This window comes from Marmota monax, unplaced genomic scaffold (assembly GCF_021218885.2).
Source record: "Marmota monax isolate L192 unplaced genomic scaffold, Marmota_monax_Labrador192_F-V1.1 WCK01_AAM20220418_F8-fsc00333, whole genome shotgun sequence".
NCBI classification, from domain to species: Eukaryota; Metazoa; Chordata; class Mammalia; order Rodentia; family Sciuridae; genus Marmota; species Marmota monax.
Genome location: NW_026694397.1, coordinates 650,748 through 794,926, shown reverse-complemented (window position 1 = coordinate 794,926; position 144,179 = coordinate 650,748). Strand labels below are relative to the sequence as shown.

At 36.7% G+C, this 144,179-nt stretch overlaps 1 protein-coding gene across 1 annotated transcript; it reads right to left on the bottom strand.

The window, feature by feature from the left end:
* Window positions 1-31,031: 31,031 nt before the first annotated feature.
* On the bottom strand, window positions 31,032-140,615 carry Adgrg4 (adhesion G protein-coupled receptor G4). The gene is made up of 26 exons (XM_058586650.1): window positions 138,718-140,615; window positions 138,298-138,336; window positions 137,705-137,759; window positions 136,048-136,126; window positions 122,138-122,752; window positions 93,848-99,844; window positions 92,785-92,885; window positions 90,827-90,891; window positions 88,493-88,532; window positions 87,455-87,498; window positions 84,386-84,549; window positions 83,118-83,250; window positions 81,252-81,370; window positions 72,886-73,102; window positions 71,732-71,894; window positions 66,052-66,186; window positions 61,975-62,094; window positions 60,396-60,441; window positions 58,490-58,593; window positions 55,796-55,917; window positions 53,604-53,872; window positions 48,681-48,759; window positions 45,279-45,559; window positions 38,831-38,932; window positions 37,557-37,724; window positions 31,032-31,238 (listed from the first exon to the last, which is right to left on the bottom strand). Exons 4-26 carry the CDS (start codon window positions 136,115-136,117, stop codon window positions 31,060-31,062), a joined length of 9,333 nt encoding a protein of 3,110 aa, XP_058442633.1. The 5' UTR covers window positions 136,118-136,126; window positions 137,705-137,759; window positions 138,298-138,336; window positions 138,718-140,615; the 3' UTR covers window positions 31,032-31,059.
* Between the last annotated feature and the right edge of the window lie 3,564 nt (window positions 140,616-144,179).

The following is a 144,179-nucleotide window of genomic DNA, read 5'->3' as shown; positions in this document are numbered from 1 at the left end:
CAAATCAATTTTAAAATGGGCAAAAACATCAATGGAGATTCACCAAAGAGTAGATGTGGATGTCAAATAATTACAAGAATAAATTTTCAACATCAATAGCTATTAGGGAGATGTAAATTAAAAATCACAATGAGATATCACAATACACCTATTAAACCAGTTACAATTAAAATATGATAATACTAAATGCTGGTGAGTATGTGAAGAAACTGAATCACTCATTCGTTGCTGGTGGGAATGCAAAATGGTACAGAGCCTTTGGAAAACAGTTTCACAAAAATTTAAACTTATGTTTACCATATGGCCCACAAATCACTCTCAAGGCATAAAGAAATGAAAGCTTATATCCACATAGATTGAATACTATTATTTATAGCAGCTTTATTTTCAATAGCCAAATGCTGGAAATAGTCCAAATGTTCTTCAATGGGTGACAGTTGCACAAGCTCTAGTATATCCGTACAGTGGGCTGTGACTCAACATTACAAAGGAATGACCTATTGATAATATGCAATGACCTGGATGGACTTTAATAAAAAATTCAATATCTTCAGAAGTTATATACTGTATGATTGATTCCATTTATCTAATATTCTAGAAATAATGTAAACACAAACTAGTGTGTTTTAGGTGCTGGGATTGTGGCTCAGCAGTAGAGTGCTCGCCTAGCATGTGCAAGGCCCTGGTTTCGATCCTCAGCACCACATAAAAATTGGGCTGGCGATGTGGCTCAAGCGGTAGCATACTCACCTGGCATGCACGGGGCATTGGGTTCGATCCTCAACACCACATAAAAATAAAATAAAGATGTTATGTCCACTGAAAACTAAAAAATAAATATTAAAAATTCTCTCTCTCTTTAAAAAAATAAAGATATTGTGTCCAACTACAACTAAAAAATAAATATTAAAAAGAAATTAGTATGTTTTGTGGAACGAGGATGGAGGTTGGAGGTTAGGTGCAAATCCAAAAAGTTGACATAGGAGAGTCATTGTAATAGCAGAAACAGTTCTGTATCTTGATTGTGGTGGTGGTTACACAAATCCATACTTAGGGTAAAATTGCACAGAAACACTCACACACACACACACACATACACACGATGCAGCTTTAAAATGGTGAAAACTGATTAAAGTTTGTAGTCAACAGTATCATACAAATGTTGGCTTTCTGGTTTTGATGTTGTACTATAGCTATATAAGATTTAACCATTGGGGGAAAACTGGGTGAAGGGCATGCAGGACTCTTTCTACTATTTCTGCAACTTCCTGTATAGTTATTTCAAATTCAAATTTTTTAAAAGGCTGAATGCCAAATGCCATGTGTGTGTGTTCTATTTAATATTTTAGTCGTCTTTGGCAGGGTTAACAGAGATATTATAAGCTCTGTGTAGTAATAATGATTTACTGAACATTTAGTATGTGTGGGAAACTGTGATAAGCATTTTACATTCATTATCTCATGCCATAATCAGAAGAAGTAGATAGTATTATGTCACTCCCCCCTTTACAGATCAGAACAGTTCAATAACTTGGCTCATGTTACAAAGCTCTAAGTTGCAAAACTAAGGTTTGAACCTCAGCCTGACTGCATGATTAGGCACAATGCTATAATGGCTCCATACTTGAGCTGTTATGAGGTTAATGTGAGGCTCACACATCAGTTATATAGCTCTATGTGTGGAACACAGGGAGAATTCAGTGAATAGCATGCTTTTACTATAATTTTCTTCCTTATCATTATTTATTAATTGTTGTCTTAGCCTTAGCACTGAGGAACACCTATCCTGTCCTTATACTTATGGCAATATCTCAATTCCTTATCTATACAATCATAAAGATACCTATGACACAGGGTTATTGTGAATTGGGGCTAAAATGAAGGGTGATGATGTGTGTGAGTAGTGCTCTGTAAACAGTGAAACTCCCTGCATGCTAGCTGCATTGCATTTTAGTCCATTATTTTCCTTCTAGATTGGCAGTTATAAAGCTTTTTGCCTCTCAGCCATGCCACGATCCACAAGCTCATCACCCGGCTGGCTTGCTGTGTGTTTCTATGGCATCAATCACCATAGTTTCTAGATTCTCTGACAAAAATATTAGGTGAAAGGCAGTTTAACAGAAGGAATCAGTGAATTCGATTCATACAACTCTGTCCTTTCCACCTCAAAGCTGAACAGCATCAGGTCACACCTTCATAGCTTCCCCATTTGTTGCTTCCAGATTCTTTTTGCAAAACTTAAATAAAGTCATGGATTTCAATTTATTTTTTCAAGGCTTTCAATGACATAGATCTCTCTGAAATCGTCTTTGCTCCCAGGATAAAATTTCACAGTTGTTGCTCTATAGCAAGGCTGGCAAACTATGACCTGTGGGCTACCTGTTTTTGAATGATGCATGAGCTAGAAGTGTTTTTTACATTTTTTTTAATGCTGGGGAAAAAAACGTTTGCACAAAATCAGGATGTGTGAAAATTATATGAGATTCACATTTCAATGTCATAAATAAAGTTTCACAGGAACACAACTACTCTTGTTGTTTATGCAGAATTAAGTAGTTGTAAAGCTGAAAATATTTACTATTTGGTCTTGTACAGATAAAGCTTGCCAAGCCCTCTTGCATGATAAGGACAGCAGTAGTCAATAATAGCTAGGTCTATTTTCAACCTACATTGAGTCCTGTATATCACTCACCCCACTCTCCTCTTCACTCCCTGCATGTTTTTTTAACATATTTATCTCCCACACTCCATAGCAAGTTCTTTAGAGGATGAATTCTATTTTTTTTTCTAATTTCGTATTTGATCCTGCAAGGTGCCTAGTACAGGGTTTTACTCATAATAGGCAAATAATGAGTGTTTTTTAAACAACAGAGCTGGATCAAATTTCCATAGCAACTGAATTTCATGTCTGAAGGTTCATTGCACAGAATCTTTTATATCCAGTCCATTCCATTCAGCTCTGGAGGTCAGATGTGAAGATGTTGCAGGTAAAATAGTCTTTAAACTCTGCAGCAGGAAAGATGCACTAATCACAATTCCGCTTAAATGTCCATTGTTTTTATTCTCGAGAAGACCATTCTAAATGTGTCACAAAACAAACAAAAGAAAACATTAAGGAAAAGCCTGATGCCTTTGATTACATAATAATAAAGAATTTCTGCATGGAAAAACCCACCTAAACAAAGGAAAAAGACAACTGAACCTGGGGGGGGGGGAAGATCAGCTAAAGAATAAATTTCGCTAAATGAATTGTGTTTCCAAATCAGTACGAAAAACACCAACAACCTTAGAGAAAAATAGGTGAGGATGTACAAGCAGGTCACAGAAGAGCAAATACAAATAGCTGTTGACATATAAAAAGATACTCGGTTTCAGAACAATAGGAAATGCAAATTTAAACTCCTCCATGATAGCATTTCCACCTATAACGTTGACAAAGTTTAAATGACACATTTTATTGGCAAAAGTGCTGAGAAACAAGCACTCTCTTGAATTGCTGGTGTAAATATCAATTTTCTCTGTATAACAATATACATGCCTTTTGACCTAATAGTTCCACTTCTAGGAATTTATTCTATGAATGTACTCAGACATACATGAAATTATTTATACACAAAGTTAGTCATTCTGGCATTTTTGTAACAGCAAACTATTAAAGAAGACCTAAATATAAATCAGCAGGTGACTGGTAAATAAATGATGTTAAATACAATATTACACAATGCTATGCAGTTATAAAAAAATAATGAGGAGGTGATTTACATTCTGAGTATGAGAAAAATGGTAATTTTTCCAATGTATACCCTTTTGTGTATTTTGAATTTGTGCTGTGTGATGTATTACTGTTACAAAAATAAAATTGACTTTTTAAGTGTATTTTTTCTTGTTTCTTGAAGGTACTTTAGAGTTTGTTATGTTACTAATAAGATACCTTCATTGTATGTATGGTATACATTTCTTATACATGTATTAAGTAGTTATTAAATATATTAAAACAAATGTCTATTTTGAAGAATAAGGATTTTTTTAATTTTCAAAATTTTATTTATTATTGACAAAAACTATATATGTTTGTGGTGTGCAACAAAATGTTTCAACACATGTGTATATTGTGGAATGGCTAAGTCAAGCTAGTTAACATATGCATTATCTCAAACATTTATTGTGTGGTGAGCACACTTAAAATCTACTCTTCTAGCAATTTTCAATTATATAGAGTATTGTTATCAATTATAATCACCATTGTATGTAATAAGTCTCTTGAATTTATTCCTCTTGCATAACTGAAATTTTATATAAGTAAGGATTTCTAATTTTTGGAGCATTGTAAACTATTGGTGAAAACTTTTAGCACAAATGACTGAGTCTGGGACTTTGCCATGAAAAGAATGATTTGTTAGTATTTAAACACATGTGTGTGTGTGTGTGTGTGTGTGTGTTTGTACCAGGGATTGAACTCAGGGGCATCCAAATACTGAGCCACATTCCCAGCCTTGTTTTATATTTTATTTAGAGACAGGGTCTCACTGAGTTGCTTAGTGCCTCGCCATTGCTGAGGCTGGCTTTGAACACACGATTCTCTTGTCTCAGCCTCCCAAGCTGCTGGGATTACAGGCATGTGCCACTGTGCCTGGCTATAAACACATTTTAATTTAGTTACAGGCAATGAAAGTAATGAACATAGGCCAAAACACTCAGAGTGAATCATTAATTTTGAAAATAAAAGTGTAAATAGTACCATAAATAGAATTTCTAATTATTCTTTTATGCCAAATACATCAGATAAGGGTTAGTCATGACATGTAATTATAACAAGTAATATTTTCGCCTTATTTTCTGCACTCTGTTCTATTCAGCCTCATATTGATCGTGAAATAATAAAGGACTCTGCTCCTCCCTAGGTCACTTTAGGTTTGTCATCTCTTTCTAAACGATCTTTCCCTACAAATGTCAAAACAAATTGGGATCATTAACAGGCAATTCTTGAGCTAAGTAATTAGAAAAATCCTTTATTGTCTTAGTGTATTCTTTCTAAGGATAAGATTCAGTTTAAAGTATGCATGTACATATATAAAATGAACTGTTATAAGTCATTAATTTTATACTAGCTATCTCAAGTTCCAGTGAAATTCTTGAGTATCCAAATAATATACCATGTGATTTTTAAATTCAGGACTAGCCACTTTCTAATGACACTAATGAAACCACACTGTATTTTAAGTATTAACAACCTGCTGACTGGCCTGTCTCTCTTATGAGCTTGTGAGCTTTATAAGAACAGGAATGGATGGTGCATTTTTTCATCCTTTTAGCTTCCTCTGGGTCTCCTTAAACATTGGCATAGAATAGGTGCTCAGTCGGTTATAGGATGAATGAATGAATAAATACCCTTCCCTGATGCTTTCTGCCACCTGTTTTAAAAACAAAAAGATTTAGAAAGTTGGTTGTATAGGTTTTGGGGTAGAAGCAAAAGGCAGAGGCCAAACAAAGTTCCCCAGCAGTACTTTATCCTCATTCCAAACCAATGATCAACTCTACCCTGAGTTGTATGGTGTATAACTACTAGCACACAAAAATAAGTATAAGAACACAAGGAATAGATCAGTACTATGTTTGAACCACTGCATCCTTGATCTTCACAGTAATTTCTTTTGGTTTTTACTGCTTCATTTACTTACCAATATAGGTAAAACCCAACTGGACAACATTCAATAGAAAAGCTTAGAATTCACATGTGTTTGTGTATGGCTTAAACCTCTGCTCATTAGTTTAAATGAGCAATAAATACTTACAGTACATTTGAGTACATGTTTCTAATTAAATCCACTGCTTTTATTCATTTTTTTTTCTCCAAGCATGTTGCCATGTTATAAAGCAGAAGTTGGCAAACTGTGGCCTATGAGCAAGCCACCTGTTATTTTAAATAAAGTTTTATGGGAACACAGCCACATTCACCAGTTCATACATTGTCTGTGGCTGCTTTCTTAGCACAGCTGAGTAACTGTGATAGAGAATGTCTCACCCACAAGCCTGAAATATTTACTATTTGGCCCTTTACAGAAAAAGTTTGCTGGTTCCTGCTGTTCCTGCATGATCATATGACAGAGGATCTAAAGAAGGGTGAATTTACTCAATAAATAACTAATATTTCACTAAAATCTAATATGTGCCAAGCACTAGAAATTTAAAGATGACAAAGACCCTTAATAGTGTTTGTACAGAACATACTTTCAGCAACAAGAAAAGTACATATTCTCATTCCAGATGACAAGGTAAAAAGTTCCATTTTTGAAATCAAAATGTTACAGTGAAAAGCCACCAGACATAGCATGGAGATCCGTGGCAGACTAATCAGCTCTGTCTTTCACAGAAGCAATTACAGATTTTCTAGAAACCTGGAAGAGTACATTCATTCCAGCTGAGAAATACTTAACTCAATTGATACACATTGGACTGAAAGTAGGAAGACCCCCTAACTCAGTAACTAATAACAACAACAATAATATGTACATGCACCATTTATTATGTGCCAGGCACATATACAAACTTGTCTCAGGTTCATTAAACTATATGAATTCGGGGGCTATTATCATCATCTCCACTTTACACATGAAGAAATTGAGATATTGAGAAGTGAAGTAACTTGCCCAAGTTACACAGCTAGAAATTGAGAGATTAGAAATTTGAATCTACTTAGTGTGTCTTTGCAGTGTGGATTCTTAACTATCCACCCTGCCTTGAACTGATTTTATGATGTGGGACATAAAATGATATATCTGATCTTGATCTTTCAACTTCTACCAGCCATAGTATTACAGGTTTCTTGGTTTTAATAGATATTTATGTGTACCTAATATGGGAATTACAAAAAATTATATAAGATACATATTATTCATTCAATCAATAAATAATTAATTGGTGCTTACAATGTACCAATCTGTGGTCTAGGCTCTGGGGATAAAGCAATGAACAAAACAGACAAAAATCCCTGCTTTTGTAGTGTTTTAATTCTAGTGGAGTGGAATAGTAATAATGACAGAATATTTCTAAAGTGTCTTACATTGTGCTGTTTAATTTATGTGGGTTGTTTCTTTTAAATCCCCATAGCTACCACTATCCCTATTATCCAGAAAACTGAGATTTGGAGAGATTTGGCCTCTTGAAAGGAATCACAAAGGTAATTTGAGATTGATAGTCTCCCAGAATTGTAGAATTAATCCTACAATTAATTTTACAATAAAATAAAAATCCCAAAGACTTTACTAACCTCCATCTGAGAAAGTGGAGGCATGCCTCAGTATGACAGAGGGTTCACCCTAAGAAGGAAGAGAACCAAGAAAATTACGTGTGCCTGGGTCTTGAGTTCAAAGTTATTGAAGAATGCATTTATTACCCTGAGTGGCCTTAATCAAATGCTCTCTAATCCAGATCCTGGAAGAACTTGCTCCACTACAGAGTGTATTGTAAACTAGGGAATTGGGAAGTATTCAAACTCCTTTGTATCACTCAAATTTGTGAATTTCATAGTTTGGTGGAACCATTGGAAACAATGTCTAAAAACCCTGGATGAACTTGACCATCCCAAAGTTCATTCTCAATAGACTTTAGAAGGTCTTCAAGTCTTCTGAACTTGTGTTCATATAGCTAAAGTAAAGTCAAGGGCTGTGTAACTATCCAATAATTTAGAATATTTTATTGGATCAACTATTGTACAAATGTTATAACAGTTAATTGCGTATAATGGATCCAACTGGCTAGGTAAATGCTAGGATTTTGCTCTGTCAATGGGGTGTATGTATGGAGGGACAGTAGTTCAAGTCCTTTTAAGCTGGGATTCAGACATGTCTAAATTCTTTTGCTTCATTGAGACCTCCAATACATTTACTCATTACTTTTTCTCAATTCTTCAGCTTCCTCCCATCTTCCCTTCATTGTCAAGTTTAGGTTCCATAAATCATTTAATAATTTCTTTGCAACTCCCTGTGCACTTATGCACTCTCTACCTCCTTCTTTCCTCCCTCCCCATAGTATTCACTGAGCAAAAGATCAACTCTGATTGTACTCAGCCCCAACAACTAAATCTTTCTAGAGACTATCACAGAACTGGGAATGGCTGCTTTCACTTTAAATTCATGATCACAAATATCAAATAACTCTTGGTACCATAAGAAAGTCCTAGTAGTTTCATTTTCTCATTCCCTAGCTTCATTTTAAAATAACCACTTCAATTAACCATATAAACAATCTCCCACTAACCCCTCAGCCCACTTTATGCTTATTCATAACACTTCTCTCTCTCTCTGAAATTCTATTATATATTATGTGTTTTGAAGTTTTCATGATATGTCTCCTCCCTTAGAATGGTGAGAGAGGAAGGACTTTGCCTATCTTATAGTGTCCTCAGATATAGCACAATTGCTCAATAGTGTTCAGCAAATGAATGAATTTTCTCATTCCTAAATCCATAATTTACCTTAATGTCCACCAGCCCTCTCCTCCTTTTTGATATAATGAAAGATACCACTCTTTTCCTAACAAAAAGCAAACTCACACTTGTACCTTGTATCCCAAACCTTCTCACACACTCAAGTCTTTTGTTCCTTTACTTCTCCCCCTCTTTCCTGTATCTTCAATTATTCCATCTTTACCAGAACATTCCCATCACTATTTTGCAATAATTTACTTCACATTTCAAAAAACCCTATAGCTCCCCTTCACAGCAAAACTGCCATAGCTGTCCTCACATGTTATACTGTCTCCACTTTCTTACTTGCCATCCTTTCCTCAGTTGTCTCAAGTATGAGTTCTTTACTTATTTCTCCACTGACGTAGTTCTGGAATAATTTCACTAACAATCGTTGTTTTGCCAAAACCAACAGACACATTAAGGTCCTCAGATTATTTAACCAATCAGCAGCATTAGACACCATTGATTAGTCACTTCTTGGAATGCTCTCCACTCTTGGTATCTGTGATATCATATTCTCAGGTTGTCCTCTTACGTCACTGGTAAGTCTTTCTCAATGTCCTTTGTGGTCTTTTACTATTCTACCTGACCTTTAAATATTGTGATTCTTTAGAGTTTGGACCTAGACTCTCCTCCACTTTCTCTCTCTCTCTTCTCTCTCTCTCTCTCTCTCTCTCTCTCTCTCTCTCTCTCTCTCTCTCTCTCTCTCATACTGGGGCACTTAACCACTGAGCCACATCCCCAGTCCTTTTAATATTTTATTTAGAGACAGGATCTCACTAGGTTGCCTACAGCCTCACTAAGTTGCTGAGGCTCGCTTTAAACTTGGGATCCTCCTGCCTCAGCCTCCCAGGCCCCTAGGATTACAGGCATGTGCCACCACACTGAGCTCTATGCTCTCTTAATACGTGATATTTTCTGGACCTATGGCTTTAAGGACTATCTGATGTCAATAAAATTTCTGGAAAGCATGGAGCCCAACAGCTGTGCTTAAGATCCCCTCTCATGGGGTAAAACAACAACAAAAGAAAAGAAATACCTCTTTTGCTACTGTAAAACAGAATACTGTATAGCTTTGGTGTTCCAGATGAAACAGGAGATACCCATGATTATGAGGTATCCAGCATATATAGAGATACCCAGTAGGTATCTAGAAAAAAATGGAATTATCTGTGAGTACACATAAGGCATCCCTTAAGGAGTCTAAAGGTATGTGGAAGTTATACAAATGCAGTTTATTATTGAAAATGAGAGTCTATTCTTACTGGCAAGGCAGACAAAGCAAAGAATGTGATTCAAAACATCACGTTTTCATATCTCATGCTTTTTAGGATATTAACATGGTGGGAAGGAAATCTAACTCTCTCTCTTACAAAAGCACCTGTCCCTACTTGCCCAACAGTAGTAATAAATACAAGAGAATATCAATCATTTTACAATAATTCTTTAGTTGGGGAATCATAGAGAGATGGTCAGAATGGAATTCAAGACACAGAGACAAACCCACATACTTACAGTCACCTGATACTTGACAAAGGTGTCAAAATATATGTTGCAGAAAAGATAGCCTTTTTAACAAATTGTGCTGGGAAAACTGGATATCCATATATAGAAGAATGAAACTAGATCCCCAAATCTCACAAAAGTCAGATGAAAGTGGATCAAAGACTTAGGGATGTGTTTATTAGCTCTAGCAGTCTTTTGATGGATCTTCTAAATATAGGATCATATCAGCTGCGAACAGTGATAATTTGACTTCTTCCTTTCCTTTTTTATCCCATTTTATTTCCTCCTCTTGCCTAATTGCTCTAGTTAAAATTTCTAGCACTATATTAAATAGGAATGGTGAGACTGGGAATTCTTGTTTTGTTCCATATTTTAAAGGAAATGATTTCCATTTACTATGAGGTTGGCTTTGGGTTTTTCATAAATAGCAACTACGAATGTAGCCTTCCTCTAATCTGCCATGTTGACTCCCATAAAAGACACCATTTTAAGAAAAGAATTGGGAATGAAGATACCAGAGAAAGCATAACAAGATTATAATGAGAACAATTCTGCCATGTGACCAGCACGCTAGCTTCATACTAGAGGTTCTAAGCATAGAAGTTAACTAGGGAGATCAAAATAAAGACACATAAACTCAATTTACCTTTTTCTTTGACCAGGTCTGAGACGGCTCCCCCTCTGGCTCCTGCCTCGAACCACCCGGTGGGGCAGCGAGGTTTACATAAGACTAGCAGGAGAGAGAGAGAGAGAGCATGCCAGAGGATGGCCTTTTATTGGGGAACAAGAAATTCAGGGGAAAATTCCATCCAGTGAAGGTCGAGGGGGACAGCATTCCAAGGTCAGGGTCAGTGATTGGTCTCAGGGTCAATGGTCAGTCACACCCCCACACGGATGGGCTCTCGCACCTAGAAAGGGTGGGGATTAGTTCTGACACAGTTTAGCTGGAAGGCCTCACACCCAGTCAGGGAGGTGCCCAATCATGTGTGAGAACAGCTTCCCACAAACAATAACAAATATTAACTAAATACTTACTATGTATCGGGCACTGTGTCCAATACCTTATATGCACAATCTTATTTAATCTTCAAAGCATTCTTATAAGACATACACAAGTATCATTTTCATATTGCAGAGGAAGAAAGGAGACTCTAAAAAATTAAATGACTTTCTTGAGGTCACATAGCTAATACATCAAAGAGTCTGAATTCAAATTCAGATGTCTTACTCAAATCCACACTATGGGTTACTCATTATGCCAACTGGAAGAAAGGAAAAAATAAGGGGTAAAATAAAAATGATTACACTGAAATGTCTGCCAATATCAATCATGTCTTTTAACTTTTCTCAATATCCAATATAACTAAGGAGTTCAAGAAAATGAAATATGTTTTAGAAGAAAATTGGTACATCTTTATCACCCCTCAGTCATTGACATTTTCTTTTTTCCTTTTCCAAGAAGCAACGGGGATCATGCTATTGTGATATTTGTCCTTAAGATTAGAATCTTTAGATTTAAAAACTCAATTTTCTAAAATATAAAATTAATTCCATTCTTTTTCTGCCTCATGGGGTACTCTTGATGCAAAAACTCACCTAACCCCTAGCAACAGCATGTTTCACTGCTCTAGGCACAGTCCTTAAGCACATGTGACCAGCAGAGACCTTGTCTGAACACATTCCTTTCTGTCACTCCTTGGGAATGCAGGCAAGTTGGGAATGGGAGCAGAAAACCAACCAGGTTGTTGACTGCCTGTCCCAAGGGCTGGAGGCTAAGATGGGAGAAAATCTAAGGTAGCCAGAAGCAGAAAGAAAACAAAGTACAAGTCCTCAATGAGTACTGAGAATCAAGCTATGAAAAGCAGTTCAGTCACTATACCCACCAACAGAACTGAGGTGGAAAATGGTAGACAGCAACTGGAATGGGATGGAAAGAACATTGGAAGCCAATTGAGAAGGTTCTAGAGTGCTGAGTGATTCTTACAAATGTTAGCTTTGCCTTCTCAGTGTGCTCCAATTTCCTTTCCAGTCTCCTCTCTAAGTACCTTCCCCTCATCTAACCACATGAACAGCAAATCTTTTGCATCATTCTAAGGGTTTCCTTATGTTTTTCCTTCAACCTGGAATGCCTTTTCCCCCATACCTTGGCCCAGATAAATCAATTCATCTTTCAAGGATCAGCTTAAAAATTACCTTTTCTGCAAAGCATTCTTCAACTTTGAATTAATCACTGCATCCTCTGTGTTGTCATAAACTTTACTTGTATCCTTCATAGTATGTAAATTATACATTATATTATACTTGTTCATTCACTGTGTCTCTTACTAATGTGTAAGCTCTTCGAGGGCATTTTCACTTATATCCAGGACAGGAACTTTTAATCTTTGTCTTATTTATCTTTGTGTCCTCCCAGGCTGGGACAGTGCCTAGTACAAGGTGAGGCTCTTGATAAATGTTTATTGAATTAATGAACAATTATGGAATGATGAGTTCATGAGTGAATAATGGAGACAAACTGTGGCATGTAAAACACTTAAATAACAGGGCACCAAAAAAGTCTGTTTCTGTACATATATCTTTTTTCAGAAAGGATTTGATGTGGCTTAAAAATTATGTATATTTGGATTAGAAATATTTTTGACGAGAATAACAAGCAAATGATTTTGTTGTAACAACTTATTTCCTGGTTTAGAGCATTAAGAAAGAAAATACATCATAAAAAGCCCATTTTCTGATGTTTCACTCTTAGCAGAAGCACATAGCCCTCAGAAAAACAATAATGCTCTCAGGAAAGCTTAAAAAACACAGTATACTAACAGACCTGGTGTCCTTTTTCATTAATTTTTTGTTATTCCTTTCTCAGAGACAACTGGTAAAAGACATAGGTGAGGGACATAGGTGAGGGAAAAATGTCATGTAGAGATGAAAAAAAGTGTCAAAAAGAAATAAGGTTTTAAGGTGAAAGAGGAAATAACCTTTGCCCACTGAGCTATGTTGTTTGTTGAGTTTGTTGTCCTTAAATCTAACAGCCACAACTTCCAAAAATGATTCAAAGAGGGTTATTGTAATAGACAAACAGGAGAAGGTGGGGGAAATACCTTCAGATATGTAAAGGAAAGATAAGAAAAATCAGCAACTCCCATCAGAACAGCAGGATCCCGAATCCACAAGGAACTGAAGATAAAGAATTCCTCCTGGCCTTTGTGAGCCATAACATGCACTGGCAGGATGGGCTGTGACCTTGGGGTAGAGCAAAGTTTAGGGGTCTGCAAACAGACTAATGTAGCATGTTAGTTCTATGTTTCTACCCATTTTGCCTGGTCATGGTCTTTCAAATGCCAATCCATACAAAATCTTGCTCCCCAAAGAACCGTATTTTTTGAAGATTAACACTTAAAATACAAACATTTAGACTATTTAGCTTGGCTTCCTTTTTAAAAGAAAATCCTTGTGAATTACAGTAATGATTTATTTAATCTCTCAATTTAGAAAACCTTTTCAGAATGTACAGAAGTAATTTCTAAAATTTTTTATTTGTTAATGAATTTTTCTCATTGCCAACAGTTTAAACCCAATCCCCTCCTCCCCAGAAAGACAAGTTACAGCTAACGCTTAAACATTCATCTTCCCCTTCTAATTGCTGTGTAGGAGTAATTCTGTGATTCTGGAAGGAAACTTCAGTGAAGAAATGAACGACTCTCTCATTTGCTATTTGGAAGTTATAAAAATTACAAGCCATCATTCCATTATATTCCCTCATTTCCTTGTCATTGGGAAAGGTTCCAACCTTTCATCATATTAAAAAGCAATTATCAAAATGTTTTATTCCATAATAAGTTTGACTACTAGAAGAGAAAGTATTCAGGAATCAAAATAAAGGGGTTCTTTTTAGCATATAAACAGGTGAGTCAACCTTCCAAACCTGAAAAAAAATCATCTGTGAAATATTTCTTTAGAAACCATCCATTTCGAATTTGGTGTCTTCATTTGGGTGTTTTTGTACTGCTTAAATCTCATTAAACCCTTGTAATTATATTATAGATGCTATCTTCTTGCTGACTATGCAGGCTATGGAGTTGGGATATAGTTCATACAAAAGTTGGCACACAGTGCTATTCACCAACATAAGATGGGCTCTGTTAGAAGTCAAAGAGTGCTCTTTCCTGTGGTTGGTCAACCAGTAGTAGGCTCTGAATCACCATGTATAAGGTGTTGTGCTTCTGAGCTGGAGAGAATTACAAAGGGATTTAAAGATATGCCTCATAACCCTCTGTAATAATCCTTACCATTTGTTCAGAACCTTACAATTTACAAAGAGCTTTCCCCTTGGTTATCACTTTTATCCTCACAATAAACTAGAGAAGCCAGTAAAGTAGATCTTACCAATCCTCATTTTATAAATGAGGAAACCAAGGTTCAGATGGTTTATGTGGCTTCTCTGAAGTCATGAAGTTAGTGTTTTTTTTCAAGAGAAAAAAAAAAAAGCAACAGCAGCCAGAGCCAGAGCCCAAGTCCTTTGATGAAGAATGCAGTACTCTTTTACATCCTGTTGCTTCTCACATAGCCACAAATGCCAGGCACACGTAGAACAGATAGAGCAGAACTAAGGACATATAGAACTTCAACCTCAGTTGTCAGTCAGAAAGGAGCAAAGGATAAATGGTGAAGTGAGCTGAATGTCAGCCATAGCCAAGCTGCTAGTCTAAGTGGCATCTTTGTGTGAATAACAAAAAGTGCTCACATCTGCTAGATGCAGTCCTGAGGGTGTACATAACTTACAAGACTCTGGGGGAAGTGGAAAAAGAGGGAAAATGTGTCACTTCCTTTCATCATATTGGCCAGTACCAGAATGAAGGTGTTAGATTTCAATCAACATTGTCCTCCATGGTTGAGTACCTTAGTACCAGGCGTTTCTACACAATAATACATAGTGATCCTGACTTATGTGACCAGAAGAACTGAGAATAGGGAGAATTTGCTAGAATCTTTGCTAATCAAAGTGTGGTTATTAGACCATCAACATCAAATTTTGTTGGTTAGATATGCAGAATCCTAGGTCCCATTTCCGAACCTACTGACTCACAATCTACATTTTAATGAGATACCCAAGTCATTTGAGAATTCCTGGGCTACAAACAGGAGGTGAACCAGAGCAGGATTTCTGGGAGTTGGAGATAGGTGAATCAGTGATTACACATGACATGGCAAGCAGGTTGGCCTGGTTGGAGAAGAGGCACTCAGAGTAAAGGAGAGCCCTTGCCCTCCAAAAGCATTCTTCTTATAACTCAGATTAGCACCAACCTTTACTCTTCTTGGGTTACCTGATTCAATAAACATTGCCTGAGTCATCTCTGAGGCACTAAGCCCTGCACATTGAAAAACTCAGTATATCATAGTCCCTGTTCTCAAAGAGTACACTGCCTAGCAAATAATAGAGATGATCAGCAACCCACCCTCCTCCCAATGATGTATACAAATTGCTGGAGAACACAGAAGACCAGAAAACAACCATGCTTGCAATATTTGAGTTAGGCATTGAAAGATAAGGAATTGCTCACACAGAGGGAAGGGTGCTTCTCCAGACATGTCTATCTCCCTGATGAAATTGTGGACCTTGTATGGGGATCTGGTTTGGTTCCCCTTCCCCTTTCTCATGGTATAGTGCAGTGGGCAGCACACAGCTCTTACTCAACAAATCCTTGTTAACTGACTGATGAACTGATAGGCTGACTAAAAAAAGAAGGAATGGCTTTAGAGAAAGCAGGCATGCAGATTAACACGGGAAGTGGAGAGGTCTTATAATCACCCACGAAATGATATGGTTAAGATTTACATTTGGGCTATGGCTGGAGAAATGAAGGAAAGATCTAAGAAATACAGTATAATGCTAGGATTTCTTGTCTGAGAGAAAAAAAAATGTAACAATGAGACAGAAACATTTTAAAAATACATCTTTTTCAAATCTGAATAATCTTTAACAATGAGCTGAGCAAACCCGCAATCAGATCCATTCTCTCCAAATGGACTAAATGGAGGGCACTGGGAAAGGTGGCTGTCAGGAATTAGGGCTGCTTTTTCCAGTTCGCAATGGGGTTCCATTTTGCTTTGGGTGAGAGAATGGGCATTTTCCTTTTACAAATTTCCACTGCACAGAACAAGGCAGGAGTTCCCTGAATAAAATCTAGTTGTTAGTCTATCTTTTATAATCTGCATAATACTTCCAGAGGGGGCAGGGGAGGAGGTCACAGACCAATGAGCCAGGGACCCAGAGGGGCTAATCTGGGACCCGCTAATGCAACAAATTACATTGCAACCCATCAGCCCCAGGGCCTCCATACACTAAATATTCAGTTATGTAGCATAATTGGCTTGGAGCCTGCATGTTCTATAAGTTTAATGCAGATGGCATTTTCTACAGTATAAGAAACACACTTCAGAAAAGTAAGTTAGACTCTTCTCCTTAGTTTAAGAAGATTATTGGCATCCAGGGAAGACTAAGGAGTTCAATGTGGCTGAAGTCAGTAGAACTGGTAGAGGCAAGGAGGAAAAGTAGAGAGGCTTCATGTAAAAGATACAGAAGCCCTGCAGCAAACCCATGGGACATAGAGGAAGCAGAGGAGAGGAGTCGTTTTAGAAATTAGGAATGAATTGGATATGGGTGTCCAGATATGGGGAAGAATTGAGAACGATTTCCAGATTTCTAGTTTAGGCAATGGCATAAGTTGAGGCCAAGAAGTTGAAGATGACAAGTTTGAGTAGGACCATGTTGAGTTGGAGGCACCTATGAGTCACTCAGATGCAGATGTCCAATAAAAGTTAGAAATGGGGCTGGGATTGTGGCTCAGCGGTAGAGTGCTCGCCTAGCATGGGCAGGATTTCATCCTCAGCGCCACATTAAAAAAATGAAGGCATTGCGTTATGTCCATCTACACCTAAAAAATAAATATAAAAAAAGTTAGAAATGGAGGGATGGATGGAGTTCAGTGGAGAGGTTGGAGTGGACACACAGTCATGGCAATTATGAGCATATTAACAATAAAAGCCATGGAATTGAGTTGTGTCTCCCAGGGAAAATACACAGAGAAAGGAGAGGAGAAGAATGAAGAGAAAATTCTGGGGGAAAGCCAAAAAGACCCGACACAAAATTGTGTCAACAAAATTGAGGGAGGACAACGTTTTGGGATCTTTGAGGTTACCAAGTGTTTGTGATGCTACAAGAGATTACAGAGGATGAGGCCTGAGAGGAATTCATTGGATGGGTCAATCAACAAGTCCTTGATAATATCAGACAGAGCAGTTTTAATGGTGCAGGAGAGGAAAGAGGTAGGTAGTAGGTGGAGTAAAACTGTCTGCAAAATAAGAAATTGGAGATGATGAGGGATTTGGTGTTGGAAGAAAGAAAGAAGTGGTGGCTTGAAGAGACAAGTTCTAGGGAGAGACTTTCAGTATGTCAGAGGTTTGTGCATGCTGAACAGAGAAGGCAGATTCAGGTGTTGGGAGAAAGGGCATTGGTAGAGGTGAGTCCCTGAGAAGGTGACAGAAAGATGCATCTTAGAAAGGAAGAACACCTTTTCCTTTGAAACAGGCAGGGATCAGCAAATAAGCAAATAAACAAACATAATAGAATGTGGTGTTTTGGAAAGCATCTTCCTCATTAATAGGAATATTAGCTCCTGGAGAATTAACCAAGAGGAAAGATATAATCAGGCTCAGCTGTGTAAAAGAATATCTAATGTGAATTGCTTATTCCAACTTATGTCTAATTAACATACAGCACCTTAACAATTATGCGCACCAATATATACTTGTCATGTTAACTTCGTTTTCAGTTTGACTTTATTTCCCAACTAAACTCTCTTTAGGACTTCTCAGTCTTCCTTACTTGTGGCTTATATAATATTATTTGTTCATCATCTTAAAAAGATTTTAGAAGGAGTATTGGTTTGAATAAGGGAAAATTCTCAGATGTCAGATTACTTTCATGACATTTAAGTTGGCAATTAGGGGATGAGAGAGAGAGAAAAATAATGTATATATGGGGGGGGGGAAGAGAGCAACTTTATGGCCTTGTCACACTCGAGATATGCTTGCTAATGGAGATGCTTGTCCCATTTTGAGAGAAGATTGTGTTTTTGAAAGAAGCTTTTTCCTAGGCCTCTGGTAGTTACATATAATTACCACATCCTAGGGAACACAAATGAGATGAAAACTCAGCAGATGTGTTCTCTGGAGGTCATCGTGTGAGATGTGGTTTGATGTGCACTACAGCAAAACTTATTTTGAGATATTTTTTTTGCTCCCCTAAACAATGACTCATCTGTTGATCTGAAACATTGAAATCTGTGTGATTTTTTTTCTTTGTAGTACTGGGGATTGAACCCAGGGCTCAGTGCTTGCTAAGAAAGTTCTGTACCACTAAGTCACATCACCAGTCTTAAAATCTGTATGATTTCAAAAGGTGTTGGGAGACACTTTTAATTCTAATATAAACATTATAAAAATAATAACTACCATTTATTGTGTGTCTTCTACGTATAGACACATTACATATACTATCACAGTATTCAAAACATTATTGAATTTGTTTTGATTTTTTCCACACTCCTAAGAACCTGAAGTTGTTAGGGGGAAGTGGTGTGTGGTAACATTAATCAAGTAGCCAGGGGAAGGGGAGGGGAAAGGTATCAGTAATGTTAGATGAACAAATTTCATAGATCTCTTGTATAACATGGATCTTATGGTTACCAATATGGTGTTGTTCAAAAATTAAGAGGGTAAATTTCATGTTACATATTCTTACCACAAGAAAGGGAGCAGAGGGAAACCTGGAAGTCAAGGTCTATCACCTTGATTGTGATGATGGTATCACAGGTGTTTACATGTGCTTCAACATTTCAATTCATCACATTGTACACATTAGATACGTGCATTTCTTTTCGTACCAATTATACATCAATAAAAACTTTTAACATTTTTTTTAAAATTTTTAGAAAGCATCAAATGAATGTTACAGAACAAGGTCACACAGGTGTCTAGAAAGATTGGTTACTCATGTGTCTCATGAGTATATAAGTGAATGTGGTTAGAACAGGGAACTGTTCTACACAAACTGTGACACAAGGCTGAGGCATGTTGGCAAACAGTTCCATGAGGTAAAAATTCTAGTATTCAAAATTGTGTCATAGATTTTAAGAAATTATTGGCCTCTGTACCCCATAAATATGTTCAATTATTATGTGTTAATCAAAAAGTCTTTTAAATGTTTAAGGAGATAGAAATGTTTACTAAGTTGATTTCATCATTACACTATATACATATACGTATATATGGATATATAGTATAACAATGTACCACATAAATTTGTACAATTAAAATAGTAATTTTAATATAACATATAAAAATCACTAGGAAGAAAAAGCTTGGCATAATATAAGTTTTACTGGTATAATACTCTTCCCCCATGTAGGCAGAATAGGGTAACATAAATTTATCCTGATTTTATTTCTAAATTTTAAAAATTATGAAGGAATCAGAAATCATATAATGGAGTTGAATTAGTCTAAGAAGCAAACAACAACAAAGCAATAACCACAAAAGCAGTGAGAATTTTCCTGAAGGAATACAGGAAAAGAATAATGGATTCCCAGGAGACATAGATCTAAACCAAGCTTTGCAACTAGATGTGTGACTTTAACCAAGTCATTTACTTCTCAGGTCTCAGTCTCCTCATTTACAAAATAAGCAGTGAGAAAAAAATTAGAAATGAAACTACTATATGACTTAGCAATCCCACTCCTGGGTATATATCCAAAGGCAATACAGTTGGCACATCAAAACAAACATCTGTGCTCCTGTGTTCATTGCAGCGTTACTCACAATAGCCAAGATGTGGAATCAACTTATATATCCATTGATGAGTAGATAAAGAAACTGTATCATATAAACATAATGAGATATTATTGAGCCTCAGAAAGAAGGAAATCCTGTGTTTTGTAACAAATCTGAAGGATGTTATGTTAAGTGAAATAATCCAGGAACAGTAAGACAAATACTTTATGATATCACTTACATGTGAGATCTAAAAGCGTGAAACTCACAAAAGCAGAATAGAAGGGTGGATACCTGGGCCCAAGAGGTGGGGTCAAAGGGTACAAACTTTCAGTTATAAGTTGAATCAGTTCTAAGGATCTACTATACAGTGACTAAAGTTAATAATACTATATTGTATAATTGAAATTTGATAAGAGTGGGCTGGGGTTGTAACTCTGTGGTACAGTGCTTGTCTAGCATGTGTGAGGCACTGGGTTCAATACTCAGCACCACATATAAATAAATAGAATAGAATAAAGTTAAAAGAGTAGATCTTAAGTATTCTCACTACACAGAAGAGGTTAACAATGTGAAGTGATGGGTATGTTAGCAAGCTTGATTGTGGTGATTATTTCATAATGTATATGTTATATCAAGACATTATGTTGTACATCCTTTTTTATAGAATCATATAGTATTTTTATTTGTTCTTTTTAGTCATACATGACAGTAGAATATATTTCAACATATTATACATACATGGAGTATAACTTCTCATTCTTGTGATTTTACATGATGTGGGGTTACACTGGTTGTATATTCATTCATATAGGAACATAGGAAAGTTTGTCCTATTCATTCTACTATCTTTCCTATACTCATCTCCCCTCCCTTCCCTTCATTCCCCTTTGAGATACATACAATTTTGCCTTGTCAATTATACTGTGATAAAATTGGGAAAACGTAAGCAATGAGGTGAGGGGCAGCCCTAGCTGCCCTGCACATTTTCTTCCAGCACCAATCCTCAGTAAGTCTATTATTCTGGGTTGAAGATAAAGACATTGCTTGTGACAAAGCCTACTAGAGGTTAGAAAAGCATTCTGATTCATTTATTTATTTCTGTATTTAGTTAGTGCCTTAGGTGCAGAGGGCTGAATTAATCAAACTCAGCTCATGGCACATTTATCATCATTGAGATCTTGTTTAACTTATTTACTTCCTGTCATTCCCATACTTTACTCAAATTCTCTTTCCTCATTCTTTAGTAAGTAGTATTTTCTGATTAATTATAATATTTTTCTTTCATACACTATTACATAATGTATATTATCATTTGAGTGAAGGTCTTTTTAATTCCTGTAAATCATGTATTGTGTTTATATACAGGTATTTATGATTCCATTTCTTGTTATTGCTATATTTTACCCATCACTATGTTTTAAAAATCTATACATGTTACTCTAGATACAACTAATCCCTTGCTTACAATTGCTGCAAAGTACTCTGGAATGTGCATCCACCACACTTCGCCTCTCTGCTCTCTCAGTGATGGATGCCAGATTGCCTGCAACTCTCTGTCACCATAAATAATGCTGCAATAAGAAGTATTCCAATTTAGAAAAGAATTGTAGGTGAGAGTGAGAATAGGGAGCTGTTTGTGAGCTGTGACTAGAATGATGAAGATCCCCTTTTCTCCAATGAGCCTTGGGTGATAGAATTCAATCCAAATGCTTCAGCTGGGGCAATCATCAGGAGTTGGTCTTTTGTGATGCCAAGGAATTATGATGTTCACATGTGTTTTCCCCTCCTGAATTGACTAGTTCTTGGAATCAATTAACCTAACTGCTTAGGGATTTTGACATCTTTTAGATGCTCCATTTCTGCCCTCACTCGCAGGAGATGACCTCACACAATCCCTCCAAATTACCGCAACCATGGTCTCAGACCTCTTAAAGGAGGCACACAAATTCTGTTTCCCTAGTTAGGTCTTCCTCCTGTTCTCCATAACAGCTATTTAAAACCTTCTCCATCTCATTACTTCTCTCACTCTCAGCAGGTTACCTCACCTCCTACTTCATCGAGAAAATAGAAGCTACCAAATGAGAGCTCCCTGAAATTCCTATGACCAAATCTATAAATGTGCCTGCATCCACACCCACTCCTTGCTTCCTTCCTCCCTGTTGCAATGGGGTGCCCCAACTGCTGTTTAAGAGGAATCCTTCCATCTGTGCTATGGATTCTCATCTTAGTTTTGTTGGCTAAATTCTACCCCTGCCGCAGTATTTCTATATCTTACTATTTCTAATAATCATGAAAAATTAAGTCTTTCTGATATTAATACTATATGTTTAAAACTTCTCCCAACCTCTGTCCCACCCAGTGATCTTTTTTTCACTAACTCTTGTAATCTAGTGGCTAAATTTATTGAAAGAGCTCCATTTGCCCTCCACTCCCTCCTCATTCCTCCTCCTGGATTTCACCTAAGAGTCTTTTCTCCTAAATCCAGAAGACATAGTTCTTGTCTTACAGTACTTATATTCTCCACAGCATTTGTTACCATTGAACACTTTGTCCATTGTGGACCTCTCTTTCCTGGGCTTACATGGCACCACATACTCTTGGTTTTCTTTCTCCCTCTCTAGCCTTTCTTTCAAGGTACCCTTTGCAGGATGATCCACATATACTTGCACTCAGTGTTCCCCATTCCCAGGCCTGCTTGTTTTATTCTTCCACTTTATATTTGCGCTTGGCAATCTTGTTGACTCCTATGGGGGCATTAATTGCCATCTACATTCTCAAATCACTATCTCCATCCCGAACTGCTGCCCTCTGCTCTAGATTTACACAGTGAACTCCCTTCCAGACAATTCTACCTGAGTGTCCCAGAGGCATCTTAAAATCATATGTCCAGGACAGAATTCATCATCTTTCTCAACAACTACCCCCACTTCAGTCATTCCTATCAGTATCTCAAGGAATCTCATCACACTGTATATATTCTTCTTATTATTAAATTTTTAAATTACAAAAATTAGGGATTCTTGTTATAAAAATTAAAACAATATAAAGGCATATAAAACAAAAAAAATGAAATCCTCACCAATCTGTCTCCCTATAGGTATACCACTATTAACAAAGTGTGTATATTGTGGACTTTTTTTTTAGATATATAAACCCACATAAAATGGAGTTGAATTCATTTATGAAGCAAACAACAAAGCAATGACCACAAAAGCAGTGAGAATTTTTTTATATGTACTCTATCATACTATGTTGTATCATGCAAATTTATAGCAAAACATATTGTGGATATCTGTGAATTATTAATCATATTGCTTCTACTTATTCTTTGTATTGGCTGTGTATTATTCCATACTATGCATGAACTAAATTTATTATTCATTCTGATATTGCAGGATCTTTAACTTATTTCCAGTTTTCACTACTGCAGGGTTGCACTGAATGACCTTCTCCATTAATCATTGTATCCTTGTACTAGGATAGAATACCAGAAGTGGGTTTCTTAGATAAGTAATGTATGCTTAAGTTTGGATAGGTAAATGCTAAACTGCCCTCAAAAAAGTTGTTTTTCTCTTCTACTTTTCCCTTTGCAAGACAGCATGTAAAATGTTTACACTATTTTAAGTGTACAAATGGATAAACACTTATACCTGTTCAACCACAATCTACATCAAGACGTGTGCCATTTCCATCATCCCAGAAGGTTCCCCTTGCATTTTTCCAGTATATATCACTTACCCAGAGATGATTACTATTTTCAATTATAGAATCACCAATTAACTTGCCTATTAATATAAATAAAGTCAAACAGCATGTACTCTTAGTTGTCCGACTTGACTGGAAATATTTTTACATTCATTCATATCCATAGTTCACCTTTTAATGTACAGTATTCTATTGTATAAATGCCCCACAACTTGTTTATACCTCCACCTGTTAATGAATATTTGGGTTTTGATGTTACTATTATTGTTGTGCATAAAGCAGCTATGAACATTGGTGTACAAATATTTTTGTAGATACATGTTTGTATTTTAGGATGTATACCTAGGAGTGAAATTTTGGGGTCACAGAGCATGTTTAATTAATTAGAAATTACAGAGTACTTTGCCAAATAGGCTATACCTGTTGATCTTCTACCAGTTGCATAAATTAAAAACTCCATATGATGTAGAAGAATATCAGGCTGGATCTGTGGCTCAGTGGTAGAGTGCTTGCCTAGCACATGTGAGGCCCTGGGTTTGATTCTCAGCACCACATAAAAATAAATAAAATAAAGGCCTATTGATAGCTAAAAAAATTAAAAGACAAAAAAAATTAAAAAGAATATCACACTCTATTACTGCACATGCAATTGTCTTCCCAGACAATTGTAGGAACTGCAACTGTCTTAATCAGAACCTCAGATATAGGGAAAGTTCAATAAATATTTGTGAAATTCAATTAATAATTTAGTGGCTACTGTTTGTTGTGCCTAAAGGTCTCTACTGCATGAGTTGAAGAGTTACATACAATGTGTTAATTTGAACAAATTTTTGTAGAAATAGATCTTTCATCACCCCAAGTGCAATCTAAGTTTCTTATCAGCAGAACTGTGGCTTTTACACCATTTTATCCTCTTCTATGGTATCAGTATGCTGTACTTATTTAGCTAGCAAATTCAAAGACTGCCAAACCACACTGAAACCTTTCACCTGTTCGTTCACATTTCTGGACTCAGGTGTGTAAGAGTCAGAGAGAAGAGAGGGAATCTTCTTCTACCCTTCACTAGCTACAACCTTCCTCCCCCCCACAAAAAAAACTCAAGCTAACAATCTGATTTCTTAGAACCATTAGAGACCCACATGATGCAGGCTGGGGAAATGTGGCCCACTATATGTATAACCTTATATTTCTACCTTGAAAGTGCCCGTATCTAAAGATTTGATGTAGCCTGTCACACTAGGTCTTTATTCTTCCCCTGCAATGGCTCTTAAAGTTTTCTATTCTTCTGGGAATTTGTGGGCTGAGGATTCAAAAAAAATCTTTCTTGCATGAACTAGGCCTTCATCAAAATTCACTGCAACTCAGATTCATTTCCATTTCTAGTCCCATTGCTGCCCACAATCAACTGAGCATGATGGATGAGCTGGCTAACATTTTGAAGGTGAAAACTATCTATCTATTTATCTAACCATCTATCTAGCTTGTCCCCCAATTTGAGTGCCTTCACCCTATTAATGTAGCACATCCTTCAGTCTTGCCTCCCTTCACATCTAAATGAGATGGGATGTAAGCAAAAATCCTCAACTTTGTGTCTATGATGAACACTAGGTTAACTAAGTAAATCTTAGAAACTTGGGAATTTGCCAGCTCTAACTTTTTGTTTAATTTACATAATGATTTGCATAGAGCTGCATATGTTAAGGAAACATCTGTACTTTTTTATGCATTTAGATGAGATGATTTTTTTCAATATTTGAAGTTACAGCTTGTTATTGATTTCTTCTGGGTCTTTTAAAAATATATCATACCAGAGTCCTCCAATGTGGGCCCCCAATTCCCCCACACTCCTTTTTTTTCTAGGAGCCTCACCTTGTGAATATCATACTATTAGCATGGTAAGATGGAGAATGTAAATAGCCTTTCTCCTAGCTTTCCTTTCCAGGCAGTTGAAACCTCCCTAATCAAAGCTGAAGGGACCTGGAAGTTGCATCAACATATAATGTTAGATATTTGGGGGGGACCTCAGAAAGCTGTTTGGTGAAGAATCTTCAAAAAATGTAATGTTTTGAACTCATCTGAAGAGATGGGTCAAGGCAGTAACACAGACAAATAATTGGGCACATTTTCATATATCAATGTTCATTCAAGATCTCTATGCCCAAGATCTCTAAAGATCACTTTTTCTAATAGCACTCTTCTCTATCATCATGAGAAGCTTATCTTTTTTTTTCTGAGAAGCTTATCTTGAACTATCTCTTCCTGATTCACTTGAGCCTTAAAAAAGCAAGTGAATATATGAATGAGACCTGAGGAGGGGAGAAATCTTCTCTTCTAAGCACTTCGGCACACTTACTGAGGAAATATGTTACTGAATTAACCATCCACTCAACTAAAATATATTCAGACCTACACTGTGTTTAGTAGATGTACTGTGTTTTTAAATACTCACCTTCTATTCATTCATAACACACCCTAAGTTTTTGTTGTAAAATGACTTCTCCACAGTGTGACTATTCTTGGTGAGATGATAAATCCAAACTTCTGTCCTAGCACTATCAAAAACAAAAGGCTCCCTGGAGATTTTTTCCTGCCACAATCCTCCTCTTACTGCTCAGTACAGCACAGATTTTAAGCTTAGTTGATCAGAAACATTTGTGAGTTTTACATTAGTAACATGAGATGGAAGAAATTACTGCTTCTCCATCCCAGGAGTAGTTTCCTTATGAGAAATTTTCCCTGTTTGGAGATTATCCCCATGGTTCCTGCTTTGTAGATCTCTGTCCTTTTTCAAGCCTTGTCCTTTAACCTTTCCATAAATTATTTTCGTTATGAAAACTCATTATAGTGCCTTTTCTTAGTTAATTGGAAATGACAATATGGTTCAGTTTAAAGACATTTGATTTCTTTTGCTGGCAACCAAAGAACATGGACTGAAATATTGTACTGGGCACTGACAGTACACCTGGAAACAAGGCAGACAAAGTTCTTGCCATCATGAAGCTTACATGCTAATGGGAAACGTAAGTTTACACAGAACTAAGATGATAAACACTAGATATGTAAAATCCTGTCATTGCTTTCATATACACATGTATTTTATTATTTTTGTAAACAGACAAACTAGACTTCATTTGGATTGCTATAGGGCTCAAAACTATTGCAGTAGGAGGAATAGCTTAAATTCAACTTTTGAAATAAAAGATGGGGGAGTTTCCAAGTACTGAGGTGAGCAAGAGGAAAATCTCTGGAAGCAGTTAGGGAATGGTTGTCAGTGAGATTAGGCCATCTACATTTGCTAATTTGCGCTTGAATATATTGGGCTCCTTTCTTCCTAGAGAGACTGGGAGATGATTACATTTCAAAGTGATGGCTTCCAAATCCTCCAGAAAGCCTTTCCTAAATTTTAACTGGTTATGGATTGGGAGAGGATCTACATCTTAAAGCAGCCAGAGAAAGGATTAACACTTCCTAGGGTTCTAAATTAAATTCTCCAAGGGGACGAGGGACTTATTATCAGAAAGGAATCTATCTAAAGTTTCATCAAACTGAGGGGACTTTTAGGGCCCTCTCAGTCAATTTCTTTGATCCTTTCTGATAATAGGTCCCTGATGAAGAGTTTTCATATGCACCAATGTACAATTATTGCTTATTGGATATTGAGCCACATTCACTGAAACTTTATTTTATCTAAATATTATGGACACAGGCTAGTTGTTTAATAAGACTGACTTATCTGTCTTATTTAATTATAGATTGTTTTGATCTATATCAAAGCTCTTCTCTGTACTTAAATTGCCCACTTGTTTGTTGATGCAAAAAAGGGATTTTAGTTTATGATTTTGGATTAAGAATAATATTCTACAAGCAGTCTCCTATACTACCTCTTCTGCTTTCTCAGGAAAATTTCTAAGAAGACACTGAAAAGATGAAGACTTTCCACAAATGCAGCTAAGGATATGGGAAAAGAATCTTATCTATTGACAGGATCTGGCAGGAAATGGGAAAACAATGGTGTTCTCACCACGTGGTCCTCATTGAAACAAAGCAGGTCAGAGAGGATTAAATATCATGTGCCTCCTACCTCACCAACTGTCCCAGGCCCCCAAACACAATGTCTTTAAAAATTATAACAGCCTTTCCTCTTGGAGAAACACTGCTTTTGAGAGATTGAAAACTTTCATTTCCCATCCTACTTTCTCACCTCACAATTTTATACCGTTCATTCCTGTATATCCTGACATGTATGTGACAAATATTTATGAAGTGCTTATGAAGTACCAGACTTTATAAGTATGAATTTAATCCATTTCACTTGTTTTGCCTCATCAACAGAGATCAATATGTCCTCTGCCCATTGTTCCCAACTCCTTGAGTTCCCTAAATGCTTAAAGGTTAGGATCAGGAGCAAACCAGTTAAACCATAGACCCCTAAGCTGTTGAATATACAAAACTTGCCTCCTCCGTTTTTTTTTATGCTCCCCAATCTTCCCATATCCTTGGGTGCAGGGGACATGAGCCATCACAGATGGTCATTATGACCCTCGGAATTTCTTACAAAACAGTAAATATTAGAGTCATGGGAAGAGCATCCTCAGACTTACTTCAGGGAGAGTTTACTACCATTCTGTTTTTTTGCTAGCTTGCCGGCAGTCACAGCAGAGAGTGAAAGGCCAGAGCTTGTGCCCTGAAGCTCCAAGGGGCTCTGTAAATTCATTGGCCAGTACTCAATAAAGAATATTTGCCTGGGTATTGAGAAATAGATTTCTGCCTTATCCAATAGCCAAACTGTGGAAGTAGCCTAGATGCCCTTCAATAGATGAATGGATAAAGAAACTGTGATACACACACACACACACACACACACACAATGGAACACTACCCAGCCTTAAAGAAGAATGAAATTATGGCATTTATGATTTATGGGTAAATGGACAGAATTGGAGAATATCATGTTAAGCAAAGTAAGCCAATCCCAAAACCAAAGGCAAAATGTTTTCTCTGGTAAGTGGATGCTGATCCATAATGGGCAGGGGCAAGGAAAGAATGGAGGAACTTTGGATTGAACAGAGGAGAAGGAGGGGAAAGAAGGGAGGGAAGGGAGAGTGTGTGTAGGGAAAGATGGTAGAATGGTATGGGCATCATTACCCCTATGTATGGATATGGTTGTACTAATGGTATAACTCTACATAATGTACAATCAAAGAAATGAAAAGTTGTGCTCCATGTGTAAAAAATAAAATAAAAAATAAATAAATAAAGCAAAGTTTATACATGAAGAAAAAAGAAAGTAATGCCTATATGAATACATGAGCCACATCATGTACAACCACAAAAATGGGAAGTTATATTCCATGTATATATGATATTTTGAAATACATTCTACTGTCATGTATATATTAAAAGAACAAATGATATTTTTAACAAAAAAGTCCTAGGGTTTCTTTTCTGTAATTATTTGTTTCCATCTTCACAAAAGTGTCAGCCATCTTATGGACCCAAGAAAAAAATGAAAGGATACCCTTAAAGTTGCTTAATCAGTGTTCTCCCTGCAAGCTCAAACTGTCATTTAATTTTCAGAAAACCTATGTTTTACTAATTAACAGGAGGAGGCATGACAAGAATCATGAAATTTCTGTTTTTGACAGCATATCAGGTCATTAGAGACAGACTGCACATTTATCACTGCAACAGCACAGCAGAAACACCAGGGTCTGGAAAATAAATACAATCATGGGCGTTTTAACAACCAAATGATCCCCCCAAATTAAACCATTTGCAGAATGCATGTATTTGTAGCTTTGTTAACTACAACTAAGTTTTGTCCTTAAATCCACTTTTGAATGATGGTGACTTAATGTTGCCAGTTCCAATGCATGTAACATCCAAGACATTTTGGCCATCATTTAGGTTAGTCCCTTCACCAACACATACACGTGCATGCATATGCGCATGTGCACACACACATTCCTCTCACACACATACACCATCACTTCAAAGTACACGTGAAATCATATGGGCTACAATGGATGTGTGATTTCCTTATGATAACATTTCATAGACAAGAGGACTGATTTTAATGGCAGATATTCTGGGGCTTAAGAGCCTACCTATGTTTTCAATATTATGTGAGCTGATAAAGGGGCAAGAGAGACTTAAGAACTTTATACCAGGGACTGGCACCAACTCCAGACTGTTTGTTAGTCAACATAAATTTTCACTTCAAGGATCCAGTGTGTTGCCTTTAATGGAATAGATATGGTGGGTGGGGCCAACAGGGGGTGAGTAGTAAGCAGGTAGTGAGTAGAAAGTAGTTAACATATCATGTATTCCACTGTGCTAGAAAACTTTGAGAACATCATCTCATTTAAGCTTCACTTCAATTGTATGATTATTGTTATTTCTCAAGGTCACAAATCTAGGAAGTGGCAAAGCTGGATTTGAACTCAGCTCTGCTGTCTCCACAGTCCACTGCATCATACACATTCATAAGGACTGTAGGGAAGTTGATTGGCAGTATTAAACCCCAAGGATTTATCTTTCTTTCTCATTGGAAGGGTTTGATTAACTTTCTTTGTGTATTCATTTATTTATTGCTCAAAGAAGTAATATATTCTCTCAGTTCAAGATTCAAAAGATATATAGAAACAGAGGGAAAAGTAAATTTTCTTTTCCCTTGCAGCCAGATACACAGTCCCTCTTTTTGAAGGCAAATCAATGATACCAGTTGCTTGTGTATCCTTCCAGAATGTTCATTTCTTTCCTCATTTGTACCCAAGGTCGAATGTGAGCAGCATGCTTGGCTGGGAAACTGCAGTGGTAGTATTTGGGATGGGATTAAGAAGAACTCTTATCATGCTTACCAAAGGATGCAAAGCAGACAAAATTCATCTTTGCTCGTTCTGTCACCTTTGATCTTTCTCTCTTCCATTCCCCTACTGTCCTGCTCACCCTGACCTGCCCCTTCCTCCCAAGGGAGAAACGGCAGATTCAGACACTTCCTGCTGTTACATTCTTCAGGACCCTGTTTACTGTTTCCCAAGGGGCTGTCTTAGCTGAGAAATTAGTCCCCGCTAAGAAATTCATGTGTGTCTGTGGATTGATGAGCTACCTTTTTCACAAAACATGTTTGCATTTTAATAAGGGGCTTCAATCAAAATATAACTTGAATAATGAGGATTTCAGGTGCTTTGTCATGACAGACAAACAAGGCAGTTTTCTTTTCTCAAAAAAGATATGACCTGTGGCTCTTCCTACCTACTTCTCCTTTGTGTGTCAGGCCAGCTGGGGATACCAATACATTGGCCATCTGCAATTGTCTCCCAGAGCAGGACAGTAAGGCCCCCAATCTTGACTATTTTCATTTAGGATGCACACAGTTAACATTTTTGGAACAAAATGTTGTAGACATTTCTCCCCTAATGTACCATAACTAAAGGCTCCAATCTAATCTTTAAAAAAAGAAACAATTGTAACAATGAATAGAATTATTACAACTTTAATATTCACCAAATATTATCTCATTGGAGGTTGGAGCACATTGTTTCATAAATTCAACACTTTTCCCAGCCCAGAGGTGGGAGGAGGTGAGCATCTCTGCTGAGATTTATTGAAAAAAAATCTTTGTGGCTGGAATTCATTTTGATTTCCATAGGTAATATTCTTCTTGCACAGTCAGGCATAACTTCACAACCCAAGGAAGAAAAACAGTAGGTATCTTCATCCATGTCATCTGCATTAACAAAAACAAGAATATTTTTCAGCTGGGGCATTAAGAACTGTGCATATGGTAGAATCATGAAAAATTTGTATTGAATGATTGAATGAACAATTAGAAAGGAAGGGAAAGAGGGCTGGGGCTATAGCTCAGTGGTAGAGTACTTGCCTTGCACATGTGACACACTGGGTTCCATTCTCAGTACCACATAAAATTAATAAATAAAATAAAGGTATATAAGAAAATAAAAGAAGTGAACATTGTGTTGCTTTCTTTGGATGGTTTAATATAAATATGGAATGAATTAATTTGTTTTGACAGCATATTGTTTAGGCAAAAGCGTTCTTCCCCATTGTGATAAACAGTGTTACTGATCTTAAACTTAACCTAGGGGAGGATATTTATGGCCAAACTTTGGAGGCCTTGGAAAGTAGAATAAGAATATCTAATATTCCCTATGGATTTGATATTCTTACACTGGAAGTTTGGCTATTTCTCAAAGTTGAGATTGTCTGGTGTTAAAAAGAGTATGAGTTTTCACTCTGTGCTAGTGGAATCTGGCTTTTGGCTACCACATGTTGGGTGGTAGCATCCAAACTTCAATTTTAGAACATGGGGCGGTCTACCTGTCACTCACTTTGAGACAGGTCCCAGGCCCCTTGGCTGTCCAGGTCTATTGCTTAGTACAACAATATTAGAATCCTTCACATGTATTGCTACTGTTCCTCTGAAGAAAAATATGTGTACATTTGGACTATTTATTTGCTAATGAAATATACTCCAGGGGCAGCAGGGGAACCAATACTAACTAATCCTTTGGCGAAAATGATATCATCCAATCAGCCCCAACTATTATGCAGAAAGGAGCTAGCTTCCACAGTCCAGGTCTTCTCTGTGCTGTGGCTCCCCTGTGCCTCCATATGAGCACCAGAACATACCCACAAGTTAGTTGGCTAGAGTCTGATAAATGCTTGTGGCCAAGGAAAGGTTTCTTTCATGTACACTACTAGCTTTCCCATACAAAGTTAAGTGCTTTTTAAAATCCACCAGACTACTTCCAGATGAGCTTCAGCTCTGGAAAACAGCTGTTTTTTTGGAACCAACATAATAAAAAAAATACAAGTGGATGAGCAGTCATACTATCAGCACTAAGAGGGTGAGAGAATGGCTACAAAGGTGGTCTATCTGTGTGTGAGCGGGGATCTATTCTGGTCTTCAAGAAAGTCAACCAAGATCATTGCATCATGGACCAACTAGAAGTACAGAATGCAATGTCATCACATGACATAACAATCATAAATATATATGCCCCAAACAATGGTGCAGCTATGTTCATCAAACAAACTCTTCTCAAGTTCAAGAGTCTAATAGACCACCATACAATAATCATGGGAGACTTCAACACACCTCTCTCGCCACTGGACAGATCTTCCAAACAAAAGTTGAATAAGGAAACTATAGAACTCAATAACACAATTAATAACCTAGACTTAATTGACATATATAGAATATACCACCCAACATCAAGCAGTTACACTTTTTTCTCAGCAGCACATGGATCCTTCTCAAAAATAGATCATATATTATCTCACAGGGCAACTCTTAGACAATATAAAGGAGTAGAGATAATACCATGCATCTTATCTGATCATAATGGAATGAAACTGAAAATCAACGATAAAAGAAGGAAGGAAAAAGCATACATCACTTGGAGAATGAACAATAGGTTACTGAATGATCAATGGGTTATAGAAGACATCAAGGAGGAAATTAAAAAATTCTTAGAGATAAATGAAAACACAGACACAACATATCGGAATCTATGGGACACATTGAAAGCAGTTCTAAGAGGAAAATTCATTGCTTGGAGTTCATTCCTTAAAAAAAGAAAAAACCAACAAATAAATGATCTCATACTTCATCTCAAAATCCTTGAAAAAGAAGAGCAAAACAACAGCAAAAGAAGTAGAAGGCAAGAAATAATTAAAATCAGAGCTGAAATTAATGAAATCGAAACAAAAGAAACAATTGAAAAAATTGACAAAACTAAAAGTTGGTTCTTTGAAAAAATAAACAAAATCGACAGACCCTTAGCCATGCTAGCAAAGAGAAGAAGAGAGAGAACTCAAATTACTAGCATACGAGATGAAAAAGGCAATATCACAACAGACACTTCAGAAATACAGAAGATAATCAGAAATTATTTTGAATCCTTATACTCCAATAAATTAGAAGATAGTGAAGGCATCGATAAATTTCTTAAGTCATATGATCTGCCCAGATTGAGTCAGGAGGATATAGACAACCTAAACAGATCAATATCAATTGAGGAAATAGAAGAAACCATCAAAAGACTACCAACTAAGAAAAGCCCAGGACCGGATGTGTATACAGCAGAGTTTTACAAAACCTTTAAAGAGGAACTAATACCAATACTTTTCAAGCTACTTCAGGAAATAGAAAAAGAGGGAGAACTTCCAAATTCATTCTACGAGGCCAACATCACCCTGATACCTAAACCAGACAAAGACACTTCAAAGAAAGAAAACTACAGACCAATATCTCTAATGAACCTAGATGCAAAAATCCTCAATAAAATTCTGGCGAATCGGATACAAAAACATATCAAAAAAATTGTGCACCATGATCAAGTAGGATTCATCCCTGGGATGAAAGACTGGTTCAATATACGGAAATCAATAAATGTTATTCACCACATCAATAGACTTAAAAATAAGAACCATATGATCATCTCGATAGATGCGGAAAAAGTATTCGACGAAGTACAGCATCCCTTTATGTTCAAAACTCTAGAAAAACTAGGGATAACAGGAACATACCTCAATATTGTAAAAGCAATCTATGCTAAGCCTCAGGCTAGCATCATTCTGAATGGAGAAAAAATGAAGGCATTCCCTCTAAAATATGGAACAAGACAGGGATGCCCTCTCTCTCCACTTCTGTTCAACATAGTTCTCGAAACACTGGCCAGAGCAATTAGACAGACGAAAGAAATTAAAGGCATCAAAATAGGAAAAGAAGAACTTAAATTATCACTATTTGCAGTGACATGATTCTATACCTAGCAGACCCAAAAGGGTCTACAAAGAAACTATTAGAGCTAATAAATGAATTCAGCAAAGTGGCAGGATATAAAATCAACACACATAAATCAAAGGCATTCCTGTATATCAGCGACAAATCCTCTGAAATGGAAATGAGTACAACCACTCCATTCACAATATCTTCAAAAAAAAAAATAAAATACTTGGGAATCAACCTAACAAAAGAGGTGAAAGACTTATACAATGAAAACTACAGAACCCTAAAGAGAGAAAAAGAAGATCTTAGAAGATGGAAAAATATACCCTGTTCATGGATAGGCAGAACTAACATCATCAAAATGGCAATATTACCAAAAGTTCTCTATAGGTTTAATGCAATGCCAATCAAAATCCCAACGGCATTTCTTGTAGAAATAGAGAAAGCAATCATGAAATTCATATGGAAAAATAAAAGACCCAGAATAGCAAAAACAATGCTAAGCAGGAAGTGTGAATCAGGCGGTATAGCGATACCAGACCTCAAACTATACTACAGAGCAATAGTAACAAAAACAGCATGGTACTGGTACCAAAACAGGCGGGTGGACCAATGGTACAGAATAGAGGACACAGAAACCAATCCACAAAACTACAACTATCTTATATTTGATAAAGGGGCTAAAAGCATGCAATGGAGGAAGGATAGCATCTTCAACAAATGGTGCTAGGAAAACTGGAAATCCATATGCAACAAAATGAAACTGAATCCCTTTCTCTCACCATGCACAAAAGTTAATTCAAAATGGATCAAGGAGCTTGATATCAAATCAGAGACATGCCGTCTGATAGAAGAAAAAGTTGGCTACGATCTACATACTGTGGGGTTGGGCTCCAAATTCCTCAATAGGACACCCATAGCACAAAAGTTAACAACTAGAATCAACAAATGGGACTTACTCAAACTAAAAAGTTTTTTCTCAGCAAAAGAAACAATAAGAGAGCTAAATAGGGAGCCTACATCCTGGGAACAAATCTTTACTCCTCACACTTCAGATAGAGCCCTAATATCCAGAGTATACAAAGAACTCAAAAAATTAGACAATAAGATAACAAACAACCCAATCAACAAATGGGCCAAGGACCTGAACAGACACTTCTCAGAGGAGGACATACAGTCAATCAACAAGTACATGAAAAAATGCTCACCATCTCTAGCAGTCAGAGAAATGCAAATCAAAACCACCCTTAGATACCATCTCACTCCAGTAAGATTGGCAGCCATTATGAAGTCAAACAACAACAAGTGCTGGCGAGGATGTGGGGAAAAGGGTACACTTGTACATTGCTGGTGGGACTGCAAATTGGTGCAGCCAATTTGGAAAGCAGTATGGAGATTTCTTGGAAAGCTGGGAATAGAGCCACCATTTGACCCAGCTATTCCCCTTCTCGGTCTATTCCCTAAAGACCTAAAAAGAGCATGCTACAGGGAAACTGCTACATCGATGTTCATAGCAGCACAATTCACAATAGCAAGACTATGGAACCAACCTCAATGCCCTTCAATAGACAAATGGATAAAAAAAAATGTGGCATTTATACACAATGGAGTATTACTCTGCATTAAAAAATGACAAAATCATAGAATTTGCAGGGAAATGGATGGCATTAGAGCAGATTATGCTAAGTGAAGCTAGCCAATCCCTAAAAAACAAATGCCAAATGTCTTCTTTGATATAAGGAGAGTAACTAAGAACAGAGTAGGGACGAAGAGCATGAGAAGAAGATTAACATTAAACAGGGATGAGAGGTGGGAGGGAGAAGGGAAATTGCATGGAAATGGAAGGAGACCCTCAGGGTTATACAAAAGTACATACAAGAGGAAGTGAGGGGAAAGGGAAAAATAATACAAGGGGGAGAAATGAATGACAGTAGAGGGGGTAGAGAGAGAAGAGGGGAGGGGAGGGGAGGGGAGGGGGGATAGTAGAGGATAGGAAAGGCAGCAGAATACAACAGACACTAGTATGGCAATACGTAAATCAATGGATGTGTAACTGATGTGATTCTGCAATCTGTATATGGGGTAAAAATGGGAGTTCATAACCCACTTGAATCAAAGTGTGAAATATGATATATTAAGAAATTTGTAATGTTTTGAACAACCAACAATAAAAAATTTAAAAAAAGAAGTACAGAATGCAATGTCATCACATCAACTTAAAGTTGTTAAGTTCTTGATCACTTTACCTTTCTCTGTTTTAGCCTATAGACCCATCCTTTCCTTACACTTTCTCTCCCAATGCTCCATCTCTAGTCTCTACCTATAAATATTGCTTCCTATAGAACAAGGTGAACATGTAACTCAAAGGGTAATCTTGGTAGGGTGCACTAGTCCTGAAAGCCAGGAGACCTTATTTCTGGTCCCAGTCTGCTGCTGCTGAACAGAATGACTGTCCTTAAGGCACTTTCCTTTACCCTGATTAATGTTTCACATCTGTAAAATTAGGGAACAGGATTATACAATGTCTAGGTTCTTGTGCTTTCAACAGTCTGTGACAATTGTTTTTAACTCCCATGAATTTTTCTAACCTGTCTCCTGTCGTCCCATTAGTGTAATAACTCATCAGATTTGTACATATTAAGTTTGCTAAGTGCTTCTCTATACATGTTCTCAGCCAAGAATGAGCCCAGATGTGTACATGTACGTATGTGTGTGGTTTGGTTATGAGATGTCCCCTAAAAGTACATGTGTGAGACAATGTAAGACTGTTCACAGGTGAAATCTATTAGATTATGACAATTGTTACCTAACCATTGTATTAATCCACTAAGATTTATGAATTGGGTCAATGGTTATGGTTACTGTAGGCAGGTGGAGTGTAGCTGGAGGAGGTAGGTCACTTGGGCATAACTTTGGAGTTTATATTTTGTTCCTGGTGAGCAGAGCTCTCTCTGCTTCCTGTTGCCATGTTCTGAGCTACTTTCCTCTACCACACCCTTCTGCCATGATGTTCTACCTCACTTTGGACCCAGAGCTATGAAGTCAGCTGTCAATGAACTGAACCTCTGAAACTGTGAGCCCCACATAAATTGTTCTTTCTTTATGTTGTTCTTGCCAGGATTTTTGGTCACAGTGATGAAAAATCTGACTAAAGCTCTGTGTGTGTGTGTGTGTGTGTGTGTGTGTGTGTGCAGGTTTCAACAGGAAGTATTATTTAAGACCTACTACATGGTCTCAGATTAATTCAGTATCACTGGGCTATAAATGTAAGCAACACAGCCTTTTCCTCACCGTATGGGAAGATCATTTCTGAAGGAGTGCCTTGTACACAGCCTAAAGACTTGGAAGTGGAGCTTGTTGCCGTTGATTTAAGGGATGCTGCCAACAATTTGTGCTCAAAGCTTTTCTTCAGTCTCTTCTGTTTATACCCAACATTTAACCCACACCTGCTACTTCCATCTGAAATAATGCAAAAAATGTTAAAACATAACAGCTTATCAAACTCTACACTTAAAATCAATGACTTTTATGATACCACAATAGTCCTGCTAAAATATAAAATCCTGGGGGACAGAGGAAGTGATGGAGAGGGGAAATAATAGGGCATGATACTAACCAAATTATAGTGTTATATTGTGTGTATGGGTGAATATATGACAACAAATCTCACTATTATGTATAATTGTAATACATCAATAAAAACAGGGGGAAATATAAAGCTCAATGCACAGTGCTTGTTCATTCTAAGAGTTAGCTTTTCTACAAAGTCATGAGAGGTAAGTTCGTACTATCATGTGTGGCAAAGGAAAAGTCAAAGCACTTACCAAGGAGACCTGCTTTCCCTACAGTATAAGGACCACAGGTCACAGATACACTTTGTATAAAGGAAGGAGATCTTGGTGGTACTCATAGAATCTTAGAGTTCAAATGCAGTCTTCCCTAAGGGAAGCAGACTGAGCTTTGTATTGAGACTGAGACAACTGCTAGAGTTAGATGGAAGATACTTTTGATATATAAAAATTAAACTTGCCTGTACTGGAGACATTCTCACGGTAATCACCACTGCTAAGAGACAACATTAGCATCTACTACATCTCCCACTTTACTGAGAAGGCCATCAGAAGAACCATCCTGGCAGCCCACTGGCCAGACATGTTTGGCATGTTGGTAAGTTCTCTCCACCACCACCACCACTCTTTGCTTTTCACATCTTCTCAATCTACTGTTGGCTACTTGGCCAGAAGTTCCTGTGACCCAGTGCCTAAACACAGCAGGCACTCAATCAATGCTATTTTGATTGAATCAGTGGTGATGTGGCATAGAGGAAAAGTGATCCAAGGAATCTGGGCTAAAACAAAAGCTCCACTAGGCTAATGTATGACCCAAGTCACATTCTTCACTTGACTGCATTCATCTTAGTGTAAAAATACAAATCATTTTCAGGTCAGAGAAACAGACTGTATTTTGATGCTGATACTGTTTGAACTCAAGTTAGGAGATAGGTTCATCTGATCAGTTTTGTAAAACATGTAAAATTCAAAACCTTACCCAGACTGGCATCTTACCACAAGAGTTATCCATTCGCAACCACCCACAACGGAGGTGTATCTGCCACTGCTCTCGTACATTCTCCTTCATCACACAGTAAAACACAAAAATGAGGAATCCTAAGCCAGGAGAAGGAGGTCAGTCTTTTTCATCAGCTGTAACCAATAACTAGACACAAAGCTGCTCTTGTCAATGCTATTTCCAAAGAGCCCCAGGGCCATTACCCGATTTCTGATCTCATTTTTCTAGCTTTTATAAGGACAGTGATGGCAAAAAGGTTTGTTATCAAAACTTTATGTCCACCACTCCTTTTCCCCTAGATTGCTATCTATCTTAGACCATTAGAAATAAGAGCTGCTAGGATATCCAGTCTCTGAGATAGTTTTCAGTGATTCCCCACATCCAGTCATTCACATTCTTGTGCAGTCTCCTTTCAACAGAATATGGCAGTGACATGCTAAGATTAGGTTATAAAACATAATAAAGTCATATTTCCTCTCCCCCTGCCCCCTTTCCCTTTCTCTCTCTTTTTTTCCCTTTCTCCCATCATTCACTCTAAAAAAGTCAAGCATGTTGTCCTGAGGATATCTTGGCATCTCTGTGGAGAGGACCACATGGTAAGGAACTGAATCTTCTAGTCCACAGCCATGTGAGTGGGCATTTGTAGGAGCAGTTCCCCAAGTCCCAGTCAAGTCTTCTGATGATTACAGTGTTAGCTGACAGCTTAACTCCAACTTCATCAGAGTCTCTGAACCAGAAATAATCAGCTAAGCTGCTCCTGAGTTCCTGACCCTCATACCCTGTATGAGATAATAAAAATTCAGGGGTAATTAGCTACACGACCATAAATAACTAATACACATCATCTTTCCACAATTACAGTATGTGGAAAACACATATCTGATGCCCTTGATTTCTACTGCCCTGATTTTGTCCCACAAGTGGGAGGAGAGTGCCAAAGGCATTTATGAGCAGTATGAGCCAATTTTTACCCCATCATTCTCCTTGGGATGCAAAATTGGGACTTAAGATGATCCTTGTTGCAAAGTCCTCGGAGGGACAACTGGATTTCCAAAAGTCTGTGGTGGAATTGGCAGAAATAACTCCTGTTGATACTTTCACTTTTATTTATGGTCCATGCCAAAAGTCTTTATCCACAAAGCCTTTACAGATGCCTCAAACTGGAACTCACCTTTACCACTCCTGAACTCCCATGATGCTTAATTTCTCATAATATCTGCCCTGTTTAGTCACATAACTTTCCATGGATTTTCCATCTCACCATCTAAGTGCCAAGTCTTTGAAGGGGAGAGGTATGTTTCCTTTCCATCTCATATCACCTTCCCTTTTGTCTACAGTATTCTGTGTGGCAGCTCAATAGATTATCAATGATTTGGACTCCAAAGCACTTGAAGTGTAAACTCTCACAGCCTTCTACAACCTTAGCAATTCCTTCTTGGATCTCAAAATATGTATTTTGGTCCCAAGGCCAGTTCAAAAACCTTTGTTCTGCATACAGGGCAGTGTTCAGCTTGCTCTCTATATGGCAAGTTGTTATGCACATCAATGATTAGTAACATAATGATCTTAACTCATTGCAAACTGAGCACAAGTCAATACAGTAAATGTGTTCAAAGACAATTTCAGCTAGGGCCTTAGTGGAAGTAAAGAATCTAGACTGAGGCAGGTAAGAGTCTCTGCCATCTGCCATGGGTTGACCATAGCTCCTACCAGTTCAGTTTAGGAGGCTTTGTTTTAAGAGGATGATGACAAAGAGAAATATTCAAGAATAATAGCCAGGCATGATGGTGCATACCTGTAATCCAAGTGGCTGGAGAGGCTGAGACAGGAGGATAGTGAGATCAAAGCCAGCCTCAGCAAAAGCAACTGAGACCCTGTCTCTAAATAAAATCCAAAATAGGGCTGGGGATGTGGCTCAGTGGTCGAGTGCCCCTGAGTTCAATCCCAGGTACCTCCTCAAAAAAGAATAAAATAAACAAGGATAGAAATGAACTTGTAGAAAAGCTGGAGTGTTGTATCCAGATAAGAAAATTCTTGGGATGAGAAATGCAGGGTGAGGAGAGGTTGGTAGCATTAGTCACAGTTCTGAAAAGGCTGTCATCAAAAGGAGAAATTATGCCTGTTCTTTGTGGTTGCCAGGTTGGAACCAGGAGCAATGCAAGGAAGCTACAGAACAGCCAGAAAATAATAAATCACAGCTAGTGTTTGCTAACAATGGCTCTGTGATAGGCATTGTGTTATTAGTCTCATGTTTACAGATGAGAGACCTCAGAGTCCAAGAAATCTAGTAAACTTGACCCAGGTCACAAAGCTAATATTTAAGTTGGCAGCATCAGAACTGAACACAGGCAGTCTGACTGTAGAGCCCACATTCTTAACCACCATACTATACTACTCTTGGGTAAAGAAGATGCTGGATGGGTACAGTGGTGCACACATGTAATCCCAGCAGCTTGGGAGGTTGATGCAGGAGGATCATGAGTTCAAAGCCAGCCCCAGAAACTTAGTGAGGCCCTAAGCAACTTACAAGACCATGTCTCAAAACAAAATACAGAAAGAGGCTGGGGGATGTGGCTCAATGGTCGAATGCCCCTGAATTCAATCCCTGGTACAGGAGAAGGAGAAGAGGAGGAGGAGAAGAAGAAGGAGAAGGAGAATGAGGAAGAGGAGGAGAAGGAGAAGGAGAAGGAGGAGAAGGAGAAGGAGAAATTAAATACTCTGCTTTATGGGATATTGAGCTTTCTTTCTGGGTGGGGGGTGGGGCTTCCTTTCCTTTTTCTTTTTAAATTTTTGCTGCTTTTCAGTTACACATGAAAATAGAATCTATTTTGACATAAATATGCAAGCACAGGATATATGTTGCTCTAATTCAGACCCCAGTACCTCTCCTTTCCCTCCTCTCCCCTCACCTCCTGCTACCTTCCCTCTATTGATCTTTCTGCCCTTTACCCATAGTTATTATTTAACTAATTTCTTATGGATGTACATGATGGTGAGATTCACTGTGGTATATTCATATATGTACATAGGAAATTTACATCAAATTTATGGAATGTTGTGCCAGGAAAGGTTCAGTGACTTATTGTCACTTGATGAGGAGTTGGATTAGGAAGATCTTGGTCCCCTGGTTCCAGCCCTGAGAGATTCTGATTCCAGGTGGGAGGCAGCAATCTGGAGGCTAAACAAAATGACATGTTTCACTAACTATCCCCAGGGCTTTAGCTCCATGTGTAACCACACAACTGTGGGGATGAATTCAGCAGCATTCACTCTTTGAGCAGCAGCCACCTGGCTGGTGGTGCAGCAACCTGATGAGAGCAAGCCTCAGCCTCAGAGCAGGTGAAACTCCTCCAGCTTCAGCACAAACAAGGGGCAACAGTGACATCAAGCACCTATTACTGCTCTGATTTTCTGCATGGAGTTTTGGTTAATTCTCAGACTTAAAGGTTATTCTGTGAATTCCCAATGAGCTGCCTTCCAGCTTTCCCTCTCTGCCTGACAGCCTTCCCTTTTCTTTCCAATAACAGATTGATCTGCTTACTCACCAGAACACAGGCATGAGGGAAGATGTCAGGTTTTTGTCACCTGCATTTTTATTTGTGCACCCTTCCTTCACAAATGACTCATCATGAACATAATTTTTCCCACCTGACCACAGGACAACCCCCTTAGCCAGATTGCAAGCTTGCCATTTGCTGTGTAAATAGCTAGTTTGTTCCTGTGTTTCACTGCATTCTTGTTTTGCAGTTACTTGGTGTGTGTGTGTGTGTGTGTGTGTGTGTGTGTGTGTGTGGGAGAGAGAGAGAGAGAGAGAGAGAGAGAGAGAGAGAGAGAGAGAGAGAGAGAGAGAAGCGGGGGTAAGACTTGAGTTTGAAACTCAGAGCTCTGAAAACACCCTCCCAAGATAGATGGCACATTCTATCTTGTAGGCAGGACTAGGAACACTGGGTGCTTGATTGACGTAAAGCATATGTGACAGACAGAGACAGCTTGGCTCTGTTGATGCTGGATCTATGGGACCTTGGTTTTAGTCTTCAAAACAATACCCAATTAAATTCTGCTTCTACTCATGTAGGCTCCCTGCTTAGACACTACTTTCCACTTCCACCTCAGGAATGGAGCACTGGCTGTTTTGAAAACACCTCCTTCCTTTTCAAGCTCAAAACTGCTCTCTTGTTCTTTGTCAGCTTTCCTTGAACCCCTCTTTCAATAGAGTGAGTACATTTCTCCTCAGATTAGTGAGCCAATGAGATGTCTGGAGTTAGTACTAAGAAAGAAGTCTGGGCAGGCACCTAGTTCCTAAGCCACTTCTTTGAACATTCTACACCAAGTGCAGTTAGTTCTTGAGGTTAGAGCATCATGCTGGAGTAAGGAGTTAGAGTACCTCAGTGTGGGCCAGGTGGTTTTGTCCAGAGGAAAAATGTAGAACCAGCATTAAAGCCTCAGTCAGTAATCTATATTATAACCAAGTGCAGGTAATCTCAAAGGGTATCAAGTAAGTCTGGTGTGTGTGTGTGGTGGGGGTGTTCCTAAAAAACTCATTCCTACTACCAGAGGCAATAAAAATGGCACCTAAAGTCTGGGGTTGTAGCTCAGTGATAGAGCTCTTGCCTTGCGTGTGTAAGGCACTGGGTTCAATCTTCAGCACCACATACAAATAATTCAATAAAATAAAGATATTGTGGATGATGGGAAAGGCAGCGGAGCACAACAGACACTAGTATGGCAATTTGTAAATCAATGGATGTGTAACTGATGTGAATCTGCAATCTGTGTATGGGGTGAAGGTGGGAGTTCATAACCCACTAGAATCAAAGTGTGGAATATGATATGTCAAGAAATTTGTAATGTTTTGAACAACCCACAATAAAAAATTAAAAAAAAAAAAAAAAAAAAAATAAAGATATTGTGTCCATCTGCAACTAAAAAAAATTTAAATGGCACCTGAAGGAAGAACAGCACATTTTGCACCTTTACACTTTCCAGTCAGAATATGGCTGTATAGTAATCCCCTGTAATCCAAAGGAAGGGATGCATTCCAAGATCCCCAGTAGAATGCCTGAAACTATGGAGAGTTCCAAATCCTATATATATATTATCTTTGCTACACATACATACCTATGATAAATTTCAATTTATAAATTAGGCACAATAATAGATGAATGACAACTAATAATGGAATAAAACAATTATATCAACATTCTATAATAAAATTATTTAAAATTTTTGAATTGTATATTTCTTGAATTTTTCATTTAATATTTTCAGACCATGGTTGACACTTGATAATTGAAACTGTGGAAAGTAAAACAGAAATAAGGGGAACTACTATATAAGGTTGGTAGACTAGAATCTGGTGGGACACAATATTTCTGTTAAGTCACCATACTGCTGCAAATGAGATGGGTTCTTGAATCATAAGACATTAGGGTAAAACTATGACGTATACAGATTGCTCCACCACATCCCTATACCACTTTGGAAAGGCCTGGAATATAATTGCATATCAATTCATATTTCCTGAGATTCCTCAAGGACAAACGACCATAATTTTAAAAAGGTTCTGAGGTTTTAAAAATGTAAAGTTGAAACAAAATTTTAAATATTTTTCAATAGCTTCTGAGAGTTTTTAACAAGCTATATTCTGAAGAATGAGGGAATGAATTGCTGCATTTCCATGCTTCTTTGACCAAAGAGACCTTTTCCTGATGGAGCATCCCCTGGGACCACAAGTGGAGTGAATTTAGGAAGGAGGTGTATATTGAGTGGAAAATAGTAGAGAGTACTAAAGGAGACCTTAACTCAATGGAGCTAAGTTGGCTCCCTGCTAGCCCCAGTAGCCTAAATGGTCTTGGCCGAAGATGAGGATAGTAGTATGAAGACAAGCTTCAGTCCTCCATGAAACAATTCTACATGCGTCCCCAAATCACCCAAAGATTGTTTTTATAGAACAAATCAGGTTAAAATGCATATCAATAATTACTCAAAAATATATTAACCAGCCCCCCAGCTTTACTTCTTATGTTGCCTTTTTTTCTATTGTTAATCACTTCATTGATCATTTATTTCTTTCACCAGAATATATGAAGGAGATTAAAGAGCTATAGAGCCCTTAGCTTAGGATCATCTAACTCAATCAGTTATGGTGAGATTCTGAAGAGGATTTGTAGCAAAACTAAGACTAGAACCTTGGCATGTTGCCTTGGCCCACAACTCCTTGCTCTAACCTTCATTCCTACAATTCTTATACTCTTAAACTTCATTCCTATAATGAGGGGTAGCATCTAGCTAATATTTCCAATGGCTTATTGTCAAATAGTTGTGAACAGAGGCCTCCTGGACTATTTTCTCCTCCTTTAAGTCTCTAAAAGATGAGATTATTTTTCAAAGCAACCAAAGCCTTGGTGTAGATAGCCACACAGAGAACAGAGAAGCAGCAGTTACCTTGCAAAGTGTTACAAATGGCAAAAAGATATAAGAAAAATATCCTCACGGGTCCCCAGGCGAAAAAGGCAAACCCCCAGGTGAGGCCAAGCAAGAATGTCAGGCTTAATGTGCCTTTGAGATCATGCAGAATCATCTTCTGCCGAGTCTTCTGGCTTTGGGATTTCATGGAATTCAGTTGAGCGAGGACAATGCAGAACATGGAGAGATTCATCAGAAATATGAAGCAAAAATAAGCCACCACTGAGATGTAAAAGAGAGAATCATCTTTGATCCAACAACTATAAGAAACAAACAAAAAAATAAAGAAGACTACAGTGAGGTAGGAAAACATAAGCTCCTATTTTACCAAGATTCTGAACATCACTTAGTCAGTTCCATTTAATCTAAGGACACCTAGACCTAGAGAGATGAAGAACTTGACAGAGTTCACTCATACCCACTGGTAGCAGAGTTAGGACTAAAACACCAACCTTCTGAGCCCAGTTAAGGGTACTCTTCAATACCAAGTTAGAAATCCCATAAGATGTTTCTGTCCTACATATGCAGAAACCTCTCAGTCGAATTCCCTAGAAGACTATTTTTCATTAGCAGAAAAACAAATTATGTTTTTTTCCCCCAAAGTTACTCTCCTCTCCCCACCTTACACCTGAGTTTTATTTGCAGGACAGATTCAACTCTGCATTATAAATATTACAGTAGAAGGACATGAACAATTAATGGCTTTTCTGAATGCTCTATCAACAATGATGAGCTGATCAGAGTTAATAAAAATGCTTTAAAATATGATATATTTGAACTATAAAAAGCAACACTAGCCACTGGATTGATTAAAGGCTCTACAGTTTCTATTAAAGAAGAAATTTCTTATGGTTCATATGGATAGATACTTAATTTAATAACATATCTAATTACTGAGGCATTGCCTCTAGTTTTTGAACCCAGACAAACTTAATGAATTCAACTGTGTGTTAGTTTTGCAGGGACCTGGCCCCTCCCTTCTCTCTCTCTCTCTCTCTCTCTCTCTCTCTCTCTCTCTCTCTCTCTCTCAGAGGTAGAACCAAAAATTTTTAGAGTTACAATAAAAATTTTTGATCTTTTTAAATATACATGACAGTACAGCATATTTTGACATATTGTACATATATGGAATATAACATCCTAATTAGGATCCCATTCTTGTGGTTGTACATGATGTGGAATTTCACTGGTCATGTATTCATATATGAACATAAGAAAGTTATGTCCAATTCAGTCTGCTATCTTTTCTATTCCCATCTCTCCTCTCTTTCATTCATTCCCCTTTGGGATCTCTCTTTTTTAAAGCCAGGAAAACCCTCTTTGAACATGTTGTTCACGTTGGTGTAGACAATTTCATGTATGTGTGATTTTGTGTGTATGCAACTTGGGAGGGTGTGAAAAAATATTTAATTTTCTTAATGGACTCTAATGCTTAGGGATTTCTAAATATTATCTTCAGCCTTGAAAGAAGGTATTTAAAAAACTTGTAAAATGAGGCAAACTGTATGTTTGGATAGTCATCTCCAAAATATTTATGAAGTGAAAAAAGTAATGTGTAAAGTATTCACCATTTCAGTAACAAATTGTGCAAGAAATCACTCACATGTGGAATCTAAAATAGTTGATGTCATAGAAGTAGAGAGTGGAATAGTAATAGTTTTGAGAGGATGAGGAGAGTAGTGGGAAGGAATAAGTTCTGGTGTTCTGTTACAGTTGGGTGACTATAATCAACAATATTATATTGTATGTTTTAAAAATCTAGAAGAAAGGATTTTGAATGCTTCACCACAAAAAAATAATAAATGTTTTAAGTGATGGATATTTTAATTACCCTTATTTGATCATTACACAACATGTGAATGTATCAAAAGATCCTACTGTACCCCATAAATATATGTGATTACTATGCAGCAATTAAAATAAAATAGCTCGAAAACTAAAACAAATAAAAAAACATGCAAAAGAATATGTATACAAGGATTATTAGTAACAAGAATTACCTCAAGGGAGAGAAGCTGAGTGGCTGGGGTTGGGATAAGGCTTATTTTTCATCCTCTACCTTTTTGTACATTTGGATTTTGTACCATGTGTTGAATTACCTTTCAAAATGTAATTATTTTAAAAACAAAGCTCTTAGAGCCATCTGCCTCTTACTAACAAAGTCATATGTGAAATGGCTCTTTTGGGGGAGAGTGGAGTTGATTTTGTTCTGATTTTACTTTTGCTTTTGATCTTTCAAGAAGAATCACTAGTAGACACTGAGGACCTTTTAAGTTACAAAACAGACAAAGAGGGAAGATGGAGGTGCAGATGAGAATGAAGGGAAGAGAAAAGGCAGAGAAAGAAAGAATAACAAAGATTTTAATTAGAAAGCATCTGCTGCAAAGGGCAATATAATTTTGACCCTCTGGAAACTGTCATCTCAATATAAAAGACAGAGGAGTCTTGGGAGCAGGACCTCCTACATTTGATTCCAGTCCAGTGGGAAAGGAAATCTATAGTGGACGTGATCTTGAGAGGCAACTATAAAGAGAATGGATATGTAAGGGAAAGAAAACAAATGTGAAATGAGACTGTGCAGCCTAAAGGACCACAGGATAGCTATCTACACATAACAGAAGATTCTAAAGAGATAGAATCCAATGAATGACTACTTTGTTATGGCTACAGTTTAGAGAATTAAAGAGATGGGCTTATAATCAAATAAAAAAGAAAGAAAGAAAGAAAGAGAAAGGGGGTGAGGGAGGGAGAGAAAAGAGAACAATGAAGTTGAGCCAATTTACAAAGAAAAGCTTTGTTTGCTATCTTCTTCAGGGAAGATTTTTATTGTTGAAAGGTAGAAAATATTTTCCAATTTACCTCAGTATTTCCTTATAATGGCCACTAAATCTTTCCAGTGGTCTGTGAGTTTTATAATCACAATGGCTTCCAGTTATATAACACTTACTATGGATCAGGCAACAGGCTGAGCAAATATATATATATATATATATATATATATATATATATATATATATATATATATATATATATACACACATATATATTTATATTATATATATATATATATTTATATATATACACACATATACATATATATGATTTCATTTTAATTTGCACATGACATTGACAGCAAACATTATTACTCCAATTTTCCAGAAGAGATTAAAAGTAAGAGATTTGGTAACTTGCTCAAGGTCGTACAGAGCCTAGGTAGCTAACCATTCCTTGAGTGTGGCTGTGACTGTGTCCAGGATAGAAAGGCTGAGGCTAAGTTCTCCCTGAATCCAGTGTCAAGGCCAAGCCCCAAGCTGAGAACATCCCACCATACCCAGCCAGGCCAGAACCCACCACCTAAGTAGCAGAGCTCTTGGTACTTACAACTGAGTTGTTGGGCTCAGAATTCCATACAGATCTTTTCTCACGGTGAGTATGATTGCTACTGCAATTGCTGGGATTCCTAGAGTAGGAAAGGAAGCCAAAGGATCCCATTATATCATGGGAGAAGGATCCTGATCAATGACTGTGGGCAATGATATATTAAGATACTGTTTAAATGAGCCACAGATGTGCGGGCATCAAAATACCATTGTTTGCAAAATGTTTGTGAATTCTTCCAAGTTAAACATTTCTAGGAGTTCTCCAATCTGCTAAATTAAATGGCATGCCAATGGCTCCAATACAACGCCCACTGGTTATTAAAAATAGCTCAAGTGCCAAAAAATCAACTTGGCAATGGAAGTATCTAGTTCATCAGAATGCGAGTTTGCATCAAGCATTTCTTCTCAAATGATGGGCTGCCAATTTTTTTCCTTTTCAATACTGCCCCTTAGTTCCTACTATCTTTTTGTCTAGGTCACCTTGGAGGAAGGGCACAGGCAATCAGCTGCAGCCTTCAGTGCTTTTTTGACAGGGAAGCTGTTTCCACACTCATTACTAGTTTGACATTTTGACTAGATCGACCAGTTAACGACCAGTCAATTCAGCCAGACTATAATAAAGCAATCAGTTCAGTTAAAATGGTCAAACGTGATGTGAGTATAGACACAGGGTTGAAAAATCCAATTTCATGTACATTTGCAGAACTTAAATGATTTCTTTATTTCTAAAACAGTATTTCTCCTAAATGAAGAGCATACACTCACACACATTTTAGGGGTTTTGTAAGATATTTTCCAAAGCTACTCCAAACCCCAGAGTGCAAAAATTCTCCACCATCCTATTCTGTGATAAATAGGACAGCTCCTTCCAATCTATATAGTCCACACCAAGCACAGTGCCTAGTATGATGCAGACATGTTTCAAAGATACCCCTGGAATGAGGGTAGAGGGATGGAACACCTCATATTTAGGATGGAATTAAGTGGCAGTTCTCAAGTTGATATATATATTATTTTTTAAATATATCTATTGGTTGGTTGTTTCTTTTTTAAACATGGACAAATCTGCTTTGGATAGTTTTTTCTTTTATTAATGCATTATAGTTATACGTAATAGTCGGGTTCATTTTGACATAATCACACATGCATGAAATTTAATTTACTCCATTTCAGACCCATTCCCCCCTTCTCTCCCCTCCTCCCTCCCTCTATTTTCCTTCCTCTACTCTGCTTGTCTTCCTTTCACTTCTTTATTTTTTTTATTTATTTAGATTGGTTTGGTGCTTTATAGAGACAAATAAAGCTGGAATTCACTACATACACTACGTGCATGCACTTAGCATGATTTTGTCAGATTTATTCCACATTTCCTCCCCTTTCCTGTCCCTCCTACCTCTCTGTCAACCTCCATCTTCTACTCCTCTCTATGATACTCAACCCCCCCACACACTTTTTTCCTCTTATTATGCTCTAGTTTCCACATATGGGAGAAAACATTCAACTTTGATTTTCTGAGTCTGACTTATTTTACATAGTATGATGTTCACCAGTTTGGACAGGGCATTAAAAAAAGAATGAACCTTTAAAACAGGTTGCTTTGGCAATAGGAAGACACAGCTTCAAATCTAAACAGATGCTAATACTTATTTCCCTTGGGGACCTTCAATGTATCCACATAGGCCACTTAGGCAAAGGCTTGGATGTCAGCTTATTCGAATTTTGGCAGAGTGCCCTGTGGTTCTCCATGAATGAGAGAAGATGGGAAGCTTGTGAAGAGGTGCTCCAAAGCCATCTCTTACTCACATCCCCTGGGAGGCTATCTTGAGACAGTTTTCCATCGCCGGCCTGGGTGCTGCAGAATTGTGGGACTTTGTACCCTGTCTCCTCAGAACAGAGCTACAGAAGAGAAAATCTCACAGCTTCTGTTTAGAACTGGCTCCTAAGTAACAGGAAATCCCAGAACTCAGTGTGGCAGTCATCTGTTCCCTTTGCCTTGATGGTGTTGTTTTTAGCGTGTGGGACAAGAACTTGGGAGCTGGCACTTTGAGCTACTCTTCCTTGTGCTGTCTTTGTAAGTAAGAAAATAAGTCTAAGAGTGATTCATTGTATCTTTCTTTACCTACAAAACCTGCCAGGCCTCAGCCTCAGCTTGGCCCTGGCTTATGTGTACTTGGTACTCTTCGAGATATTTTTCTCTGCAAGTGCAAGCATTAACCTTCCCTGCATCTCCCTGTACCCTAGGAGTGTGTGGAACCAGAAGATCAGAGATGCAAGAAACAATCTCTGGAGAAGACCCACATGTGAGGAGTGAGTGAAGGAGGACCTTCTACACAGGGAGTCAAGGAGGAGTGGTGATGAGGAAGAAGGAAAACCAGGATCGAAGGAAATTTATGACCACTTCATCATTTCATGAAGCCTCTTCCACAACATTTTTCAATCTTCTGGTTGAATCAAGATGAGGGACACACAAAAGGAAGTGCATGTACTGCTTTTGGTTCTGTGTTTCTGAGAGATTGCTAAGTATACTGAAGCCATATTTTAGATTATGTTTTGTTTACTATTTGTCTTTGCACCTAACATTAGCGTAGATATTAGCACTGACTGTCTATCCAATGAAAGCATGCACTATGCTAATGAACTCATCAAAAGGATGAGTAGCTGATTAGGAAGCTATTGTCTTCACAAAGTCAATCGGGGATAAAATCTATCTACCTATGTACCATTATGTATCCTACTTAATACATATCACTTCTGTATCCAACACATTTTTGAACACAAAATCTCTTTTGAATAGGCAAGGGAGGATAGGAATGAAGCTGAGCTGACCATGCCCATTGGAAATATAGGAGGGATGCTGGGCCCGCTGTTGCATGCCTCTAATCTCAGTGGCTCAGGAGACTAAGAGAGGAGGATTGTGAGTTCAAAGCCAGCCTCAGCAACTTACTGAAGCTCTAAGCAACTTAATGAGACCCTGTCTCAAAGTAAAAAATAAAAAGGGCTGGGGATGTGGCTCAGTGGTTAAGTGCCCCTGAGTTCAATCCCTGGTACAAAAAGAAAAAAAAAAAGAAAGAAACAAAGAGAGAGAGAGAAAGGAAGGAAAGCTGGAAAGCTGGGTGTGGTAGTAAACACCTGTAATCTCAGAGACTCAGGAGGCTGAGGGAGAATTTCAAATTTGAGGTCAGCCTTACCAAATTAGCAAGACCCTGTTGCAAAATAAAAAATAAAAATGTTTAGGGATGTAGCTTAGTTTACAGCCCCTGGATTCAATCCCCAGTACAAAAAACAAAAACAAAAACAAAACACCTTTTCACTATCTATTATGTTGAAAAGAAATACAAGAAAGCAAACCAATATAGTGACATTTATATTAGGAAAATATGCACGCTGAGTTCTATTTCTGGCTTCTTCTAAGGGCAGCAGCAATGAGGTGTCAAAAGGGTCAGGTTGTACCTGGCCAGACACCCTTTCACCCATGTCAAGTCCTTTTTCTGTTCCTTAAATGGCATGGCAAGATCATAGAGGTTAAAAGTCCAATCTATGGAGACAGAATCCCCAATTCAAATTCCTATTCTGTCCTTATTAACTGAGGGAGTTTTGGCAAATTACCTAATCTCTCTGTTTCTCAGTGTCCTCAGTAGGAATAATGATGGACCCATCCCATATAAACACTGTGAAGACTGGACTGGGGTGGGGGCTCAATGGTACAACACTTGCCTGGAATGTGTGAGGCCCTGGGTTCAATCCTCAGCACCACATAAAAATAAATAAAATAAAACTATTGCATCCAACTATTTGGATATAGTTGTATTATTATTATTATTAAATATTATATTTTAATAATATTTTAAAAATAATATTTTTAATATTATTAAAAATAAATATTAAAAAAATAAATACTGTGAAGACTAAATGAGCATATAAAGCACTTAGAATAGCTTCCGGTGCAAGTACAAGCTACCTTACTGTTAGCTGTTCCATCATTATTTGTTGATTGTAACTTCTGTAAAGGGATGACTAAAATCTGACAGGTTTACCCTTATATATCTGGCACTTAGCACAGCACATAAGCAAGCACTCAATAAATATTTGCACACCAACTCCTCACCATAAAGGTTAAAAGTTGAATTCATAGAGCAATATAGGCAGAAAAAGAGGTTCACACTCAAACACAAGTGAGGTTATCCTTAATTCCTTAACTATGATATTAACAGATTTTGGCCACAAAATAATTGCCTAATAGAGCTTGCTATGGGTTGAATGTGTCCTCCAAAGTTCATGTGGTGGAAACTTAAGATTATAAAGGTTCTGACATCATGAATGGATTAATACCATAATTGCAGGAATGGGTTTATTTTTTGCAGAAGATATTTCTTTGTAACTTCTGTCCTCCACCCCCATGTGATGCCTTCTACTATGATGCAGGCCCCTTGATCTTGGACTTCCCAGCCTCCAGAATTTAAGAAATAAATCTCATTGTGTTAAGTGACATAAGCCAAACTCAGAAAATCAATGATCATATATTTTCTCTCATATGTGGAAGTAGAAAGAAAAAAATGTGGGGATCTCATGAAAATAGAAGAGACCAGTAGCATAGAGGAAGGGGATCAGGGGAGAGAAAAGGGAGGTACTGGGGAATTAAATTGACTAAATTATATTATATTGTGTTCATGTATGAATATATAACAAATCCCTTTTACTGTCATGTATATCTAAAAAGAACAAATAAAAATTAAAAGAACAAATTCCACTATTATGTTCAATTATAATATACCAGTTAAAATTAATTAATTAATTTTGAAAGGAAATAGAATCTGTTAATAAATTTTCCTGGGTATTCTGTTATAGCAGCACAAAGCAGGCTAAGAATTAGAAAGACACACAGGCTTAAAACAAAGACATCAAGAACAATGGCAGATACACTTACCCCAACCAACTAGACAAAATTTAAGGATATAATATGGAATGTATATGTTGAAGACTTTGACTAGAGCAAAATACATGTGGACTGCCTCCAGGCCCATCCAAGTTAAAGAAACAAGCAGGAAGTAATGAAGTGCCACTGCAGTTGTGATACAAAGTCCCTCTTTCTGAAACGATGACAACCAGGAATTAACCAGAAATGCCAGGTTTAACATCAATAGTGCTGTGCACAGGTTGATCAGGATTTTGGAAGGATAATCTTTTCGAAGTTTGCTAAAAAAAAAAAATGTTAAGTTAGTGACGGTTTCAGTTTAAACTAATCATTGCCACATCTTATCTGTGTACTACAAAAATAAAAGAACTACTTATTAAAATTAAATTACTTATTTTACTATATTATTTATATATGATATATGCATATATATATATATATATATAGTATGGTAAATTATATGGTCATACACACACACACACACACACTGACTTTTAGAGTACCCCCAATATCTTTCCAGATAGAATCACCGTATCCTAAATATAGTGACCTTCATTAACAGGATTAATAATAGCCTCTCTCAACTAAGCAATCCCTTTTCTCTTTATTCTCTTTTAGAAAGAAGGAAGAGAAGAGTTTCTCAGATACTACAATTCCATTATCACCAACGTAGTAAGCTGGATCTGCATATTACCGAAAAGGATGATGGCTATGGAAACTGTTTAAAATAGATTTACTTGGATATTTCCAAACATTGCAATGGTTGGAATCATGGAAATATAGCCCTAAGTTTCAATAAGAGATCACAATTTCATTTTGTGGAAATTGATCTAGTATTTCAAAAATTAAATATACCTATTTTCTCCTTTGATTCTTTTTTTCCAACTTCTAGTCAGTGTTTACTGAATTAAGTTTTGGAATTTTTATTTCCTATTAATGTGGTATTCTAGATTGAGGTAAACTGTAAAGTGCACATATTTTAAGAATGCACTCAGTGAATTCTTAAAATTCTTTACATCTGTATACACCTATGGAACTTCCACTCAGATCAAAAGTTAGAATGTTTTCAATACCTCATAACATTCAGTAACTCCCACAAGAGGTAATTAATATTCCAACTTCTATCCTCTAGATTTACTTTTGCCTGCACTTGAAACTTCACATATATGAAATGGATCATAAAACATTATCTTTTCTTTTTCTGGTTTCTTCTGCTCAACCCTATTTAAATATTGTATAAAAGTAGTTCATTTTTCCTGTTATATAGCATTCCATTTTACAAAGATAGCCCCTTTTATTCATCCAGTGAATTGTTAATGTACATTGGGGATGGTTCTAATTTGGGGTTTCTCTGACTGAAGCTGCTATAAATATTCCTGTACATATATTTTGATGGACACATGCACTTATTTCTCTTGAATACATACCTAAGAGTAAAACTTCTGGATCAATGGCTAAATGTGTATTTATCTTTTAGTAGGTATTGCTAAAGAATTTTCCAAAGCATCTGCCATTTTGCATTCCCTGAAGCAATATATAAGAGTCCCGATTGTTCCACATCCTTGTTAATACCTGCTATGGTGAGTATTTTCAATATTAGCCATTCTGTTTGGTGCCTAATGGTAATTGTGGTTTTGATTTACATTTCTCTGATGAAAAATGATGTTGAGAGCCTTGTCATATGCTTGCTTAATGGCCATTTAGGCAAAAGTTGGGATTAGGCATGGATAATTTCTTTTGTGAGGTACCTGTTAAACTCTTTTGCCCATTTTCCAATTGTACTGTCTGTCTTGTTTTTGTTATTCTTAAGAGTTTTAAATATATTTGGCATGAAAGTCCTTTGTCAGATACATGAAAGTCCTTTGTCAGATACATGCATTGCAAATATCTTCTTCCCAAACTGTGGTTTGACATTTTGCTATCATAAATGTATAAGTTCAACTTTTTCTTTTATCGATTAGTCTTCTTGTATCCTGGTGGAAAAATATTTTCTAATCCCAACTTTCTTGCTTTTTAAAAGCCCAATTCAAACTTTTTTTAGAAGTGATAGTTGTTTTGTTTTGTTTTTAATTTATCCACTTCATAATCTAATGGATCTGACCTCTTCCTATTGGGATTTGTTCATGAAATTAACAAGGTTACAATGACAACAGCATCTATCAAACCAAATTAAACTTACTCAGAACAAATCTGTATCAACTTACTGAAAAGCTATGTATGTCACCATTGCAATTCCCAAGAAAATGGAGGATATTCCGCATCCAGTGTTTGTGATAAGAACTAATATTCGTTCATTCACTGCATCCACTGTAGACCTGGATAAATCCTAGGGAATGCAATGTGTGTATGTTACACATCTATCAGAGCAAATTTATGACAATACTTCCAGTGCTCACAAACACGTGATTCCCAGAATGTATAACATATTTGCCATAGTTCTTATACAACCAGATTGTGTAAATAAATACATGATAAGACCCTGTATTGTTTGGTGACTGTGCCTAGTACAACTGACTGTGTACAAGACATGGAGAGACATTGACAGCATTGAAAGAACATTTAGTCCTTGGTTTCATTGTCATTAACATGTTCTACACTTAAAATATAACCAAGCTAATAGATGTGAATTTGGGATACAAAGTGAATCATTACATGAACTGCGCGTCCCAAAACACTACATGGAACATCAAAAAAATGTTCTTTTCCCTTAAACCTTAAATAACTCACAAAATTAAGAGATAAAGTGGGCCTTAGAGATCACATAGTCCAGTAATTTCTTAATCTAGGGACCATAAAATACCTGGAATGACACACAAAATTATTTGAATATATGAATGAATTGATTGGAGAAGAAGGTCCATAGCATTCATCAGATGATTAAGGTGATTTATGACTTGCAGAAAGTTAGAAGTACTGATCTACTCTGGTAGTTCTCAACTGGAAGTAATTTTGTCCTTCCTCCTAGGACATGTGGCAGTGTCTGGAGACATTTTTGGTTGTCACAACTGGGAAGGGTGCTACGAGCTTGTAGTGGGGTAGAGGCTCAGGAGCTGCTGAATGTCTTAAAATACACAGAACACATTTCCACAATAAAATAATTATTTGGGGCCTGGGGCTGTGGCTCAGTGGTAGTGCACTTGCCTGGCATGTGTGAGGCACTGGGTTTGATTCTCAGCACCATATATAAATAAGTAAAATAAAGGTCTATCAACAAAATAAATAAATAAATAAAATAATTTTTGAAAGAATTATTTGACTAATTATTAATAGAGCAAAAAATTGATAAACCCTGGTCTCCTTAAATCATTTATATTTCAGAAGAAAAATCTAAGTTCCAAACAAAGAAAGCAACCCAAACAAGATCACAAAGCTAGCTGATGACAGAGCTGGAAATAAACCCTGGTCTTCTGACTCCTACTCTAGTGCTCTAATTGATTTGGGGGAAACTAAAAAAAAAAAAAATTCTCAAAATTTGATAATTATCAATTGAATAACTCTTATTTGTTGAATCAACATTCTTAAAAAAAATAATTAGGGAATGTTGCTCAGTGATAGAGTAATTGACTAGCATGTTTAAGGCACTGGAATCAATCAATCAATCTCTCTCTCTCTCTCTCTCTCTCTCTCTCTATATATATATATATATATATATATATGCATGTATACATGTATGTGTATGTGTATATATATATATGAATAATATATATGTATGTATGTGTATATATATGTGTATATGTATATATGTGTATGTGTATACATATGTATATATGTGTGTGTGTATATATATATATATATATATATACATCCTCAACCATATTAATTTCTTTAAAAAAATCTATTCAACAAGTAAGAGTTAGTCAATTTATATATATATATATATATATATATATATATATATATAAATTCTATTGAGGAATGATTATATATATATAAAATGTCAGACAGACTCTCAACCCTCAAAGAACTTAGCTGGAGAAACAACTCACATATGACACATTAAAATACCACTATCTAATAAAATAACTTAAGAAACCAAGGAAGTATTCACGTGTGGGTAGAGAAGCCATTTGGTTGAGAGTGGTTTAGGGGAAAACTCAGCAAGTTGATATTAGGAAGATCATGGGAGCTGAAAGAACTAGGAGAGTTAACAGTGATTGTTTAAGCCTGGCTTTGTAAATTGGTCAGTTAACTCTTACTAGTTAAAGCACTGCAAACATTTTAAAAATACATATTACATATGCTGCAATTTGACAATAACTATTAAAATTAAAAATTGTTGATGATCATAGCCTTCAATTCAGCAATGCTGTTACTTTATTCTACAGGAATACTTTCACAAATGTTGGAAGAAAAATAAATAAGAATGTATATTATACCAAAGTTCATATTGGAGAAAAATAGCTAAAACATCCACCTGTCAGGGTCTGGTTAAACTCATCATGTTCAATCAACATAATGGTATACCATAAAGGTATTTTTAAATTGAAGTAAATGGATAATATTTGCCTGAAAATTGTCCAATATATATTGTTAGGTTAAAAAATAAAAGCAAGCAGTAAAATGGTATGAAAAAATTTGATCCTACTTTATAAAAAAACATATTCATATACACAGAAGTAAAGATTCTAAATGAATATACATATACATACCAGACTGTTAAAGGCAGTAATCTTTTGGGAGGGGAATTACAAGGACCTTTTCTGTATTGTTTGAAATTTGAAAAGTAGGCATTCATTTTGTGAGAAAGATAATATTTATTTCAATCTTCTCTACTTTGGATGAACAAGATGGGAGAAGGGAGTTTTTTTCCCCATTACTTTGTTCATACGTGTGTTACTGATCTGAATCTAATAAAAGTTGTCAAAATTCTATTGAGGAATGATGAAGGGACAACTCACCATTAAAACTCCAAAGTGGGTGAGGTGGTCACACTGACAGATTGTGTAATTTACATTCGTTTCCTTTACTTTACAGCCTGATGAGTTCCATCCGCCTAGTCCATCTGCAGGAGACAGAAGGGAATTTCAAAGCAGTTTTGCTTTTTCTCAGAAATGTTTAACATTTCATTGTATGCACCATCCAAACGTGTGTTATAATTAGTATTGTTTGTTAAGACTGCAAGATAGAGGTATAATTGAATACCAAAATTAAATTAAATCTAAAAGACCAAATTGACTTTTTAAAAAATATTTTTTAGTGTTGATGCACCTTTATTTTATTTATTTATTTATATGTGGTGCTGAGGATCAAGCCCAGTGCCTCACACATGATAGGCAAGTGCTCTGCCACTAAGCCACCACCCCAGCCCCTCAAATTGACTTTTAAGGGATTTTGTGCATGGCATAACTTCATTGTCTCCCACATTTCCTGTTCTTATGCCATACCTCTACAGATTAGGACAGACTCTAATAACCATGAACAACAGTTTTGCTACCATGTTGGAGCGATTATTTTTTTAAAAATAGCCAATAAAGAGTAAATAGGCAGATCTACAACTTTTTGAAGGATGTGGACCTGTGGAATATACACTGACACTTGGTGGGACTGGAATAGACATCCTAAACAACCAGGTAAACCCAAAATTCAAGTGGTCTTAAGTGCTTTGAGACCAAGTCTAGAGCTTTTTAGAGCCAACTAGAGCCTCTGTTCTACTGAACACCTACTGAGTATTTCTTCTCAGAATACTCAGGGTTCTGAAACCAACTGTCATTTGACATAACCTGCCAATATTGGGTCATACAGAAGATTTACAGTAGAGCCTCCAGGTGGCATTAGACCAGAAAGGCAACTATAAACTATAGCATATAGTATAGTTTGAATTTGTCCATCCATGATAACTCCATAGATTTCAAAAGTTCTGGATCCATTAAGCAGAGAGACAAGGGCAAAGGATATCCTGGGAGTAATCCAACCATTTGGCATTAGTAAATACAGAGATCAACTTATTGAAGCTATGGGGAATAAAGCTCATCACTTTACAGTATTCTCTTCCTGAAAGACATGGAGGAGACCAGGAAAGGGAACTATTAATTCTGTTTATCAGAAATAGGTAGTATTCCTGCACACCAGAAAATTAAGAGGGAAGAGAATTTCCCTTTTCTCCCAGAATCCTAAGGATACTGAAAAAGGAAAAATTCCCAGGTAGTTCTTCCTCTCATAGTCAGCTCTGGCATTTCAGGGGAAATTGATTTTGTGTGGAATTCTCTGAGATTTGGTGTTATCTTTAGAGATTCCAGTGAATATGGCAAGCCTAAGAGAAATCCATTCAGCAATAACAATCCTCATCATCTCTTATTGGTGTCAAAGACTCATACTCATTCAAGCAGGAAGGGCCCTTGAGGAACAAACCAAAAAGTCTCATTTCCTCAATGAAAAGACGGAAAAGATTGAGATCTTAAGAGGTTAAATGGCTTTCCCAAGGTCACACAGTCAGTTTGGAAGAGTTAAGGAGGAAAAAAAGGAAGGAGACAGTATCCATTGAAAATCCCTGTGGGAATATACAAGTTAAGACCCACGTGACCATTCCTCAACTTTCTTTAAACAGCATTAAGCTACTCTGCATTGGACCTTCAAAATTTCTTTCTTCCAAATTTGCTTACCCCTGTATGCTTTTCAACTGTCTCATCTAAAAGGATTTTTCTCTTAATTTCCATACCCTAATTTGATATAAAAATCACATCCTGTATCTTGGTTATTCAGAGTGCTCTGTAGAGCCTGATAAGACAGTAGCTTCAGCACAATACCCCCTTCAACTGCCAAATATGAAAATGATCTGGGGAAAAGCTTGCTTACAAAAATACTTACTGTTAGTCTCAAAATCCCAAAAGGCACAGTGAACCTGATCATAATTCTGGAAAAAAGAAATCAGAGGTAAACATTTTTCCTCATGAGAGTTATCACACAGTAATGAGCACACACAAAAGTTTAGAAGACAGTAGATACACGTTTGCATACACACACACGGGGGGGCCATTTGTGAACTGGTTTTAAAAGAATAACACCATCTAACTCTGGATTCATAAATGAGAAAACACCAGGTCACCACATGGTGATCTCGTGTGTGTCCTTGTAAACAGTTGGTAGCATTGGAATTTTCTATGATGTCCTGGTGCAAGGCCCAGGAGGAAGCTGTGGCTAGTAAGTGCAGGATTGATATGTACTGGGTGTTGTTTTGGGGGGATTGAACTCACAGGCACTCAACCACTGGGCCACATCCCCAGCTCTATTTTGGATTTTATATAGAGACAGGGTCTCACTGAGTTGCTTAGTACCTCACTAAGTTGCTGAGGCTGGCTTTGAACTTCCAATCCTCCTGCCTCAGCCTCCCCAGTCACTGGGATTACAGGCATGTGCCACCATGCCCAGCTAGTACTGGTGTTCTTTATAGCTGTGGGACTCAGGGCTCACAGTTGAGGTCATTCATGCCTTATGGACACAAGGTTGAGTTGCCTCTTCATTAGACCTACTGAACATTCCTAGGCCTTGCCAGCACCCACAATCTCTGGGAAACTGGAGGGAAGGAATAATTAATTGCTGGGGACAATTTGAGAATTGTAGCTCGAGTCCAAATTGAGAGATCTTACCCAATTAACATATTTCTTTTGGTATGTTTTTTTTAAAATTCTCTCTCCTACTCTTTCTTCTCTTCTCCTCTTCTAGAATCAAGACTAGTTAAAATATGTTGTACCATATGGTCTTGTAGATTGGCAATGAAGGAGGCTATTAAGACTTCACACTGGACACACATTAACATCAAAGAATGAAATAGTAATTCATTCTTATTCTAAGGCTAAATTTGATCATTTAGTAATATATGCCTTATGTTATGCCATATGACTATGGTTTTAGTCCTTTGGTGATAATTAATACACATTTTAATGCTCTTCATTGAAATTTGAAGAATACAAATATTCAGTTATTTTGAATGAAGCTGTTTGCCTCACTTAAAAATAAATGAAATTAAATGTCATTTAGTGTGATGGGATGACCATTACATCCACTTATCTATAGTCACTGCCTTGCCAATCTGTCACAGTGATAGAATGCCCACCATTTACTATATCTTTGGGATAAGGTGTTACTTCTTGAAGTCCCCAATTACAACACACCTCTGATACCTGGAATGGGATAATCTTCACTAAATCTTTGAATCACATCTGTTAATTAGAAAATTAGGGGCTGGGGTTGTAGCTCAGTTGTGGAGTGCTTGCCTAGCATGTGCAAGGCACTGGGTTTGATCCTCAGCATCACATAAAAATAAATAAAATAAAGGCATTGTGTCCATCTACAAATTAAAAAATTTTAAAAAAGAAAATTATTTTTAACAGGAAAATCAAGGAAGAGATCTGAGGCCATGTGATTCTGAGATAAAAATGGGCATTACCCAATTTCCTTCAATATGCTGCAGAGTGATGAGCACTGGATCAGCCAAGTTTTGAATGGACATATCTGAAATGCTAGCACTCATAACATATGTGGTTAATTTTTTCATGACATTTTTTATCTGTAGATGAAACATAAAGAAGAGAAGTTTAGGTCCTGAATTTCTAAGGTTTTACATGTTTATTATCAATCTAGAACTTGTGATCTACTACATGCAGTATTGGGTACAGAAAATGTGGAAAATAAAATTACAAGCTGATAGTGAATTTTTAGAGATCATTCAGCTCATCTCCTGACTTCACATAAGGTGGTCATTATACCAAGATGGAACAATACATTAATTCATCTATCTATCCAAATATCTATCCAACCAGTTTTGGTTTTGTACCTGCTACTTAGCACTGCGCTAACAAAATAAAACTATTATCAACTTGGAAAGCTCTCCAGATCCTTACATTTCATAACTCATCCAGTTCTAAATCTCAACCATCTTTATAAGAGCACATCCCTTATAAGGAATCTAAATACCTCATGAGTTAGTTATATACCACATCCTGTTCTATCCTCACTGGAGATGGAAATAGGTTGATCAACAGCCAGCTTGGAATGAGTCTCTGAGGATAGTGTTCTTCTCCCTTGAGGACCATGAGCTCTGAGACCATAGTCCAGGTTTTGTGTGTCCCAGTGTTCCCTGCATGGTAGGTACTTTATCTTGGGCTCACCATGAGTCAGATACTTTGCTGAGTGCTTTCTACACTATCTACTATCTTTGGTCTTCATGGACATCATATAGACAGACATTTTTTTTCAAATAAATTGAGGCTTAGACAAGCTCAATGCCTATATGTACAAAGGTCACACAAATTTGTGAATGATAGGACAGAGATAATGTTTGTTTAAAGACAATTAACTAGAATGTACCTATTGAGATATAGGGCTTTCTAATTAACAAGGCCAAACTTCCAAAGGCTAAGGCTCCAGCTGAAAGTATTCCTCTTCTGGAGCACATGTGAATGGACCAGTTAGTTATAGGGCCAGTGCTTATCTCTGGATAGTAGAAGCAGCAAATCCTCTAAGGACTTGCCAAGAAAGCCTGGAGGAGGTGATCCCCAAAGATATCCCATGAAAAACCTGCTAGGCCATTTTTAAAAGATGCCATGCCTTCATAATTTTGAAGAAATAATGTTCCGCCCCCTCTCCCTACCCAACCTGAGCCCTGCAGCTTCTGACATCTGGGTAATTGTAAATGCAGTGTATGTCCACCAGGAACCTACTAACTTCCTGTTTATGACCTGAGGTATTCATCCGAACCAATCTTATGGCTAAGTATTCTGTTTTCAGTAGAAACACCTGGGACAGCCTGATGTAGAGGTGTATTAGCAACACGATGTCGTTGGAAAGGACCTGACTGACACTGGCAAGACCAAAAGCTAGCCCAAGCCCCCTTGTTCCTCTGAAGGCACTCTTCCTTCTGGGCCACTGGTCACATGAAGAAGGAGGATAGACCAGATGATCTCAAATTATCCTCCCAACTTAGTCTAAGAGATACAATTTTCTGTGGTGGAAAGGCCAAAGAGACACCCATTACAGCCCCAGACTTAATTAACCTGTTCTCTGTCTTCATTTCTTTTAACTATAAAATGGTGGCCATGCTGGGGGAAGAAACAATCCATTCCCTCTGACTGAAGCACTTCTCCTTCCTTTTTACATCCTCCCTCTTCACCATCTTTCATCTTCTACCTTCTATTGTAGTCTCAGGTGTGAGCTGAGAGCTCTCTTACACCAGGCCATTCCTGCTCTTCCAAATGACAGTAGAGACCCTCTTCTACAGCCCTAGAGTCCCTATGTCACATTGCACTTGCTTGTGCCTTTTCCTCTCTCTGAGAACTGCAGCTAGTAGAGGAGTGGAGGAGGAAGTACATGATGTTCAGGAGTGGTGTCTTTTCAACAATTTCTAAGGTAATGTGTTGTAATGACAGTTAAGATTCTGATCAAAAGATTTTACAGGAATCAGTGTAAAAACAAGGCTGTCAGATTCAGGAACTCAAAGAAAAGATAGGTAAAAGGTGACATTTCTTGTAAGCTCTCAGTATCCAACAACCATTAGCACAGATCTCAGCCTCAGGTCCCCCCTTCAGTGCTGGAAACTTCAGATCTCTGCTCTCCTTCATCATACTGGAAGTTCTTTGAGGGCAAACATCACATCTCTCTTGCTCAGTTTATATACCCAGCACGTAGCACCACTTAAGACACAGAGTAGGAATTCAATAAATATTTGCTGAATGAATAAATGAGTGAATAAATTAGTAAACTGAGTCACCTTTAGCAAGTGTCTTCCTCTCTCTGGGTCTCCATGTCCTCATTGGAACAATAAGGGGATAGGACACTACATGAGTTCTGAGGGCCCTTCCAGCCCTGAATTTGATGGCAAGCTAGTTCTAATCCTTCTTCATCTGGCACTATGACGTCTGCAGGCTAATTTTGGCAAAGATCTTTAATCCATTTCGGTAGAAGGCGTTAGTGAATAAAAATTTCTTATTAAGTGTGAAATCTATGCAAAGCAAGTTTATCTCCTATTCTAATAGACAAGCACAGCCTTCTGAAGAAATGAGAAATTAAGACCAAAATAATAGCATCTCAGATGGTACAGAAAATTGACAGGTTTATCAAAAGGATCAGACCACATTTCAAACTTTTATTAAAAAATTTTGTCCACCAAAAGTTTTTCTCCAGGGGGCAGAGGAAAGAGCAGGGAGGGGCTCACTAACTCTAGGCAGATGTCCTGGGTAAGATTTGAGCTAATCTCATAGAACCAAAGAGAATTTAGAGTGAAGGAAGAGTGGCTGCAGAATTTCAGGGGAACAAAATGTTTTACAGACTTAGAGGTGATGTGGTAAATCAGAATTGGTAGGTAGTATGAGTATGCGGTATATTTTGAATTGGCCCAGTACCATCTCTCCCCATCATCCCCACAATAACTCTGTGAATATTTGACCATTAGAAATTAATTCCTTTGAGTAACCTCCTTAGAAATACAAGCACACTTGGGCAAATTAATGTATTAGCCTCTTAAATACATGAACGTTGGAATCAGACAGCCTGAGATTGATTCCTAGATAGGCCACTTCCTAGCTGTGTGATCCTGGGCAAAATTAATTAACTTATTTGAGTCTCAGCTTCTTATGAGAATAAAATGAGATAATAAGTGTAAATATTAACAATTAATACTAGTCATTGTCTTCAACAACATGCAAACTCTGATGGCTGTCTTCCCAACAGCTAGATGAGATAAAAGTGGCCTGAAGAAATGAGCCGTTTGTTAGGCACAGACCCAAGGTAGTATAATAATGATAGCAATGCAACCACAGTGATGATTATTATGTACTGGGCAATGTTGTAAGCATTTTATACACATTAACTCCTTTAGTCCTTCAACAGCTCTCAAATTATTATTATTATTACCCATAGGAGGAAACTAAGGCACATGGAGTCACACAAGCAGATATGGCATAGCTAGCTTCAAGTTCTACCAGCCTGGCACCTGAGCCCATGCTCTTCACCACCACATCATACTGCCTGTGTTTTTAGTAGGTGAGAGCTGAAGCCCTCAGAGAAGGTTCTCTGGAGGTGGAGAAAAAGATCAACAAATGTCTGCAGGCAAATATCCTGCTGGACACCACCCAGTTTCAAATAAATTGGCCCTGAAGAGTAGGCATGTTGGCTTTGAGAAGCCAGGAAAGATTTGGGAAGAAAGCACTAGCAAGCCGAAAGGGCATTTCATCAGGAGAACGTGCTGTTCTTTTATAGCTTTGAAACATCTTGAGGCCTCTGTTTGGTCACCAAATAATCCTTAAGGTCGCTTCCAAAGCTGAGAAGCTGTGAAAATTAAAAACTGTAGAACATCATTAAAGTAGATGTTGATTCATGTTGAGAGCCAGGGGTTGTGCTGCAAGACTTGTGGAATCAATCAGAGAACATATTCTAAAATAAACAGAACATCATGAAAATAGCAGGAGTTCATAATTACAATGAGTCACCATATGTCATTTCATGACAGTTCCCAGAGGCAAGAACTTACCTTAAAAAGTGAAGTTTGGCCAAAAAAACTAAACAAGATGGTTTGTAAGTTGTTAAGAGGAATTTTCTCCCTCAGTGATTTAGGCAAATATATGGAAGCCAAAACCCTCTCCAGAGGGGCATTGCCCAGGTAGATCTGCCAAGAACAATCAGGGAATGAAAGCTGGAGTCTTCATCTATCAGGATGAAAGCCTTCCTACCCCCCACCCCAGCACTTGCCCCAGAGCATCCCACAGGGAGCAGAATGGTGGAACTAGCTCCATAAGCTATCACACACACACACACACACACACACACACACACACACACACCACAAGCCAAGACATGATCCTGGTGCACACAGATGTAGATACACACACACACACACACACACACAGAGAGAGAGAGAGAGAGAGAGAGAGCGAGAGAGAGAGAGAGAGCTTTTTCCTTTCCAAGCCTATCTTTGAGCTTCTCTCTCCTTAACCCACTTCCACCTGGGTAATACCAGAGGTGGGAAGAGGAATGACAAATTAGGTGATCTATTCTGATTCTCAGAAATAAAGTCCAGTCTTGGAAATCAGGCCTCTTTTCCCACATAGAGTTCTTAAAATGAAAACAAAACAACGACAAAAATCAGCCAATGGCTTTAGGCACTTGCCAATAGTTTGTTGAACAACACTCTCATTAAAAGTGAGGCAGAAAAAAGTCAGAGAAGCTTGTGGCTTCAGAAAAAAAAGGCATAAAAGGGGCTTTATCAAAAATTACACTGGAAACACAGTTGTAAACCTGTTCTCTCCCAGAGAAAAACAGGGTTCATGAGCACCCTTGTTTAAGCATGCTTGTATTATAACAAGAAACAGAGGTTCAAACAAGTTATGTGACTTGTCCAAGATCATAAAGCTAGGATGTGGCTGAACAAAGATACATATGATTTTAGTTTAACATTTTTTTCTATTATCTATGCTCCCTCTCAAGAAGCTATTACCTAGTTGGTGTATAATGGGAGTACGAAACTTTACAATATTTCTAAAAATGACTTATGAAACCAAAAGCTATAAATGGCTCCTTCTTCCCTAACACAAATGATCTCTGCTCAGGCAATCAAGTATCACAGAAAGGTAATGTTTTAGCTTCAAAATGTACACAGTTTGGTACCAAGAGTGTGATTTAGGTTAGTTGATTTATTCACCAACTTTATAATAAAAAATTATATATGTAAATAAAATACAATGGGAAGTCACCATCTGCTTCTATTATGGCTAAGCAGCTCTTAACAGATTTGATGCCCACTACATATAACAACTATATAAACTAACAATGGCTTGAAGTCACTGGAAAATGAACAAAAGCAGACAAAATCTGGAGAAGAGTAGACATTTGAGAAAAGGTAACATCACAGGGTCAGTTGTCTGTTTTCACGCTGTTTGCCTGATGGTGGACAGAAACTAATGCTATAAAGGACATCTAAAGCTCTGAATGAAAGAGGAATTAACACTATACATCAGAGGTTGACAAACTAGTCAGAAGACCACATCTTACCAAAGGTTTGCCTTTATATCACCTTGAAGTAAAAATGGACTTTATATTTCATTGCTTCAAGATTGTACAATATAGAGAGAGAAGAGAAGAGAAACAAACACTAATAAATAAGAACCCACAATAGAAAGAGACCACTTATGGCATACAAAGCCAAAAATATTTGTTACCTGCCCTTTAGAGAATAAAATCCTACAATAAATAAAGACTCCAAGTATGGAACATTACTCAGCATTAAAAGAGAGTAAAATCATGGTATTTGCAGGTAAATGGATGGAATTAGAGAATGTCATGCTAAGTGAAGTTAGCTAATCCCAAAAAACCAAATGCTGAATGTTTTCTCTGATATAAAGTGACTGACCCATAATGGGGTAGGGAGGGGGAGCATGGGAGGAATAGAGGAACTCTAGATAGGGCAGAGTGGTAGAAGGGAAAGGGAGGGGGTAGGGGGTTGTTAATAATGGTGGAATGTGATGATCATTATTATCCACAGTACATGAATGAAGACACAAATTGGTGTAAATATACTTTGTATACAACCAGAGATATGAAAAAATTGTGCTTTATATGTGTAATAAGAATTGTAATGTATTCTGCTGTCATATATAAATCAAATAAATAAATAAATAAATACTAAATCAGACAAAAGATGAACTAGAAAATCTGAATGGCACTATATCCATTAAATAGTTTGAATCAGGGCTAGGGTTGTAGCTCAGTGGTAGAGCTCTCACCTAGCATGTGCAAGGTGCTGGGTTCGATCCTCAGCACCACATAAAAAATAAATAAAATAAAGGTATTGTGTCCGAGTACAATTTTAAAAATATTTAAAAATAGTTTGAATTAGCTATTAATGATTTCCCATAAAGAAGTTGGGGGGGGCAGGAGGAAGGGGAGATGCAATGAAAGTAAAAGGGGAAACATTAGGGTAGAGGAATGGGTTCAGGTTGGGAGGAGGTAGAGAAGATACTGGGAAGTAAAATGGATCAAACTATGCTTTTATGTAGAAGAAACATGTCACAATGAAACCCACCATTCCGTATGATTAATATCACCAATGATTTTATTTTAATTTTCCTTAAGAATGAATCTCATCAATCATTTAGTGTATAAATAACACCAATGTTTCCTAAAGTACTTCTGAAAGTAGAACAGGGACCATTTCCCAACTCACTTTTATAAAGCTGGCAAGATCTTAAAGTTTGTTTGTTTGTTTGGTACTGGGGATTGAACTCAGGGGTGCTTTACAACCAAGCTATATCCCCCAGGGCTTTTTATTTTTAGACAGGGGCTTTCTAAATTTCTGAGTCTGGCCTCAACCTTGTGATTCTCCCACCTCCCAGGTTGCTGGGATTACACACATATGGCACTGAGCCCAGCCTAAATCCAAAGTCTGACAGAAATTATTTTAAAAAACCAGGAGTTTAAGGTCAGCCTGGGCAACATAGCAAGACCCCAGGTTAAAATAATAGTAATTTCTTCAGTCAAATAAATGACATCTTAAAAATAAAAATAGGACTAACATAAAGGTAATGGTAAAATAGTGAATTTATTCATCTAATGTCAAAAAAAAAGACAAAGATGCCCACTTTAACCACATCTATTCAATATCTTACCAGAAGTATTAGACATCAAAATAATCCCAAAAGAAAAAGGAATAAAAGAAATAAATATCAGTAAGGAAGTCATAAAACTCTCTATTGTCAGATAGTGTTGTTTTATTTAAAGTCCTAAGGAATCTACAAAACAACTACTATAACAAAAAAGTGAATCTAGCAAATTCATAGGCTACATAAATTATATATAATTATATATAATTATTCCCAGGTATTTATTCAGCAAATAATTAGTAAGTCAATTTTTAAAACTATTTCATTTACAATAACATAAAAACCATAAAATAGGAATAAATTTATCAAAGAAATCATACAATGCCTCTCCACGTAAAACTATAAAATGGTGTTGAGAGAAATTTTAGTGGACCTGGGTGTTACTGGATTAGAAAACTCAATGTTGTTAAGATATAAATTCTTCCAAAATTAATCAATAGCTTCCATCCCAATCATAATCTCAGTAAACTTTTTACACAAATTGATAAACAAATGTAAACATTCATATGGACATGAAAAAGGCTTAGAACAGCTGAAGTGATCTTGAAAAAGAACAAAGTTAAAGGACTCACACTACTGACTTCACGACTGAAGACAACACCAAGACAGAATCTACAAAATATAAATGCAACAGAAAAGAAAAGCTAGAAACAGACCTACATTACATAACTGTTATTTTTTTAATTATTAGTTTGAGGTTTTTGTTTGTTTGTTTGTTTTTTGTTTTGGCCAAAGTACCAAAACAAGCCAATGGGAAAGGGAAAGTTTTCAATAAATAGAGCTGGAAAAACTAGATATCCACATGGAATGAAATTATCCCCAACCCCTAACTCACACCTTGTACAAACATTCATTCAATTAACTAGGATTATCATTCTCAATATAAAAGCTGAAACCAAAGATATGTTAAGGGAAAGCATAGAAGAATATCATCATGACTTGCTGGCAGACAGGATATTTAGGTAAACAATATATGGTTATTCATAAGAGAAAAAACTATAAATGAGACCTTATGAAATTATAAACTTCGGCTCATTGAAAGACACCACTGAGAAGAAAAATAGGCAAGATACAGAGAAAATACTTTCAAAACTTGTATCTGATGAATGACCTGAGCCAGAATATATTGAAAATACTTACACCTCTACAAGAAGGTAAACAAGCCAAGTTAAAAATGGGCAAAGGATTTTGACAGTATTTGACTAAAGAAGATGTATGAATGGTCATTACAAAAATAAACAATTACTCCACATCATTATCCACTTTAAAAATCAATATGACAGCTTGTTATAAATTTAAACATATAACCAGTGAGCCAGCCATTCCATTCCTAGGTATTTATTCAAGAATTATGAAAACATATGTCCATGCAAAGACTTACACAAATGCTCATAATAGCATTGTTCATAATAGCTCCAAATTGAAAACAATGCAAGTGTTCATCAACAGAATAGACAAACAATATATGGCATATATATTAAATGGAATATTATTCAGAAATACAAAGGAAAAAACTATGGGAAAAGGGGTGACTCTCAAAAAAAAAAAACATACTGCTACATGAAAGAAGTCTTACAGAAGAGAATACATATTATAATGATTCTATTTGTATAAAGTTCTAAAACAGAAATAATCTATGGTGGGAAAATATCAGAACAGTGGTGACCCTGGAGGTAGCAGTTTCAGGGATTGAATGGGGAGGAGCATAAGGGATTTTCAGAAGTGATAGTGATATCTATATCTTGGTAGGGTTTGGGGTTGTACAGATTATAATGTAAACTCAGGATTTATACGTTTTATCATAAGTATAAAAAATGTCTGGTCATTCAAATTTTTTTCAGGGGTATTGGTGGCTTATGATCTGCCAAATGCTGAGGTAGTATGATATAGTAAAAAGGGACCAGACTATTTTTTCATAACAAATATATAACAATTGTACATATTTATAGGGCACAGTCTGATATTTTGATACACAGGTGATGATAAAATCATGGTAATTAGCATATCTATCACTTCAAACATTTATAATTTCTTTGTATTAAATATTCTGGGCCCAGATTCTAAAGCTAGACAGAAAGATTTGGATTCTGACTTAGTCATGAGGCTGTATTTCCTTAGACAAATTAACTTCTCTGTTTCCTCATCTATAAACAGTAACACAATGCTCAACATATAATAAATGTTCCATAAATGATGGAAAATAATAAACTGACATTTGAGATAATGTCAGGTCACAGGGCTAAAAGTAGCATCATCACACATCTCACAGACACCATTTCAATTAAGATGGTAGCCCCCTGAGGGTTACATATGAATCTTTTCTGGGATATATGCATTTTTAAAAGGTCTCCTGAAGAGTTAAACTTTAAGAGTGTCCTGCAGGGCTGGGGATATGACTGAGTGGTAGAGTGCTTGCCTGGCATGCATGAAGTCCTGGGTTCCATTCCCAGAACTACAAGAAAAACAGTGCCCTCTTTTCTTTCCCTCCTAACAAGTAAATAAAGACTTGAAAGAGTGTGTGACCAATTGGTTCTCAGTTTCCAAAGCTGCACTCACCTGAGGGTCTGCACCTTCTTCATAGGAGGGGATGCCAAAGGCCATACCTTTGAAAGTATGATCCACCCGTAGCACAGCCAAAGCCAACCTGGTCACAGTAAGATTTGCTGTCCTCCCAGAAAATTCCATCTTGTGACCAGCACGCTCAATTATCCTCAGAATTCTATCAGGAAAGTGTAAAGAAGAGTCTTCTTACTTTTTTAAAATATAAAACCCATCCCCTGACAAGATATCCTCATTGTGAGACTGTATTTTAATCCCCATCTTTATATTCCTCAGGAATTATTAGAATTATTAGACAAGAGCACTGGTTTGGGAACAAGACAGCCTGAGATCTACACGTTAGCTCCTCTAATTTCTAACTGTGTGTGCAAGTAAAGTGACCTCACTGAGCTTCAGTTTTCTCCTCTATAGAGTCAGATGTAATCACACATCTCAAAAGATCATTTTGAAAAATAAATGAAATTGTTGTTTGTAAATCCAGATCCTTCAGGGCACATAGACCTTATGAGAAGTTTGGCTTTTATTTTATTTGGCATGTAATGAAATGGCACCCTAGTGGTTTAAAAGCAAAAGAATGACATGATATGATAAATGCATTGAAAGATCACTCTATTACATAGAAGATGGACTGTTAGGGGCAAGAGTGCAGGCAGATAGATCAATTGGGAGGCTATTTTAGATGATCAAGGAAGAGAAATAAGACTAGGCCTGGAGATGGAGACAAGTAGATGGATTTCCACCAGAATATTTAAGATATTTTAAAATACATATAGAGTGCCTCATGTAAGAGTCATGTTATTTTATTGGCTATGAGCTATAGGGTGGTAAATAGCATGATTCTCCCACTTTTCAGATTAGCACTGGTTGGGTACATTTTAAAGAAATGCAGAACCCTGGGGGAGTGGCATGATGGGGAAATAAATTGGAAGTTTAGTTTGGAGTCACTATTTACTTGAAAAGATGTTGTTATGACGAAGACTCAATTCAATTTTGAATTCACTATTTCACAACTGGGATTAGAGTTAAATGACCTCACTGTGCTGTACTAAATCAGCTTTCAATGCATAAAACTGTTGAGGACTGTAGGCTAAGGAAGTAATAATATGTCACTTAAATTATGTGAAATAATTTACCAAAGCATTAGTACTTACTCATTGCTTACTTGATGTAGATTGGAGGTTGAATCGTTTTGCTTTTCCAAAACAGCATTGATTATTTGTAATATAATCTGGGTTAGGTTCATACTTATCTCATCACACTTTGAAATCTCAGCTACTTTATAAACAATAATCTTCGTCTCTTCTTCATCCAGAGGTGGAGATTCATTTATCAGATTTAAAATGTGTTCTGCAACATCATCTGCATTCTCTGGGGAAGCAAAACAGAAATGCACCATCTACATTATCATACTTAGTTTTGGACCATGCTGGTCTGCTTCCTTCCCTTTAAAAAATAAAGGCAGTAAAATCGTAATACATGCCAAAGTAACAAAGTTTGCAGAAGGGAAACATTGTATCTCAATTTCTACAGCAAATATAGTCCCAGAAAGTGGCACACAAATCAAGTTTTTATTCATTAAAACCCTTTTTTAAATGCACTAGGGAAATCTTTTTGTCACTGAAGAATTATCTTGAAATTTGATTCTAATTAAGTTAAGACTTCGAAGTGTTGGATTGAGTTAAGTAGATTCCATCTGTACTCAAATATCAGCAAACACAGTCTATGATTTCCCAGTCAAGGGTAATGAGTACAATTTCCTGTCAAGAACCAGCAACCCACACAGCAAAAAAGCAAATATGGACCACATAATAAAAAGCAATTAATTTAGAATTTCTAGAGAGTAAGAACAATAGACATTAACCCGCCCACTTTTTTCTTCACTTTTTATAATGGAAATTTTGAAGCATACGCAAAAGTAGAAGAATAGTATAATGAATCTCCATGTACTTCATGAATCACCCAACTTCAACAATTGTCAATGAGAGGCTAATCTTATTTTATCTACTGTCTCACCCACATTCTTCCTAAGCCCAGATTATTTTAAAGCAAGTCCTAGACGTCATATCATTTCATTCATAAATAATTTAATACATGTCTTTTTTTCTGTGTTTTTTATTGGTGCATTATAATTATTGATAAAAATGGGATTTTTTGTTACATAGTCATGCATGCAGATGATGTAACAATATAACTAGGATATATCTTTTAAAAAAACTTTCATTTGTCTTAACCATGATTCTAATTAAATTAAATTTAAGTTGAAAAATTTGCAGTAATATTTACAAATATAAAATATCCTATCAGTGTTCAAGTATCCTTAACTATCTCATAATTTTTAAAAATAATTGCTTTGTCTGAATTATCACCTACTTTTTTGGGAAAGAGTATTACTATTTATTCAGGAAATATTAAATTAGTATCTATTTCGTGAAAAGCACTGGTCTAGGTGCATAAGAGAATATGCATACATAAAACAGACAAGGAAAACAATTGAAAAATATAGTCTGTTAGGAAAATTTCCAGAGATTACAGTTGTGACATATTTGAGTCAGTTATATTGCATATGAACAACTGAGTTTGAGAAAACAATATAATATCACATAAAATTCGCTCTCTGTTTCTCTCTCTCTCTTCATCCCTCCCTCCCTCTCTTTTATGGTCCTCCATGGTCGTCAGCATCTCTTCAAATCTCTCCCCTACCTCAATCAAGCTCCCTATAACTTTACCCCTAACAAAGCTAGCATAGAGTGTTTTTCCCTCTCTTCCCTTTCCCCCATTTTCTTGCTCTATTCTTTTTTGTTCTACAAACAACTCTGCCCTCATCAATGTAAATTAAGCAAACTTAACTGAGGTCCTCTTAATAGCCCCCACTCCACAGTGGCTTATGTAGGAACTGAGTTGGCAAAAACAGGGTTCTCCCTGAGGAGATGGGAACAAGGGGGGACATTGACTAAGTATGTTGTTGTTTCTAAACTAATATTTTGTCCCTATTAATATCTTTCCTTGGGTCAGTTAAACAAATTGAGAAAACTATAAGACTAGGGATAGAAGAAAAATATGGTGAGCTTATTCATGGATCTTTCTACCGCTCTTGTTAAATTGTTCAAGCTCTGTTGAAAATGGAATAGCTGGAGCTGCCTAGTCATGATTCTTCAGGCTTCAGTGGTGTGACTTCACTTCACATAGTCCCTGCTGTGGCAGAATGAAAGTAAACAACAGGCCAATGGGAGCCTAACTATTCTGTGGAAAGTAATTACAGACTTTTCATCTGGAGTTATACAATTTTTAAGGAAAATTCAGGCTAAATTATATTTATTGTGTAAAACTTCTAGGTCCCCAAACAAAAGCAATAAAATGAATCTTCTTTTATTAGTTGCAGAATATTGCTTGAAATAGCATTACAATTAATCTGCCAATAATTGCAACAATCAAAACAATAATAATAACATGCATTATTACTGACTAATTTCTGGGAGTTAATGTTCTAGTTACCTGTTGCTACATAACAAATCACCCCAAAAATTAATGGCTTAAAACAACATTAATTATTATCTTTCATGGCTCTGTTGTTAGATTCAACCAAGCAGTTCTAACTTGGGATCTTTCATGCAGCTGCAGTCAGGTGGCAGCTGGGGCTAGAGACATCTGAAGGCTTGGACTGGGCTGCAAATTCAAAATGGTGCATTCACATGGCTGTTAGTTGATGCTGATCATGTGTTGGTCATTGGGGATTCTCTACATTCCCTACCCATGACCTCTCTCAGTGTTGTGCTAGATCCAGATGTGAGGTATTAGAGCTGGTTTGTACTAGCTCATGGGAACCTGTCACAAATTTGGGTGAATTTTGTGAACTGGTTATTAAGCAGACAGATCACTAAAACTTAAATTCTATAAATGTACAATTAAGTGAATTATATTCAAAACAATGGTGATACTCAAAACCATAAGTTCTGAGAGGCAGCATCCCAAATGAAAATGTATCAAGAGGAAAGAAAACTTTCAGTCCTTTTAAAAGTTGATCACATAATTGGCAACATCTCTATTTCCCAATTCTACCATACTTTGCAGTCACAAGCCATCCTCGCTTGAAGAGGAAGGAATAAAATGATGTATGGCATTTTGGAAACAAGATACAACAGTAAGGCATTACACATGCATTTTCTCACCACAATAATTCTATGTGATGAGTTCTCATATTATCTCCCTTTATACAGATTGAGAAATTCTAATCTACTCTGATTCCAGAGCTTGAATTCTCCAATATCACTTTTTACTATAGCATCTTCTTCTTTAATTTCTTCATATTGTTAGGCACTGGACTAGCAGGAGGTCTACTTGACCTACTGGAAATTGAACACAGGGCCTCTGGCATGCAAGGCTTATATTTTACCACTGAGCTATGTCCCCAGCTAGTATCATTCGTCCTTAGTCACACACAATCCTGCCCTGATGGCAGGAGGACATGGATAGGAGAGAATTTTGTGATGTCTTAGCCAACTGGTGTATCTTCACTGTCATGTGAGTAACCCAAACTAAGAACAGAAAAGGCCTCAAAGAACTTTGAAATAAGGATGCCTTTTCTAACTCTGTGATTACTGAGGAGGTAAGAAAAATGAGCAGTCAAGTGGAAGAACTAAAAAGTTTTTGTCCAACTAAGATTCAACCATGATATCTAATACTTGTCAACAAGATTAAAAACTAATGAAAATAAATTATTCCAACATGAATATGTTTTTCTTTCCTTTACATTGCACCCATTTTTCACTAAGCTCCTAACTTACAAGAAGAGAATTACTCCAAAGCTAAAAAACTTGATAGTTTATTTTTCAGTTATGTACATTACAATCACCATCCAACTGTCCTTTAGCTCCACAGTAGTGTATGTATGTGTGTGTATGTGTATAGATATATGGATGTAATGACTTCTCACAGTCAATTTTCTAAAAATCCGAACTTGATACAGTGCTTTTGTTGTTGTTATGGCTGTTTTTAAACTTTTTCTTCCACAAGAGAAAATTCTATTAGCATGTCTAAAGAAAATGTGTCACTCAGAAGGAGGCAGGTCAGCGTGAAACACAGACCTTTCTATCTTTCCTCCCACTCACTATAAGCTGCAACACTCCCTACTGCCCTGACTCATGAGTTCTGAACTAGGAACCATCAAAGTTGTGCTTGTTTTTCTAATTCTTCTAGATATTCCTGGACAAGGGTCTTAATTTTCTATCTTCCACAAGGAAGATAAGTCCAAGAAGTTCACTGCCTCCAGGCCAATTTCCTGGCTCTTCTGCAAGGCACTGGAGTGCTTATGCCTCAATTTTTGACAATTCATTATGGCAGAGACCCAATTTATGCAGTAAAGCCACATCTGATAACTGGCATAGAAATTGAAATTTAGTTTTTCCCTTTCATTTTTATTAAGATCATTTTTACTAGTGCATTACAATTGTACATAATATTCAGCTTCATTGTCACATATTCATAAGTGCACAAATGTAATTTGGTCAAACTAATTCCCAGGTACCTTCCTTTTTCCTCCCTTCCTCTCTCTCTCAGGCCCCCTTCCTCTACTCCACTGGACTCCCTTCTATTTTCATGAGATTCTCCTTTCTTTTTTCTCTCTGGCTTCCACATACGAAAAAAAAAAAAACATGAAGTCCTTGACTTTCTGCTTCCTGCAAATCACATGATTGCATTCTTCTTTATGACTGAGCAAAACTCCATTGTGCATATATACCACATTTTCCTTATCCATTCAAACTCAATGTCTGATGAGGCTCCACTCCCTGGTTCATAGACAATGATCTCTTCACTATAATTTCAGATGATGGAAGGTACAGACAAGCTCCCTCAGCCCTCTTTTATAAGGGCACTAATCTTATTCATGAGAGCTCCACTTTCATGACCTAATCACCTACCATAAGGTCACCTTGGGATAAGGATTTTAACATATAAATTTGGTGATGGAGCATAAACATTCATTGTATACCATACACCTCACCAAAAAAAGATATACAGATGACAAGTAAGTTATGAAAAGATATTCAACTTCACACATCATTAGGGAATTGAAAATTAAAGACACAATGAGATACCATCACACACCTATTAGAACGATCAAAATCCAAAACAGTGACAACATAAAATGCTGGTAGAGATGTGGAGCAACAGGAACTCTCATTCACTGCTGATGGGAATTAAAATAATACAGCCACTTTGGAAGATATGACAGTTTCTTACAAAACTTAACATGCTCTTAGTATTTAATTCAGCAATTTCACTCCTTGGTATTTACCCAAATTAGTTGAAAACAAATCCATATAAAAACATGCACACTGATGTTTATAGCAGTCTTATTCATAATTGCTCAAATATGGAAACAACCAAGATTTGTTTCCGTAGATAACCAAATAAATAAAATGTAGTACTTTCAGACAATGGGATATTATGCAGTGCTAAAAAGAAATAAGCTATCAAGCCATGACAAGACATGAAAGAACCTTAAATGCATATAACTAAGTTAAAGAAGCCAACCTGAAAAGGCTATATGCCATATAATTTCAACTACATGACATTCTAGAAAAGGCAAAAACTGAGACAATAGAAAGATCAGTGGTTTCCAGGGGTTAGTTGGAAGTGTGGAATGAATAAGTGAAGCACAGAGAATTTTTAGGGTAGTGAATTGATTCTGAATGATACAATTGTTCAAATAAACAACTCTAAAAGTGAATATTAATGGAAACTATGAACTTTTAGCGATTATGATTTTTCAGGGTAGGTTTATTAGTTGTAACTAATGTAGCACTCTGGTGAGGGTTGTTGATGGTGAGGGCTAGCTGTTCATGTGTCAAGGGGGTGTGCATACGGGAATTCTGTTTTCTGTTCAATTTTGCTGTGAACCTGAAACTCCTCCAAATGAAGAAACTATTTTAATAATCAACAAAATTCAAAATCTTTTAGCTAACCAAGACGAAAAGAGAAGACACAAATTACCAAAATCAGGAATGAAGGTGCCCATGTTAGGGGGAGGCATTACCACCAACCATAGTTTAAAATGAACCATAATGAGTGTTTACAAATATGTAAGAAAAGTGGAATCTTTGGACAGTGTTGGCATGATGTAAGATGGTACAGCAGCTGTGGGAAAGTTCTGCAGTCCTCCAAAGGCTAATTGTAGGGTTACTATAGGAACCAAGCAATTCTACACTTCAATATACATAACAGAAGTAAACACAGATCTACAAAAAAGGAAATGAAATTCCTACACATGCTACAACATGGACAAACCTCCAAAACATTATGAAATGCTTAGATTCAGAGAGATACAAAGTGGACGCATGCTGGACAAGAACTGAAAGAGAGATAAATAGACTGCTAATGGGTACAAGGTTTCTTCTTGGGAAAATTAATGATTCTAGTTTCACAAGCTATTGAATGTGCTAAAAAAAGTCCTCTGAAAAAATACTCTTCTAATTTGTATATATTAAATAGATACAGACATAGGAATATCTCTACCAAAAAAATTAAACTACATCGAGACTTCAATTTTTGCTAATCAAATCAACAAAGACCCAAGAGTCTAAAAACTTGCTGTGTTGAGAATAAATTGGTGTAACTATATAGGGAGAATTTTGACATCATCTCAAATAGGATTAACCTAGACATTCCACTTGCAAGAATTTATGCTTCAGTTATACCCTACTTGCACAAATTGTGACATACCTATGATATCCACTACAGCAGTGTTTTTTTTTTATATTCCCACTTGTAAGTTATCAAAGTACCTGTTTTAGAACAATTTAATCAACACAGCATGTTATTGGCCTTTTAGGTGTTTGGTGATTTGATTAGAAAAATTATATCCCAATGTAGTTTAAAGAGATACACTTTGTTTTGAGTCTCTTTTATCTAACAGTATGGAATACACTAATGAAGTTTCACAAACCAGAATGAAAATTAACATGGTCTATAAATGTAATATGAAAAGAAATGAATCCTTCTATATCAGCTGCTTAGAGAATGCCAGTTCTGAAACATTTTACATACTAATAAAAATATATTTTTAAACATATGCTATTTTTCCTTTTAATAAAAAACACAAATAAGTAAAAACAGTTTGTGATAGTGTTTTTAAAGGAAAATGTCATTGATAATCTAAGTATCCATACATAGAAAAACGCTTAAATAAATAGGTTATGGAGAGTTGTTTTCAAAAATGGGGAAAGGTTGGTTGATCAATAGGTACTAAGTTACAGTTAGACAGGAGCAAGAAGCTCTAGGGTACTATAGCACAGTAGGGTGTCTACAGATAACAATAATGTACTATACATTTCAGAAAGCTACCAGAAAGTATTTTTAAAGTTTTCACCATAAACAAATGGTAAATGTTTGAGAAAATAAATATATTTAATCTGATTTAAATAGTATGCAATGTTTACGTATATCAAACATCACATAGTACCTCATGAATGTGTACAACTTTTATGTTTTTGTGCCAATTAAAAATAAATTTATTGAATGACCAAATAAATAAATTACCAGTAAATAAACTGCAGCACACTCATGAAATATAATATAGTTAGTGTGGGGGCATGAATAAGCTGTTTATATAACGATATAATAATTCCCTCTCTATATTGTTAAGAGAAAAGAGTGAGGTACAGAATGGTATGTATGACATGCTCTATCCTGTATACAAAAGAGAGGGAGAGTGTGCATGTACAAATATGGGACAACAAATCCCATCAAAATGTACAACTATAATGCACCAATAAAAAAATCGGAAAAAAAGAGAAAAAGGGAAGGAGAACATATACAGGCACAAGTGCGTATGGTGTACACATTTCTTTTTTTTTAAGACAGAGAGAGAAAAAAAGAGAAAATTTTTTAATATTTATTTTTTAGTTTTCGGTGGACACAACATCTTTATTTTATTTTTATGTGGTGCTGAGGATCGAACCCAGCACCCTGCACATGCCAGGCAAACGCGCTACCACTTGAGCCACATCCCCAGCCCACAATACCTTTATTTTATTTATTTATTTTTATGTGGTGCTGAGGATCAAACCCAGGGCTTGCATGTGCTAGGTGAGCGCTCTACTGCTAAGCCACAATCCCAGCCCCTACACATTTCTTTATAGATGTGTATACTCTCTCTGTGAATAGTCACTGAATGGCTGGGGCCACCACTGGCAGGGAGATGTTTCACTGTAGATTATTTTTGTCTTTGAATATTGGACTAGATGAGGTATTTATAAATTAAACTTTTTTGCAAAATGAAAAATAGTAAGTCAAAAATCATAAAACAAAAATACATAAAACAAAATTAAAAACCGTGATAGTCTTAACTTGTCACATCCCCACCACTTCCAGCAACTTAAACTAACTACCTAGTTTCTGAAACTGGATTATTATAGGGTAGATTTTCATTAAACGAGGTTTACCTGTACTCTCTGGTCTCAGGACAAGTAGGCAAACTAGCTAAGGTTCCATTTCTCCGATGTGTACAAAACAATCTTACCGTCACTGATGGTAATATTAGCAAGATCCACAATCTTTTCAGGAAGTCCTTGAAGCAATTTACATTGCTTAAACCTTGGTTTCTCCCACTGAGATTTGCCTGTTTGAATGCTGATTGAACTGAAAAAGAGAGAAGGGAGGAATAAAAGACATCCAAGGATGAAAAAATAGGTCTATCTTTGGCATGCCTTTCCCTGACCCACCCCCAGCCTTCTGGCCAAGATAGCATGGCAGGAATACAGTACTTCTTTGTAAAGTGAAGAAAAATTTGTTCTTTGAGAACAAGTGAAACTAGGGTCAGCAGGTGGGAGGATGACTAGGCAACAGAGATGGGGGAGGGAGGCAGGGCAATGTCTGGCTGATCAAGAGTCAAGGCAGAGATGTCAGTCTGCTGAACATGACTACTTACCTTCATTTCCTCCTCTTACCTCTGATTGTAAAGGGAAATTCTTGTGGGAATGCAGTCTCTAACTCAGCATATAAATTTCCTCTAGGTGATTAGTATAGAACCCTCTGTAGCTCACTGACACTTTCAGCCACCCTTCCCAGTGCCTCATCCAGTTTAACACAGTTCAAGTCAGCCAGCACATTCATTGAGTACCCATTATGTTGTAGGCTGATCCTCCCCTGAGATTTGTGTAGTTCAGTGGTTTCAGATTCTAAATGTTACCTTCTTTAAAATTGGACAAAATATAAGAAAAACTGTATAAACAAAATGGAATGCATCAAACCATCAAGCAAGAACTTATTTTCAACACTTGAGCTGAGCCCAGTGCTGAAAGGACAGAGGCAAAGAAAGACATACAACTTGCCCACCTGACCCCCATCTCCCTGCACAGCAAACAGCACAAGCACAGAGAGAGACACAAGGAAGTGTCCATTGAGTCCAGACTAACAAATGGTCTTTTTGGCTGGAATGCATGGTAAAGGGAGGGGAAGTGGTGAACGAGACAGCAGGAGAGGGAGTCTACAATTTGGAGGACTGCATTTAGGGGTTTGGATTTCATTCCTGAGTAGGAGTATGACATGATGACAGTTAGCCTTTGGGATAATCATGCTGGCAGCAGTGTGTAATGGAGCTGGGGTAGCTGGTGCTTAGAAGGCGAAGGGACTACTCTAACAGGAGGTGAGAGCTAGTAATGGGCTTGCGCCAAGCAGTGGGGTTGGAAAGGAGATGCTCCATGTGGGCCCTGACTATGGCTGTCAGAACTGCCCTCCTTGAGGACTGATTAGATGTAGGCAGGGAAAGGTAGCATACAGTTGGAGATGTGGCTTTCTAAGGGTGCTTTTAAGCCTCTGTCAAAACCTGCTGTCCTTCTGGTCTTGCCCACTTAAGTTAATGGCATAAACCATTAACAGCAGAGAGTAAGAAAAAAGGGCTGATGATTTTAAAAAGGAAAATGATAAAGTCAACAATAGAAGAGTGATTTAGTAAATTACTATGGCCCATCAACGAGACAGCATCTGAGGCCAATTTTTTAAATAATCATTAAGAAGATGAATGTAAAACACGGAAAATGTTTGATAAACCATTGAGTGAAAGGGTAAATTACATTACGGATTGGAGAACTGAACTGTGATTACCTCCACAGAAAATTTAAAGGCATACAGAGAAAGACAACATGCCAACCTAAAAACAGCTGTGTTCAATGGTGGGATGGTGACTGACTTCTCTCTTTGTCTTCTTGACATTATTTTCTTATTATATTGCATATGTATGTTTAAGTCCACAAGGTGAAGAAAAGAAAGACTGGCAGTAGAGGTGGAGGGGAGGGAGCACACCCAGAGAAATGACATAGAAACATGCCCCCAACGAAGCGGATCTTTGTGAATGTGAACTAACAATTAGAACTTGGCCGGTACATACCAGATTCTAGTGGCATTTCCATCCTCATTTTTTATGCATCTGGTTTGGGCTGTCTCAGTAGGGTAGGTTAATAGCCACTTATATGTCCCTTTGTATTTAGTGGGTGTTTCGTGGGCTTCACACTTTCCTGGATCTACAGAGAAAATGTATGCACATTTTCAAGGGCAAAAGGCTCTTAAAAGTATCATGAGCATCCATTACGACCCATCATTACTACACTGCACACACATCAGCAAATAAAAGAGGAGGCTCTTTCTACCAGGCCATTTAAATCAGGCTGCACTGAAAATAGCTTTAAATAGAGTATTCTTGTTTAAATAAGCCATCCAGTATAACCACGGGTTTAGTCCTTTCATTAAAGCCATCAGTTGACAGGAAAAAAAATTTTTGTTGTTGTTGTTTAAATAGTATATATGCATTAAAAAAAAAATTCCAGTCACATAAAGGGGTGTTAGAGGAAAGCATCAAAAGTATCCACCTGTCAACTGTCCTTCTTTTAAACCACCCATCCCAGTGTTCTCTGTGAGCCAGGAGGTAAAGTACCTTCCTATCACTTTCAGGACACATTTATCAGCATCAGCATCCTTTGCACAATGGGCTGTGCCTGTGCCCTCCCACTTCTCTGCCTCTCATCCCACTCTCTCTCTTGTGCAATCACAGCCTGCCCTCTGCTACTTCATTCACTTGCTGCCAAGGATTGTGAGTAGGAATATCTGTGTATGTCCGGGTTCACTAGAAAGTTTTTATGACAGTCTGTTGGGGCAAGAAACAAAGCTGGCAGCAATGGGAGAGAAGTAGAGTAGACTGGTAGGATTTTACTTTTACCAGTTAAGCATTCCTAATCAGGAAAGGCCTAGGAGAGAAATCTGGGACAGTTCCCAAATCACTTCTCAAGATGAATAGGATGCCTGAATGAAACAATAAATTAGCAAGTATCTATTAGGCATCTATTGTATGTAATAAAAAAGCTCTCTGGGCTTCAGGGTGTTTTGTGCAAGAGAGACAATCCTCCCACACTGTGGGTAGACTGGCCACTGCTAATATCCACAGCTGACAAATGATCTCTTATAAACTCTCAGGCAATCCATTTCTTTCACAAGCTTTTAAAGGTAGAAAGGCCATCAGGACAAGTGGGTACTGCAGATGTGGAAAGGATCATGAAGATGACTTCTCTTCCCTCTGAGCTTAGGGTCCTTACTCTGAATACATCATGAATTTTATAAGAGGGGGAGTGAATTCATACTGAAATACTCAACCAAAATAATTACCTAGCTTTTTCACTGTGATGTGTTCAGACGTTACTAATAATGTGAACTGATCTTGTGTGAAGTTTCCACGTGAGAAGTTGCCATGTATTTTATTTCTGATCTTGATGATCAATTCCGTGGATGCTAAAGAAGAGTCAGCCTTTATGATGACCTGACAAGCACAGCTACAAAATGGGACAAAAAAGAAAATGTGCAGTTATGTCAGCACAGTGCAATTTGGCCTGCAGTGCTGAAATTTGGTATAGTTGCCTTAATTGGTAGTCCATAAATGTCAAACATTTTGTAGATATTAAGTGAAAAATCTTAAGAAATGATGGAAGACAGCATATTGAAATCTTCTGAAAATTTTTTCTCACAGACAACCGAAAACCTATTTTCAAATGAAATGTCAGCAACATTTATAGTATGTGGAAATTGACTAACCATGAGATTTCTCCAGGAGTTTCTAATAATTAATAGAAAGTATGAAGTGCTCAGGACTTATTATTTCAGAGAAAACCTTCTATCCTTCTGATCTCCAATTTATCCATCATTAGTGCAATATGGCAAATAGACACATGTCCAATTAGTTCATAAAGACATCATCCACAGAAGGCTTATTTCTATAATGGAATAATAATGATGATAATGATAGCTAACATTTGTAGAGCTCTTGCTGCACATTTTTGAGTCATTTGATCCTCAGAGCAACATTATAAGGTTAATTATTCCCATTCTACAGATGAGGGAGCTGAATTTTAGGGAGATATTTCTCTCAGTCACAAAAACCCATCCAGTGTTTCTGTCCACTAAAACATATGTTATAAAAGAATAGACTGTCCCTGACCTCGACCCATAGAGTGAGGTCCTTAACCCTTGTAAATTCCTCTAATATTTCATTAGGGGAACCTTTTAAAATTCACACTTACCTATATCTCTTTCCTCCATTTCCATTAGTACATGCAGTTTTAAAATATTTTATTAGTACATTATAGTTATTCATAATAGAAGGTTCATTTTCACATAATTGCATGTGCATGAAATATAATTTGCTCAATTTCAGCCCCCAGTATTTCCTTTTACCCTCCCTTCCTCACTCCCCCTTCTCCCTCTCCTCTGCTCTTTAAGTCTTCTTTCTCTCTAGTCATTGTTTTTTAAATTGGTACTTTATAGCTATACATAAGGATGGACTTCACTGTTGGTATATTCATATATGTACACAGCCTAATTTGGTCAATTTAATTCCACTTTTCATCCCTTTTCCCATCCCTTCTCCCTCTTCCTCTATCTCCTTCCTCTTCTCCACTGATCTCCCTTCTATTTTCATGTGATCTCCTCTTTTTCCATTTTGCTCTAGCTTCTTCATACGCGAGAAAATATTTGACCCTTGACTTTCTGAGGCTGGTTTATCTTACATAGCATGATGTTCTCTGGTTCCATCCATTTACTGGAAATGCCATAATTTCACTCTTCTTTGTGATTCAGTAAAACTCCATTATGTATATAAACCACATTTTCTTCATTTACTCATCTGTCCATAGAAATCTGGGATGGTTCTATAACTGGGCTATTGTGAATTGCACTACTATAAGCATTGGTGTGGCTGTTTCACTAGAGTATGCTGATTTTAGTTCTTTGGGATAAATACCAAGGAGTGGGATGGATGAGTCATATATTTTTGAGGAATCTCCATACTGTTTTCCAGAGTGGTTGTACTAATTTGCAATCCCATCAACAATATGTGAGTATGCCTTTTACCCTACATCCTCACTGGCTTTTATTATTTGTATTCTTGATCACTGACATGGATGGAATGAAATCCCAATGTATTTTTTTTTTTTTGGTACTAGAGTTGAACTCATAAGTGCTTTACCACTGAGCCACATTCCCAGGCACCCACCACCTTTTTTTTTTCTTTTTTAACTTTGAGGGAGAGTCTCGCAAAGTTGCTTAGGACCTCACTTAGTTGTTGAGGCTGGCCTTAAACTTGTTACACTTCTTCCTCATCCTCCTGAATTTCTGGAATTACAGGCACGAGCCACCATGCCTAGCTCAATATAGTTTTGATTTACATTTCCTAAAGATGTAGAATATTTCTTTATATATTTGTTGGCCATTTGTATTTTTTTTTCTTTTGAGAAGTGTCTGTTTAGTTCTTTTGCCCATTTATTGATTGCATTATTTGGGGGGATGGTGTTAATTTTTTTAGTTCCTTATATATTCTGAGTATTAATCTCCTGTTAGAAGAGTAGCTGGCAAAGATCTTTTCCCATTCTGTAGGCTCTCTTATCACACTCTTGTTTTGTTTGCTGTGCAGAAGATTTTTAATTTGATGCCATCCTACTAATTGATTCTTGGTACATATCGTTTTTTGAAAAACATATTTGCTGAGTTTCCTACCAGTTTTTGAAAGTTAGATGCCTTTACTCAACACTTCTCTGTATATCCAATCTATTTGATTCCTCCCCCTCCCCTGTTCTATATGTGGTGAAGTCCCTGCTCATCCTACACATTGAATTTGAACCCTATCTCTTCTCAGCTTTTGGATTTCCAGTCTGAATAAGAATCCTCTTTTTGAACCTCTCATCTTGCTTGCAACAGACCCTCTATGCCAGCCCCTTGAACATTTCAATGATCTGTTCATGAGGCTTCTTTGGCTATATGTCCATTATGATGTGCACCAAACAGTTGAACGGTAGCCAGTGTTCCAGGAGGAGCTGGGCCATGAATCTGAGCAGGACCAGGGATGCTTTCTATGTTGCTGTCATTGTTTTCAATTCTCCTGCTCAGTATTTCATGAACCTTATTGACCACAACAAACAGTATATTCCCCTATCCCCCAATTATAACCACTTTGGACCCCATTTTCTCCTCACTACAAAGAGGCAGCAGGCAGATTGCTAGGCTGTGCTGTGACCAACCAAAGCAACTATTTTGTGAAGGCAAAAGCCCAATTACAGCATCTGTAAAATAACCATCAAGTACTTTGATCTCCTTCTGACATCCCTGACCAACAGGCTGTGCATACGGAATTAAATGGAAGGAAAATCAGAACTAAATGTACCAGCTATGAGTAAGCTCAGCTCCTACCTGTATGGTACATGGGAAATTGTAGGCATTCCTTGCTCTTCTCTCTGTTCCAATGGATGCAAAAGAAAAGTACATAGTCACTGAAACAGGATTAGGAACAGAATCTAAGCTCCTGGATCTAGATATTAACACAGTGGTGACAATAGTACACATGGAACGTTTAATGCATTCTGAGCCCTTTGCTAAGCACTTAACGTAAGTGAGCTCATTCTATCCTTCTAACAATCCTCATTTTAAAGATGAGAAAATTAAGAAACAGAGGTTGATTAAGTTGTCCCAAATATCACAGCCAGGAATGGAGGAATTCTAGTCCAGGCAGCTTGACCAGATTATCACCAAAAAGCTTTTACAACTACTAGTTGAAGTTTTATTTATATCATGTTATCTATAACGTTAAATTTTAAAATTCTGACAACTACATATAGGAGGTATTTTAAATGATGGTAGATAATGCACTTAATGTATTTTGTATAGTCAAAATATTTACCTCATATTTAAATACCTTAAAAGCTCTGTACTTTCTAATCATTTAAAAATGATACATAGAGTGTACCATTGTAAGACTTTAAGGCACTAAAATAAGTATTGAGATTTGGGACAAGGATGATGGGAGATAACTTTGCCAAACTCTGATTTCACAGCTATACAAATATAGAGGGTAGATTTAAATTTAATATGTGAATACCAGTCTTGCAAACAGTTGTGTCACTCTTAAAAAGGCTGGAAGTTTTGTGAGATCTCTACAATAGAAGAAATTGTAGAGAATAGAAGAAATTCTATGTAACATTTACAATCCCCACGTCATTCCCCATTCTCTTAGCCCACAAAATGTGCTTCAAAAAACTGTCACACTGATAGTTCAGACAAGCAGGGGATGTTTTTTTTAATGGATTGTTGTGGAAGTAATTTAATTTGATATTCAATTGTCAACAATGAATCTTGCCTGATAAAACACCCTTGGGTAAAAGATCTATTTACTAATCTAATACCTGATTATAATATTGGTCTCAGGTAAGTTGATTTTTCAAAATTACTTACAAGAAGTCGGTCCATGGCCATTTCTTCCTCAGAAGTTTTCCTGTATCAAAAGCATCATAAAATTGTATAAAAGTGAAACATAGTACCAACTACACAGGACACAAGATCAGGATGAAGAAATCTCTAAAGCAGAAGAGTAGAATCCTCTCAGCTTCGAATTTAAGTAGTGCTGTGGGTTCAATGGAACACTTGAAATGAACTTGGTCATTACATACCAAAATGGTGGTAAACCTTTGATTCAATAATCCTACTTCCAGGAATCTATTCCATAATTGTACCAGTAATGGTGCATAAAATATATATACTGGGGTAGAAATTACTCAAATGTCTGTCATTAGACAACTGAACACATACATCATATTATGCTCCCACAAAAGAATCTTACGTAATTATCAAAATGTATAAGATATATTTGTATGTGTTGGCCCAAAAAGATACAAAACAAGAAAACACTATATATAACAAAACAAGAAAAGAAAGATGTTAAACAGTACACAGAGTAGGATTCTGTTCTCTTAGTAAACACATGAGAAAAATTTAGAGGAATGTATAAAATAAGTTGTTCAGGTTTTTTTTTTTTCAGTGCTGAGGATAGGACCCAGGGCCTCATGCATGCTAAGCAGGTGCTCTGTCTCTGATCTATGTCTCCATCCCTCACAGGAGTCCTTAAAGGAGTAGGGAAAAGTGACTTCCCAGGGATTTTCATTTTCTATGTCATATATTTCTGTTAAGTTCTAAGGTTTTACAATGGCCACATCTTACCTTGCAATAAAGAACAATTGTAAACAATTTTGTAAAGGAACATTGTATACCCCAAATATCTCCGATATTGTATTAGTAATTGTTTGGGATTGAAAATTTGTATGTACTTAAAATTAACAATTTGAAGCTTAATCACCTATGAAATATTAGAAAGTGTGGCCTTTTGGAGGTAATTAAGCCAGGAAGCTAGTGCTGTCATGAACATGATTAGTGCCATTGTAAGTAGAGACAGGACAGCTTCCTCTTTCTCTGTTCTCTGCCATGTGAGGACACTATAAGCAGAGAAGCCTTTATCTGGACCTGGCCATGCTTTCTTCCCAGTTATCAGACCATAAAAAACAAAATTCTATGGTTTAAGTCACCCAGTCTATTGTATTTTTATTATAGTAGCCCAAACTAAGACAATCATCTATAATGGATTTGCCTACATTATTTTTATATGAACCTCCCACCTATTAATATTTAACATATAAGAAAAAATGAAGTCCAGCTATCAGAAAATAGTCACATTTAGTAATATGGTTTGAATATGATTTATCCCTAATAAATATCATGTTGAGACTTCGCCCCTTAAGTGGCACTCTTGGGAAATGGAGTCTAGTGAGAGGTGTTAGGGCAGAGACATTATAAATGGATTCGTGTCTTTCTCTTGGGAGTGGGTTCTCACTCTCATGGGACTGGATTAGTTATCTGGAGAGTAGATTGTTATAAAATGAGGCTGCCTCTCCTGTTTTACCTCTTCTGCACACACCTGCTCTCACACACCTTCCCCTCTTCACCATGAGTCGAAACAGCACCATGCCCTTACCAGATGTGTCTGTCTATATAATTGTTGACTTTCCAGCCTTCAGACCCATGAGCCAAAATAAACCTCTTTTCTTTATAAATTACCCAGTCTGAAGTATTCTGATAATGCAACAGAAAATAGAGTAAGACATTTAATGTTTTTTCAAAAAATCAACTGATCATGATTTAACAGAGCCATACCTATTGTTCTGGGTGTCCCTCTAATAGAAAACTAATATATGTGCAGAGAAAAGCACAGGAAGCATTTTTCAGGTGACAGAGAGCCTTTACCATGGTTTCCTTGATACTACTCAGTTTCTGCCTATTTCAATTGCCTCTTGAAATTTGTGCCCCAAGCAAGTCTTGGAGTAGTTGACATTCCTCATTTTAAACATTCCATATTCCCTTTGGAATTTTTAATTCTCAAAAGTGCATCATCTGAAAGTAAAATGTCTTATAAATCTTCACGCATTTGGCCATCTATATATTTTCATCCCTTTAAAGCATGATTTCCTTGAGTCACAGATTCATGGAATTTTAGAAACTATACAAGCAGTAGAGATAACTTGGTCTAATTTCAACTTTTTTTTTCCTCCTGTTGGCTTTATACCCTGCAGTAAGACAAATTTCTTCCTCATTCCAAAGAGAACTTAGAAAAGAAGATGCAACTATAAATGTGATAGCCCCTAAAGTTGAGGCATACAAAAAGAAATTCCTACTGGATATGAACAGACCCGGAATGCTCTCAAATTGCTCTTCCAACCAGAAAAGATGCCATCCACATACCTGCTTTTTATTTGGATAGCCAGATTAGCAAGGGAAAATTCACTGTCTTGAAATATATAATTCAACTGTAAAAGAAAAGAAACAGAAAATAACTTTTTCATATTCTCACTCTTCTATTTTAACCCAGCAAAGTCACCCGGGACAATGTGATCATTAAGCTGTATTCATTATTTCAGTTGGCTCAACATGTCCATCTGCTCCACTTAGTTTTCCAATTTACATTTTACCTACAGTTATGGGTTTAATTATCCCCCCCAAGTCCAAATGTTGAAGCCCTAACCCCAAATGTGATCATATTTGGAGCTAGAGCCATTAGGGAGGTGATTAAGGTTAAATGAGGTCATAAGAGTGGGTCCCTAATCCAATATAACTGATATTCTTATAAAAAGAGAGAGACCAGAGATGCATGAGCACAGAGGAGATACTAGGCGAAGACACAGCAAGACGGCAGCCATATGCAAGCCAGGGAGAGAGCTCACCAGAAACCAACCCTGACAGCACCTTTATCTTGAATTTCCAGCCTCCAGAACTGTGAGAAAACAAATGCCTGTCTTCCAACCACCCAGTCTGTCAGATCTTCATAAGACGCCATGAGCAGACTGATACACTCACCATCTTCAAGCACTTATAATCATGTTCTACACACTTGAAAATAAGTGTTGATGGGGAGAGGAGAAATAAATATGATCATTCACCATTGAATGGAAGATGCAAGTTGGTATTACCTATCTGGGAGGCCATTTGGTAATAACTCTTCTTTTTTTTAAAGAGAGAGAGAGAGAGAGAGAGAGAGAGAGAGAGAGAGAATTTTTTTAATATTTATTTTTTTTAGTTTTCAGCGGACACAACATCTTTGTTTGTATGTGGTGCTGAGGATCGAACCCAGGCTGCACGCATGCCAGGCGAGCATGCTACTGCTTGAGCCACATCCCCAGCCCAGTAATAACTCTTAATATATAAAATATTTTTATATATTTTTTGATGTAACAATTCCAATTCTAGGGATTTACCCTCAAGTGCCTCAAAATTTGTTGCAAGGGCATTGCTCTCAGAAGTGATTAAAAATAGAGAAAAAATAGAAAGAGCCTAAATGTCCACCAATGGATACCTAGATTTGAAGGAAAAAACACTACATTACAACCATATAAGTTAAATCCTATGTATCTGTTAAAGTGTATGAGGTTGATCTATGTTTACTCTCATAAATATGCTCAGAGATAAATGGTTAATGGTTGGGGATATGGCTTAGTGGTGGTACATGCTTGTCTAGGAGGCCTAGGGGTTTTTTAATCAGCACTGCAAAAATAAAATTTAAAATATGCATGACTGAGTAAGGGGAACTTAACAGAATCAGTCAGGCCATAATACCATGATTTCAATTATTTATGTGAATAAACACACATGCATTAATGTTATAATATGTATAGAAAAATCTAAAACATCTAAAAGAATATGCTTTAGACCATTAGGAGTAGTTAATGGAAGGAGGAGCAGTAGAGGATATTTGCTTTCTGTTTTAGATACTAATATCTGATAATTTTTTTACAAACCATATGTAATTAGTCTTATTATCAGAAAAATTCAAGGAGAGAGAAAAGTTAAATTGCATAAAACAAAGATACTTAGATACAATGGCACAGAATTTGTCACTGTTCTTCTATTTTACCTCCAAATAGAAAATTTTGGCAAAGACTCAGAAATTGTGTAACTGGAGAGAAATATGCAGATCTAAACAAATGAAAATAATAACATTGCATAAAAGCTTTCAACTATTGGCACTATGAAAGAGATTGCATAGATCCTCACAGTGTTGCTTACAGAATAGATTTGCAATGAAAAAAAAACCTCATTATCTGTGAAATGGTTTATTGATAGAAAAAAGTAAAATCTAGTTTTAATCTACTAACTCTTTGTCACAGAAGTTTATATGTATCATAAATATTCAAAAAATATTTTACCCAATTTTTTGCCAATTCACTTATAACACTGGTAACAGGGACCCTTGGCTCTTCATCAAAGACAGAGAAGCTCATTTCAATATTGTAGAAGGAAACTGTAACTAAAAAATAAGGAGATTAATTTTATTCATTTAGTTCAAGAAATTTGACTTCTATAAATTTGATTAAAACTGCTCTCCATTTTAAAACAAATGAAACAACAACCTCTAATGTGTAAACTTTGCATAATTTAAATGTAAGGTCAAGAACCATTACTTTTGGTACCATATTCAGAAGCAAAGCAGAATGGCATCATACCATTTTTGCTTTAATTATTTAGACATTTTTCTGATTTCTACATAATTGATCAATATTCTACAAATTCCCCCAAATTCTCTACTTTCATTGAACAACAGACTTTCAGTCTATTCAATAGCCAAAATGAACATTATCTCATATTTATACTGAGAAAATAACCTGCATCCTCCCACCTAATCTTCCTTTCTGCTTCAGGGTTTTCTTTCCCTTAAGTTCCTCCTGCTCTTCTGTATTCTATCATTTTAATTTTTGAATAGTGTAAGTTTCAGAGACACACAAAATGGGAACAATATGGAAGTCAAATATTCCCTAGCTATGGATAAGTATTCTTAGTCAGCTGGTTAAAGGGATTGGAGAAGGCTGAGACCTGAGTATGAGGAATTCAAAGGCAGCATAGAATATATTCCAGTGTTTTCTGATGTGTGGTAAACATGGTCAGATCTAGGGCCATATGATCTCTACTGAGTAGGGGAAAATTTTCTAGTATGTTCACATTGGCAGAATCAGTCAGAGCATCAAGAACAAAACGTGTAGAAAGGAGGCTTAAAAATGTCATACTGAGTGCAAAGATACATTTGCATTATATTTAATTAAATACAAGAAACTTTTCTACACAATTATGTTTGCACAAGAACACTATGTCTCTGAAGAAGAGAAACACTTGCAACACTTCTTCATCTTTTCTGCTCTCAGAGAACTGTCTAACTTAGAGAACACATGGCCCATTATGCCTTCTATTAGGGATACGTACATAAAGAAATAGTACCTTTGGGCTCAGCAGCAACTGGTGAAGTCAGTGCTTCTGTAGATAGAAAGGAATATGTGGAGTCCATCCAGGTTGTCTCAAAAGAAGAAGACTTTAGTGAAGTTACAGTTGCTTTGGAAGGATGTGTTATTCCAGTAGCTGTGAATGAAAATAAAGCTCCAGTGGCACTGGATGTAGTAGTGGTTGTATTTATGAGGTAATCTAGTATGGGATTAGGAAGAGTTAAAGTAGAAGATACTGACTCGGCTGGAATTGAGCTCCATGCAGATGTTTTTGTAGGTTTAGGCAGAGACATGGAACCAATAGATGGAGTGTGGTCAGCTGTAGAATGTGACATACTCATTCCATCAACAGATGGAGGTTGAGACATAGTTCTGGAGTTGGTAGTCATAGTAGCTCTGGAGGATACTTCAGGGGTTGTGGAAATGTATACATTGTCATCTGTGATTTTTGTAGAAATGGGGAGAGAAGTTGGAGAGCCATTAATGATACTGCCCAGGGTAGGTGTAGGAGTATTTTTTGTAAGTGTGGTGCTTTCAGTAGCAAAGGGAAGTATTGAAATGTTAATGTGTGGGTATGTTGATATCATGGAAGAAGTTGGAAATGTAGATTTTGACACCCCTACTGGGGAGGAAGTTATAACATGAGGAGCATTAGTTATAGTCACCAGGGAAAAACCTGAAGGAAGACTAGATAAGATCCAAGTCAGCATTGATGAAGTAGTAGTCTTGGAGATTTTAGAAGGATTTGATGGATATGTGGTCCTAGGCATTACAGATGTGGTTGTTTTCTCAAATGTGTGCTTACTGTTAGCAGAAGAGGTGAAGATATCTCTTAAAGATGTTGACAATGAAGAGCTTTCAGAAATACCAAAGGTAGGAAAAATTTCTGATGTGGTAATTGATGACATTGCCATAACATCTTTAGAGACTAGACCAGTCTGCGGGGCTGCATATGTTGACAAGGACCCAGGAACAAGGTGCAGAGTCTCTGTTTCTGTCTTTTTGGATGTAGGCACATGAGTAGTGGTAGAAATTGGAAACTGAGAATATTCAGTTCTGGGTGTGTTCCAGGAAGTTGTAAGCAGAGACTTTGTGTTACTAGATGTAATTTTTGTTCCAAGAACTGGATATTCAACCATTTGTGATGTAAGAGAGACCTCTGGAGTAGAGAACTCAGCATTTGCCTCAGTACCATGAGGTGAATAAAGAAGTGATGTCAAAGAGGGTGTAGTTGTATTGGATGGGGTCCATGAAGGATATAAAACAGGAGTATTCCCAGATGTAGCTCTTTTTGTTATCTCAGCTGATAAGGAGATATTTTCTGACAAGGAAGTCATATTTCCCATATTAGAGGAAAGGTAAATGGTGGTGTCTTTTACACTTTTTGTGGATCCAAAAGTGCTCTTAGAGTCAGTTGAAGATGGGGAAACCTGGATATTCAAGGAAGTATGAAGATTATCTGAAGGAGTAGGCAAAAGCCCATTTTCAGGGACAGGAGTTCTAGAATAAGTATTTGCGAGAGATGTCACTCTACCACTGCTCATAGCCAAACGGGAGCTGTTAGTAATCCCAAGTAATATGCCCAGGGTTGTAGCTTCATCTCCTTTTAATGATTGTTGGATTGTTGATAGCAATGGTGAAGACGTGCTTGTTGGAATGGAGGAAATAGCTTCACTGTTCTTAGAACTAAGTAGAGAGGTGGCAGTGGTACCTACAACTGAAGTCACTATTCCAGCTGGAATAGTGGTTGAAATGGTTTTCATGGATAGAAAACTTGGCTGTGTTGGAAAGGATGTGGCTGTAGGTGTGATCATTTCTGAAGTAGGTTCAACATATGTCACAGGTATGGCATTCAGTGTAGATATTTGTGTGGTCATAGCAGTCCTAGGGGTACTTGAAGACCATAAAATAGAGAATGACCCACTTGTTGTGGAAGTGTCAAAAGAACCTGCTGCAGGTAAGGAAACAGAATCATTAATTGGCCTAGAAGACATCTCAAATGTGGGCCCAGAAGTGGTCATAGTAGTATTTTTCAAACAATTTGAGTGTGTGGTTTTAGAAGACTTGGTCATTGGTATTGTGGGAGTATCAGAAGCATTTTTGGAAGTGAAAGTAGTGGCATTAACTGGCAGTGAGGTTATATGGTAAACAGGAATTGAGGTTGTTGTGGAAGTTTCCCCAAGAAGTGTTGTAGTTACAGAAAGGACTGTAGTGATCCCATTAGTTGAAATCATTGTAAAATTGTTATTGGATAATCCAGCTGTGGAAGGAGACAAAGACTTAGGGAAAGTATGTATGCTTTCAGAAGTAGAAGAGGCAACTAATGAAGTTATCTCAGGTTGAGTCTTAAGTGAAGGCAGGTCTGAAAGAGTTGTGTTGATGAGTACATTATTTGATATTCTGGTTGTCCTGGGAGTTATGGTATGAATGATTGAAGTATTCTGGTGATATGAGACAAGGTGAGTTGTAGAGGAGGAATTCACTATTATTTCTGCAGTTCTGGGAGTATATACATGAAGGTCATTTGTGCTTTCTTTATCAGGAGACAAAAAAGTGGTTATTGTCAGAGCTTGTGAAGGGAGAATTGTTTTCCCAAAACTAGTAGACATTTCTGAAATGTGAACATCTGCTGTTTTACTTGAGGTCAAGGTAAGTGTAGCCTGTGTGCTCCCAGAAGTCGGAAATGAAGTTGAATTCCCATCAGGTATAGTCCCAGATTGAATCTCTGAAGGTGAATGTGTTCCATAGCTAGAAGGTTTTGTGGTTTCAGAAAATCCTGTATCTGTCATTTCTAAGGATGAAGTACCCTGGGAATAGGAAATAAAAGAATTCTTTGAAGGAGACATTTCTGTCCCTGACAAAGTCCTTGTGGTTTTCCCCAGGGAAGTGGTTATCTGCTCTTGGTCAGAAGATAAATTAGAGGTGCCAGTTGCCAATTGGGTAAAGACTGGTGTGTTTACAAGACGTGTGGAAGGCTGAGAAACGTGAATGCCTACTGAGGTAGTAAGATTTTTGGCAGAGGTGTGCAAAGACATGTCTTCATCAACAACAGAGGTCTCTGTGGTGCCAGTAGCCAAGCTAACAGTATTTCCACCACTGCTGAAAGTATATGGAAAGCTAAGACCATAGGTAGAAGTCTTCTCCACTTGAGATATGGGTTGAGTTGTTACTGGTGCAGATGTAGTTGTGACCAAATGAGTAGAGGACACAAAAGGTATGTTGTCAGGGGGAGGTTTTGAGCATACAAGAGTGTGTGTGGATGGTGTTACTATGTCAGCTGAGGTGGAGGAAAGGATTGTCCTAGTGTTAGATGTCACAGGAGTGAGAGGTCTCATTGAGACTACAGTTTCTGTCAGAGGGGGAACTGCCATGGGTGTCTTTGTAGTAGAGATCACTACGGCCTCTGAAGTGGTATCAGTTGAGTTTCTGTGGGTAGGCATAGCATCACTGGTTGTGGAAGCTGTTTGACTCAACTGTGGCACCAATGCTGTGGTTTTTGTAGCAGATGACAGAGTTGAAACATTCGAGAACATAGATGTGGAGAAATCCTTGGCCAGTGTAAAAGGCTCAGACATGGTCACCTTAGTTTCATCAGACACCACCATAGAGACGACAGAAGAAGTGACACCAGAAACATTAACTGGCAGTGAGAACATACTGGTAACAGCTATAGGGGTTACTGAGGAATGAGTAGCTGCAGTCTGTGGAGGTATGACATCAGCAGACGAGAACAAAGCTGTCCTGTCTGTAGGAATAGTGGTGACACTGGCTTCCAATATTCTTGTGGTAGAAGCATCCAGGAGTTCAGGGAATGTCTGCATTTTCCCAGAAGTGGGAGACAGAGCTAAATTTCCCCCAGGTGTCTCTGAAGTCCATTGTGCTGAATAGTTGTGGGTTGAATTAAAGATTTCTGTAGCTCCATTGTATGGACTCTTAGGTGTGGTTTGCATCAAATTTGTTGAAAACCAATTCCCTCCCACCTCAGTAGTTACAGTTTTATGATCCAATAGATTAGTTAAATTTTCTGTATCAGGAAAAGGGGAAACAGTGGCAAAAGCTGTCACTGTTTGTGCTGATTCATCTATCATTTCCAGCATTGTTGAAAATTGAGAAAGCTCAGCTACTGCTGCTATTGTTGATTTTTCCTTAGGATGATGGGAAGTTGTTTCTTTTCTTGTCACAGTAACATTGAATCTTTCTGTTGTGACAGACTTTGGTACTGGGGCTGTTGTATCACCAAATGTGCTTGTACCATTTGTTTCTGTTTGTGTTGCTTCAGAAGTGTTTTCTTCAGTAGAAAATTTTAGTTTAATATCAGCAAGGGTAGATGTTATATCTGCTGATGGAACAACTGTCTCCTTTGGTGTTGAAGGAAGTTCATTTGCACCTACTGTGGACATAGAGTTGGTTTTTAGTAGTAAGGTGGTAAATTTAAACTCAGGCAGATTAGTTACATTTGTAGTTCCAGAAATGGTAGAAAAATTAGCAAACTGTGAAGATATTATTTTGGTAAGAGCTGTTGTATATCTAGCTGTAGTGGTATCAGTACTAGTGGTAGCCTTACTTTCTGTGGAGGCTTCCAGTGGGGTGATAATATTAGTAGTTGTGGATGAATATTCTGTATTAGTAATATTCCCATGTAATGCTGATGTGAACTTTTCATTAGGTACAAGTGTAAGTGTGGTAGTTGTATTTATAGATGTTACCAGGGTCTGTTCTGGCCTAGAAGTCCAAGTGTTACCATTGGTGGAAAATCCATGGGCAGTTTCATCAGTTGTGGGTGTGGAATCTGATTCAGATGCCTTGGATGTGGAAAGTGATTTAGTAGAAATTAAAGTAAGCATGTGTTCACCAGCTGTGGGTGTATTATGAGTATGTACTGACCCTGCGATTGTGGAGGAGAAAGTAGTTTTAGCCACTGTAGGTGCAAGTGTGATTGCAGGAGTGAAGGCTGTGTTTGAACTCTCAGCATCAACAACTGTCTGTACATTCTGAGTTCTAGTGATTGGAGAGGAGGTCACAGAATAAAAAGCCATAGAAGAGGTGTCTTTTGCATTGGAGGTAGATATGGCATCCTCCAAGCTGGGTGAAGAAATATTCTGGAAATTTGTAGATGCCCATTCTGTTTCTGCTGTTCTTACAGCAGGTGTGGTCTCAAAAGGCATAACAGAATGAACTGTAAATGCTGTTTGCACATCAGTTTTTGCCAATGTAGATATTGTCTGATTTCTCGTAAATATAGAATCCACTGGAGCAACTGTAGAGATGAGCACAGACTCAGGTGGGAATGTTGATGCAGTCTCAGTGACAGTACTTGTACCTGAAGTCTCTTGTACTGTGGACCAAGGTACAGTTCTGGCAGCTGTAGATACAAGAAACTCTTGCCCAGATGTGGTAAAAGGGAAAGGTGGAATAACTGTAGATTTCTGTTTGGGCCAAGATGTTGTAGACATGGATGTTGACTCAATAATTGAGAATAAAGATGTGGTCTTCATAATAGCTGACTGAGATTCAGCTGAAGTTTCTGATGGACTTGAATTCTTGGTAAATCCAGATGTGGAAAGGAAATTAATAGCTGTAGTTGGATGTGAGGTCTTAGTAGACATGACTTCTGCCATTTTTGTTGTCCTTTTGCTTTCTGAACTTGAGGATTTAGTTATTTTCATGGAATCAGTGGTAGTGCATATAGATGTACTCTGGGTAGGCCAAGAGATGGCTGCAGAAGATAGACCATCTGCAGCAAAGGTAGCTGTCTCAGCTATAGATGTCCTTAAATTTTTTGATGCAGTCATTATTTCTACAGGTGAAGATATTTTATTAGAATATGATAAAGTTGTATAATTAGTTGCATCCATAGGAATGCTTTTAGACATCACTGCAGATACATGTACAGTCTTTTGTGGTCTTAGTTCAGTAATTTGGGAAGCGGTTGTCAAGTTTATTTGTTGTGGAAGAGGCATACTTGTTTCTTCAATTGTCATATTTTCAGAAAGAACTGTAAAATCAGAAGGCATTTTTTACTTTGGATTCAGCCTTAGAAATCAGAAACAATTTTTTATGGAAAACATCTAGTTTCTTTTTCATTTTTAAGAGAAATAAGTATCATAGACATAATCACATTGTTTATTTCATTTTTCTTAAAATGATGTATACTCACTAATATCTTATATGGTTCTCATAATACCTTGGTTAGGTAACTTACTATTACCATGGAAGGTATTCCTACCATGGTATGTCCATATAGATACTTAAAAAAGGGAAACATGCTAAAGTAGCACTGATTGACAGAATTAGCTTTGGGAAAGGTACAAAATCCTTGAAAGACATATTTACCAAAAATCACCAAAGAAGAAATGGATAATTCTATTAGTTTTATATCTATTAATGTAACCAAATTGTGTACTTAAAAAATCTTCTAAAAAAGAATATCAACTTTTGATTCAAATAGAAGTAGTTTTAAATCTTGATTCATTACTTGCTTACTATAAAACTTTGCAGTAGCTTACTTAAACTCTGTGCTTCAATATCCTATTCTACAATGTAAGGACTGTAATAACACCCACCTTATAAAATTGTCATGAGACTTAAGTGAGTTAATGTGTGTGAAACATTTAGCATAATGCCTGGCACACAGTAACTTCTCAAAAAATATTTGATCTGACTTTGTCTAAGTCAACTTTCTATCACTCATTTAAACACTAGAAACTGAAAACGTTTTTATCTGGAGCCTCAAGATTAAAATGTCTTAACCATGAGATAGATAGATAAATAGATTTGTGTATATTTGTATTATATACATTATAACATACACAAAAATAGAAATGTCAAAAAATGGTAACAAAAATATAAGGAGAAATTGTAATATTTTCTTCCTATATTCTAGCATATTGTTTGGTTACCCCATGGGACTTTGTACCCTGCTCTGAAGAACAATGGAGCCTAACTTATGCCTCCATTCAGATCAATTAAAGTTAACTAGAATTGTGAATACTATTCTACTATTCTAAGTTCTGTGAGAAATACATAGACTTATAGCATGATTCCTTCCCTCAAAGAGTTTATACTCTCATTGAGAAAGTTTTATAGTACTGAAATATTTTAAAAGATAAAATAGTATTTTAAAACAAAACAATAATGAAGTTTATAATAAAGCAAACAATAGAATATAATAAGGTTCTACACGTCACCAGTATGCAATGGGAGATCAATACTGTGAAAGAGCAAACCTGGCTTCAAGCTAATGAGGAAGCTTTCTCTTACACCTTTGAGAAATGATAGAATTAGGGTAGATTAGGCAAAGGTACATGGCATTGAATACGGAGGCAGCAAAAGATCAATCTAGCAGGGAATGGGAGGGAGTGTGTTGAATAGTGATGAGAAAGAATGAAAGATTAAGATGGGACCTGAAGGGAAGAGTAGGAAGACAGATGAGAAAAGATAATGTAGCTGCTTTCATGTATTGGGTATTTACTACAAACCAAGTACAGTGCTGCATGCAATCTCATTTAATCTGCCTAATAACTATAGGGTAAATATTATGATTATCCTTATTTTAGAATTGTTAGAAAATTCACATGAATCATCCAAGTTCACACTTGAAATTCAAACCAAGGTTTATCATCTGTGCTCTAAATCATTGCACCATTTTGAGTGATCCATATTCTTAAAAAAAAAAAATTTGTAGTTGTGTATGGACAGCATGCTTTTATTTTATGTGGTGCTGAGGTGCTTATGAGGTGCTTTTTTAATGTAGTACTGAGGATGGAACCCAGTGCCTCATGCATGCTAGGCAAGCACTCTGCCACTGAGCTACAGCCCCAGCCCATGAATGATCCATATTCTTGACCAAGGGGAATGAGTTAATAAAAAGCAGTCTTGAGGAAAAGAAATTTCATGGTGGTATACAGGATGAGCAGGAACTAGAGGGGACTGGACACAAAGAGACTCTTAAGATGCTGGTAAGTCCTCTTCCCCCAATCTCCTCCCACCAACTCTGAGCCATCCCTATTGTCCATTTCCTCCATGCCTGCACTTGGGCAATCAAGCACTGATGGACACGGTCACCCAAGAGGATAAATTAGCATGTACCATAACTTCAACCTCAAATAAGACTTTCACACTGCCCATCCACCCTACTACTTTTCTCTGGTCAATTTATGCTCCCACACAGCAATAACTCTTTCAAATCTTCCCCATTTTCAAATTCCACCCCCACATGTTTATCAGATCATCATGCCTCCTACTTTAAAAGAAAAAGTAATTGAAATCATCAGCTAGAAACTCAACTGTGCTTTAGATCCTGTCACCTCCTACCATTCAGAAACCTCAAATCATCAGTTATCACTTTCTGTCCCTAATCAGTGTTTCCATCCTGATATGAAACATATTCCAGTCTCCTGAAATAAAAAAATCAAAACCCCACATTCCTCTGCAGGCACTGCCTTATCTCTCTCCTCCCCATAACTCCCCAAATTCTTTAAAGATAGTTTATCTATGCTGACTACCTCTGCTTCTCTGGCTACTCCTTCTCTGTATCTTTTGCAGACTCACCCTATTTTACCTTGCGAAGGCTTGGCCCCAGCCTCTCTACTCTTCTCATTCTGCAGTTTTTCCACAACCAGTGTTTCAGTTTACACCTATACACAGACCAATCTCAAAGTCATATCTGCGGACCAATTCTGTATTCTGAACTACACATTTTTATAACTAATTGCTTCCTTGATGTAATCTCTTAGATAGCTTTAATATCTCAAACTGAACATACCCCAACATGAACTCATCATCTTCTATCCAAACTGATCTTCTTCTGGTATTTCTTTACTGAATGATACCACCATACCTTTAGTTATAAAAGTTAAACTCCTCTCCATCTGTCTCCTCCATTCTCCCACTCACCTGCCATAACCAACCTGTAATTGTGTTCTTTAGATCTTATTGCCTGAATTTCTCTCTCTTTCTTATTTTTCCAGATACTAGAATTGAACCCAGAGGTGCTCTATAACTGAGTGGCATTCCCACTCTTTTTATTCTTATTTTTTATTTTGCAATAGTCTTACTAGGTTGCCTAGGCTGGCCTTGAACCTATGATCCTCTATCCTTAGCCCAGTTGCTGAGATCACAGGTGTGCACCACAATGACTGGCCTAAATACCTCGATACAATCAATTTCTCTCTATCAGTTGCCATGCTGATCAAACTACCAACCTCTGACTACTACAGCAACCTCTCCATTGAGCTCTCTGTCACTGCTCTTGGGTCCCCTCCAATCTGTTCTATTATGCAATCAGAATGATCTTTTTGAAAGGCAAATATAATCATGTCACACACACACAAGCACACACTCAGCTCCTTTTAGTGGCTTTTCATTGTTCACAGGATGAAAAGAATTTTTTTAGTGGAGCCTATAAAGCCATTTATGGTTTGATTCCTACCCACCTCTCCAGCCTTAAATTGTTCCAAGCCTCTCCCTTTTCTTCCAAGCTGCTGCTTCTTCTTCTTCTTCTTCTTCTTCTTCTTTTCTCTCTCTCTCTCTCTCTCTCTCTCTCTCTCTCTCTCTCATACTGAGCATTGAACCCAGGGCCACTTAACCACAGAGCCATATCCCAAGACCTTTTGTTTATTTTTTTAGAGACAGTTTTGCTGATTTGCTTAGGTCCTCGCTAAGTTTCTGAGGCTGCCCTTGAACTTGCAATCCTCCTGCCTCAGCCTCCTGAGTCACTGGGATCACAGGTGTGTGCCACTGCACCCAGCTCTAAGCTTCTTTTCAGTTCTCTAGTACTTAGTATTCTCCTTCTACCAAAAAAGCATTGCACATTCTGTTGCCACAAATTACAATGTTGTTCCTGTTCTTCTTCATTTTATTAATTCATCTTTCAGATCTCAATTCATGCATCACTTCATCAGGAAAGCCTAAATTACCTAACCTCACAAGTAGCTCAAAGTAGTCTATCTGAGAGTATTATGACATCTCATACTTATTCTTCATAGTATTTTCCATACCTGCAGTTTTACAGGTGTTTGGATGTGCATATTAATATCTGTCTTCCTTCCTATGCCATATGGGCAAGGATCTCTTCTTTCACTACTTACCATTGTATCCTCAATTCCAATTTTTAGACTAACTGAATAATTGGAAATGAAGAAGGCAGGGAATGAGGTGAAACAATGTGAAGACCCTAATCCTATCACAATTAGAAAGGAGGAATTAATGGGATATAGTAACAAGTTTAAGAGATAATAACAGAGAAACCTCTAAGAGTTCAAATTTTGATTTTTGGAAATTCAGACAATACTGGTAAAATTCACAAAAATTGAAAAATTGAGACAGAAGCCTCACTCAGAGCAACAACAACAAAAAACACACACCCAGTTTAGGCTTGGATAAGTGGAATTTGGAATCATGATGGAAGATCCAAGTGATAATGGTGCATAGTAAAATTCAAGATTGTCGTAAACTTTCTCCAATTTAAATCACCCAAAATGAAATCCTGCATATTTACCTTAGGGAAACTAGTAATTTAAATTTACCTGAGAATCATGTTACCTACGATGTGAGAATAATCATGGTGGTAGAAAATCTACTAACTTATCTCACTGTCTTGAGCATTAAAATTACTTTTAATTTACATATCCAGAAATTCTGAGGTATGTGTGTAGGATGTTCTTTAGGATTTTGTGGTTATTAGCAAGTAAAATGAATCTTGCAATAACTGTATAGATAACTTGATAAAAGTATATACATCTATAAGGGGGAAAAGTCAAGTTATATAAATAATTTTGAGCTTAATTTTACAAAATCATTTCAATTATCACAGATTCACATTCTGTTAGGTCTTATAAAGAAATCATTATATTTCAACAGTACAATATTTACTTCAGGTTTTCTGCCTTTAAGTTGTCCATAACTACAAGTAAAAGAAAAGAAAAGCCAGGGTCTTAGATTTCTTTTTTAATTTTTTAGGTACCCCAGATTAAATTTAGGAGTACTTAACCATGAGCCTTTGTGTGTGTGTGTGTGTGTGTTTTGAAACAGAGTCTCACTGAGTTGTTTAGGGCCTCACTAAATTGCTGAGGCTGGCTTTGAACTGATAATCTTCCTCCTTCAACCTCTCAAGCCAGAGATTACAGGCAGGGGCCACCGTGCCTGGCTTAGTTTTCATTTTTGCAAATGGGTTTATCACAGCCAATTGGCTTTGGAAAGTTGGTAATTTCTATCACATAGAAGCAATGTGGAATCCCAGAGCCTGAATCACTCTCTATGATTTTGATAGAAGATTTCACAATCCCCAGTCCTTGACAACTGATTAGTAATCGAGCTGCATTCACTTTTTAGGATAACAACAAAACACTAAATATCACAAAATCCTAAATTACCTCCTTTGATGCACTACTCAAAGAGCACTGTTAGTTTAATCCATAACAAGTAATGGGAAACTCTTTTGGAAAACAGGAGATGGGAGTTAAACATGGTATTTTTATCAAAAAGGGCTGAGCCATAGATGTGACAATTATTATTAACATTTCTAGCAAGCCTCTCAAAAAGAAACATAAGATTTACAAAAATATAAACAAATTAGTTGAGCAAGATAGCATTTTAAGTACCAGAGATCTCTTAGAAAATACTTCTTCTAGAGAGCCCACAAAATGGGGAAAAAAAATCTTTGCCATCTGCACCTCAGATAGAGCATTAATCTCCAGGTTATATAAAGAACTCAAAAAAACAAAATACCAAAAAACCCCACCAATAATCAATAAATGGGCAAAGAAACTGAATAGACACTTCACAGAAGAAATACCAATGATCAACAAATATATGAAAAATGTTCAACATCACTAGCAATTACAGAAATACAAATTACTATCTCTCCAGTCAGAATGGCAATTATCAAGAATGCAAGTAACAATTAATGTTGGCAAGGATGTTGGGGAAAAGGTTCACACATACATTGCTGGTAGGACTGCAAATTGGTGCAACCACTCTGGAAAGCAGTATGGAGATTCCTCAGAAAACTTGGAATGGAACCACCATTAGACCCAGTTATCCCACTTCTTGGCATATATCCAAAGGACTTAAAATCAGCATACTATAGAGATGCGACCACATCAATGTTTATAGCAGTTCAATTCACAATAGCTAAGCTATTGAACCAACCTAAGTGCCTTTCAACAGATGAATGGATAAAGAAAATGTGGTACATGTACACAATGGGATATTACTCAGCCATTAAGAAGAATTAAATCATGGCATTTACCAGTAAATGGATGAATCTGGAGACTATCATACTAAATGAAATAAGCCAGTGCCACAAAAACAAAGGCTGAATCTTCTCTCTTACATGAGGATGCTAATTCATAATAGGCATTGAGAAGGGAGAGGGATAAGTGGAGGTTTATGGATTAGACAAGGGGAGTGGGGAGAAAGGAGGGAGAATAGACTGGGAAAGACAGTAGAATCAATTATACATAACTTTCCAATATTCATATATTAATACACAACCAGTGAAACTGCACATATTGTACAACTATAAGAATGGAAAATTATACTCCATGTATGTATGATATGTCAAAACACATTCTACTGTCATGTATAACCAAAAATAATATTTTTTAAAAAATTTAAAAAATATTTTTAAAAGAAAATATTTCTTACATTACTCCATTCTAAACTGAAACCTGGATTTCTATTTTTCAGAAAAAAAATTCCATTTAATCTTTCAGATGCAAGGTCCCCCCCCCCTACATCCCAGAGGGCCTGCTGTATCAAATTTTTTCTCTAAAGTAATTACTAATAAAAATTTATATCTTCATTCATGAAAATCACAGAATTTTAGAACCAAGTCTTAGTAATTATTTTCAATTTTTTTCATTTAAATATGAGGCCCAGAGAGGTTTAATGTTGAGAAGATAAGATTTTCATAGATAAAATATTTAGAGAAGCAATAAGACAGTATGGCAATGCCTCAATTATTTAGCACCCATAAATGCATGCCCTCAATTTACATGGAACCACCAAAGAGAAAGAAGCAAAAAGGCTCTACTGATATAATCAAGAAGAAACAAACTTCAATACTAAAAGCCAAATTCTTCAAACGCTGAACAGTACAAAATACAACAATCATCTAAAATATCTTCTAAGACATAAACTTTAGAGCAGAATATCACATTGTCAAACTGAAACATTAAGGCAAACATGCTATCCCAGACATTGAAAACCAATATTGATCCCAAACTAGCACCATTCTTTGGAAGAGTAACTGCTTTAAAGAATCATTCATATCCCAGATAAAGACAATCAAATCAAACATCAGTAGCTCTTTAGAATCAAGACCCATAGGAACTAAAGAATGTTTAAAACCTAGAACTAAAGAATGTTTAAAACCTAAGTCTAGCAATTCATTACAATGACTTAGCAAACATATTCAGTATAATTAGTGTGTAATGTAGGCTTGATAGTGAATATAAACTTCTTTGATAATTTATTTATTCATGTCCTTTTTGTTGTAATCTACATGTACTTTTGTTTTTCTTAAATTCAGTGGCTCACACTTTCTGCCCACCTATCATTTCTAATGAGAGAAGTTCACTACAGTTTTGTCTCATCAATCATTTCCTCTTCTCCATATGTGGTGTAGGTTTTTTTTGTTAAAGTCCCTAAATGGTATACTTATCTCAATTGAATATAATGCCTATCCTGCTCAGGAAAGAAAATGTTGTAAGTGAGGTAGATACAATGCTAGCCATATCATCCCTATCATTTTGATGCACCTTATTCATCTACACACACACACACACACACACACACACACTTCTATTGCCCAAGAACTGATGTTAAAAGCAAATGGAGACTTTTATCAACTAAACAAGATGACATAGGTCCACTTTTCCCTTTCTCTTCAAAGTAAGAATAACTATAAATCCTGGAAATGGTACAAGTGATAATCAAAGAGTTATGAATGATACTCTAATGAAAACAAACTGATTTGGAACCACAGAATAGAGGAATGATTTAGTGGTGGACATCCTGCCTACCCCAACCCATTATAAAAAGGCAACTCAGGCTTTGCATTTCCCAATCTCCAACAGAGCAACAGAACATAGTCCAAGTAGGCTCATCCACTTCTAGAACAAAGGAGTCCCTCTAACAACATGACACCACTAGCAATGGGAACTGATTGGAATCCTTGGTAACAATGAGCAGCCAACCAAAGCCCTTTCCATCCCTGCAGACCTAAATAAACTCTGCCTACAAAAACACACTGGCTGGACAGAACCGGGTCTGGAAAGACTATTTGCAGGCTGGGGATGGGGCTAGTGGTAGAATGCTTGCCTAACATGTACAAGGCACTGGGTTCTATTCTCAGTACCACATAAAAATAAATCAATGAAATAAAAGGTATATTTAAAAAGACTATTTGCTCCTTTTTTCTCAAAAGTCTCCTCAGCAACTCAGAAACACTAAGTCAAGTAGGCGTAAGAGGAAAAAACGAACCAGCCTCGTTGAACCTGCAGTCTGAGATTAATTTTTTTTTCTACCTCGGGATTGAACCCAGGGGGATTAACTATTGAGCTACATCACCAGCCCTTTTTATTTTTTTTATTTTGAGACAGAATCTCACTAAGTTGCATAGGGATTCACTAAGTTGCTGAGGCTGGCTTTGAACTCGTGATCCTCTAAGCCTCCCAAGTTGCTGGGATTACAGGTATATGCCACCATGCCCAACCCTAAGACTCTTCTCCCTCACCCAGAGATACCAAAGAAGCCAAGAAGAATAACAAAAGGAACCCACTAGCACTAAGTGGTCTGGCCCAAGATTCTTCTTTCCTGCCCAGAGACACAAGGGAAATGATATTAAAGTACAAGAAAATTATAATTTGAGTGAAAAATGATAGTTGACTCATGGTACACCAAGATGAATCAGATATTGGAATTATTTGACAAGAATTTTAAAGCAACCAGCATAAAAGTAACTGTATAAGCAAATATAAATTCTCTTGAAATGAAAAAAAATAGCTCAGAATAGAAATATAAGTTATAAAGAACCAAGTGGAAATACAGAACTAAAAAATATTATAACAGATAGTTTTAAAATTTCATGGATGGGCTCAATAGCAGATTGGAGATGACAGTAGAGTTAATAAATCTGAAAAGAGAACAATAGAATTCACCCAACTGAAACAACAGAAAATAGACTAAAAAAGTAAACAGATCCCTAAGGACATGTGAGACAATAACAAAATATCAACATTCTTATTGAATTTCTAAAAGAGGAGAAAAGCAATGGGACTAAACAGGTATTAAAAGAAATTAAGATTTAAAGCATCCTGAAAACGACAAAAGTCACAAACCTACATATTCAGGAAGCTGAATGATCTTTCAACAATATAAACCCAAATAAATCCATGTCTTATATCATAATTAAACTTTTGAAAGCTGAAAGACAAAGGACAAATCTTGAAAGTATCCAAAGAGTAATGACATATACAAGGGAGCAACAATTCAAATGACAGTAGATTTCTCATCTGGAACGAAACAGGCCATAGGAAGTAGCACAAAATTTTTCAAATGCTGACAGAAAAGAACTGGTAGCTGTGTTTTCTATATCCAGCAAAGCTATCCTTGAGTAAAAAATGGAAATAAGAACATTTTCAGATTAAAGAAAACTAAAATAATTGCTCACTAGCATGCCTACCCTTAGCAGGTTTACTAAAGGGAGTACTTCAAACAGAAGGGAAATTATTATTATTATTATTTTATTCATCCTAATTAGTTATGCATAACTGCAGAATGCATTTTGACACATCATACATATATAGTATAACTTCTCATTCTTCTGCTTGTATCTGATGTAGAATCTCACTGGTTGTAACCTAGAAATCCAACTCCTTGGTTTCTACCTAAAGGACTTAAAATCAGTATACTACAGTAACACAGCCACATCAGCATTTATAGCAGTTCAATTCACAATAGCTAAACTATGGAACCAACCTAGGTGCCCTTCAACAGATGAATGGATAAAGAAAATGTGGTATATATACACAATTGAATACTATTCAGCCTTAAAGAAGAAGCAAATTTTAGCATTTGCCAGTAAATGGATGGAACTGGAGGAAATTATTTGTAAAAAGGAATCTTGGAGGATCAGGAAGAAAGAAGGAGCAATCAACATAAATATGGGTACACACAATAGACTATCATTTCCTTCATGAGATTTATAAATCATATTTGATGATTAAGAGAAAATTTGTAGCAGTATCTGTTACTCAATACAAGTAAAATTTAAATAAGAAAGGTAAGGAACCAAATTGGAAGCAAGGTTTCCATACTTCACTCAAAGTAGTAAAATATTAATACCATTAGACTTGTAATGTCACATTTTTATATTGAAATACCAAGAGCAACCATAAGAAAAATAAACAGAGATAAACTCAAAACATTAAAAATAAAATAAATTGGGGCTGGGGATGTGGCTCAAGTGGTACCCCGCTCCCCTGGCTTGGGTGCAGCCGGGTTCGATCCTCAGCACCACATACAAACAAAGATGTTGTGTCTGCTGAAAACTAAAAAATGTAAATAAAATATTAAAAATAAAATAAATCAAGATGAAATCCTAACATATATTCAAGTAATCCACAAATTGTTTTTTTTTTACCAAAAAAACGCACTTCAGTTATAGATATAGGTAGATTGAAAGTATAAAGGATGGGAAAATTTACATCATGCCAACATTCAGTTTAAGATAAACAAAAGTGGCTGTTATTAACATTTAATAGAGTACAGAACAAAGAAAATTGCTTGAGTCATCAGTACTTTTACAATGATAGAAGGCTTGATTCATCAGGAAGACAGTGATATTACATGTATACACATACACACTCAAACAGCAGAGCAAAATGTATAAATCAAAAGGAGAAGTAGATAGAACCATTATTATAGTTGCAGACTTCAATAACCCTCTATCAGCAACTGATAAAACTACAAAACAGAAAATCAGCAGGTATATAGAAGTCCTAAAAAACAATCAATGAAATTTAGCTGGCATTTAGAACACTCCAATAAACAATGGCACGATACACATTTTCTGAAGCACCCATGGAATATTATTCAACACATACCATACACTGAGCCGTAAAACAGATTTTTAAAAAATTAATTCATAAGATTGTTTCTCTGATCATTATGGAATCGAACTACAAATTAATTTTAGAAAGACCATAGGAATTGTGCTGCTATAAGTATTGATGTGGCTGTGTCCCTGTAGTATGCTGTTTTTAAGTCCTTTGGGTATAAACCAAGGAGTGGGATAGCTGGGTCAAATGGTGGTTCTATTCCCAGTTTTCCAAGGAATCTCTATACTGCTTTCCAGATTGGTTGCACCAGTTTGCAGTTCCACCACCAATGTATGAGTATATCTTTTTCCCTCACAACCTTGTCAACACTTATTGTTGTTTGTATTCTTGATATCTGCCATTCTAATATTCTGACTGGTATGAGATACAATCTTAGAGTATTTTTGGTTTGCATTTCTCTAATTACTAAAGATGTTGAACATTTTTTCATGTATTTTTTGATTGATTGTATATCATCTTCTGAGAACTGTCTTTTCAGATCCTTGGCCCATTTATTGATTGGGTTATTTGGTTTTTTGGCAGCCCAATTAACAATAGCTAAACTGTAAAATCAACGTAGATGCCCTTCAATAGATGAATGAGGAAAGAAGTGGCATATATACACAATGGAATATTACTCAGCAATGAAAGAGAATAAAATCATGGCAGTTGCAGGTAAATGGATGAAGTTAGAGAAGATAATGCTAAGTGAAGTTAACCAATCCCAAACAACCAAATGCCAAATATTTTCTCTGATATGAGGAGGCTGATTCATAGTGAGATGGGGGTTAGCATGGGAGGAATAGATGAACTCTAGATAGGGCAGAGGGTTGGAGGGCAAGGGAGGGGGCATGGGGTTAGAAATGATGGTGAATGTGATGATCATTATTATCAAAAGTACATGTATGAAGACACGAATTGGTGTGAGTATACTATATATACAACCAGAGATATGAAAAATTGTGCTCTATATGTGTAATAGGAATTGTAATGCATTCTGCTGTCGTATATAAATAAAAAATAAATTAAAAAAGAAAGACCATAGGAAAATTTTTAACACAATTCTACATAATCCTCAATTTGAAGGAGACATTGTTAAGAAATTTTTAATTGAATTAAATGAAAGTAAAATATAATATAACAAATTTTGTGAGACACAACTAAAGCAGTACTGTGAAGGAAATTTATAGCACCAAAGGTAGGCAACAGAAAAAAGTCTCAAAATGATGATCTCAGCTTCCACTTCAAGTACCTAGAAAAAAAGAGAGGAAGATAAATCCAAAGTGGGCAGAAGAAAAGATATAATAAAACCACAAAGGAACTCAATGAAATTGAAAATAGCTAAGAAAAAAAGAACAAAAGAAAAATTAAAGCAGTAAAGTTGATTCTTTTAAAGTCAATAAAACTGAAAAATCTCCAGTGAGACTTATAAAGGTGAAAAAGAGAAAAGTTACAAAACACCAATATCAGGAATGAAATAGAATATTACTACACATTCTGTAGCCATTAAAAAGATAATAAGGCAATAACAACACAACCATTAAAGATATTGAACTAGTAATTAAAAAGCTCTAGAAAAATATCCAGGCTCAGATGATTTCATTGGAGTTTACTATCAAATTGATCTTATACAATCTCTTCCAGAAAGAGAAGAGAAATTAAAGCTTTCAAATGTATTTTATGAAGCCAATGCTATCCTGATAATGAAATTACAGATAGTATGGCGAAAAAATTCATAGACTAAGATGTCTTCTAAACTTAAAGCAAAAATCCTCAACAAAATATTAATACAAGTTGAAAGCAGCAATATATACAAAGGATTATACACCATGACTAAGTTGATCTTATTCCAGATATAGAAGGCTGGTTCAACATCGGAAAAACAAAAAATCAGCATGACCCATTATTTCAATAAGCTAAAGAAGAAAAATCATATGCTTATATTACTTGATGTATAAAAGGAATTTCACCAACTCCCACATTTACAGGAATAAACTTTTCACCAATAGAGATCTAAAGATGGCAAGTAAGCACAGGAAGATAATTTCAAATTCATTAGGTATCAGGGTAATGCAAATTAAAACTACATAAATAAATTCATGATAAAATCCTTCAACAAGTTAAGAATAAGCAGGGAGGGCACTGAGGCTGGGGTTGTGGCTCAGCAGTAGAGTGCTCGCCTAGCACGTGTGAGGCCCTGGGTTCGATCCTCAGCACCACATAAAAATAAATAAATAAATAAAGGTACTGTGTCCAACTGAAACTTAAAAAAATAGAGAATTTATAGACACTTGGTAAAATGGATCATCAAGGAACACAAAGCAAACATCAACTACAGTGGTGAAAGAAAAAATGCTTTCCCACTAAGATTAGGAACAAGGCAAGGATATCCATTTGCTACTTTTACTCAGTGTCATAGCAGAAGTTAGAATCTCTCCAATGAAGCAAGGAAAAAAAGGCATTGCGGATTATGTGGTTTATTTGCACAGAAAATCCCAAAGAATCCCCATGGAAAAAAAGAATCTCCACAGTAAACTATAATTGAGTTTAGTAAGGTTACAGATTACAAAATTAACAGTCAAAAATCAATTACATTTCTGCATCGTAAAAAAGAACAGGTAGAAACCAAGAAGCTAGTTACAATAACTCCAGTGATTAACAAAATATGTATATGTCAAAAATCACAAAATGCTAATGAAAGAAACCAAATAAAACCATAAAAAATGAAAAGGCATACCATGTACATAGGTTGGGAATTTTAACCTAGTAAAGACGCCAGTTTTCCCCAAAATGATATACAGATATAATGCAATTCCCATGAAAATTCCAACCAGGTTTTATGCAGGTACAGTCTGAAAATTTACAGAAATGTAAAGAAATGCATAAGCCTTAGAGTAATAATAAACCAACTTTTAAAAAGAAGGGTAAGGTGAGAGGAATCACTGGACCCAATATTAAGTCGTAATATATAGCTATAACAAGACAGTATAGTATTGGCAGAAGGATAGACACAAGATGAATTAAACAAATAGAAGCCTCAGAAATATACCCATATAAATATGCTCTACTGGTTTTTGAAAAGCCTACATCTGGGCATGGTGGTGCATGCCTGTAATACCACTGGTTTTGGAGGCTGAGGCAGGAGAATCGTGAGTTCAAAGCCAGCCTCAGCAAGAGTGAGACCTTGTCTCTAAATAAAATGCAAAATAGGGCTGGGGATGTGGCTCAGTGGTTGAGTGCCCCTGAGTTGAATCCCTGGTATCCCCACCCCCCGAAAAAAAGAGAAACAAAAAATGTACAAACTCAATTCCAAAAAAGGATAACCTTTTCAATGAACAGTACTGGAGCAATTTGACATCCACAGACACAAAAATTATGAACCTCAACCTAATCTTCACACCCTAAGCAAAAATTAACTCAGAAGGGATCACAGACTTAAATGTAAATTTAGAAAAAAAGAACAGGAGAGAATCTTTGGAATCTAGTGCTAAGCAAAGAGTTCTTAGACTTGACACCAAAACTATGATCCATAAAATATAAATTGTTAAGTTAAACTTTCTCAAAATGAAAAGCTCTTCTCTGAGAAACCCCATGTGGAAAGATTTTTAAAAATCTATAGAGTAGGAGAAAATATTTGCAAAACAGATAACAAACAAAGGACTAGAATATGTAAAGAATTTTCAAATCTCAAAAGTAAAACAAACAACCCAATTCTTTAAAAAAGGCAAAAGACTAAAGTATGAAATATGAGATGTCAAGAGCTATGTAATGTTTTGAACAACCAATAAAAAAAGAACTTCCTTTGACATATTTTGTAATTCAGGTTGCATGGAGATTAATTCTCTTTGCTCATTTTTTGATCTGTAAATTCTTTATCTTCACTTTTAAAAGATATTTTCAAAAAAAAAAAAAGGCAAAAGACAGGAACAGGCTTTTCACCAATGGAGAAATAAAGAAGACAAGTAAGCACAGGAAAAGATGTTCAAACTCATATCAGGGCAATGCAAATTAAAACTACTATGAGATATTACTACACATTTGCAAGAATGGTTAAAATAAAAAAATACGTAACACAAAATGCTGGCAAGGATGCAGAGAAAATAGATCATTCCTACATTGCTGGTGGAAATGTAAAATGTCAAAGGCATTTTAGAAAATAGTTCAGCAGTTTTTTATAAAATGAATCATGCAATTACCATATAGCCCAGAAACTTCACTATAAGCATTTATTCCAAAGAAATGAAAATTTTTGTTTATACAAAAGCCTGTACATAAATGTTCATAATGATTTTTTTGCAATAAAAATTAGAATTGGCCCAGATGTCTTTCAATGGGTGAATGGGTAAGAAATAGCAACAAAAACTTCAATGCATCCACTCTATGGAATATTATTCAGCAATAAAAAAGAACAAATTATTGTCATGCATAACTACCTGATGACTCTCCAGAGAATGATGCTGAAAAGTCAACCTTAAAAGGTCACATACTATGTGATTCCATTTATATAATATTCTTGAAATGACAAAATTTTAGAAATAGAGGACAAATTAGTGATTGTCAGGAATTAGTGTTTGGGGTAATAAAGGGGGGGGTGGGAAGGAATGATGGGAAAGAGGTAAGTATCATTATAAAAGGACGACATGAGGAATTTTAGTGGTATAAGAACTGTTCAAGAATGCATTGCAGTTTTTATTGCTGTTTCTTACCCATTCACCTATTGAAAGACATCTGGGCCATTCATTTTAGAAACTAGTCCAGCAGTTTCTTGTAAAATGAATCATGCAATTACCATATAGCCCAGAAACTGCACTCATTCTAGTCCTGTTGTGAACAAGTGATCACTTCCACAAATTATTTACATGAGCTTTGCTGTCTGTGTATATTAAACTGGTGATAATCCGTGCTGATTCAAAGGGGCCTGTGAGCTTAATTGCCATTTGCTCTTTCACTCTAGACAAAATTGTATTTTTGTAATCATTGGGAGTTAGAGAACAGAGGTATAGAGTAGTTGAATATTTATGAGGCATTTTGAGGCAGATGTACCTGCCAACAGAATATTAAGTAGAACATTTGCTAAGGTACCAAATTCTGGTTGTGATTTGGGTATATCACATCATATTAAATCTGTGTGTTGTTCTAGCCCACATATCACATCTGGTTTTTCTTTCAATCACGACCTCTATAAATATAATTCAATGTGTTGATTAGATTTGTGGGAGATAATGGTGGATCAGAAAGTGCCACAAACAGATTTACCGGTGGGGTACTAAAAATATGAAATGAGCATCTTTAAGATGATAAGGGAGATATTTTTTCAAAATGGTGTCTGCGTTCAGTTTTTAAGCAAGGACATGAAAAATGAATCTTGTGATAGACAGGTTAGAGTCTCCATGTCTGAATCTATAGGAGAATGTCAGTCTGTGCAGGAGAATACAAATAAGAAAGCTTTGAAGAAAGTACAAACAGCTCATGCTTATCTTTCGTGATGAAAAACGAGGGGAGCACAGAGAATTGATGTACAAGGGCAAGACCAAATTGCCTTTTAGCTATAGAGTCCATCACTGTGGAATCTTTCATAAGAGAGCTGATAATTGGATAGAAGGATTAATAGTAGGACAACAAAGGCCTTTAGAAAATACATAAACTATGCAATCCATCTCTACATATTTTAATGGTTGGTTCATAACATAATTCAAAGCAGTTGGAGCATTAGGTCAATTAATAATCCTCAGAAAATCAATGACCCAACAGATAGAGGAACACTATGTTTTAATACAGTGTAGATTTCCCAGGATGGACTTAATTCATGTGAATTCATTCTTTTCAATAGAAAGGATTCCTCAAATGTATAACTCAGAGTAATTTAATCTGCATGCCTTTGTGAGACTCTTCATCTTCATACATTCCTGGGTCAGAAAAAATTCTCTGTTGGATCATGTTTCCAAGTTGAAATTAGGAAATTATGTTCACCATACCTAAAGAGGATCTTCAGTTTATGATCAGGTCTTAATGGTTCTTCCAAGACATATCTGTCACCACACTTTACTTTAAAAAGTCTTGTACACTTTTCTCATAGCTAAAAATTGGAAATAAATTCAAAGTCCTTCAAATAGAGCTTGTTGAATAAATTATAGCATATTCTTATTCTATCATACTACTCAGCAGCCCACCCCTAGAAATAATCAGATAGCTCTATATTATATGACATGGAAATATCTCCAAAATATATTATTATTTTTTAAAAAAATAGATGCAAATGGCTATGCATATAATGATGATCCCAGCCGTGATAAAAAAAAAAAAAGAAAAAATATAATGCGTACATGTAAACCTGAGGTTTGCATTTTTTCTGCAAGTATACCTAAGAAATTTTTTTTGTACCAGGGATTGAACCCAGGGACACTTATGCACTGAGCCACATAATCAGAACTTTTAATTTTTTCCTTTTGAGACAGTGTCTCAATAAGTCACTGAGGCTGACCTTGAATTTGTGATCCTCCTTCCTCAGCTTCCCAAGTCATACCTGGCTACCTAAAAAATTCTTAATTTTTTTCTGTGGTGAGATAGATACCTGCGGTGGGAGATTAAAGTGAAAAGAGACTTTTAGTTTGGATTTATATCTTTGTGTAATTTTAGTTTTTTAACTGTATGTGTTAATTTTACTTTAAGAGACTAATTTTAATGAATAGTTGAATTAGTGGAATAACTAGTGAAAATTATAAGTCAATTTAAATTGTAAAAGCTTATGTACTTTTTCTGAGAAATTCTACTTTTAGGAATTTGGCCTATGAAATTGTAAGCCCAAGTATAACAAGATGTATGTATGTATGAGGAACTTACTGTAGCATTATTTGTAACTGCAAAAAAAACTAAAACAATTTCAATATGCATTAATGGAAGGTTAAGTGGATTATGTTACATCTACACAATGAAATATAAATAGCCCTAAAATAGATTTAAATGTACTTGTATGTCCATGATAAGATCATTAAAATAAATAAAGTTTTTAAATAATATGTATGTATGTTTGATCTTTGTTTTTAAACTACATGCATTCATGCATATACATGTGCCCATACACACTCACTTTATAAACCCATAAGAAAAATAGACATTTCTATGTAGAAGATGAAGAGTAGGTTTTACTTTATACTTCATATATTTCATATTGTTTAAATCTATTTTTATTCACAACCATATATATTGTATTTATAATTTTTTAAAATAAGGAAAAGAAGCTACAAATATCCCCCAACATAAATTTCTAATGAATGGCACCTTTACTGTAATTATTTATCACTATGATGTTTAAATATTCCTCAGACATCTCCAACTATAGTGGATACTTATTTAATAAACCCAGGTAGGGTTGATGTTTTCCAGCAATTTTCCCTAAAAGCCTTGTTTTCATGAATATATAAATACATATAATTTATGTGTAAATACGTTTATGGAGAATTGTAACCTAGCAATCTGCTCATTAAAATTTATTTTTAAAGGTCATAATCCTTCTATGGACCATAAATACCAATTTGTTAGGCAAAGTTAAACCCAGACATTACTCATATTTATTCATACATTGCCACCCTTTCTCTACATGTGATATAGCCAAGACAAAAGTAAAAGAAATTCTGTGGTGTTATAGTTCCTTAAGTGGTGAGGCCAACAATAACTCCAGCTAATAACTTAATCCCCCCAGGTGGGTTATCAGTGCCAGAAATTTCTATCAATGGAAGCTTTTAAGCCAGTGGTTCACCACCTTTTGGGGGGCCATAGAATCCCTTGAGAGAGTCCTACATGATATAGGGGTGAAGAGAACATGGACTTTGCAACTAGACACATCTTTGTTTAAATGCCAACTCCACTGTTTATTTCATTGGTGACCTTAGGCAATACACTTAACCTCTCTGAGCCTCTCTCTTCACCTATAAAATGCCTGGCACATAATAAGAACTTAGTCAAAGGCAGCAGTTATATTGTTAGGATGAGATAAAAAATGTTGACTCTCCCTGAAAAAAGATCCACCTTGCATTTTTAGGATATTGCATATGATTTCAAGGGCTTTGCCAACTCCTTCAACCAATTCTGGTCCTCAGGTTAGGAACTCTTGTTTAAAGATATGGAATCAACACTTGAAACCTGAAAAGTAGAGAGAATATTTTCTACCCTTTTTTCTTACTTGTCATTTTAGGTAGTGTTTTCTTGTGTTGGATTATTTGTGTGTTATGCACATAAAGACTCAACCCAACCAATAGAGTGGATTGCAAAATAAAAAAAGTGTACAAAAGAGCAAAATAAATAAGAGCTGTACAGCACTTTAACCCATTAATTAGATTTAGTTATTTACCAGACAAATATTAAAGGCTATGGCCATTAGGTGACCAGATTCAGTTTTTATATACCACTATAAAGCATGTGAGTTTGCTAGGGCCATATTTTTGTTTCCTTAGATCAAACATAAAATTATTTTAAACTGCTTTACATGAGCTGATCAGAGTTAACCTACTAGTTCCTAGCTCAGTTTTATGATCAGAGCCAGCTAGATCTGTTCTCCTTTATTTTCAAGAGTTCAGAAAAGAGAAAAAACAGTGCCTTCAGTTAGCAGCACAAAGGAATAGCTTTTGTTCTTTCTTTGCATCGGTCTGATCTCAAAGAAATAGAAATCCCCTGCAATGTGCCTCTACCATTAACTCAAACAACATATGGACTGTTGATGAAAGTATATCCCAACAGTCTATGAGAGCCCTCTTAGGCTTGGATCTAGCCCCTATTCCCTCCCTAATTGTTCTCCTCCCAAATTCATAAGTAAACAATACCCCAAGAATAAGTGAACATTTCAGGAAATGAGAAAAATTCTATTTTGATGCTATTATCACTGACTGTGACCCATGCTTCAGGACTGTTGTTGATGATGGTGGAGAAGATTGGCAATGAGAAGAGTGGAATTTTACAGAGAAAAACAATCCTGTATTTCCTTCTCAAAAGCAGAGAGGAGAAACATGCATGCATAATTCCAAGAAGAGAGGATTTTTTACAAGAACCCTATCCAAATAGTTCTTCAATATCATCATTACATTCACAAGAAAAGTGAATTGGTTTATGAATACCATTCCCAGCTAAAAGAACCAGCACTCCTTGGTAAAACATCTGATTCTTGGGCTGAAGAGAAAAAATACAAGATTATCCTAGAGTATCTTGTGCCAAAAAATAAGAAAATGCTCAAAGAATGATGGGGTATGTCAAAGGGACACAAGAGCCAGATTGGAGAGCCCCCACTTGCTAAATTTGGGCCAATTTGAGTATCAAAATAAACAATAGTAACAGATTTTAATCCAATGAATAAAATGAGAATCCATGAGTTCATGCTCATATAAATAAACACATAAATGAATGAATGGACAGGTAAATGTGGAAGAAGAGAAAACTATTCCTTTAGAATGTCCACTAATAAGTGTAGAAAAAGAATGGAGTTTGCCACCACTGAAGTAACTGGTGATTCAGACAAGAATCATCAATAGATATAAAACTACTGGATAAAAGTTTGATAAGAATAGGGTATTTATGTAGCCCCCAAACTTCTCCCCCAGAAATTGCTTAATAATTACAAAGAAAAAAAACACATTTACTATGGAAAATTTTGCCAGAGATCATAATCAAGTGATCAAAGTTATCATCTCAAATAATGGGACAAATTGGCACCATGTGTCTACTGATGTAGTAATGCACTGAGAAGAACAACATCATTTCTGTGGTATTCTTGCCAAAATACAAAGCATAAAGTTAACCACGAGGAAATATTAGACAAACCCAAATTAAGGGAAATTACACAAAATAATTGGACCGTATGCTAGAAATGTCTAAGTCATGAAAGACAAGTAAGTGTGTCAGTCAGCTTTTCATTGCTGTGACTAAAGCATGTGACAAGAACAACTAAGAGGAGAAGTTTCTTTTGACTCACTGACTCGGAGGTTCACTTCAAGGTGGGCTAAATCCATTGCACTCCAACTAACGTGAGAGCACATCATGGCAGAAGGGCATGGGGAAGGAAGGGAAGCTGCTCTCCTCATAGCAACCAGATAACAGAGGAGGGGGAAGGGGTCACAGAGAAAATGAACCCTTCCAGGTCATGCCCCCAGTGACCCACCTCCTCCAGCCATTCTCCACCTACCTACAGTTAATACCCAGTTGTTTCATTCAAATTAGAATGGACTGATTAAGTGACAGTTCTCATGATCCAATCATTTCATCCATCCCTGCATTAACACAAGAATTTTGGGGGGACCGTTCATATACAAACCATAACAACAAGGAAAGACTGAGGATCTCTTCCAGATTGAAGTCTAAAGAGACATTCTAACTAAATACAATGAATGTATGCTCCTGAATTGGATCCTAGATCAATCAAAAACAGCTATAAAGAAAGTTATTAAAAGAATTCACTAAATTTGAATATAAACTGTGAATTAGATATAAGTATTGTATCAATATTAAATTTCTAATTTTGAATATACAGTGTGCTTAAGTAAGATAATTCCTTATTCTTAGGGAAAATGCATGGAGGTATTTAGTGATAAAAGGGAATCATGCCTGCAACTTACTCTCAAATGATTCACAAATAAATTAGATGTGTGTGTGTGTGTGTGTGTGTTTTATGTGTGTAGGAGGAGGGGAAGAGGAAGAGAAGAGAAATGAGAAAGATTAAAATACAGAGGATGGGCCAGGCACAGTGGTGCACACCTGTAATGCCAGCAACTCAGGTAGTTGAGTCAGGAAGATTGAGGCCAGCCTGGGAAAATTAGTGAGACCCTGTTTCAAAATTTAAAAAAATGAAAAAGGACTGTTAGTGTAGCTGAGTAGTAAAGTGTCTCTGGGTTCAATTCCTAGTACCAAGAAATAAAGAAATAAAAAATAAAAAGATATGGAGGATGATAAAGTATATAAGGAAGTGTTAACCATCGATGAACCTAAGAGTATGAAATATGTTGTTATTCTTACAATATTTGTGTAAATTCGAAATTATATCAAAATAAAAGGTAAATGAAAACAATATTTGCTGTATATTAAAAGTAAATGAAAACTTGTGGCAATCTCAGGCTCTTGCCAGAACACTGATGGAAGAGCGGATTCATTGGCGTGGCATTTATGCTAACCTTGCTAAGGAGAAAAATGAATTAGTTACTCACAGCAGCGCAGTGTCCTGTCAACAGTTGGGATGATCTTGTTGAGAAGCCAAACATCTTCCTCCCAACTAATGATATTTCCATCTAAACACTTCATAAACTCTTCAGTTTCCAAGATGCGATCCCAGAGTTGAAAGTAGTATAAGCTGCCAGTAAAGTGAGGTGCCACTTTTTTCACCTGGCCATCTTCATTCTTGGGCAAGTGCCCTAAGACCAGCGTCCCATTAGGTGTCAGGCTGCGTGGCTCATCCATTATTATCACTAACCTTTTTTGATTCAGGAAAATCTCTAATCTGCCCTTCACCCCATCCCATATCAAGCATATTGTATACCATTTAAATGGAATCAGTCGGTAACTGACATAAAAGGTCTTGCCCAAGTTGTGTAGTATTAGATGCCGATGGTCCCCTGCAAGTCCAAAGTCTAAGTCTTCTCTGCCCAACACAGTGTTTTTAATAATATAGGAGAAGGCCTTCCAATAACCTGGCTTGCCATTTTTGGCTACCATATCAATACATGTTGTGAATTGGCTCAGTTCAGGAATGGTCTTGGCCAGGCTTACATATGTGTCACTTTTTCCATAAAAATCCAGCTTTTTTCCTTTTAGTGAAAGTGTATCTGTCCAGATTTGGAGAAGGGAGAAAGAGAAAACAAATCAAATTTCAGTTAAATTTTTTATCATCTTTGGCAGTATGCTCAAATTGCACAATATAATTATGAATCAATCCTGATACAAATAATCAAATTGTAGATATAACAAAAATCATCTCTTTTTGACATTGGCATGTGATGTTTTTGGCAGAAGCATTTCTTCCTAATTATACTTTGCCTGGGCTAATATAAAAAGTTAGATTAGTGTTCCCAGAGCCCACACCAGCTGGACAATTTGGAGGGGCCATTAGAAATGTGTGGCTAGCCTACACTTCAGATTTTCTACATATAATTCTCATGCATATATAAAATCAAAAGAGAATTGTTTCGACCCACCTAACCACCTTATTCATGATTCCACAGAGATTTGTTTCTTCAATACCTATTCCTGAGCCAAAAGACCTGTTTTATTCTGTCTCCAGAGACTTCTTCTCACTGAAAAAGCACTGGCAAAGGCTTGAAGGATGACCATCTGGACAATATTGAAATTTGGGGGTTTCTGCTTGGACTAAGGAATGGAAGAGATGGCATTGCCCTGAATGCATCTGGATGCCCTCCTTCCCTCTCCCCGCTGAGAGAGCTTAAGGCACTCTAGACAGCCATGGACCCAGTTATCATTGGTTATGAAGTCAGAGAGCCTGGAGTGGAATCCCAGCTCCAACTGACACACATCAGTTTAAACTTGAGCAAGTAAGTGAACCTCCCTGGGCCTAAATGTTTGTTTCAGTTAAATGAAGATTTAGGACCATAGTGCTTTATGTTTGCCCAACAAAAGGGGCCACAGTTCACATTGGAATCTAGGCCAGGTGGTCCCTGTCTACTGACAGGATTATTTGAAGATTGAGATAATGTACACAAAGCCTTCTCAAGTGTACATTTCCTTTGGTACAGTGTTTTGGCAGGCAGCTTGAAAATTTAAATCAGGTATTTCTCCTGTCTCATAGGAAGCTATTAAATTGTGATATTATCACCACTACAAGTGTCACAGCCCTAGGCCACTGGGCAAATATCCAAGGTTTGCCTAATGTCAACCTACTTCCATGCCCAGGACAGACCAAGCCAAACCAAAAAAAGCTTTGTGGCAGAATAAAATTGTTAACTTCTCTCTGAATTAGAGTCATAATATTGGGACCACTACTTCAAAACAGTGACAGCCATAGCAGCACACTATAGAGGCTGGAAGGAAGTGACAACTGCCCTGCTTCTTGGAGATGCCTCCAAATGAGAGCCTTCAGATATTCTCCACCCATTCAAAATTCTCTCCCTCCATTCCTTTACTGAATAGCCTCCAAAAGCAAACAAGCACATGTATATGCTTGCCCACACACACATTCATGCACACACTCAACCTGCACATGCATGTGCGCGTGCACACACACACACACACACCATACCCATGTGCAGGAATTCATATTATCCACCCGCCAGTTATTGTTCAATTATCTATGATAGATGAGAAAATGCTTATTTCTATTCTTGGTATATGGTATTATCTTATCATCTTTCATGTAGCTAATAAATCAAGAGTTAATCCCACAAGACAGTAACACCATGATATCTAACTCTTGATTATTGTTGGTTAACATTGCTTTTCTGCTCAGCCCTCCAAATGACGTCAAATAAAACATTTAAGAACTGGTTTTATGGTGAATATAAATCTTCATGGCTTACTTGTTGCTTAAGAAAAGAATGTATCATAGTCTCACATGGTCTACAAGGGCCTCTCCTCTCTGCAATATACTAATATAAAACCAGTTGCCAAGGGAGAAGAATGAGCAATTTACAAAATCAAAAATATAAAGGCCAACAATAAAAAAAGATGCCACCTCACCATTTTTTAAGCACAAATTAAAACAGTAATAACATACCATTTTGCCTACTAGATTGATAAAATCATAGAAGATTGATGATACCCAGCATTGGCAAACATTTGGGGAAATGACTAATTCTTATATGATGCTGGTGGGAGTACCAGTTGAGTAGGGTTTTTGAAGGACAATTTGCCAGTTTCTATGACAATTTTAATTGTATATATATATACTTTTATTTTTTTGGTACCAGGGACTCAACCAGGAGTGTTTAAACACTGAGCCACATTTCCAGTCCTTTTATATTTTATTTTGAGACAGGTTCTCATGAGGTTGCTTACAGTCTCACTAAATTTCTGAGGCTGGCTTCAAACCTGTGATCCTCCCTCCCAAATTGCTGGGATTATAGGTGTGCACCACCACGCCCAGTAAATTGTGTGTATACTTTTGGCCCAGAAACTCAATTTCCATCAATTTATTCTAAAAAAATATACATATATACAAAGATGTGAGTACAAGGATATTTACTGCAGCTTTGTTTCTAATCATGAAAAAAAACGTGTCTATTCATAAGTGGATAGTTAGGAAAATTGCTACTTCTGAGCAATGAAGTACTAAAGCATATAAAGTAGACATATATAGTCATGGAGAAATTTTCAACTCTTAAAATTATGTGAAAGGGGAGTTACTTAAGTGTAAGTATAGTATTATTTATTAAAAATAAAAGAAAAATATATGTGTTAGTATACACATAGAAAAAAGTCTGGAAGAGCGTATCAAACAGTTAAGAATGATTATCTTTAAATAGGAGATTTAGGGGGATTTTGATTTTCTGTATTATTTATTTAAGTAATTACTGCATTTTAAATGATCATATTTTGCATTTATAATCAGAAAAATATAGATAGACTGATGGTTGGATGAATAGTGAAAGAAAGAAAGAAAGAAAGAAAGAAAGAAAGAAAGAAAGAGAGAGAAAGAAAGAGAGAAAGAAAGAAAGAAAGTAAAGAGAAGAGAAGAGAAGAGAAGAGAGGAGGGAGGGAGGGAGGGAGGGAGGAAGGGAGAAATGAAGAAAAGATTAGTTTGGCCTTACTTGAGCTTCTGCAGACAGAGATAAATTATTCTTAGACATCAGCAGAAGAGTGGTGTCACAAGTCTTAAAAGCTGGATGCATGCCCCAGTTGTGTCTCTCACTAGCTATGTGGACATGGACAATTAGTGCATGTAAAGCTCTCAGGACAGTGTTTGGAAGATAGTGAGCCCCATATAAATGTTAAATAAATAAACTCATGTCACGTCTGTGTACAATGGGAATAATAATTGCCTTCCTCACAAGGCCATTATAAAAGATGATACAATAACAACTAACATTGAGGTGATCTGTGTGACAATGTTTATAAACTATGAAGTACCATGTAAATGTCAGTTGCAGTGTTTACCAGCGTCATTAGCAGAAACCTCTTTCTTCTCCCACAACCTTGTTCTCTCCCTCACACATGCAAGCACATCTGTGCTGAGCCTTCCTGCAGCCTCCAGGCCTCTAGCAGGACCCAGAGGAGGAGGGGCTGTGATGAGGAGGAGAGGGGTTTGGCCCTTGTTTGGCCAGGCAAACAGCCTTCACCATGGGTCTCTCAAGGGCCTGCTTGAAAGGCCACTTGTGTCTTTGCATACGATTTTGCTATCCATTGCAGATGTCTGCTCGATGCTGCCATCTGTTCCCTGGCAATTTTGAAGTCCAAATTGCATGATTACCCACCCACCCCCTGACACACAAGTGTATTCTCTCTTGAATTTGACTTTCCTGCATCTCTTCACCTCTGTCTGCTCTTTCCTTTTATTTTAAATCCCATTTATTGCTTTCTCTAGTTTATTTTTAAAAAATAGGAGGTGTTTTGTTGCATTATAAAAGTAATACTGTACATTTTTTATTTTTATTTTTTTTACTGTACATTTTTTAAAGAAAAATGGAAAGTATTAGAAAGTAAAAGGACGAGAATGAAGTCAGCCAGAGAGTTCTGACACCAAGAGACAATCAGCAATAATAGGTTGATGTATTTCCTTTGACTTCTTTGACTGTGTGTCGGGGGAGGGGGGCTTTGTTTGTGTTTGTGTGTTTATGGCTGAGATCATATTGTATGGAAAATTTTGTCCCTTGCTTACTTAACATTATAACATAAGTGCATTCCATGTTAGGAAAAACTCATCAAAAGCCTTATTAAAATGCATATGTTACAGCCCCAGGAGCATGAACCACCATCTTATTTGTACTGGGAAAATTCACATAATATGAAGTTCACTATTTATACCATTTTAAAGTGTACAATTCAGTGGCATTTAGCATATACACAATGATATACAAACAGTATCTTTATCTAATTCCAGAACATTTTTATCACTCCAAACATTAAACAGTCTCATTAAACAATCATTCTGTGTTTGTACTCTGCCCTATCCCCCATAAATGGCAATCACTATTATGTTTTCTATCTCTGTAATTTTTCCTACTCTGGACATGTCATATAAATGAAACCTTGCAATATGTGGCCTTTTGTGCCTGACTTTTTACATTTAGTATAATGTTCATCCATGTTGAAGCATGTATCAGTACCTCATTACTTTCCATAGCTGAATATTATTCCATCATATGCATATTACATTTCATTTGTTGATTCATCTAATAATGGATATTTGGGTTGTTTTTGCTTTTAGCTACAATGAACAATCTTCTATGATTTTTGCCATTGATTTTGTTTTAACAACATGTTTTCATTTCTTTTGGACTTGTACTAAGAGTGGAATTGCTATAGGTCAAATAATTGTATGTTTAATTTATAATAATAGCCAGGTATGGTAGGGCAAGCCTGTAGTTCCAGTGGCTTGAGAGGATGAGGCAGGAAGATCATGAGTTCAAAGCCAGCCGCAGCAACTTAGCGAGGCACTAAGCAACTCAGTGAGACCCTGTCTCTAAATAAAGTATTAAAAAGGGCTGGGGATGTGGCTCAGTGATTAAGTGCCCCTTGATTCAATACCTGGTACCTAAAAGCAATTTATAATAATAATACCCAAACTATTTCCCCAAATAGTGGCACCATTTTACATTCCTACCAGCAGTGTGTAAGAGTTCTAATTTCTCCACATCCTCAACAACACTTGCTATTTTCTGTTATTATTATTATTACCATTCTAGAGGCTGGGAAGTGGTATTCTATTATGGTTTTCTTGCACTTCCCTAATACTTAATGACATTGAGTGTCTCTTCATATTCTCATTGGCCATTTGTTCTGTCTTCTTTAGAGAAATATCTATTCAAGTCTTTTGCCCATTTTTAATTGGGTTGTTCATCTTTTTGTCATTGATTTGTAAGCATTGTTTATATCATCTGGATATTAGAACTTTATCAGATATATGATCTGCAAATATTTTCTCACGTTGTATAGGTTGTCCTCATAATAATTTTTTTTTAAATTTTTAGTTGTATATGGACACAATACCTTTATATTATTTATTTATTTTTGTGTGGTGCTAAGGATCAAACCCAGTGCCTCACACATGCTAGACAAGTATTCTACCACTGAGCTACATCCCCAGATCATCATAATGACTTTTGATGCATAAAAATTTTTAATTTTGATAAAATCCAATTTATCTATTTTGTCTTTTGTTCCTTGTACTATTGGTGTCATTTACAAGAATCCATTTCCAAAATGAAGGCTATGAACTTTTGTCCCTTTGCTTTCCTTTCTCTGAGTGTTATGGATTTAGTTCTTACATTTGGGTCTTTCATCCATTTTGAGTTAATTTTTGTAAGTGATGTAATAAGGAGGCATCCAATTTCACTGGCACATAGTTGATCCTCAGTAGCTATTTACTACATATGCAATATGCAGTTATGCCTTCTTTTAGAGCATAGAGTTGGAGGCTGATAGGTGGGAAAGTGGAGGGTTGTCCCTTGTGCAAAGATATCAGTATATGGATAAAGGATCTGGCATAAAATGAGCAGACCCTGCTGCTTATTTGGGAGAACTTTTGGCAAAAGATCAGCAAAGAGCCCCCCTTCCAAAGTAATACATTTCTTTTTAAAATCAGCTTTAAAGAAAAGTAAAACTATGGAATTTGCCAGTAAATGGTTGGAGTTGGAGAATATCATGCTAAGCAAAATAAGACAATCCCACAAAACCAAAGGCTGAATGTTTTCTCTGATATGCGGATGCTAATTCACAATAAGTTGGGGGCGGGGCACTAGGGAAGAATAGCATTACCTTAGATTAAGTAGAAGGAAGTGATGGGAGGGGATGGGAGGGTATGTGGGGATAGGAAAGACAGTAGAATGAAACAGACATTATACTGTATGCATATATGTGACTACATGACCAAAATGATTCTGCAACATGTACACTCAGAAAAATGAGAAATTATATCCCATCTATGTATTATATATCAAAGTGCATAAATACATTCTACTGTCATGTATAACTAATTAAAAATTTTTTTTTAAATCAGTGAGCAAAATATTTATAACTCTAAGAGACAAACAATCCAAATGATTTTTTTCAGCTGGACAGTATTAAGTAACCATCAGACATAATCTCTTATGAGTCTTCTTTGCAAAGTTTCTCCTTTAAAATGCTCAAGTGTTTCAAAATTTTGAGACTGAGATTGCAAGTGCACTATCTTACAAGATCTTAGGGAAAGTGAACAAAAGCAGTTTTCTCATGATCAGACACTGTGGGAATAATCTGGTCACTGTTTCCCTCGCACAAGGTAACCTGCTTTCCTCTTTTGACTCAGCGAGCCTGATAGAACATTTGTGTTTGTAGTATTAGTTTGCTAGGGCTGGCACAACAATATACCAGAAACTGGATAGCTGAAACAACATGAATTTATTGTTTCATGGTTTTGGAGGTTAGAAATTCAAGATGAAGATGTTTTCAAAGTTGGTTCCTTCTAAAGACTATCAGGAAGAAATCTGTTCGGTGTCTTTCTCCTAGTTTCCCATGGTTGGCTGCAATATTTGGTGTTCCTTTGCCTGCAGGCTTATTACCCCAGTATTTACCTTTAGCCTTCCATTATCTTCTCCTTTTGTGCATGTCTGGTATAAATTTCCTCTTTTTATGAAGACACCATTCATATTTATTAGGGGCCCACTTGGCTCCAGCATGATCTAATCTTAACTATTTACATTTGCAATAACCATATTTACAAATAAGATCACATTCTGAGGTACCAAGGGTTAGAATTTCAACATATATATTTGGAGAAGACACCATTTAACTTACAATACTGTGAAAGGCTCTAGGCTAGCCAACCACCTGGAAATGCCTCCTCTCAAAGGAAGGAGAGAAGACACAGCAGATTTTAGGAAAAGGGCCCACTAGAGGTTTTAGTGGTGTTTATACTTTGGAGAATCTGACCACCCTGGGGGTGCACATTCTGCCAGGGATACTCCATGCCTGCCAACTGGGAAATGTCACCATTCCTATTAAAAGGGGATAATCAGACACTCATTTCCATGTTCTGTGAAGCCTTTATCTGAGCAAGAAGTTTTCTGGCTTTTAGTATTACAGACTCCTGCAAAGCAATGCTCTGGAGCATTGAGAAAATTTGTAGGCCAGATCCTAAGCTAGTAAACCCATGACTATCTGAACAGATATAATAGATAAGTGCCTGATAATGGGTAACTCCATTATCTACATCACCATGTCTATAATGTTCACAACCACAGAGAACTATAGTTACTGTGACTCCATGCCCACACATCTCACTGGTCTTGCGAGTAATCAGGTGTTATGGTTTGGATGTGAGGTGTACCCCAAGAGCTCATGTGTGAGACAATGCAAGAACATTTAGAGGTGAAATGATTGAGTTATGAGAACCTCAACCCAATCAGTGAATTAATCCTCTGAGAGGGATTAACTGAAGTGGTAGGGTGTGGCTAGAGGAGGTGGGTCTCTGGGGGTGTGCCTTGGGGGTATATATTTTGTCCCTGTTGAGCAGAGCTCTTTTCTCTCTCTTTATGCTTCTTGGTGCCATATTCCCTCTCTGCCACACCCTTCTGCTATGCTTCTCTACCCAAGGAATGAAGTTCACCACCTATGGACTAAGAGCTCTGAAACCATAAACCTCCAAATAAACTTTTACTTCTCTAATTGTACTTGTCAGGTCCTTTGGTCATAACAGTGAAAAAAACTGACTAAAACACCAGGCTACTACTTAGAGTAGATTTGCTATATATAGAAGCATTCAATGCTGACCCTCATTTCTGTCAGCAGTCACAGAACTATCCAACACATTCCTTCCTCCAGGACCCAAGCTGCTGATCATATGTGTGGACTGCCAAGAGTTCTTATTGGATCAGGAGGCAGAGGAACTACCCTCACATAGGCCTTCTTGGCTTACATTCTAGAGAGAAAGGAAGTCAATAAACAAAAAAATAATTACAGATTGTAAGGAGTGCTCTGAAGAAAATAAACAGGCTGATTAGCTAGATAATGGGAAAAGTGTGAATGAGGGGAATAGAAATGTCTACATTAAAAGCACAGTTAAAGAAAAGCCTAAGAAAGAATCATTTTAGCTCTGTCCTAGGGGATGGAAAAGGAGGTAGGGTTACAAAGGTGTGGAGTAAGAGTGACTCAGACATGGGTAGTAGCATGTGCACAGACCTTTTGGTGATGGCACTTGACATTTTCAAGGCATAGCAGGAAGCCAGTGTGTCTAGAGCAGAGAGGGAGAGAGGAAGTATGGCAGGAAATGAGGCCCAAGAGGCAGTGGGAGACAAGATCACACAGTGCTTTTTAGGTCTTATTAAAGAGTTTGTATTGTATTCTAACTGTGATGGGAACTTCTTGGCAAGTTTTGAGTAAAATCAGAATGATCTGACTTAATATATTAAAAGATCACTTGGAGGCAGAATATATGGTAGAGAGAGAGAGTCAGATATAGGATATATCTGGAGGTGGTATCAACTAGACTCAGTGGATCGAATGTGGAGAGTGAGAGAAAGAGAAAGATATGGGATGGTTTCTAGGTTTGGGTAACAGTATACAGAGGAACCATTTCCAGAAGAGGAAAAGCTGCAGACTATTACCTGACAGTGGAATTCCTCAGCCTTTCATTTCCCTATCAAGATCTTTATGTTGTTATGTTAATAGCTCCCATAATACCTGGCCTGATAGAATAACTAAAAAGATCCTAAGTAATAAAATTCCCAGCCAGGGATCTTAAAACTCCATTTTTACCTGGGAGGCAAACAGTAGGAGGAAAATAGCATTGGAGACCTACTCTTCAGCCTATGTTAATAGCCATCTATATTTTAATTGTTGATGAATGAAATTTCTACAATCTACTGGCCTAAGACAGTGTCAGGGTCTGTCACACACCCTGAATGACAGATTTTAAAAGTGCTATCATATAAGCCCTTCTAATCTGCCCTATGCTGACTACAAAAGCACTATGGCTATGTCAACTGTAGGAAATGTATATCTGGAAAATAAATTAAAAAGAAAGAAATACATGCTCCAGAGTCTGGAAGATATAATTTTACAGGCAATAACTCTGAGTATTATTAGATAGAATGTCTGTTCTTGCACATAAAAGGATGCACAACATCATTAGTCATAGGGAAATGCAAATCAAAACTACAGTGAAGTATCACATCATACCACTAAAATGGCTGTAATAAAAAAAGACAGACATGAACAAATTTTGGCAAGGATGTGGAGAAGTCAGAACCCTCATGTGCTTCTGGTGAGGATGTAAAATGATATAGTCTCTTTGGGAAATGTTCTGCTAGGTCCTCAAAATGTTAGTCAAAAAAAGTTACTATAGGACTCAGTAAGTCTACTACTAGGTATATTCCCAAAAGAAATGGAAACATACATCCACACAAAAAACAGAACCCAATTGTTCACAGCAGTTTTACTCATAATTGCCAAAAAAAGTAGAAACAGTCAATCATTCTATCAACTGATAAATAGAGAAATATAACATAGATACCTATATAATTAAATATTTTCAACAATAAGAAGAAATCAACTGATGATACATTCTACACATGGATAACCTTGAAAACAGTATGCTAAGTGAAAGTGGCCAGACAAAAAACACTTTGTTTTTTGGCATGGTTGTAGGATGCCATTTATATGAAATATCCAGAAGAGGCAAATCCACAGACATAGAAAGCAGATTAATCACTGCCAAGGGCTACTGTGGGGGGATGAATAAAAAATTTGAGTTTCTTTTGGGGTGACAAAAACATTCTGGAATTAGATACTGGTGATGATTACACAGCTCTGTAAATACACTAAAAATACCAAACTGTACAATTTAAATGATAGATTTTGTGGTATGTTTATTAAATTTCAATACAGCTGTCTTTCTGAAAAAAAAATATTTTCTCAATGGGCCACTCTCCATAAACTTCCAGAACAGCATTAGACTTTCTGTGATGATGGAAATGTTCTATAGCTGCACTGTCCAATATGGTAGAAACTGGCCACATGTAACAACTAAGCACTTAAATGTGGCTTGTGTTACTTAGGACTGAATTTTTTATCTTAATTATTTAAAACTTAAAAGCTACATGTTGTAAGTAATTATTATATTGGACAGATCAGCTGTAGAGTTTATACAGAAATTTAGAATTTCTATTCAAAATTTATCCTCAACTTGTCCTTCCTCACCAATGAATTCTTCAAGAAGGAAAAATGGAGCTGCTTTACCTTTCCATTTTTACCATATCCTGACTGATTCTGACCAAGTTGACCTCTACAACATAAGTACTGATTTTTATTTACATGAGTCTGGGGCCCTCCCATGTCAAAAGGAGTCCTGGTCAAGATGTCTCTGTATATGTGAGAACTTCTCAAGACAGTTGACTCCAGCCCAGATTGACTATACAGTATATGAATAAAAGGTACTAAGGTTCTAACCATAGAGTCTGCTTTAAGCATCCTGTGATCATGTGTCACAAAATTCCAGTCATTCTTACAGTCAAGAATATTTTAAAATGTATTACCCTTTTTCAGATAACAAAGCCTGTCATTCCACTGTGTGTGTGTGTGTGTGTTTATGAGAGAGAGAGAGAGAGAGAGAGAGAGAGAGAGAAAGAGAGAGAGAGAGAGAGAGAGAGATGATAAGATATACTTTGGTTCAACTACATTAGCCCTATGGCTTTAACTCAGAGACACCCAACTCCCTTATCATGCAAACATAATATAACTAATAGCCAGCACCAGTAAGAGGAAGGAGCATATTATGCACTGAATGTTTATATTCTCCCAGAATTCATATGTTGAAGCCCTAGCCTGCAATGCAATAGTTTCAGGATGTGTGACCTTTGGGAGATACTAGTTTTAGATGAGGTTGTGAAGGTGGAGGCTACATGATAAAGATAAGTGCCCTCTATAAGAGAAAGATAGCAGATGCCCCCCACTCCACGATATTAATACACTTGGAAGAAGGTGGCCCTCTAAAAGCCAGAGAGTCCTCACAAGAAACCAAATTGGCTAACACCATCTTGGATTTCCCACTCTCCACAACTGTTATAAATAAATGTCTGTTGTTTAAACTACCCACTCATGGTGTTTTCTTGTGACAGCCCAAGACTAACTAAGACAGAGCACTAAAAAACTTAAATCCTTCTGACAACCTAAGCTCTGGGCACTCTCCACTCACTCCTACTTTATTCTTTACCTCCAACTATTCAGTCCCTGGCCTTGGTCTTTATCCTATTCTTGCAAACTCATTCTCACCCCTTGGACTTTATGGCAGAGTTTGTTTCTCCATCTCAACCTTTAGCATTCTTCTATGAACACACTTTGTTCACTCTGGTTCCATCCAGTTAGAGCATTTCTGAGTCACCCTCTGCTTCATCTGGCCCTAATCTCTTCCCTACCACAACCCTCACAGTTGGGAGGCTGGTGACTCTTATGGAACCTGAAGGGAACTCAACCTTAGTTATACTATAATTTCAAGGATAAGAGTCTACTTTTTCCAAGAAAAAACTGGTGCATTTCACACCATTCAAAGGATAATTTAATTGTTTGGTGACCTAAAGGAATCATTGCCTTGACTTACGAATTTGAGACTAAAACAGTCTGGAAAACCTTGTGACAGGTTTAAAATGACCTTCACAAGTTTAAAAACCACATTTATCATAATTTTCATGGAACAATGGCATTCCTTAAAAAAATCTCCTGAACTTTTCAGTATTTTTTATTTAATGACCACACTAGACTCCTATATCCCTCCACTACTAAATTACTCTATTCTGTGCCCCATAATCCTTCACACAAAACTGACAAGGATTTTATCATATGCACCACCACCATATAGATGTTCAAAGTTTTATAATTGCACATTTCATTAATTTATTCTATCAGTACATATGAACTGTGTTTCTAACATATGTGTTAAGACTGGGGTTGGATATTTTGGGTAAAGAAATAGAGAAAACAGAGTTTCTTGGATTTGAGGAAACAGGCAGAAGAAAGATAAATCAACATCTTAGCATGTAGGCAAGGCCAGGTGATAGAGTTTGCCACTGTGCCCTGTAGGCCCCATTTCAACCTTTATTATAAAAAAAAAAAAAAACATGATTTCCCATCAGGCCCTGCACACAGCAAGGAGCTAGTCAGTGTTTGTTATTGATGGTGATGATGATTTGGTATTTTTCCAGAAGATTGACTCTAAAATCTGAGTACTGTTCAGATTGAATCCCAGGTCAGTTTCATCAGAAATTGTCACTCACTGGATCTTATGACCTTTTCACTGAAGACTGATGAACTAAATGAGAGCTGTTATCAACTGAATTTAGTTAATATGGATGTGATTGCCATTTTTTAAGACGCCTTCTCCTTAAGTGTCCAAATTACCAGCCACTTCAGTGAACTGTCTTAATCATCTATTCAGTACAAAACAGAAGCAAAAATATCTATCTCCACTCCTGTTACAGTGTGTAGGTAAGGTCTGGGCCCTTCCAGTCATGAGCCTGTGTGTTACTGTAAATCAGCAAGGAACTTTCTGCACATCCCAGTTTCCCTGTCTGCAGCCTACGCTCATTGCAATATATGTATAATGGAGACAGAAAGAAAGTATCACAATTCTCCAGGGAACTTTAAATAAACCATATGCATGAGATAAAATAGCCCCAAAGAAAGCCTAAATCATCTATTAGGTGTGCATTGGCCACCAAGTGTCATTTCAGAGCTGCCAGTAAGAAATACCAAGTCAGTAGTCCAAGCTACAGCCTGCTTGAGGCAGGTTCTTCATCAGTAGTACAAAGTCCTAAATGAATGCATACATTTACTGAAGCTACAGTTTGCCTTATATTGACCAAAAAGAGGCTGTTGAGAGGAAACCCAGCAAACCTCCACTGGTAATATTTTTAAGTGACTTATTTCTAGTAACTACTGCATATGAGACTTTGGAAGAGATAATAAGAATACGTTTTCTTACCTGAGAGAAAGATAAACCTTGACATGATCATCAATCCATAAAGCCTCTGAAATATGATATGTTCTTTCATTGTCTAAACCTGTGTTCAAAAAGTCAAAAATATGCCCATTTCAGACTCATAACAAATTGTATGGGACCACATTTCTTTGCAATCCATCCAAGGATTTTTCCTGTTTCTTAATGTCATGTCAGTGAACCCAAAGAGAGACACTTGCCAGATACCCTCCCTGGCTGAAACTTCATTGATTGATTTATCTATATAGTCATTAAATAAATGTTATTAAAGTCATATTATGTGCTAGACACTGTGTTACCCACTGGGAATACATTGCTGAGAAGACAAGATAGAGATACTTGCTGGTATGGGACTGTTAGCTCAGTGAGAAAGATAGATATTACAGCTGGGGCTGTAACTCAGTGGTAGAATGCTCGCCTAGCATCTGTGAGGAATTGGGTTCAATACTCAGCACCACATAAAAATAAATAAAATAAAGTCATTGTGTTCACCTACAACTAAAGAAAAATATTTTTTTAAAACAAAGACATTAAATACATAATTACAAAGTGTGATGCATTTAACATCAATGTACACAACTTCAATCCAACTACTTGCAGTTTCAAGGATCCTTAACTTTTTAGCTTAGGTTTGTTTTATTAGACATATAATTTCACAAATTTGTGGGATGCAATGTGATGTTTTGATACATGCATATCACATGTAATGATCACATCAGGGTTGAAGGAACACTATGCAAGAAGACCTTACTGACAAAAGTAACTCATCAAATCATTTCTATTTTTAAAACAGTCTGCTTAGAGAAACATAACTACCATATCAATACATTCACCCACTTTCTCTCCTTAATTGATTGTAACTAAAGCTTCTTGTTTGGGAAATATACCCTTTTTCTCAAATGGAAATTTTGTTACAACCACAAATCTTACTGAAACACTTTATAGAAATTTGGTAGTAGGATGCTGATCGGCATTATCTGATTTTAAATAAACACACTTCTGAATGATTCACGACTGATTTTAAGTATTTCTTTTCTTATAGAATAATGCAACATACTGTATTTCTTTACATTTCTAAGTGGAATTTGAAGCGAATAGACTCACATTTGACATAACAGAAGCCATTAGGAAATCAGATGAATCTTGAGCTTCCTATGAGCATCAACCCTTAATCAGGCTTTTCATATTTACCAAGTGTTCTACTGTCATTCCCATTACAATAATAAGAGAATTTGTATGACTTGGATGGATTTTCTGAACCACCAGTTTGGAATTAAGGGGGTCTCTAAATCTTTTATGACTTTCGAGATGAAATGCAGCTTAAATTTATAGTGCTGTGAAAGGACTAGACTGAGAATCAGTAACTGGTGAGACCTTACATATTTCTGCTCCTAATTTTCCTGGGCCTCAGTTTCCTTATCTGTAAGAATGTATATAATAATCTGCCTATTTCCCAGAGCTACTCTAGAAGAGGATCAAATGAGTTGATATTTTGAAGGCAATTTTCAAAGTATAAATTGGTATAGAAATGGATATGATCACTATCTATAAAATTGAATTTTCAGCAGCAAACAAGCCAATTTATATCTTCCATTTCCTCTAAACTTTTATAACAATTCCAAGGTATGTGTCAGAAACTTACCTGGCACCCTATAAATAAATCAAAGGACGTTCACCAGCAGAATACTACACAGCCACTAAAAGGAGTAAAGTAAGTCTATATGTCAGTATGAAAAGGTGGTCTAGAGAAGAGAGGAGAGCTTGAGGACCTTTCCCTTATAAGCCATTCAATTTTATATTGCTTAATTATTTTTCAATGATCATACATTACTTATACAATTTTAAAAATTGAAGTAAAAGAGAAAGAAGGAGCAAAATGAAGTGAAAGCAGGAGAAACAGGGAAGGAAAATGAGAATTAAATTATTTCCTTTATGCCACTGACAATTCCATACTGTGATTATTTTACAGTGAGCATTCATTACTTCAGTAATATTTTTTTAAAAATGAAAGAATGAATGAAAAGAGTAAAATAAGAAAAAGAAAGAGGAGGAGAGCAAGAAAAGGTCGAAATCAAGGACTTGTATTTTATTCCATGCAATTTGATTCTCTTAGGATGAGTAATTGTACTTTTATAATTAAAAAAATTGTAAAGGTAGGAAGAAAAGAAGGAAGGATGGAAAGAGGAAGGGGGGAAGGAGAGAAGGAAGAAAGGAAAGAGGAAGAGAGACACTTACCTAAGAACAGGATTCCTTTAACTTCCTACCCCTGTGTCACTGTGGAGACCAAAAGAAGAGTTTGCTTTACAAATGACCAGATCTGATGTCTAAATCCCTACATTTCATGTGAAATGGAACAAGATATTCATTATCTGCTGGCCATGCCTCAATCACCTTCTTTTCCAGATCAAACCAGACTCTCTGCTCTTAGCTTTATGGGGCTTATTGACTGTGGTAGATCCTCTTTTTGTGGCTTGGTGCACGTCATGGGGCTGCTCTCCCAAGCATAAAATTAGCCTGAGCAAAGTTCTCAGATTATTACATACCTGCAATATCCTATTAATTTGAGGACTCTTTCCCAATTTTCATTAAGGATTATCTTCAGTTTCTAGTTAATTATTGCTTTAACTAAGTTGGATATATTAAATGGGTACTTACTTAATTAAGGCTCATTTCATTTTATTAAGAAAATGGGGTGGGGTCAGAACTATAAGCAGAAAGCAAAGGCCAAAAAGGCGTTGAGATGTACATGTCTTAGGTTGTCAGTAAAAAGAAGACAACTCTTTGCCTTCACTGGAGATCTATTCTTCAAATCAACTTGAAAATAAATCAATTTACTGAACTAATTTTTGTGTCATTCGAGAGAGAGGGTGTAGTTTTTCTCTCAGAAGATGTCATTACAGCCCCTTTTGAAGCCATCAGATCCCATCAAGAATCCAGAGATGATCTCCTTCAGTCTCCATTCTTCACAGATAAGGATCCTGAGGTTCACATAGTAGATTGTTTATCCAAAGTCATAGACAGCTCATGAAGACAGAGAAAAAGCTAGAACTTAGGTCTGCTGACTCTTAGACCAGTGTATTTTCCTCTCCATCTCACACCCTAAGTGAAAAAATTCAGTCTAAAAGAGGCTGAGTCAACCAATCTGTAGGCCAGGATTCTCTATAGGGGAAGGGAGAAAGGGAAAGTGTATCAGAATCACTCATTATTTATCCCTAAGCCCACAAGCTGTGATTGGTACAGCAGATAAGAACCCAGGTTTGGCAAAGACAAACTTGAGATTGAATTTCAGCTATACAACCTTGACATCTCTTGAGCCCCTGTGTCCTCCTCACTTGTAAAACATGGATAATAGAACTCACCTCATATTTCTGTGATGATTATATAACATACCATGTGTAAAGGTGCTTGACCCACTGCTTCTCACAGAGTTCCGTGTCACAGCTACTATCCAGGGCTCCAAAGCGTCTCTTTTCCAAAACGCATAAGGCTTAGGCTTTGTGACCTGTCCCCCACAGATCTTGCAAGAAGTGTGATACAATGGTCAAGGAGCTCCTTGGCACTTCCCTGGCACTTGTTGGTACTTCATGCCATGCTTGTCATTGGTCTATCACCCCACACAACATTAAGCTTCAAAAGGGCAGGAACTGCATGATATTCAGTAGTTGAGACATTGCCTGTCACACAGTCAATATTTACTAAGTGAATGAATATGCCTTTCTCCCCTTCTAGAGTGTAAACTTCCTAAGGATACAGAAATACATCTCTACTCTCCTTCTGCCCTGCTCTAGGAGTTAGCATAGTGCCTAACACATTATAGGTGCTTAAACAGTATCTGATACATTAAAGATTGTCATGGTTTGAATAGGAGTAGTGTTCTCCAAAGATCCTTGGGGTGACACTATCAAGAAGTACTCTGGACCTTTAAGATGTGGGGCCTAGTAAGAGATCTTTAGGACATTGGAGTTGTGCCCTTGAAGGAGATTGTGGGACTACAGTTTCTCTCTTCTTCCTGGCTCAAAATGTGAGTGCTTGCTCTGATACATGTTTCTACCAGGATGTGCTGCCCTCATGACAGGCCCAAAGCAGTGGGTCACCCAATCTTGCATTTGAACCTCCAGAACCATAAGCTGAAAGTACTTCTCTTTACAAGAAATAAGGGATAAAAAAAGGATCTCATGAAAAAAAAAAAGGAGAATAGTAAAGTGGATGAAGAGGATCTAGAAGAGGCAGGAGGGTGGAAAGGAGAGAAATTGACAAATTAAATTGTCAAGTTATGCTATGTACATATGTGAATATATCACAATGAATCCCACTTTTATACATAATTATAATGTACCAATTAAAATAAATAAATCGAAGGAAGAACAGTAGAGTTGAGGAAGGGGATCATGGGAAAAAGGAGGAAAAGGAAAGGGGAAGTACTAGGGAATTAAGTGGAGCAAATTATACTAAATATGTGTAAATGTGGCACAATGAATTCCACTATTATGTATAAGACGCTAATATAAACATTTTCAAAAAACTCTCTTTACTTCATAAGTAGACTGTCAGATATCTTGTTCTAACAATGGAAACCAAATACAAAGATGAGGATGATTTGAAGAGAATATATGGAGAAATACTTGGATATACCAATAAAATTCTCTAGAAGGAGATTATGATGAGAATAGCTGCTTCTAGAAAGACAGGCTGAGGGTGGGAGCAAAAGTTACTTTTCACAGGGTATACTTTTTTATGATGTTAGAATTTTAGTCATCTGCATGTGTTATTTTTTTCAAAGAAAAACATTGTATATTTTTTTTCCAAAGAAAATCCAGTGTAGGTAAAAATAAATCATCAACTGGAAAATGAAGTTTGTGCAAAAAAAAAAGAAAAAAGTTGGAGTTGAGTTCTTTGATTATGGAAAAAATTGCCACCTACTATATAGAAGTTCCTCAAAAAATTAGGAATGAACTACCATATGACTCAGCTATCCCTCTCCTTGGTATTTATCCAAAAGTACTAAAATCTGCACACTATAGCAATACATCCCACCTCAATGTTTATAGTCACACAATTCACAATAACCAAATTAAGGAATCAACCCAGATGCATATAACTTGATGAAAGGATTCAGAAATTGTGATCTGTATACACAATAGGGTTCTACTCAGACATAAAGAAAAATAAAATTATGTTATTAGCTGATAAATGATGAACATTATGCTAAGTAAAAGAAGCTAGTCTCAGAAAGTCAAAGGTCAAATGTTTTCTCTCATATGTTGCAGCTAGAGAAAAAAAATAAAAGAAAGAAGGAGGGGAGGATCAGACCGAATAAAAGTATAGGGAAGATCAGTGGAGTTGAAGAGGGAAATCCACAGGGAGAAAGGAGGGAGAGAAAAGGGGAGGAAATGTGGGATGAATTTTTAAACAATCATCCTAGGTAAATATAAATACATGACAGGGAATTTCACTTTTATAAGGAGAAAGAATCAATCAAAAATAAATAAATAAATGAGTGAAAGGAAGATCAGTAAAGTAGAGGAAGGAGAATGGGGGAGAGAGGGAAAGGGAGGAGATATGAACTGAAATCCAATTCCATGAATGTATGAATTTGTGGAGATGATCGCAAGTACTATGTATAACTATAATGCTCTAATAAAAAATTCACTAAGAAACAAAGAAATAAATATTTTAAGAGCTAAAAAATGCCACCTGGGAGGGCTTCAGTGGGTATCTTTCATTCTCTCGAAAAGGTTATAAGGAGAATGATGACCATCTGTTCTCCATATCTACAGAGTAATAGGAAATGGACTGAAATTGCAGCAGGAGATATGGTTTAAACATAAATAAGTCATTATTGACCATAGGAGTTGATAAACACCAGAAAAGGATATCACAGGATGTTATGAGCTATCCATCCCTGGAAACTGGACAGCCTAGATAGCCATATGGCTCTACTGATTTACTTCGCCCCCAGACAGGACTGAACTAAATAACTTGATATTGTCCCCATATCTAACACCAGAAAAGACCTACAACCTTCTGTTAAAGGTCCAGGCTATCACCATTACTTTTCCACGTTCTAGGTGTAAGCATCACACCAGGGCAATTGGGAGTGTGGTGAATTCCACATGACATGGCTCCCAACCAAAACCCAGCTATTTAATTTGGACTCAACCACAGGATTAATTAAGGGGCTCAGCGCTGGAAGGAAAAAAAAATTATCTGTATTAGTAACTTCCTGAGAGGTTCTGAAGGACAATTTTGATTATATTTGATTGCCATGTTAAACAGTACCATCTAACTGATAACCTATTCGTTATCACTCCTATGTTTACCTTCATACTTTAACTACATATGCTGGCATCCCTCAATAATATGTACTATTGCTTTGTATAACAGTACTACATGTGTTTTAAATATCACAAGTTTACATGCTTTTAGACATGACATATTATATGTATTATACCTTAAGAAAGGCAGCAAAGCATACAAACTAAAACACTCTGAAGCCAGACCACTTGGTTTCTCTAATATCTCACTGCCTTAACTTCCTCATCTGCAAAATGGAATATGATTGATTATGAAGATGTTTATGATGCCCTGAGCAACACAGTGAGACCCTGTCTCTAAATAAAATATAAAAAAGGACTGGGAATGTAACTCAGTGGTTAAGTGTCCCTAAGCTCAATCCCTGGTACCCCAAAAAAACAGATTTTAAAAAAGATGTTTATAGTGATGATGGCCACCCCTAGTGTTCTCATGGAATAAATGAGATAATATATACAAAGCACTTAGAATACTCTCTGGTATGGAATAAAAGCTTTATAAGTATTAACCATGATTATGTATTTTTTGCAACTTGTTTTTCAAGCTCAAAAGTATTCATTTAGTGAGCAAAATTTGAGTGTCCACTATGTGCAAGGCATAATTATAAGGTGCTAGGGTTTTGGCAGTGAACAAACAGATAACTCTCCCTTCTCATCCCATAAAACATATATTCTAGTGGGAGTAGACAGCAAACAAGAAAATAAGGAAAATGTAACATACCTGAAGGCAATAAATGCCATAGACAAAGATGGAATGGGAATAGGATATCCAGAACTGGTGTGGGGAATGCATTCAACTCAGGACCTTGCACATGTTAGGCAAGCATTCTACCATGGAGCTACATCCCAACCTTTCTTATTTATTTTGAGTCAATGTTTTACTAACTTGCCCGGCCTGGCCTTGAACTTGCAATGCTCCTGCCTCAACCAACCTCCCAAGTTGCTAGGATTACAGGCTTGAGACACTGTGCTGGTGGAAATGTCATTTTAAATAGAGCAATGGAGGGTATCCTCACTGACACAGTGTTGTTTGAACAAAGACCTGAAGAAAGTAAAGGAGTGTGCCAGGCACAGTGGGGCATGCCTGTAATCCCAGGAGCTCAGGAGGCTGAGGCAGGAGGATCACAAGTTCAAAGCCAGCCTCAATAACTTAGCGAGGCCCTAAGGAACTCAGTGATAACCTGTCTCTAAATAAAATATATTTAAAAAGAGTTGGGGATGTGGCTCAGTGGTTGAACACCCCTGGGTTCAATCCCCAGTACCAAAAAAAGAAAGTGAGGCAGTGAATCATGGGGACACTTAGAGAGTGACCCAGGCAAGAGGAAATACCCTGTGTGCCACTGGGTGTTTGAAGCCTTACTGGAAATAGTACTGAGGTCAGCATGCCTAAGCACAGAGAGAATATGGAAAACAATGAGAAAAGAAGTAAGAGAGGTCATGGACCCAAATCACACAGGGTCTTGTGGTCCATGTTAAAAACTTTGGTTTTACCCTGGAGAAATGGGGACACATTGCAGAGCTTTAAAAAAAAAACTTTTTTATTTTGAAATAACATCAGACTTACAGAAGAACCATATGAAAGCAAAAAGCACTCTTATATCCTTCATCCAGATTTTCCAATTGTTGACATTTTGCCACATTTGCTTCATATATTTTTGAATCATTTGAGAGTAAATTGAAGACATCGTGTCCCTTCACTCCAAATTCCCAGCAGGCATTTTCCTCAGAACAAGAATAGTTTCTTATATAACTGCAATAATCAAAATGAGGATATTTACATTGATGTAATACTATCTCATATACAGT

What these genes read in the sequence shown, in the direction of transcription:
- Adgrg4 (XM_058586650.1), bottom strand. Translation starts at nt 136,117, where the DNA reads ATGAAAGAACATATCATATTTCAGAGGCTTTATGGATTGATGATCATG. An exon ending in GCGAATGGATAACTCTTGTG is followed by an intron (nt 37,725 to 38,830) that starts GTAAGATGCCAG and finishes GCATTATTTCAG; the next exon opens with ATGGAAGTAGCAGGTGTGGG. An exon ending in AGAAATGATCTTCCCATACG is followed by an intron (nt 31,239 to 37,556) that starts GTGAGGAAAAGG and finishes TTGTTAATGCAG; the next exon opens with ATGACATGGATGAAGATACC.